This window comes from Sparus aurata, chromosome 19, assembly GCF_900880675.1.
Source record: "Sparus aurata chromosome 19, fSpaAur1.1, whole genome shotgun sequence".
NCBI lineage: Eukaryota > Metazoa > Chordata > Actinopteri > Spariformes > Sparidae > Sparus > Sparus aurata.
Genome location: NC_044205.1, coordinates 28,005,953 through 28,131,098, shown reverse-complemented (window position 1 = coordinate 28,131,098; position 125,146 = coordinate 28,005,953). Strand labels below are relative to the sequence as shown.

The window sequence follows — 125,146 nt, the reverse complement described above, 5'->3', positions numbered from 1 at the left end:
CCATCATCTCAAACAGCTACCGACCCAACAGAACTCCGAGAGCATTAGTCTGCACCATCATGTCAGCCTCCCCACAAGTAGCAAACAGACCAGCCCCACTGTTTCTACTAGTCAAACTTCACTTCCACAACCAACAATCAGCCATTGTCTCATATGAGAAGAAACAGAAGCGATACAAAGACAGAACCAGTGCAATTACTCACTATTAGGGCTGGGCGATATATCGATATAAAACTTATATCGATATATTTCTTAAATGTGATATGGAATTAGACCATATCGCATACATCGATATAGTTCAAATTTGTGCTGTGGTCCTTGCTCCGGGCAAGCCGCTGACCCGGAGCTCTCTGCACTGCTCCCCCCGCCCCTCCTCCTTCATGTACAGAGAGGGGAGGGGCTGGAACAGACACTCCGACAATCTTCAACAAACACTTCGGTGGCCGCCGTTGCCCCGCACTTTTGCCTTGATACCCCGTGAAAAAAAATCCTCGCACGGCCACCGGTCAGCGTAGTGAGCTTGCCTTTAATTACAGCCACCTGAGTGCACAGTAGTCACTCACAGTAAGATCACGATGATCTCACGTGAAAGCCTCTCAAACAGCAGCAGCGTCTCAAAACAGAAGAACGAAACTTACAGCACAGCGAGCGAGCGCAGCCGGTTTGACATGATACGTAACTGACGTATGTGGTAGGATTTAGTCCGGTAAAGTTATATTCATAAATATATTCACAGATTCGAACTTCCAAGATCAATAACTCATAAGTTAAACCTTGTTAAAACACAACTGACGGCTCTTTCCTACTGTAGTAAGGAAGACAACGAGCTACAACTGTATTTTCATCAAAACGAGCGTCTGGACATTAACTCTGGTCAGTATGATCAGCCGTCTGTGAGACGAGGGCGCAGGGACCGTCTACAAATTGCAACACTGAAAAGAGAAACTATAAAAAAAATATTCAATAACTTCACTATTATTCAGAGTGTAGTGTCACCAAAATCGTTCCACACATCAATGGTCTCCTGCTGGTTATTCTACAATTTTTTTGTTTGGAAAAAATATGCTTTGCCATAATTTTGAGGAATTTCTATTTGGGAGAAATATTCAGTAACACTAATATTCAGTGTAGTGTCACAACACTTACCTCACTCTAACCCTACTTAAAAAAAAAAACACTTTTGTAATGTAACATTAACTTGATATTGGTATTTAAAAAAATGTTTAAATACATAATCCATGTCTTATTATAAATTAGGATGTTATGGTATCAGTCTGAAAGGTAAATCAACACATTTTACTCAGTGGCCTTGGTGCCCTGACAAAAAACAAAGTGAAGGCCAAATGGACTTGCCCCTAAAATGATGAAATTCCCACCCACATGTCATATTTGGCTTTGATTTTGACTGAACATTTGCTCTCATTTTTCATAAAAATATCGGCATATATATCGTATATCGATATTCAGCCTAAATATATCGGGATATGACTATTAGTCCATATCGCCCAGCCCTACTCACTATACCGCTAAAGATATGATGCCCATAAGTACAGTTTAAAAACAGGGCTTCAAGAAGCTAATGATGGTCATGCATGCTAAGTACACTCTGCCAAACATCAGTCCCTCAGATGTACGCAGAGTGGAGGTCAAAGGTGGAGCAGCAGCTCAGAGATGATATGTGGTCTGGTCACACGTTCAAAACCACATCAGGTCTTACAGAACAGGAGGCTGATGAATCTGAACTGAACAGAACCCGCAAGCTCAAGAATGTGCAATATTCACAGAATACAGAAGCATAATCATCCTCAACATTTAACTTTTTATTATTTTCTTTAATCAATGTTCAGTTCAGTGTACTACCTCTAATATCTTTGAGACATGTTTGAAACAAGCAATCTGTTGTACATGTTTATAATTGTATCTATTCAGTGTTTAACATAAAGCCATTTGGTTGGTTGGTTCTGTTGAATGTTTGTCATCTAGTTTCTGACAATAAATAAATGTATCTTATAAACCATAATTAACCTTCTGGTTTGTTTCGGGTTCTGTCCTAAGGAGAATAATCTTAAAACTGTAAATTCAACATTATTATTATTGTTAATTATATATTGTGATAATTATCGACATCGATCAATATAAAAAAAACATATCGTGACAACAGTTTTGGCCGTTTCACCCAGACCTAATAAAATGTATCATCCTGATCAATAACGGTGGGATGAGGGTGAAATCCGTCCTTAATGAGGAAAATATTAGTGACATCACCTGCAGTGATCCTCCAGCAGCAGAAACTATGTGAATGTGTGTCTATGTGTATCTCAACATTAGCATGTGTACGAGGAATAGTTGATAAACTTTATTGATTATTTAAAACCCCTGACTCATTTCCTTTGGAGAGTTTATAACTACAGCTTTTAGTTTTGTTGATTAAATGTGTCCACCTGGTTTATTTGTTATAGAAACTTTTCAGATCTACCATAATAATAGAGTTACTGAACTGACCTCAGAGTCTTCAGTCTACAGTTTGGACTCTGTAGAAAATCACACAGCAGCTTCACTCCTGAATCCTGCAGCTTGTTGTGACTCAGGTCCAGCTGTCTCAGATGGGAGGGGTTGGACTTCAGAGCTGAGGCCAGAGAAGCACAGCTGATCTCTGACAAACTGCAGCTCCACAATCTGAATAAAGAATAAATGATGCAAGTTTAGAAGACAATGTTCCTGCTTGAAATCATTCAGTGATTAATCATCTGTTCAGAGCTGAAGAAGGTTTAGAATGTAGAAGCTTAGAAAATGGAAACTCCAAACACCTGAACCCAACAGGATGCAGGTTCAACACTGTAAAATACAAAAAGTAACAACACCCAGTATACGGCTACTCAATGTATAGAAAGTTATGAGCAGGGTTTCCCCTACATGTAATTGACTGTGGCGCAACGCCACAGCAAAATAAAAGCCGCCACACCTTAAAAATTCGGGCATAAATAAATCCAGTGTTAGAGAAAGGAAATATTTTACTGTCGTCTTCCACCGCAGTTTTTGACGTTAACTAGCATGTTGGATATTTAGCTTGATAATTAGCTAGAGGATTAAAATGGTCACGAAGAGTTCTGCACGGGTCACCGCATCCGACCCGTTTTCCGACAGTAGCACAAATTACATTCCGCACCCGAGCCGACCCGCTATAAACTGATACCGACGCCCGAAGGTACTGGACGGACGCAATTTTTAAAAGTGAAAGTAATACAGCATGGGGATTGGGAGTTCTGGGAGGGCGCAAGCACGCATGAATGAGCTCATATGAAATATAAATGTTTATTATTTGTGTCGCTAATAATGACTGATGATAAGTGACGCCTTGAAAATGGCAATCGTAACACCCGACCCGCCTCTCCAGGCGTCCGCATGTCCTGCATCTGTGTCCGACACAGTACATTATTTTTCACCCATGCAGGACTCTGACTTAGATAGCTCCTCTTCCCTCTAGCTAGCTAGCTGTACACGGCCCACCTCCCAAGGCAACGGACCGGACGCATCGGCACGTCCAAAACCGGATCTAGGGTAAATAATGTCCACCATGCTTTTTCGCGAACATTGCCGTCACGTTTGCTTTGTGTCTGGTGCAGGAAGAAACGGTAAAAACTGGCTTTTGTCACGAAAGTGTCCAAGCAGCAAGTTTGGTTGTTGAGGAACAGGAAGTTGTGGGAGGGATCTTGGCGCATGATTGACAGGCAACGACGGTCGGTGTGTAGACAGCGATATTGAGAGTTGAGAGATTTGTGACATTTAGCGTATTTGGAGTGTGTAGTTAGTGTGTTATGTAGTGTTTGGTGTAGTGTGTTTAGTGTGTAGTGGAGTCGGTTTTTTGTTTAATGAGTCAGAATGAGGAGAAGCTGAATGTGGAGCAGGAAGGAGCACATGCAGACCTGAGCATTGCCTGCATTTAAATGTAAATAGTTACTTATAACTTTGTACATTTTTTAAATGTATGCACAAATTTAGCAAACGACAATTCATATTTGCATCATAAGTAAGAAAAAAAATGGTTTGTTAAACATATTTGTGGTTTTCACAGTAAAAAAATCTAAATTTTTCTACTCGGATTTTATGTTTTTTTTGTGATTTTAGGTCCATTGTGTTAATACAGTATGTCAAAATGAAAAAAGAACTGTACAGTCACACATGTGAGGTTGTGCTGAAAATAATGACACCAATTAAATAGCTTTTAAGATGAAATATAATGGCAAAATCAAAAATAGTCAAAAACAGCCAATTATACCCTGGAATATCGGATTTCACAACAAACCTAAATATCCCTGACGTCCCACCTTCAAACACAGCCTCATTTGGCCATCCATGAAAAAGCTGCTTAACCTCCCACTTAAAGGAATACACTTTTCTTACGGGCACTGCACTAGTCTTTCAAATTCATACTCCTGACTTCTTTCCCCACAACAGATAAGACCTGTGATTTTCAGGTTCATATCATTCAGTTTGAGCATTTAAAACAGGGGGAACGCATCCTGACAGCTTGCTGTCAGATACTGTTCCCCCTCTGTTCAACATGAAAGGAGGCTCACACTTCTTTCAAATTCATACTCCTGACTTCTTTCCCCACAACAGATAAGTCCTGTGATTTTCAGGCTGATATCATTCAATTTGACCATTTAAAACAGGGGGAACGCATCCTGACAGCTTGGAATATTACTGTCAGATACTGTTCCCCCTCTGTTCAATATGAAAGGAGGCTCACACATCTTTCAAATTCATACTCCTGACTTCTTTCCCCACAACAGATAAATTCATAGTCCTGACTTCTTTCCCCACAACAGATAAGTCCTGTGATTTTCAGGCTGATATCATTCAATTTGACCATTTAAAACAGGGGGAACGCATCCTGACAGCTTTGAATATCACTGTCAGATACTGTTCCCCCTCTGTTCAACATGAAAGGAGGCTCACACATCTTTCAAATTCATACTCCTGACTTCTTTCCCCACAACAGATAAGTCCTGTGATTTTCAGGCTGATATCATTCAATTTGACCATTTAAAACAGGGGGAACGCATCCTGACAGCTTGGAATATTACTGTCAGATACTGTTCCCCCTCTGTTTAACATGAAAGGAGGCTCACACATCTTTCAAATTCATACTCCTGACTTCTTTCCCCACCACAGATAAGTCCTGTGATTTTCAGTCTGATATCAGTAAATTTGACCATTTAAAACTACTTACCTGTTTGTTGACATCCGTGTGTTCCGGTAGCTAGACCACTTAACAGGCTTAACAGGCTATTGTAAGGCTCATGGCTCATGACAGGCTGTAACATGGACATGTACATTATGAACAGAAACACGAAAATGCTGGATTACGTTTCCGTCTCCGCCAGTGAGGGAGTAAGTGCACGCTCGACGGATTGACTAGTTTGGTCTAGCTACCGGATCACACGGATGTCAACAAACAGGTAAGTAGCTGCTTGCACAAACACACTGTTTTAACTACTTTTTTATTCAGTTTGAGTCATACACGCTACAGTGCTGTGTGCTAAGGTGTCTGCTGATGTTGCATAACTTTTGGTGTGAGATGTGGAGCATGTTAAGACGCTTAAAACACAGTGTAAAGTTCTGACCCCATGCTGTTAGCGTTCAATGCTAAGTCTCCGTTCACGGAGCTCTGTAATGGTTGGACCAAATTTGTTCGCGTCTTGTGTACTGGCAAGTCAAGGGTAGCTTGAGCAATGAAGCTGCATGTTTAAATCGACCGAAGTTCTCCTTTAAGTCAGTCACTCAGAGTGTGCAGCACACTATGATTTTCTAAATGTCACTCAGTAACTTGATGGGGCGGAACTGCAGGAGAGGGACAGCAACACGGTTGTAGTTTATTTTAAGTTTTTATTTACATACATACATTTGCAAGACAAACATGATTTTATATCGAGAATAATTTCTCCGCCATCACTCAGAGACTTCCCGTGAATGGAGCGTAGCAGTACATTGCTCAAGTGAGGTAGCGGCTCTCTGAGAGCACGGGAGCAGGGAGGGAGGGAGGGAGAGCGAGTGAGCTGAGCTGCCTGTGAACGGCGAGTCTGAGGTGTTGAGTCCTGAAAGGCGCGGAGCAGCGAGTTGGCGAGTTTTTCAGGTAAGGGAGGGGCTTTGTGAGCTGGGAGGGAGAGCGAGTGAGCTGAGCTGCCTGTGAATGGCGAGTCTGAGGTGCTGAGTCCTGAAAGGCGCGGAGCAGCGAGTTTTCATGTAAGGGAGGGGCTCTGCGAGCTGGGAGGGAGAGCGAGTGAGCTGTGAGCTGGAGCTACTGGGTCACTCAATTGTTCTTTTTCTGTATCAGCCTGTGATACAGCTCAGCTGAGGGGAGTCTGTGGTAAACGATCGTAGAGTTCAGTTGTAGTAGTAACTAGCTAGCATGAAATTTGCGGGTTTGGTCAACATTTCCATGGTAACAGCGAGCTCCACCAATCAGAGACGTCGCTGTTACACTATAGGATTATGGGTAGTGTAGTACTTTTCCATGACATTGCGAATAAAACATGTTTTTCTCAAAACAAGATTGATATCATACGGACTTGTGACTTCTACAGGATCATATATCATCGTTTCACAATCTGATAGCTCATGGTAAGTCTACTTTGGATGGTTACGACATTATGGCCAATAATCAAAATCTCTATGCAGAATATGAATGGCATTTTCACTTCCGGAACCTCACTGTTGAGCTCTATAGCAGTTCTCTTGAGTGGCTGTGCGTGTGTGTCCAAGCGTGTGTGTGTGCGTGCGTGCGTGCAGTGCGCACGAGTGTGAACATAAACATTTCAGATCTACAACAGTAACAGAAGTAATGAACTGACCTCAGAGTCTCCAGTCTACAGTTTGGACTAAGTAGAAAATCACATAGTAGCTTCACTTCTGAATCCTGCAGCTTGTTGTTACTCAGCCACAGATCTCTCAGATGGGAGGGGTTGGACTTCAGAGCTGAGGCAAGAGAAGCACAGCTGATCTCTGACACACTGCAGCTCCTCAATCTGAATAAAGAATAAATGATGCAAGTTTAGAAGACAATGTTCCTGCTTAAAATCATTCAGTGTTTAATAATCTGTTCAGAGCTGAAGATGATTTAGAATGAAGAATAGGGATGCACATGGTTAACTGTTTAACCGTTAACCGATAACGGGAACTTTGACCGATTAATACTATCGGTAAAATTTTTTTTTAGCTACTTGTCAATCAACTCATGGGAGCGTGTTGACGTGTGCCACACGCGCAACACGTGCCTTTACGTGCTTTCCGCCACAGCCCACTTCACAGCAAAAATGAAGCGAGCAAAAAGGAGTTCTGTGTGGGACAATTTCGACCGAAAAGGAGATGAGGTTATTTGCAAACTATGCGGTACTCTGTGTGTGACATGATGGCATGACTCCTTGAACAACGGTGGGCAGTGACAGCTGTTCAGTCCGACCGGACAGTTACAAAATTACAAGAAGCAAGAACCCTGGAAATACGAGATGAACACTGGCAGATAATGGAAGAGATTTTGCCTGTGTGGGACAGGACGAACCGGAGTGGAGGGGTTAGATCCGTCCTGAGGGGACTTATTTTCCCGAAAATGACCGCCGTTCTATACATTATCCCGCTTATTACACGGCTACTTGCCAACATGAAAACGTCACACAGTATGTCTTTTTACAATTTATTTGTTACCGTTCAGGCGTTCACAGTGGGAAATAGTTTGCCAAAGCGACGCCGTTTCTCTTCTCCCTCTTTGCTGCTTTCCTCTTCTTCTTTTCTTGACCTTTGACGACAACTCAGCCTTTTGCCAAGACTCGAAATCACCGTATTTACCAAAAATATTAAAGTTAATGTGAAACTCATCCATACTAGTGGCATTGGAGTAGTTTTTTCCTATATGAAGTTGTTACGGCCCTGAATTAAACAAAACAAAGACTCGAACAAAAAAAGGCCAGTAACATATAAAGGACGCCGACTCAGCACAGTCAATATAAATGTGTTTAATTAAAGAAAGGAAAAAGGCAGGAGTTCCTGGTCAAACAAAAAAAAAGAGACCCCAGACCAGCCTTGGCCGTCGCATCCGAGGAATCCTCCCGACTAAGGCTGCCTAACAAAAGAAACAACTAACCTATTAAGAGAAAAAAACAAATAGATTACGAAAACAGGACAACCAGGAACTCAAACCCAAATTGAAACAACAAAGGAGAAAACAGCAACAAGACTGTGAGGCCAGCACAGCCTCCCTCCTCCTGCAACACACCTGTAATGAGAGAGAGAGAGAGAGAGAGAGAGCCGCCCTGATACCGCCTCCCTTTAACTGCTCAGGTGATTACCCACACCTGAGCTCAAGAAAGCAGAACAGGGTGGAGTCAGGACACACACACATACACACCTGGCCACACGTAACACCCCCACCCTAAACTTGTGAATACCGGGGAGGCAAACTTGAGGAAACCAAAGAGAAAAAAAACAAATTTCACAAGCCTAACAGCGTGACAACGTGTTGGCCAGGACATTGTCCCGCCCCTTAACATGTTTGATCTCTATGTTGAACGACTGCAGAAAAAAGCGCCCAGCGCATCAACCTCTGGTTTGAGTTTCGCATCTGATTCACAAAAATCAAAGGATTGTGATCAGTGTACACAACAGTTGGAAAACTCGCAGAACCGACGTAAACTTCAAAATGCTTCAGAGCCAGAACTAAAGCCAACGCCTCCTTCTCAATAGTAGAATACGCCCATTGGTGCCTATTAAACTTTTTAGAGAAGTACGAGACGGGATGTTCAGCCCCATCCAAACCTTCTTGGAGCAAAACTGCCCCAACACCAGCATCACTTGCATCAACAGAAAGTTTGAATGGACGATCGAACATAGGGGCAGACAGGACTGGAGCATTTGTCATCAAGGCCTTAATGCACTCGAAAGCACGCTGACAACCCTCAGACCAACGGAAACACCCCTTTGGGCTCAACAGATCAGTAAGGGGAGCCGCAACTGCAGAAAAATTTCTGCAGAAACTGCGGTAGTAACCCGCCATTCCTAGAAAACGGCGCAATTCCCGTCGCGAGCTAGGAATAGGAAAGGAGAGAATGCCCTCTACCTTCGAGTGCACGGGCCTGACCTGGCCCCGACCAACCACTTTGCCCAAATAAGTGATCGTAGCCTGGCCAAACTCGCACTTAGCAAGGTTCAAAGTCAAATTAGCATCACGCAAACGCCCAAACACAGAAAAGAGCTGCTGAATGTGCTCAACCCAGGACCCCGAGTATACAACAATGTCGTCTAAATACGCTTCACAACCAGAAATACCTGACAGCACAATGTTCACCAGCCGCTGGAAAGTTGCTGGTGCGTTACGCATGCCGAATGGCATCACTGTATACTGGAGAAAGGCGTCCGGAGTCACAAAAGCAGAAATTTCCTTCGCCCGAGGAGTCAGCGGCACCTGCCAATATCCCTTTAAAAGGTCCAGCTTCGTCACATACTTAGCACCGCCAACATGATCTACACAATCCTCAACTCGAGGAAGAGGAAAACAATCTGGCTTAGTGACTCCGTTCACTTTTCTGAAATCGGTACAGAACCTGTCAGAGCTGTCAGATTTTATAGCCAACAGGCAGGGAGAACTCCACGGACTACAACTAGGCTCTGCAATGCCATGCCCCAACATGTAGTCCACTTGTTCCTGCAAGCGTACTCATCTAGCTGGATTAACCCTGTAAGCGTGTTGTTTTATTGGAGCGGTATCTCCTACATCGACATCATGCTGCAACACATGGGTCTGGGAAGGCACATCCGAAAACAATGACATATGCAAATTAATCAAACGGACTACATCCTCACGCTGAGATGGGGACAGATGCGAAACGCAACCATTAAGGTTAGCTAACATTTCAGAGTTTTTTAAACGGCCATGAACAACAGCGTTGGACAAGGCAACATCACAATCCAAATCTGCAGACTCCAGCAGATCAGCACTGGACAGTGCCGCAGCGGCCTCAGCCTGATCAATAACTTCAGCACCGGACAGCGCTACCACAGATTTCAGCACAACAGGGGATGGTGAAACAGACTCCCTTTCCATATAAGGCTTCAGCATGTTAATATGACAAAGCCTATTCCGCCGTCTGCGGTCCGGGGTCGCCACCACATAGTCACGTTCACTGACCTTCTCCTGGACAACATACGGCCCACTGTAACGTGCCTGCAACGAGGAGCCAGGAATGGGCAGCAACACCAACACCTTATCACCGGGGCTGAACTTATGGCTCTGTGCATCTTTGTCAAACCAGCGTTTCATTTTTCCCTGCGCAACAGCCATGCTCTCTTTAGCCAGCTCACAGGCACGGTGAAGTTTTTCACGAAAATTGCACACATAGTCAAGCAGATTCTGAGGCTCCGAGTGACCAACCCACTTTTCCTGAAGCAGTTTCAGTGGGCCACGCACAGTATGGGCAAACACAAGCTCTGCCGGGCTAAAACCCAGTGATTCCTGTACCACTTCGCGCACTGCAAAAAGAAGCAGATGGACCCCTTCATCCCAATCGTTACTATACTCAAGGCAGTAAGTGCGGAGCATAGACTTTAACGTTTGATGAAAACGCTCAAGTGCACCCTGGCTTTCTGGATGGTATGCACTAGAGTAACTATGGGAAATATCAAGTTGTTTCATGACCTGTGCAAAAACCTTGGACATAAAGTTTGTCCCCTGATCTGTCTGTACCACCCGAGGCAGCCCAAACAAAGAAAATAACTTCGTCAGTGCTTTAATGACTACAGGAGCGGTGATCTTACGCAGGGGAATGACCTGGGGGAAACGAGTGGTGGAGCACATGATAGTTAGGAGAAACTGGTTACCAGCCTTTGTGCGGGGAAGAGGGCCTACACAGTCCACAATGACATGTTCAAAGGGTTCTCCCACAATAGGAATCGGATAAAGCGGAAACGGGGGAATCGTCTGATCGGGCTTACCGGACAGCTGACACACATGACAGGTCTGACAGTGGTGACGCACATCCGCTTTAAGGCCCGGCCAACAAAAACAACGCAACACTCTGTCATATGTTTTATTGACTCCAAGGTGACCAGCTAGAGGATTATCATGGGCCAGCTTCAAAACCTCCTGGCGGAACCGCTGTGGGACTACAACTTGCTTCACAACCCCCCAATCATCTTGTGGCTCAATATTAGGCGGCACCCATTTACGCATTAATACACCCTCCTTAAAAAAGTAACTGGGAGACCCACCCCCACCATCATCACCAGAACCCACACCCCTAAAAAGAGAAATAAGTGTGGGATCACGCTGCTGCTCAACAATAAGCTGTTCACGTGACATAGAAAGTTTCCTGTCTGACTCCTCCACTGGAAAAGGGGGAAATAGTGGTGGGGGAGAAACCGGGCCTAGGGAAGAAGCAGGCTGTACAGATAAGTCGCCGTCAGCCATGAAACTATCACCCAACTCCACCTCCCCATCACCAGACCCATACAGCGACTGACATTGCTTCTCTGCCATAGCGCGGGTAATAGCGCAGACGGAGAACACCCCTGGAAACTTTTCCACCAAGTCATCCGGGCACTCAGACTGGGGCACAGCTGTCACTTCAGGATTAAGCAGGACCTTCCCACCCGCCAAGTCGTTCCCCAGGATGAAAGACACCCCCCCCCCACAGGAAACTCATCACTGACCCCGACAACAACCAGCCCGGTAACTAACTCTGAGTCCAGATAAATGGTGTGCAGCGGAACCCCCACAAATTGCATGTCAAACCCACGGACTAGCACAGTTGACTCAGTTGAAGATGTTTCAGACAGGGGCAACACTCCTTTCAAAATAATAGACTGAGAAGCTGCACTGTCCCTCAAAATAACAACAGGAACTTTCGGTCCACCAGCAGTCAGCGAGACTGAACCCTTCATAATGAAAGGCAAAAACACCTCATCAGGTTTCTCTAGAAGAGATGATTCAGGAGGGGAGAGAGTTGAACTGGACCTGCTGTGAAACTGACCCAGTGAGTGTTCGGTTTTTAACAGATTGACAGCTTTAGGAGACGAGTTTTTTTTTGTTTAAAGCGAAACAGTAATCAACAGTATGACCACGCTTTTTACAAAAAAAACAAACCCTGTCACTCTCCTTAACTCCTGACGTCACACCCCCATCCCCACTCCACTTCTGTAACGCAGAAGGCCTGGGTGCAGAAAAACTGCGCTCAAGGGGGGGCTGCAGCCTATCATAAGTGTCCCTATGCGTCAAAACGTACTCATCTGCAAGCACAGCAGCTTCAGACACATTCAGTGCTTTACGGTCATTGATGTGTGTCACAATCCTTTCAGGCAGGCAATTTTTAAAGTCTTCCACAAGCACCAAATCACGCAATTTATCAAAATCAGAAACCTGCAGAGAACTACACCAGCGATCAAACAAAATTTCTTTCTCGTGGCCAAATTCCACATATGTCTGGTCATCCGACTTTTTAAAACGTCGGAACTTCTGACGATATGCCTCGGGCACCAACTCATACGCCCTCAGCACCGCCTTTTTAACTTCCTCATAATCCAGGCTCAGCTCCGATGACAAAGATACATAGGCATCCTGAGCTTTACCTGTGAACACGCACTGTAAAAGTAAGGTCCACACCTGTTTGGGCCACTTCAAGGTTTTGGCGACACGTTCAAACAAGGTAAAATATTTATCAACATCTTTATCATTAAAAGACGGAACAAAACGGATGCATTTACCGACGTCAAAACCACTGGAGGAGGAGTGAAATGGGGATGCGGTGGACTGCTGCAGCTCCAGCTCTTTCAGTCGAACCTGCCTTTTTGTTTCTTCCTCTATCTTCCTCACCTCCATCTCATTACTCAACTCCTTCTCTTTTAAATCTAAACGGCGCATCTCAATCTCCAACTCCTTGAGCGAACTGCTTGACCCACATCAGAATCTGTACCCTTCACAGTCTCTTCACTCCGCAGAAGACCCTTTTTAGACAATACAGACGAGATTTCAGCTTTAAGAGATTGTTTCTTCATTTGCTTTGTCACTGGAATTTCAAGGAAACTAGCCAGAGATATTAAATGCTCTTTGGTACATAAGTGAAACTCCTCTAATGTCGGATGAGCAACAAATTTCTCGGCATTGAACTCCATAATGGCGCAAAGAAGAAAAAACACCCCAAAAAAAACACGGTGCACGAGTGCGCAGCTTGACAAACACACCAAAACACAGGTTGTAAACACACTGGAAACCAAACAGTACTATGAATGATAGTGCCCACACACACGTTATGACATGGCTTGAACAAAACCAAACCAAGAACAAGCCAAAAAAACATGTGTCAGTAACAACAAAGGCACACCACAAAGTCACCCAGGTACGGCTTATACAACCTATACAAAAAAAAACACCGGCACTCGGTTGGACCCCACAAAAGAAGACCCAACATGGAACGGACGAGCCCCCAAATATGTTACGGCCCTGAATTAAACAAAACAAAGACTCGAACAAAAAAAGGCCAGTAACATATAAAGGACGCCGACTCAGCACAGTCAATATAAATGTGTTTAATTAAAGAAAGGAAAAAGGCAGGAGTTCCTGGTCAAACAAAAAAAAAAGAGAGAAGAGACCCCAGACCAGCCTTGGCCGTCGCATCCGAGGAATCCTCCCGACTAAGGCTGCCTAACAAAAGAAACAACTAACCTATTAAGAGAAAAAAACAAATAGATTACGAAAACAGGACAACCAGGAACTCAAACCCAAATTGAAACAACAAAGGAGAAAACAGCAACAAGACTGTGAGGCCAGCACAGCCTCCCTCCTCCTGCAACACACCTGTAATGAGAGAGAGAGAGAGAGAGAGAGCCGCCCTGATACCGCCTCCCTTTAACTGCTCAGGTGATTACCCACACCTGAGCTCAAGAAAGCAGAACAGGGTGGAGTCAGGACACACACACATACACACCTGGCCACACGTAACAGAAGTAAACTACAGATCAGCTGACGTTGCTTAGCAACCGAAGACGCTGCGGTGATAAGTGACCGGGACTACTTGCGGAGCAAAGATTTTAGAGCGCGGAGTGCTACGAAATATGCGAATCAGAGGCAAAAAGGCCACTTTCAAGTGAATGGAGCTTTCTGAAGCATTAAGGAGAGCCGTGTAATAACAGTTATTAATCGGTTAATGAGCGTCAGTTATCGGTCATAAAAAAGATTAAAAATGTGCATCCCTAATGAAGAAGTTTAGAAAATGGAAACTCCAAACACCTGAACCCAACAGGATGCAGGTTCAACACTGTAAAATACAAAAAGTGACAAAACCCAGTATACTCATTGTGCCTTAACGTGGCCAGTTCATTACTGAGGAAGTCAGTAGTGATATGTGGTGGTTTCTCTCTTTTGACAAATGTACTTACTGTAAGTCGTGTCTGCTAATTGCCGGAAATGTAAATGCAAATATAAAAAAGGTGTGGAAATTTTTAGCGTGGTCCCAGCAGTACTTGTTGTTAGTGTGCACTGAAGTAGCAGATCACATGATATTTTAATGCTGTTTTAATCTAAAGGGTTTTATCTTGACATGTCAGACTGAGTAACAAGACTTCATGTAAGTTTTCAAGTTAAAAAAGTAAAACTAAGTACATAAAATTGATCAAAAGACAACATTTCAAGCACATGAAATGCCTTTCACTTAAATTCTGCTCCTCGGCTCTTTTCTAATTAGATGTACACGTAGAGCATCTTTATAATAAAGACCATGAATTGATTATAAAGCCTTTTATGTGATAAGAAGGACGCTGCTTCTTCTGTAACAATGAAGTTGAAAGGACCACAGACTTGTGTGATTATATGTGGGGAGGGTTTTCTTAAGCCTGTGGTCTGTGTGTGTTTGCTGCACATCTCTGAGGAACAAATACAGAAAAACACAATCATAAAAAGCAGTGACACTATATATACTATATATATGGAGACAGAACAAGGCCACATATAATTTGAAACTGACAGTTCAAGTTTTGAAATAAAAATAAGTGTCAAAATTTTATTTAAATATAATTTTGATATTCTTCTCAAATAATTATTATTTTTTAGGCCTTTATTTACAGGACAGACTGAGATATGACAGGAAACAGGATGAGAGAGTGACACGCATCAAAGGAACTCAGGCCGGGACTCAAACCTGCTGCAGCGAGGACAGAGTCTCCATACAAGGAACGCTCGACTAACTGAGCTAAACGCACCCCTAAATTATTTATTTTTAATTTTCACTCACATACTCCCCTTTTGTAATCTGTCATACTGCGTTGTGTTCACAGTCTTATGTGCAAATGGGAAACTTCATTTTTAAAGCATGGCTGTTAAACTTCACAGTCTGGCTTATTTTACTGCTCTCATATATTGATAATTTACAAGAGTGGTTTTAAAACAGCTCATTAAATGTAACTCTGTCCTGAGCATCACTTAATTTACTGCTATCAGGTGATTACAGTGTATAGACAGTGTGGAGTCATATTTCTCAAAGTACCGACATTCCCTGAAGGCAACATAATTGAGGAAGGACCTGAGCCTTCTTTATTATTTTCATTTTGGCATCTGCTTCACCCATTTCAGGGGCAAAGTGAGTGAAGCAGAGCATTAGTGACAAAGGGACAAGTGGCAAACACAAATTAAAACTCACAGAAACTTACTCAAGATCATAGATCAGTGAGGTCAAGATCATTCCAGACATAATAAAATTTCAGAATTTAGCATGAAGATACTGAGGATCACTATAATATCAGCCTTATGTCTTCAGTTTAGTGTCCCCACAACTTTCACATCATATCAATCTGAGCACAGAAGTAAAATCTGGTTGTTGAAATGTAACACTTAATGGACGTATTAACATTAATTAAGTTCAATTGTTAAATGAACATTTCAGATCTAAAACAGTAACAGCAGGAATGAACTGACCCCAGAGTCTCCAGTCTACATTTTGGACTTTGCAGAAAATCACACAGCAGCTTCACTCCTGACTCCTGCAGCTTGTTGGAACTCAGGTCCAGCTCTCTCAAATGGGAGGGGTTGGACTTTAGAGCTGAGGTCAAAGAAGCACAGCTGACCTCTGACAAACTGCAGGACATCAATCTGAATAAAGAATAAATGATGTAAGTTTAGAAGACAATGTTCCTGCTTAAAATCTTTAAATGTTTAATAGACTGAATTATTGTGACGAGGTAACAACAGTCACTTCCTGTTAGACAGGACGTAGACACCTGAACCCAACAAGATGGAAGTTAAAACACAACTATTAGTTATGTAAAGATATAGTGGAGTCCTGGTGTCCTGAACACAGAATGACGTCACACTCTCAGTGTGTGTATCGTGATTTGAGCTGTGTGCATTTTAGTTCATGTTAGTGCATGTGAGTGCCTCCCCGTCAACTCATTTTGGATCCAACTGCTTATCTTGCTAAGATTCACCCTAGTCTGACACTGATTATTCTACCCTAACCCAAACAGATCTCACTTCTCATGGCTAAACCAACAAAGGCAACAGCAGTAGGATCCATAATGATGCCTCTCTGTCATCCCTGGTACATTCTTAACATGGTGGCAGGGACACAAACTTTATCATATTAAGTCTCAGTTAAGGGCTTGAATTGAATATATGCAAAAACAAGACAATGGGCAGACCTTAGACTTTCTAGAGCACAGTTTTGACTCTCCAGTCCAACAGACAGTAGCTTCACTCCTGAATCCTTAAGGCTGTTGTAACTCAGGTCCAGCTCTCTCAAATTGGAGGGGTTGGACTTCAGAGCTGAGGCCACAACTTCACAGTGAGTATCTGAGAGTCCACAGTGAGTCTCTGAGAGTCCATAGCGAGAAAGTCTGTCATGACACAGGTATTACAAAAATGTATTTATGAAAGAGGACACATTATACCTACTTCATGCATTTGATGTCAATATGTCAGTTTAAAACATTCTGTTCTCATTAACATTTGCTATTTAAATCAGTGGTTGAGCAAACCTTCATCTTATCTGTGTGAAATATGAAACAGTGATTCTCATCACTCTCTAAAACCTGCAGACTTCACATCTGTTTTATTTTAATCTTGCAGATGAAGGAAGAGAAAATGTAGTTACATTTAGGTTTCCATGATGTCTATAGTCTGTCAGTCTAATCTGACAGAATAACTGAGTTCAACAACCTGATAGCTATAAAACACATCCAATACATCCATCAACATTGTTGCACTCATGGTAAGTGAAACATAAAAAATAATCACAATTGTATTTAAAAATGTAAGCGTTTTTTTCAAAATTATATTATTTTATAGTTTGTATATCTGAAGAATTAAAACGTCTAATCTACACTGATTAATAATGTTGATAATCACATCTGGACTCACAGGGCCTTCCTGCAGTTCCTCACAGCTGGAATCAGTCTCAGTCGACCCTCCTTTGATGTGTTGTACTTCTCCAGGTTCAACTCATCCAGAACCTCCTCTGACATCTGCAGCATGTAGGCCAGAGCTGAGCATTGGAACACAGAGAGTTTCTTCTCTGATCTGTTCTCTGACTTCAGAAACTCTTGGATCTCCTGATGAACTGAATTGTCGTTCATCTCGATCAGACAGTGGAAGATGTTGATGCTTCTGTCAGGAGAGACATCATCTCTATGCATCTTCTTCAAGTTGTTGATGGCTCTCTGGACGATTTTTGGACTCATGTGTGTCCGACCCAGCAGACCTACTAAAAGTCTCTGGTTTGACTTCAGAGAGAGGCCATGAAGGAAGCGAACCAACAGGTCCAGGTGGCCATTTTTACTTTCAAGGGACTTCTCCATGGCGCTCATCAGGAAGTCATCCAGGGATGGATAATGGGTCTCACTGCCAGAAAAAAACTCAGAAATCTTCTCAAAAACAGACTTTGGTTCTAAGTCATTGAGTGTGAAGTCTTTTAGAAAAGCCTCCAGGACCTTTGTGTTTCTGTTGGTGTAACAGTGGAACATGTATACTGCAGCCAGAAACTCCTGAACGCTCAGATGAACAAAGCAGTAGACTGTTTTCTGGAAGATCACACTCTCTCTTCTGAAGATCTCTGTACAAACTCCTGAGTACATCGAGGCCTCTGTGACATCAAGACCACAGCGCTCCAGGTCTTCTTGGTAGAACATGATGTTTCCTGTCTCCAGATGTTCAAATGCCAGCCTCCCCAGCTTCAGAAGAACTTCCCTGTCAGCCTCCGTCAGCTCCTGTGGACTCGTCTCACGTCCCTCATGGTACTTCTGCTTCTTCCTCTTTGTCTGAACCAGCAGGAAGTGTGAGTACATGTCAGTCAGGGTCTTGGGCGGCTCTCCTCTCTGGTCTGTAGTCAACATGTGGTCCAGAACTGTAGCAGTGATCCAGCAGAAGACTGGGATCAGACACATGATGTGGAGGCTCCTGGAGGTCTTGATGTGTAAGATGATTCTGCTGGACAGATCTTCATCACTGAACCTCCTCCTGAAGTACTCCTCCTTCTGGACGTCAGTGAAGCCTCGTACTTCTGTTATCCTGTCGACACATGAAGGAGGGATCCGATTGGCTGCTGCAGGTCGGGAAGTTATCCAGACGAGAGCCGAGGGAAGCAGCTTCCCCTGGATGAGGTTTGTCAGCAGCACGCTGACTGATGACTTCTGTGTGACATCAGACACGACCTCGTGGTTCTTGAAATCCAGTGAAAGTCTGCTTTCATCCAGGCCGTCAAAGATGAAGAGAAGTTTACAGACAGCGAGCTTCTCTGCTGTCACCTTCTGTAATGTTGGATGGAAAACATGGAGCAGCCTGAGAAGACTGTACTGCTCATCTCTGATCAGGTTCAGCTCCCTGAACGACAGCAGAACCAGCAGACTGACATCTTGGTTTTCGGAGCCCTCTGCCCAGTCCAGACTGAACTTCTGCACCGAGAAGGTTTTTCCAACTCCAGCGACGCCGTTGGTCAGAACCACTCTGATGCGTCTCTGTTGGTCAGGTGAGGCTTTAAAGATGTCGCAGCACCTGATTGGAGTGTCATGGAGGCTCTCCATCTTGGAAGCTGTCTCTAGCTGTCTCACCTCATGTTGGGTATTAACCTCTTCACTCTGTCCCTCTGTGATGTAGAGCTCAGTGTAGATCCTGTGGAGGAGGGTTCCACTTCCTGTTTCATCACTTCCTGTTTCATCACTTCCTTCAGTCACATGTTCACATCTCCTCCTCAGACTGATCTTATGTTCATCTAAAGCCTCCTGCAGAACACTATCAGCTGAAAGAGAAGAAAATATTTTGGGATTAAATTGAGAGCAAGAATCTTGATTAAATACAAATGTTTTTGAATGAATGATAATCATGATAATATTAAATGCTCTAAAGAACACAACAGTTGTTCCTTTAAAGGAGTCATCACCAGTTTTTTTTTACATATCCAGTCCCCCTTGGATTGCTTTGGATCAATTCTTAAAACTTATTAGAATTTTTTTTTTTTTTTTTTTTTTAAATCAAACATAGAGCTTGTTCTGACAGTTTTTCATACCGCGACTTTCTCATCCGAGATTATGCGTGAGGTTTTGACTGGTCCGGATGTACGTTGATTGGCCGCAGGAAGGACAGAGCCGGAATGGGGGGCGAGCCTGCATGCACACAGCGTCCAAAACATAAACAGCCCCCTGTCATGGCACACACATTAAATGACGAACCTTACGGAATTCAGGCATTTATGTACGAGCCGAGAGTGAAAAGGCATAGACGGTGGAAGAGACACGTTTACAGCAGGATGTCTCTGAATGGTAAATTCTTTTTTTTTTCCTCCTTACTTTTCACACCCGTGTTTAACATATAAGACCTGAGTTTTAATGCTGGTGGTCACGATGTATGGCGTGAAAATGACAGAGAAATAGGCAGATTCAGCGTGCTCACTCAGAAAGTCTGGCTGAGGACGGCTGTGAGCCGATGCTTATGCAAGTAGCCTCCTGTGGTAACGTGACCACAGGAGCAGAGTCAAAATCTCATGCTTCAGGAATGCGCACCCTTGTGCGCTATTCCTGTTCGGAATAAAAAATTAGCCACTTTCAAACTCCAGCTTTTCAGGCAAGTTTCAACTGAGGTCCAACACCAATATGCATGTTTTAACAAGAGAAATTGCGATTTCCAGGTTATGACTCCTTTAATAAATGAATAGTTCCTGTTTTCAGACATGATGACATCAGCAGACAGATGTTCAGTCTTACTTTGTACAGTGTTAGTCTGACTGACTGTCTGCAGTCCAGCTCTTGTTCTGGATCTTTTTCCACACTGGGGACAGGAGGAGTGTTCTGATGAAGCAGACTGGTCCCAGTATGAGGTGATGCACTGTCTGCAGAACCAGTGTCCACAGCTGTTAGAAAGTGGATCCTTCAGGACGTCCTGACACAAAGAACAGCAGGACGGCTGCTCCTCCACAGAAACACTTCCCTCTGTCTTTCTGAAGAGATAAAGGAAAATCACTCAGATTAGAAATCATAGATCAGTCTGACAAAAGAGAAGACAGACTGTAAACATAAGTATGTCTTCTCCAAGGTCTGAATCTGGACTGAACTCCCAATCACTAACACTTTGTCAGAGTGGAGCAGTTTGCATCATTTGATTTGAGTAATTAAATACATTTTAAAGGAAAATGTTATTACACAAACAAAAAGGACCATAAACATGACCTCATTAGCAGCTATTAACAACTTCAACCATACTGGACAAAGTACATGGTCACGCTTAGTACAATATACCCTCCTCTTTCTTCAACAATTGTGTTTGATAAAGAAGGTTTGATGAAGATAAAAACAGTCTCAGAGTGAAGATTCTGGGACAGTTTCCATGAGATACTTCCAGCCCTCATCAATGGAGCCTTTTACTTTGCAAAGATAAAGAAGAAATCCTCACTTGTCATTAAAGCAGAACATAAATCCCTCATTTGTGTCATTTATCTATCTGTAAAATACTTTGTGCTCCTCATCCTGACATTCAGTGAAAGTTGTAATTCTTGTGTTTTGAACAGATCATTTGATCCATCTGCAGTAAAAACACTGAGATGACTTTTGTTGGTTTTCATTCATCAGTAATTCTTCCATCGCAGCAAAACACGTTGAATAAGCCATCAAACTCCTGAAGGTTTAACTGAGCAAACTAAACACTTTGAAGACTAAATTTCTCTAACAGACAAACAATGAATGAACTTGAAGTATCTCACTAGTCAACAATATTTAGGCTATATCCCATGATGCAACACTGCAGTGTGTTCAAAAAGAATATCTGATGTTGACACATAATTGTCTCGTCACTACGTATAATACAAATCACAAAGCTTTAAAATGTAATTCCCAGAAAATATTTGTGTTCTGTGTTTGTGCATATAATGGTAGATTAAGTTGCATAAACTTAAGTTAGTATCAGTTCTCTTACTGTGTGTCTGAGGGTCCAGATTCTTTACTGAAGATCAGAGGTGGTTCTTTGGACCGGTCACTCTTCATAGACAGACAGCTGGAGACTGAAGACTCTTCTCTCCGTCTGTGGTGCTGACTTCTGGAAACACCAACATGTTTGTATTTATTTCATGTCAATACACACTTTTATATACACACATTTCTGATACTGACAGTCCAGTGATTAAAAACACGGCAGTCCTCTTACTGTGTGTCTGAGGGTCCAGGTTCTTTGGACCGGTCACTCTTCATAGACAGACAGCTGGAGACTGCAGACTCTGCTCCGTCCTCCTCTTCCTCCACACAATCACTCATCTTCTGCACTTCAGAAAGCACTGAGGTAAATATGTAGCACATGGAAGGAGAACAACATGAAGACGAGGAAGACAAACAGGTGAAACAAGATGAAGAGGAGGAGGAAGGTGTAAAATGGAGCTGGTGAAGCTGCAGACTCATCACCCAATGTGATGCTCAACAAAAGTGACATTTACAAAGATGGGCCATGTTTATGTGTAATTAAAAGGGACGTCCCTCAGTATGATGTCCTGCTCTGTCCACTCAAAGTCTCCACTTCCTGCCTGCACATGTTATTTCTTTATTGTTGTACCTGGATCACTGGTCAGGTTTTCAGTGAGGTCACTTTGTGATGATAATAGTTTTTTTTTCTACTTTTAATTTGTTGAATAGTCCAACAATAAATAACAGCTGTTAATACGTTTTTAAATACAAACAAGTTTTATAAGAACTCATGTTAAATAGGAAATAATTTTTCAAAAGTCAAAAATCACTTTGTTGCTTTGCAACTGGGTTCAAACTGTTACATGTCAGAGGTTAAATGTCTAAAAGAATCTAGTTCTTAGTATTTAGTTACAACAAAAAATGTTGATATGTTTAGTCTGTCAGTTTTTATCTCCAGTGTTTCCTCATGGGGGCCTGCCGGACTGGGAGTGGTCTGGCCGCTGGGGGTGCTGTCCCATGGACAGTTTCGGCCCGGGGACTCCTATCTGCCCGGGTTGGGGTGGTCTCTGTGGCGGCACTCCCTGCAGCCTTGGACCGTAGCTTCCTCTGAGCCTCAGGTCTCGCTGCCCAGCCGTGACAGCTAGTGTATGTGTGAGTGTTTGGGTCTGTGTGTCTGCGTGCGTATGTGTGAGTGGGTATATGAGTGTGTATGTATCTGTGCATATCTGTGGGGGTGGGAGGGTTCTTTTGATCTTCTTCCCTTCATTTTATTTGCTGTGTCTTTTTTTCTGTTGTTGTCTTTAATCTCTGTAAGGCACTTTGTGCTACTTTTTTGTATGAAAAGCGTCTGTCTGAGAAATAAGCATTATAATACTGACTGTGAGCTCGGGACACATGAGTCAGAAGGAAAGTTTGTTGAAGAAAAAGAGGAAGCAACACACACATGTCAGTTTTCTTTAAATATGAGCTTGTTGTCTCTTGTTCCGTTGGAATTTTTCAGCATATCATGCTGCACTCACAGAAGAATCAGAGACTTTGACTGTAAAACTATAATGTAGAAATAAAACTCACCCTGCCTCAGACGTCTTCTCCTCCTCCTGCTGCTCTGTTCACTCAAAATCAAGTCTGAACTCTGACTGACTGAACACTTTCACTTCCTTGTCTCCCCTCTGGTCAGTGTTGCTCCTCCTCCTGTCATTTACTGTAAATCACATGTTTACTTTTTTCTGTTCAGTGTCTCCATGATGACCTCCCTCTGCTTGAACAGCTCAAACTAACACAGATAAACCAAACACAGCAAACTAAGTTCAGATTGCTGTCAGACAATCTTCCCCTGGTCAGCTGAGTTTACCTCCCTTGAACAATATTTCTGGTTGTAGATCAGCTGAACAAGTATTTGGTAACGTTCAGCTCTTCAACGTGAGCTTTGTCCTGGAACAGCTTCTTCACAGACATGTTGCTGCTGCAGTCGTCTTTGTAACACCACAACAACTTTGTCACTTTCCTCATCAACTCTTTTCATAAAAACACACATCATCACAAACTCATCTGGAAGATGGAAGCTACGTTTCAGGACATCACTTAATATTTTCACTCAAATTACTGAACTAAATAAACTAAAAAATATGTAAAGAGGGAATAATTCATACACCTATTTTTCTTATTACTTTATTTTGTATGTATTTATTTTGACTAAAGATAAAAATCCAACCGTCACCTTCTGAGTTCCAGTTTCTCTCTGATACAGAACTGAGACCGCCGGTGGCAACAGAGCCTGACGCAGTCTACAGCTAGCTAGCTAGCTAGCAGCAGCGCAGCCGTTGACGTCTTTTTCTACATGTTGAATTAAAAACAGACGTTTTGTGTGTAAACGTTCATCACCTGGTGAGCACTGCATTACTTCACATTACCTTGTTTTTGTTTTTCTGCATCCTCAACCTTCTTCCTTTTCCTTTTCTCGACGCCTGACGGTTTAATTCTTTCAGACATCTTCGCGGTCCAACTCGTACCAACGGTCACTCTCTGGCCCCGCCCACCGGCCACGCCAGGTTTGGATGAGACAGACACGATGAGCCTGTCAACAACAAGTAGCTCCGGTGATGAGGTGAAGATAATACGGAGGAGAGACATTTCAGCCCCTCTCCCTCCTCAGCTGAAAGAGCTGAACTTCAACATCTTCACTGAGATTCATCAAACAAACCAGTTGTTGAGACTGAGGTTTAACTTTGATGTGAATAATGTGGTTTGAAAGTTTGGATCACATGTTGTTTCACTGTGAATCAGTCCAACTGTTCTGGAAGGACCTGCAGGGCCGGCTACAGTCCAACAGAACCGAACTATCACCACTGACACAGAAAACTGGCAAGGCTGGAAGTTCTGATAGAAATCTGGATTTGGATTTTGTCTTCAATATTTTACTGTTGTTAAGTAAATTCTTGATACATAAATGCAGAAACTTCCAAACTAAACCGAGTCTGATAAACATGAAGAATGAGTTAAAAGTGCAAAATAAATCTGTCGATTATGAAGATAAAGAAGCTGTCAAAGTATTTCTCTTTATTCACTCTGTACAAATTAATGTGAGACGAGCCTGCTTCCTTTATTCTTTATTTTATTTATTCATTATGATTATATATTTTACTTTTTACTTTTCTCTGAACGAGTTGTATTTCATTTCATACACTCTGAACCTTTTCTCTGTCTCTCTCTCTCGCTCAAACAGAAACTGAGTTTGTGATATGATGGTTGAAAGAGTCTTTTTATGTCCACATTTGTTTTGTTGAATAAATGAATATAACAAATCATTTTCATCTGTGTGCTGTTTTAATTCACGTGCAGTTCCATCATTTAAAATCAAGTTCAATAAAATTATGATCAAAATTGAGATGTTTGTAAAATGACGTCAGTCAGAAAGAAAGTACTGACGTCACCAGTTCAGTTCTCACTGCACACACAAACTGGATCCATTCACACAAACCAGTCTGGGTCCAAACAGTGAAATGGTGACATCTGCTGGCAGAAAGCAGCTCCAGCAGGAGCACCAGGACATGAACGGTGCTGATGACGTCAGCTTCAACAAGGACTTCTGGGAGAAGAAGCTCCACAGGATGACGTCATGTGTCTGCGTTGATGACGTGATGTGAAAACCAGCAGGGTCACACATAAAACTCTGATAAACTTCACAGACTTTAAAGTCAAAAACAGGATTTGTTGGTTTTCTGTAAAAATCAAGAGTTTTATATTTCTGTGCACTTGTGATTGTTTCACAGACATGATTAATGAATATAAAGTGTAGAATCAGCATGTTAAACTCATCTTTTTAATATCAAACATTATATAAAGAGGAAATATGAAGCTGCTGACTTTGCACCAAAATCCAGACACAAGTCAGTCCAGAAGATTCAGTAAAGCCTCGATTGAATCCAGACTGTGTTCAGATTTGATCCACTTCATTTATTCTAACATGACAAACAGCTGATATTAGTGGTAATAAGCAGAACTTCACTCTGCAACATCAACTTGTACTGTTGATCAGAAACATGTGGAAATTAACTGCACTACTCCATCGTTCCACAGGGTGGAGCTGCAACAGAGAGCACAACACACATATCACATTAAATGTGTTCATCTACAGTTCTGTTGTCATAAAGAGAGCTAATGTGGAGACAGGGAGGGATGTAACTAAGTACATTTACTCAACAACTTTAGTTACTTTGCAGATTACATGCTGCATCAGAGCCAAATCAACAAAAACACTCATTTAATAACATTTACAGAAACATGAGCTTTAATTTCATGAGCCCTCTGTTTATTAGAGAGTCAGTTTGAGGCTGAACTGGAAATATCAACTTCACTTTCACTTTTTGAAGAGCTCACATATCTCAGTAAAGATCAATCATCCCTGCATCAGCTTCTCCTCGCTCACCAAGAGGGTGGAGCACATTCCACCATCCTTAAATCACCGCAGAGGTTTCCTGTGTCAAAGGACGGATTTAAATATCACACATAACTTTATTTAAATGTGTAACTCTGTATGTGCTTCTTGTTTTTATGCTCTTTTAAACACATTCTCAGTGTTATTCTGCTGTATTTCTCTGCTCCTGTGAAGCCTTCGTATGTCCTCGTGTGTGAATGCTGCTGTAGAAATAAAGCTGCTTGTCTTCTGCAGGTGAGGCATCAGGTGAAAGCTGATCTGCATCCTGTCAAAACATGTCAAGCAGCAAAGAAACCAGTTGTTTCCAGTGGAGCTGAAAGGAACAACAAGCAGTGAGGACTTGACTCTCTGATTTCACTCTGCCATGACGGAGGAGAAGCTGAAGTCCAGACTACAGCAGACGGTGGTGCTGATCAAAGTTCTGTGGTTCTGAGGGGTTTGAATGTGCTGTGTGCTTCATGTGATCCACTTCACTGGACTAAATGCTTGTTGTCAGGACGGCACCGAGACCGGATCACAGAGCAGGCGCAGGCCAAAGGGCCCAGAGGAACCCAGATTCACTGCACGTCTGCTGGTTGTTGAGAACAAATGAAATGAAGCTCACATTGGTTCATTAATCTGAATCAATAAAGAACAAGAACAACTTCTTCCACTCATCAGCAGCAGGACTTCATTTCATGGCCCAGTCTTGTAGCAGCCCGTCTCCAAGACATGACATTTATAACCTCCTGATGTGTTTCAGCAGTTCTGTGTTGAGAGACATATTCACTGGATGGATCACATTAAAGGAGCAGTTCACTCAAAGCTGACCCACTTCAGACGGGGTGCATGCTAACGCTTTTAGCTCAGCAGCTACAGGGAAGATTTCAGTTTAAATCAAGTGTGTCAATCAAATCTTCTCAGATCAGTTTGTGATCTCGAGGCTTCTGCAGACTTGGATCACAGCAGACGAGCTGTTTGGAGACATCTGATGTTTCCTGGTTTTAAAACAAGTCATGGAGGAGGAGATGATGACTGAAGGGACATTTTTGGGTGAACTGTTCCTTAAAGCGGAGGTTTGTACCTACGAGGGAAGATGGAGTCAAACAAACAGTTATCTGACCAGAGGAAACTTACAGCAGAGTTTCATTTTATTGAAGTGACGCTGGTTAACAGAAGTCAGACAGGAAGTGTTTGATTTACATCTTGTGAGGCGTCACGACCCTTTAACAAAGATTTACTACATGTTTCACTGATTTTACTGTAAAACCAAATTATTCATGTCACACATGGAGACTTTATTTTCTTCATTCAGTTAAACTGCAGCGTTACAGTTAAACTGCAGCGTTACAGTTAAACTGCAGCATCACAGTTAAACTGCAGCGTTACAGTTAAACTGCAGCATCACAGTTAAACTGCAGCATCACAGTTAAACTGCAGCTTTACAGTTAAACTGCAGCATTACAGTTAAACTGCAGCATCACAGTTAAACAGCTTCAGTTGTGTTGGACTCGAGTCATCGACACAAAGCTTCAGTATTTGACGACCTGAGGATGAGACTCAACAATCAACCGTCTGTCCCTAAAGAAACTGACTATTGTTGGTTTAAATAAAGTTTTTTGCACGCTGGAATTCATCTTGTGTGTGGAGGAAAGAATCTGGAGGGCACAAGATGTTTTGCAGTGGAAACTATGTGTGCAGACGCAAACTGGAACTGTTGGATGGAAATCTTGAGCCGGACAAACAGGAAGCTTCTCTCTTATCAGATGGAAATATGGATGATTGACAGCAGAGGAAAGATCATTCAGCAAAAAGGTCATTGGAGTGTTTCACATGAGACACAGAAAGGCATCAAGACAAGATCCATAAAACACAAGACAGGCTCTGTACAATAATACATCATTAATAAATAGGACACATATTAATTACATGAAGCTAAACTTCATTAAAAAAGAAGAAAATAACTTGTAGTTAATGTCAGATTTGTTCAAGTTAACAGTTAAAAAGAGAAACAGTTACAGTGCAGCACTGCAGAATATGAATAATTATAAATAAAGTGAAATAAAGTGAGACTCAGATCACCCAGATCACAAATAAAAGACAAACATTGTCCCTGAAAGATGAAAATCCTTCCACAGTGTGACAGTGAAGCTGGGACAGGTGTGACTCTGATGAAGCTCTCACATTATTTCACCTGTTGTTAAAATGTTCTCAGTAAAAAACAAACCGCTTCTTCCAGTTTGACCCGAGTGAATCATTAAAAGGAACAACGTGATGAAACGTCTGCGTGTCATTTAAACCTGCTGGAATCCTTCATGCTTTAATGTGACTGCAGCTGGTTAATGTGCTGCAGCGGGGAGTGTTTACCTGACGTCATCCTGCCACAAGGAAATAAATGTCCTCTGACTTTATCTTTAGATACCAGAGGCCAAAGTTGAGCAGAGAACAGGAGGGAAGACAAACGTATCTGAAGCTCCGGAGACGTTTTAACCTGCAGAGAGTGTTGGATCAACTCTTTAAAGAAGGAGCGTCTACATGCAGCTGCTGTCTGAATCCTCCACTACAAGAAAAGGCTTCTACAGTCTGCAGTGATCAATGATCCGTATCTGCAGGCAGAGGGAAACAGGTACTGTGTTTTATAAAAGCATCACATGAAGTCAGCTCAGAGTGTTTCATGTGCAGTTTTAGTGGCTGTTTTATTTCAGATCTCAGCCCAGAGCTTCATTTGGCTGCAGCAGCAGCAGAAGCGTGTTCAGGTTCCTGCTGTTATTCTGCTCACACTCAGAGTCAAGAGTCACAATAAGTTCACCGAGCTGCCAACTGACAGAAGATACGAGCTGTTACTACGAGCTGCAGATGGCACAGGAACAGCTGCTTCAACAAACTGTTCAACTCACTCAAAGTGCTCAGAAAGGAATGTGTCGGCAGTTTTTGTCCCTCCAGAATAAATGTTGAAACTTAACATATCTGTAGGTTCAGCTTTCAGTTTGATCTTGTGACAGTTCATGACTCGTGTTGTGGTGAGGTTACGCCCGGCACCCCGTAAAATATATTCTGTTTCCGCTGCAACAAACACGGAGCGACACTTACAAATGTTGGAACGCTCGTTGCCGCAGCGACTTCAGCAGGTGTTTATATATCAGCCGGTCTGAGGAGAGATTTGGTCGGTATGATGGCATCACAATCTGCCAACATACAGTTACAAACCTCCACAGGTGTGTTGTTGAGATCAGGATGAAGACCAGGTGCAAAGATGTATGACTGAGTCCTCATGTAATAATGTAGTAATGACTACTGCGCGCTCTGCTGGTCAGATCCCGTCACTACACGTCTCCAGTTGGATTTGAATTTGCTTGTAAAATGCACAAATGAAGTGTTGAGACAAACTGCAGCAGATGACTAAAGATCAGGCAGTGCAGCTGTTTGACTGTGTTGAACTGGTTCAGTCACCAGCAGGCTGATGGACCGACTGGAGCAGGAACAGATTATATGCGGGTCATTCCAGGACAACTCACCCAAAACCCAGAACTTTCCCACCTTCATGTCATGGATTCATGTTGAAACTTCTGCAGCTCTGAATACTTTTTACTTCATCAAGTTCCTCTGAGCTAAATTTCAGCATCGTAGTGATTCTTTGTTTGTGTGTTCTGAACCTCACCGATCAATTATTCTTCACTGGATCGGGTTGAAGTTTGTCCTGAACATCCTGATGTTAGTTATTTAGTCCTGCATTGAAATTGAGTGTCACAGATCTTAATAAATGAACTGAAGCTTCAGAAATAAAAAACACTTGTTAATTTTGACTGCAGATTTTCCAGGAAGGATTATTTTAATCTCCTTGAAATCGTATTAATCTTGGTTCCTTTGCTCCTTTGTTTGAAGCATTTTCACTCTGTCAGCCACTTTAACTTGATTAAAGGATGTGAATCCTCCACCACTGGACCACAGTCCTGCTTGTGTTACTGACTCACGGTTCTTGTTGTTGTTGTTCATCAGGTGGTTAGTCGGCGTCAGAATGAGGCTCTGTGATGAATGTGAGGATTTAAACCCTGCAGACGAGCAGGCGGCAGAGTCTGCAGCCTCCAGCTGCTGCAGAAACAGCCAGCGGCTCAACCTGTCGCCTCTCACCCGTCAGCTCCTGCCTGCACAGTGAGATTCATCATTTACATTTTACATCAACACCAGAGGCTCGTTTCTAAAAGTCCAGTCGGGTTCAGAGACTGTACAGCTAAACATTTACTCCTGACCGATCCGTCCAAACATTCACCAGTCATCACTTGATTAACAGCCTGTGTGAGGCCTGATTAAAGCCCAGTCATTGATGATTATTGGTTGTTCTTTACATTTTAAATCAAGTCTCCAGCTGCTTCAGTTGTTTAGCAGAATGCTGCCACGCTGTTTCCTGGGAAGCTCCAGAACTGTTTTGAAAACTATGAAACTTCTCCTGACTTTACGTAAATAATGACTGAATGTTCATCTTTGGGTGAACTGCTCCTTTAAACTCCTCAACAATCGAAAGGGAGCCTGGCTCAGCTCAGTACACTCAGGTTCTGCTGCTGCAGCTGGACCTGGTCTGATGTGACCAGTAGTTAACGGTTTATAACTGATGAGACGAGTCACTTCCTGACTTTCTGTGGCTGTTTCTCTCCATCTCACTGTTTCAGAAGAAGTAACGGTCACTTTAAATTGTCTTTCAGTGGCGACAAACACATCAGCAGAGTGGAGTTTACAACCGTCATTTATCTGCTGATGACACACAATCAATCTGCAGAGCTCATCCATTTCAACTTCAACTTGGAGCCTTCAGTCTCAAAGTAAGATCTCGTCTACATACAGGAAGTGTTAAAGGGTCACTCCACCATTTTTACACATCACAGTGTGTTTACAGGACGACTGCATGGGAGAATAAAGTGGTATAAAGCCTTCAGAGGAAGCTGCATGTCATCTGATAAACTGCCTCCAGTGATGTCACTCAGAGGCTAAGTTGCATTGTGGGTAATGTAGGCACCAGGTTTTGAAAAGGAAGAAGAATGTGTTGAATAAAAAAGGTGATATCTGGTTCTGCTGCATCGAATTGGATCATTTGTTGTTTAAACTGTCCATAATGAGTCCAGCAGTGTCATTACCCACAATGCCACTTTCCACTCTTTACACTCAGATGACCAACTGCTGGTGAGAAAGCACATTTCCCAAAATGTTGAACCATTTTTATCAGTCTTTTTATATTTCCCAATTCAGGAGTTCCTCAAATTTACAAATTACATCTAACAAATTTAAATACAATTTGTAAATTTCCTTTTCAAGGTTATTTTTTCTCTTCAACATGTTATGAGCAGCTTATACAATTAATGCAATAAAACAACTGTTTATTTGCCACTTTGTGTTTGATTGTGATTGTTGGTGAAATCTTCCTCTGTAGAAGAAGCTTCAGCTCTCAGTGACACAACAGATCTGAAGATGAGTCTGATGAACTGCTAGATTTGTCTGTTTTTTGGCCTCATGCAGAACTTAATATCACATGTGCTGATCTTCACATTAATTTCAGACTTGTGTGCGTGAGGACGAGCAGTAAAGGATATCCTCCACATTTCTAGATTCAGTCCTTAACTGTGAGTTCACTTCTCATTGTTCATTTTACACCAGGTTGTGCTGTCCCTCAATCTGTCAGCATTCATGTGGATATATTTTACAGGTTACAATGCCATTAAACGGAACAAATCCTGGAAGAGTGACCACTGGAGGGGAAGCGTCAGATTAGAAGTGAGCTTCATTAGTCTCGTCTACAAGTTGGACATCAGCTCGTCTGTCAGGAGCTCTACCTGTGAATAATCTGCCTTCCTGTGACAAAAGGTCCAATTCAGCAGCACAACTCTGGTCATTAAATCATGTCGAGGAGCGAGAACAGTCACATGTGACATCAACTTTGTTTGTGCAGCTCACAGCCTGTAAAATCCAAACTGAGCTTTAATCACGTCTGAATGTTTTTAAGATCGATTACTTCCTCTGCCAAGGACGACATTTCCACCAGACTGGGATGGAGGATGAGTCTCGGCCCAGAATAGACCCGTTAACTTTTAGTGAGGATCCAGATAAAGAGACGGATTCAGGAACATGTTCTCACTGAGAAGCTCATCTGTCTTGATCCAAGTCTCCAGATTCCTGGAAGTCTTTCCTGCTAATTTCTTGTTTTGGAAAATGACAATATTTAGCTAAATATTCCTGAAAACAAAAACCTTCCCTTAAAAACTTCATAATGTACAATAAATATAATCAGGTTTCTATGGTCACACACTATTTTCAGGATTCTGTTTTCTTGTTGATGGTCCCAGTGGGACTGAAACTGTAACTGTGCATCACAACCTTGTTCTGTGTTGTTGGACACATCTGAAGTGTTTCTGCTGTAGGGAAATCAACTTCTTTAAATGGTCACATTGTCTACATGGAAACAATGTTCTTCAATTCAATTCAAAGAGCTGAGACAGAATTTAAACATTAATAAAAGACATGACGACCAAAATATGTGACTCTGGTGTTTAATATTTGTGTATTGTTTGTTTGTTTTACAACATTTCTATTATATGAGAAGTTACAAAACTATCAAATACTAAATAACATCAGTTAAATCAACATGTTCTTCCTTTCATGGTCTTCAGTTACAGCAACAAAACAGTGTCATCATATATTACATCATAGGTGCTTTGTGTATAAAAGAATAAAGGTCCAGGTCCAGATCCAGGAGCAGGAGGTGTCTGAGTCTACCTCCCAGTAACACGGCCCAGTCAGAGCCTCTCCACCCACCAGCTGATGGTGCTGCTTCAACCTCTCTGGATCATCAGGACACAGCTGATCCTCTCAACACCTGCACCTTTCTCATCACTCTGACAGAGATCAGTTCCTCCAGCTGATGAGAGAAGCAGAGAGACAGCAGAAGTGATAAATGAGTGTTTACAGAGACTCCCTCCATCAGCTGTCAGTCAGTGATATAAAGACCAGCAGGACTTCAGTCCTGTTCAGACCACAAGTGGAGCGGCTGTGTAGCGTAGCCAGCTTCCTTTCAGCTTCATGTTAACGTGTTGGAGTGAAGCTCACAGACCTGCAGACACTTTGGACATCAAGTCTGTTTACTCTGCAGGTTTCACTGAAGGACACAGCGGAAATAAACTGCTGACAGTCCCTGAACGCATCATTACTGCAGGAACACAGATACTCACAGCTCACTTTAATGATGATTTACTGCTGTTAAAAACCAGAGTCTCACTCACATTTAAAGATTGCATCTACTTTGGAAACATTACATGACAAATATGTAAATATGGAGTCTGTCATAAAATATTTGGACAAATCAAATGACACATGGGCAGATATAAATATAAAGTTATGGGTTCTACATTGAACAGTAAAGCATCAGCTGTGGTTTCTGGACTTCAGCTGAGGTTCTGGTCTGTATACAGACCACATGGTTACTAAGTGTAATGATGGTTCTCTGAAATAAGAGCCTTTAGTCAGACTGATCTGAGAGCTGTGACAAAGATGAAGTGATCAGTTGATGCTCCGACAGTTGGATGAATGAGGACACGGTCTCTATACATCCTGTGATGCTGTCATCTGTGATCAGCTTTATTTCCTGTAGACATGAACACAACAACAACAGTCGTCTTCACATCAACCCCAACACACAAGCACAACAAGCTTCTGGCTCGTCTGATTGGCTGACTCTGCTCCTCTCATAGCTTCACTGAGGAAAGCAGAAAATACTGCATCTTTACTTTGATATTGTGTTTAGTACAATGCTTCTAAAACCAGCATGAACTGACTCCAACCCTCTACTGACCTCAGATACTCCAGTCTACAGTCTGGACTCTTCTTCAGATTACACAGCAGCTTCATGTCTGAATCCTTCAGGTTGTTTTCATTCAGCCACAGATGCGTCAGATGGAAGGGGTTGGACTTCAGAGCTGAGGCCAGTGAAGCACAGCTGATCTCTGACAAACTGCAGTTCATCAATCTGAATAAAGAATAAATGATGGGGATAAAAATCCATTCATAATCCAATGTGTATAAAACAAGTGTTAGTTTAGAGGATCTTCTCCTACAGATAAAGTCAAACCTTAATTTACTTTAACAACTAACTGAACATTTTCTCCAGTTATTTTAAGAAACAGAAAGCTAAATCTGGATTAAAAAACATGAAAATAGAGACCAAAGGAGATTTACAACTTTATGTTATAAGTAATGTATGAATGTATACTCAAATTTTAATTCAATAAATCAAATCTACAACAAAACAGAGACACTGAACTGACCCCAGAGTCTCCAATCTACAGTTTGGATTCTGCAGAAAATCACACAGCAGCTTCACTCCTAAATCCTGCAGCTTGTTGTCACTCAGCCACAGCCCTCTTAGATGGGAGGGGTCGGACTTCAGAGCTGATGCCAGAGAAGCACAGCTGATCTCTGACAAACTGCAGCCACTCAATCTGAAAAAAGAATAAATAATGTAACTTTAGAAGACAACGTTCCTGCTTGGAATCATTCAGGGCCTAATTTAGATGGCCTCAAGCACATGGTTTAAAGTGCATTGGGCCCTAGTGAATTTTGGGCATGAGCAATACATTTTTGCTGGTTAAATGGTGGATAATCCTGGCACAAAATGAGGTGCACGACGCAAAGGTCATATTCAGACTCATGGGTTTGTTTTGGGTGGAACATAAATCAAAACAATCCGAGTGCCATCTCTGATTCCCTTTGAGAGCCAGGTGCACCAGGGCCTGGTAAATATTAACCAGTGGGACTCGTCTTCAGTGAGGGTCAGGGATGTGGTCCTCAGCTGCTGGACCCTCTGCCCCCCTCTGTTAGACTGCATATGCAAAAATAAACTGGAGGAGGAGGAGGAGGAGGAGCTCTGCAGCATCCCTCTGTGTGCGTGTGTGTGGATCTCAGTGCCTGTATCAGGTGTGACAGATCAGAAAAGGTAGGGCTGGGTACCGCTTTCTGCTGATTCGATGGTCCACACAGATGAGAACAGGTTTGCGTCAATAACACAGTAATATTTTGTTGATAAAATGATGATGATGTAGGGCTGGGCAATAAAATTATCTTGATCATTTTCACGATAACAATAAATTCATGAAATTTATTTTTGATGACATTTAATTTAAAAAATGTTTTAGTCCGTTGTTGTTTACCTAGAAAACACTACACCAACTGCCAATCATACAGCAGACACAAATAGACATGGTGGATGCATGTTTCTGGCCCCTCCCACTGACAACAACTCAGAATGACGGTGTCGAGCCAACACACACAAAAAAGAGTGGTCTGACTAGCAAAATTAAGCACAAGGAAAGGATTTGAACCGAAGAACGGTCACACCACTTTGCTTCTTTGGAAATAGTTCTCCTACTTGAAGTCTGACAAATGACAGACCAGCATTAGGTGTGTGTCGGCGACCACTTACCTCTTCCATCATTTCAACAGGTACCAACTCAAACAGAACTAAGAAAAGGTATCATCCTGTTCAATATATGTCTTTAATGAGGAAAATATTAGTGACATCACCTGCAGTGATCCACCAGCAGCAGAAACAATGTGAATGTGTCTCTATGTGTATCTCTACATTAGCATGCTTACAAAGAACAGATGCGCTGCATTTTCAGAATCCCTGTGGACAGTCGGCCAAAACGATGCAATACATGTGCATTTTCGCAAAAAGAGCGTTTTTGTGTGGACAGCCTCTAAGACTAATACGCCCAGGAGAACACAGGCGGTGTAAGTACATTAGCTATTTACACAATTTGGGCGCTGGGTGTGAAAATGTTCAACAAGTTCAACACTGGATAATACAAAAAGGGAAAAGAGCTCTCATTAATATTAATGCAACAAAATGCTACTTCAATAAAGATGTAGTGACTCCACCTCCACCTGAATTAGGTTAATTTGTTATATATAAACTTTTCAGATCTACAATGATAACAGAGTTACTGAACTGACGTCAGAGTCTCCAGTCTACAGTTTGGATTCTGTAGAAAATCACACAGCAGCTTCACTCCTGAATCCTGCAGGTTGTTGTTGTCGTTCAGCTCCAGCTGTCTCAGATGGGAGGGGTTGGACTTCAGAGCTGAGGCCAGAGAAGCACAGCTGACCTTTGACAAACTGCAGCTCCCCAATCTGAATAAAGAATAAATGATGTTAGTTTAGAAGACAATGTCCCTTTCTTGAAATCATTCAGTGCCTAATAATCTGATCAGATAAAGAAGGATTAGAATGAAGAAGTTTAGAAAAAGGAAACTCCAAAAACCTGAAACCCAAAAGGATCCAGGCTCAACTCTGTAAATTCCAAAAAGTAACAAACCCAGTATGTGGATACTCAACATACCTAAATGTGGCCAGTTCATCACTGAGGAAGTCAGTGGCTGGGTCCATGATCTAAATTCCTGGATATAACTCTATATATTACTCTATTGATGGTGATATGTGGGGGTTTCCCTCTTTTGACTAATGAACTTATTGAAAGTGGCTTTAGACAAACACATCTGTTAAATGTCCTAAATTCAAATGTAAATGTAAAGCTGGTGTGCACATTTTTATCATGATCCCAGTAATATTTGTTGTTATCGTGAACTGAAGTAGCAGATCAAATTATATTCTAATTTAGTCTTGATCAATAAGGTTATATCCTGACATGTCAGAGTGAGGGAAAAAACTTCATGTAAGTCTTCAAGTGAAAAAAAAGTCAACAAAAATTAATCAACATGTAACATCTCAAGCACATAAAATGTCTTTCACTTAAATTCTGCTCGGCTGCTCTTTTCTAATTAGACGTACATGTAGAGCATCTTTATAATAAAGACCTTGAATTGACAGCATGAAGCCTTTTATGTGATAAGCAGAATGCTGCCTCTTCTGTAACAATGAAGTTAAAAAGACCACAGACTTGTGTGATCATATGTGGGGAGGGCTTTTCTTAAGCCTGTGGTCTGTGACTGTGTGTATTCTGCTTTTTAGCACCTGTTTCCCCCATTTTCAGGGCAGAGAGCGGAGCAGAGCATTAGTGACACGGGACAAGTGGCAAACGTCAGGCAGGGCTGTTTGCACATGCTCAACTCTCCCTATGAGTTGGGTAACCTGGTACCAAGACACATCCCCCCACACAGAACCTGAGAAAACCTTTTTGATGTATCACTACAAAAATGGGAGATTAATAGGGGTGTGACGATACACTCGGCTCGAGATGAGACGATGCACGATATTTGGTTAATTAGAAAGAGATTTTAACACCATATTCAAAAAAACGTATTAAAATATTATAAGAAATATAATTATGTGCAAGGGTCTGCTTTCGCAGCGCTACATCACAGACTCACTAGCTAACACAAGGAAGGTGGTAGGTCAATGTTGTAGTAGCATGTAGAGCCATATGAAAGTACATACTTTGTTTTACCAAAATTAAAAAATATTAATATAGTAATATAATAATATTATTACAGTGGTCCAGCTAATCTACAGTAGATGGATAAATACCATCACAGGTAAGAGGAAGAAATGTATTTTATACCATGGTCTGAGTGAAAACTGGATTCTGATTGGCTGCGAACTGTCCATAAACTGTTGATAAATCAACATCTCTGGAAGTACTCAAGTAGTTCCAGTGACACTGACCGTTCTATATTAATAATACTGTTTCTAAAATGAGTGGGACTGGCATCAGCTGGATGATTACACTTAAAAGATAGAAATAATCATTATTCAGTGCAGCCTCCTCTGAACACCACCGGATGGAGCCTTTTCGATACACAGATAATCTCTGAAAAGAGTTGACTCTGCTCAGATTTGTGTTGCTGCAAATCTTCAGCGTTAATTAACTAAACTGTTTCATTCTCAGTGAAGGGTTTGAATTGAATATATGGGAAAAACAAGACAATGAACCGACCTCAGACTCTCTAACGCACAGTTTTGACTCTCCAGTCCAATAGACAGTAGCTTCACTCCTGAATCCTTCAGGCTGCTGTCACTCAGGTCCAGCTCTCTCAGATGGGAGGGGTTGGACTTCAGAGCTGAGGCCACAACTTTACAGTGAGTCTCTGAGAGTCCACAGCCAGAAAGTCTGTCATGACACAGATATTATAAAAATGTTATTACAAAAGAGGAAACTTTGTATTTGCTTCATGCATTTGATGTCAAAACATTCTGTGTTTGACATGAAACAATGATCCTCATCACTCTCTAAAACCTGCAGACTTTAAATCTGTGCTTTATTTTAATCTTGCAGATGAAGGAAGAGAAAATGTAGTAACATTTGGGTTTCCAGAATGTCCACAGTGTCAGTGTGATCTGATCCTATCTGGACTAGTTAGAATAGTGTATGTCCCACACAGTGTTAGCATTAGGGTGAGAGTGCTAAAATTAACATTATTGGACATCTAGCGTTGAGCATGTGGGCTCCACAAATCATGGCACTGAATGATCGTGCACCTCCTGAATTCGAGATGGATGAGTTTGAAGTTAGAAAAACCATCATAGAAATCTACATTCAAATTATTAATATTTAGACAGCTAATACAGATGTGATTCAGAACAGCTGACTTCTATAAAGACTTATATGATGAACGCTTTTATAGTGATTTTAATTTTTACACTTTCTTTTCAAATGCTGTTGTACAGTTGTAGTCCAGACCATTCACAATTCTTTATTCTTTACATTTCATTTAGATTTTTGTTCAATTTTGGCGAATTCCTTTATGTATGTCTCTAATGTGCAACTGCAATGACAGCAATGATAATCTACAGTCAACTTTCTTGTATGTCAACACAAATTTGGCCAAATAAAGCCAATTCTGATTGTACCGAATAAGAACACATAAAGATTAAAACTAAATTAGAGTCAAATCAGAGAAAAAAATCTCATGTCATGTATAATAGCTCAAGTAGAACCTTGTATTTGAGCTGGAACTTTTTGGTCCATTTTCTCTACATAATCATGATCAAATATAATGACAACATAAACTATTGTACGTGAAAAAAAATTCTCAAAGACTTCAGAAACATCACATGGAAAACTGTGCAGATCTTATTTTCATTCTCTGTCATTAGTTTAGGTTTTTTCTATCACCCAAAGGAAGATTAAAAAGTGAAACACTGAAAAAAAATAATCACAATTGTTCAAACCCCAATTCCAATGAAGTTGGGAAGTTGTGTAAAATGTAAATAAAAACAGAATACAATGATTTGCAAATCCTTTTCAACTTAAATTCAGTTGAATACACTACAAAGACACAATATTTAATGTTTAACCTGAAAATGTTTTTTTGCAAATATTCACTCATTTTTAATTTGATGCCTGCAACACATTCCAAAAGAGCTGGGACAGGGGCATGTTTACCAATGAGTTACATCACCTTTCCTTTTAACAACACTCAATAAGTGTTGGGAACTGAGGACACTAATTGTTGAAGTGTTGTAGGTGGAATTTTTCCCATTCTTGCTCGATATACGACTTCAGTTGCTCAACAGTCCGGGGCGTCCACTGTCGTATTTTGCACTTCATAATGTGCCACACATTTTCAATGGGAGACAGGTCTGGACGGCAGGCAGGCAGTTCTAGTACCTGCACTTTTTTACTATGAAGCCACGCTGTTGTAACACGTGCAGAATGTGGCTTGGCATTTTCTTGTATAAATAAGCAGGGATGTCTCTGAAAAACACGTTGCTTGGATGGCAGCATATGTTGCTCCAAAACCTGTATGTACCTTTCAGCATTTATGGTTACTTCACACATTTGCAAGTAACCAATGCCATGGGCACTAACACCCCCATACCATCACAGATGCTGGCTTTTGAACTTTGCACTGATAACAATCAGAATGGTCCTTTTCTTCTTTGGCCCGGAGGACATGACATCCATCCACACTTTTCCACTTTGCTTCTGTTGATCTCAGATGAGCTTGAGCCCAGAGAGGCTGGTGCCATTTCTGGATGTTGTTGATAAAGGGCTTTCGCTTTGCATGGTAGAGTTTTAACTTGCACTTGTAGATGTAGGGACAAACTGTGTTAACTGACAGTGGTTTTTTGATGTGTTCCTGAGCCCATGTGGTAATATCCTTGACAGAATGATGTCGGTTTTTAATGAAGTGCCGCCTGAGGGATCAAAGGTCACAGGCATTCAATGTTGGTTTTTGGCCTTGCCGCTTACATCCAGAGATTTCTCCAGATCCTCTGAATCTTTTTGGTGATATTATGGACTGTAGATGAAGAAATCCCTCAATTTCTTGCAATTGTACATTTAGAAACGTTGTTCTTAAACTGTAAGACTATTTGCTCATACAGTTGTTCACAACCTCGCCCCATTCTTGCTTGTGAACGATTGAGCCTTTCAGGGATGCTCCCAATTTTATACCCAATGATGGCACTCACCTGTTTTCAGCTAACCGGTTCACCTGTAGAATGTTCCAAACAAGTGTCTTTTAAGCATTGCTCAACTTTCCCAATCTTATGTTGCCCCTGTCCCAGCTATTTTGGAACGTGTTGCAGACATCCAATTCAAAATGTAAGTATATTTGCAAAAAACAATAAAGTTTATAAGTTTGAACGTCAAATATCTTGTCTTTGTATTGTATTCAAGTGACTTTAAATAGGTAAGGATTTGCAAATCATTGTATTCTGTTTTTATTTGCGTTTTACAAAACGTCCTAACTTCATTGGAATTGGGGTTTGTATTTAAAAAGTTCGATTTTTTTTTCAAAATGAATTATTTTAGTGTGTATATCTGAATAATTAAACTTCTAATTTACACTAATTTATAATGTTGATAATCACATCTGGACTCACAGAGCCTTCCTGCAGTTCCTCACAGCTGGAATCAGTCTCAGTCGTCCCTCCTTTGATGTTTTGTACTTCTGCAGGTCCAACTCATCCAGAACCTCCTCTGACATCTGCAGCATGTAGGCCAGAGCTGAGCAGTGGATCACAGAGAGTTCCTTCTCTGATCCGTTCTCTGACTTCAGGAACTCTTGGATCTCCTGATGGACTGAGTGGTCGTTCATCTCCATCAGACAGTGGAAGATGTTGATGCTTCTGTCAGGAGAGACATCATCTCTGTTCATCTCTTTCAGGTTGCAGATGGCTCTCTGGATGATTTCTGGACTGTTGTCTGTCCGACTCAGCAGACCTCCTAAGAGACTCTGGTTGGACTTCAGAGAGAGGCCATGAAGGAAGCGAATAAACAGGTCCAGGCGGCCATTTTTACTTTCAAGGGATTTCTCCATTGCTCTCCTCAGGAAGTCACCCAGGGCTGGGTAACTGGTCTCCTGGCCATGAATGCATCCAACTAACAACTTAGAAAAAACAGACTTTGGTTTTGAATCCCTGAGTGTGAAGTCTTTTAGGAAAGCCTTCAGGACCTTTGTGTTCCTGTTGGTGTAACAGTGGAACATGTAGACTGCAGCCAGAAACTCCTGAACGCTCAGGTGAACAAAGCAGTAGACTGTTTTCTGGAAGATCACACTCTCTCCTCTGAAGATCTCTGTACAAACTCCTGAGTACACCGAGGCCTCTGTGACATTAAGACCACACCGCTCCAGGTCTTCTTGGTAGAACATGATGTTTCCTGTCTCCAGATGTTCAAATGCCAGCCTCCCCAGCTTCAGAAGAACTTCTCTGTCAGCCTCCGTCAGCTCCTGTGGAATCGTCTCACGTCCCTCATTGTACTTCTGCTTCTTCCTCTTTGTCTGAACCAGCAGGAAGTGTGAGTACATGTCAGTCAGGGTCTTGGGCAGCTCTCCTCTCTGGTCTGTAGTCAACATGTGGTCCAAAACTGTAGCAGTGATCCAGCAGAAGACTGGGATCAGACACATGATGTGGAGGCTCCTGGAGGTCTTGATGTGTGAGATGATTCTGCTGGACAGATCTTCATCACTGAACCTCCTCCTGAAGTACTCCTCCTTCTGGACGTCAGTGAAGCCTCTTACTTCTGTTACCCTGTCCACACATGAAGGAGGGATCTGATTGGCTGCTGCAGGTCTGGAGGTGATCCAGACGAGAGCTGAGGGAAGCAGCTTCCCCTGGATAAGGTTTGTCAGCAGCACGCTGACTGATGACTTCTGTGTGACATCAGACACGATCTCATGGTTCTTGAAATCCAGTGAAAGTCTGCTTTCATCCAGGCCATCAAAGATGAAGAGAAGTTTACAGACAGCCAGCTTCTCTGCCGTCACCTTCTGTAATGTTGGATGGAAAACATGGAGCAGCCTGAGAAGACTGTACTGCTCATCTCTGATCAGGTTCAGCTCCCTGAACGAAAGCAGAACCAGCAGACTGACATCTTGGTTTTCGGAGCCCTCTGCCCAGTCCAGAGTGAACTTCTGCACAGAGAAGGTTTTTCCAACTCCAGCGACGCCGTTGGTCAGAACGACTCTGATGCGTCTCTGTTGGTCACGTGAGGCTTTAAAGATGTCGCAGCACCTGATTGGAGTGTCATGGAGGGTCTCCATCTTGGAAGCTGTCTCGAGCTGTCTCACCTCATGTTGGGTATTAACCTCTTCACTCTGTCCCTCTGTGATGTAGAGCTCAGTGTAGATCCTGTTGAGGAGGGTTCCACTTCCTGTTTCATCACTTCCTGTTCCATCACTTCCTTCAGTCACATGTTCACATCTCCTCCTCAGACTGATCTTATGTTCATCTAAAGCCTCCTGCAGAACACTATCAGCTGACAGAGAAGAAAATATTCTGGGATTTAATTGAGAGCAAGAATCTTGATTAAATAAAAATGCTTTTGAATGAATGATAATCATGATAATATTAAATGCTCTACAGAACACAACAGTTGTTCCTTTAATAAATGAACAGTTCCTGTTTTCAGACATGATGACATCAGCAGACAGATGTTCAGTCTTACTTTGTACAGTGTTAGTCTGACTGACTGTCTGCAGTCCAGCTCTTGTTCTGGATCTTTCTCCACACTGGGGACAGGAGGAGTGTTCTGATGAAGCAGACTGGTCCCAGTATGAGGTGATGCACTGTCTGCAGAACCAGTGTCCACAGCTGGTAGAGACTGGATCCTTCAGGACATCCTGACACAAAGAACAGCAGGACGGCTGCTCCTCCACAGAAACATGCCTCCTCTTCCTCTCTCTGTGAAGACACGTCTGTATAACTATGTAACGCCCCTTGTGGGCTGTGGCACAAGGACTTGTGGGTATTCTGTTGTTGTCATTGTTTATGGTTAATTATGGTTCATGAATGTGTTTTGGAATCAGATGATGTTTAAGACTCTTGCAGGTAAATGCACACCGGTTGTTCTGTGGGTAAATTGTGATGGGTGACAGAGATGATAAAATGTTGGCACCGTGAGTGAGGGGATGTTTGCCAGGAGAGACTTTCCGTCTGTTAAGCTGTTGAAGTGTGTGTTCAATAAATGGCTGAACTCTAATGACAGCGTGCCAAACCAAACACGGCTGACTCCTTATTGCTGGTACATTAAAACTGTAATTATTTGTTCACTGTTGTTGAAAGATATCCAGACATAGCTGACACTGTGTGGAAGCTCAGATGGTCACAAGGATCCATAAGAGGTCATTTTTTTCTGTTTATTCAGCATTCAGTCTGAAATTAATAGTAATTAATTTTATAATTTAACATGCAAACACACAATCAACCAGTGGAATCAGAAAAGACTGAAAATGAGTCATTACAATAAGTTAGTATCAGTCTTCTTACTGTGTGTCTGAGGGTTCTGGTTCTTTACTGAACTCTGGTGGTAAACCTTTGGACCGGTCACTCTTCATAGACAGACAGCTGGAGACTGCAGACTCTGCTCCGTCCTCCTCTTCCTCCACACAATCACTCATCTTCTGCACTTCAGAAAGCACTGAGGTAAATATGTAGCACATGGAAGGAGAACAACATGAAGACGAGGAAGACAAACAGGTGAAACAAGATGAAGAGGAGGAGGAAGGTGTAAAATGGAGCTGGTGAAGCTGCAGACTCATCACCCAATGTGATGCTCAACAAAAGTGACATTTACAAAGATGGGCCATGTTTATGTGTAATTAAAGGGACGTCCCTCATTATGATGTCCTGCTCTGTCCACTCAACACAGAGACTCAACTAACTGCCTGCACACTTTCTCTGTAACTTGTTGGTTGCTTCCTCCATTTTTCATGTACCTGGATCACCTGCTCAGGTTTGTGGTGTGATCACTTTATGAGCTTCTCTCTGTTATTCTTTGCTAAATAGAATGTAACCTCACTGAATAGTCCCGCAATAAATCACATGTTTTCATAAGCTTCTAAAATACATCCATGTTGTGATATCTCATTTAAATTGATGTTTATCAAATACACTGATTGAATAATTGGGAATTTTTATTTAAGTTCCGTAGTTATAATATTAACACTTATGTTAATATTAAAGAGCAATCCTGATACTTTTGATGAACGTTTAGTTTAATTGAGGCTGAATGTGTTGATGACGATTTACTGTGTAAATACAGAATCATTTTGAGAGATAAGTTGAGACCAGACACTGACATGAGAATGAAGACAAACCAGTCTGTTGAGGATGAGCACACACTCACACACACACACACACACACACACACACACACACACACACACACACACACACACACACACACACACACACACACACACCTCAGGCATCTTCTCCTCCTCCTGCTGCTCTGTTCACTCAATATGGAGTCTGAACACTGACTGACTGACTGAACACTTTTACTTTAACTGTCTCCTCCCTGTTCTCACCTGCTGTACCTGAACCACCTGGTTGCTCCTCCTCCTTGTTCTACGACATAGTAGAAATGTACTGTCAGAACTGGGCCCTGGCAGTAAATATGAAGAAAGTCATGATCTTTCAAAAATGCCCCAGATGTCAGGAGAACAAACATCAATTTACCATAAATAATCATAACTGAACATAGCATGAGTTATACCTGCCTTGGTAGATATAACCAAAGTAGGTATAACTCAAGTATAAGTGAAGTCTGGGGTCCACTCAGTCATCATAACTATACTTGCTGGGACAAACATCCAACAGAATCTTTACATGCAGAATTCTGCAGATACATCTTAAACGTACACAGAAACACACCAACAAATGCATGTAGAGCAGAATTAGACAGATAGCCATCAATAATTAACATTCACAAGAGAGCGCTCAACTACGTAATCTAACCACCTGAAAACCAGTCCCTAAAACACCCTTCACTCCAAAGCCCTCCAAACTCAAGAGCTAAGGCTAACTGCCCCCTCTCAGACAGTCTGACCAGCCTTACAACAACACTGCTCTATAAACACAAATCAGAGTCAAGCAAATTATAACACAATGTAAAGAAACCTATGTAGAACATGGAAAGAAGAAACTAAAAGCCAAAGTAGATTAGAATGTAATCTGGCCCTAAACAGAGATTATGAACTAGCATAATATCTCTCTACTGTCAAAGATAGAAAGCAGAGACAGATCCTGACCTGGTTCAGGCTCAGTGACCACAAACTGACAATCCAAACAGGAAGACACAAAAAAACATGGCAACCAAAAGAAACCAGACCAGTTTTAATAGGGGGTCCAGGTTGGGGCCGGCTTTTTTGTTAGGGGGCACACACAACCCGGAAAAAAGGATAAATCCCTCATTCAGACAAAGCAGGGTTTACAATTTCAGCAATTGTGATTGGGTAGCTAACTGCTGAGACACTTTATTTCCACCTTTCCCTTCAGAACAAAATTATTGCAAGAAATCTGTCATTGTATTATTAATGCAGACTCCCTGTCAGGGGGGCCACAGGGGGGTCCAGACTCAGAGGTACGGGGGCACTGGCCCCTGTTGGCCCCCCCCTAGAACCGCCCCTGATCTGGAGGGCACAAGTGGAAACTATGTGTGCAGACGCAAACTGGAAATGTTGGATGGAAATCTTGAGCTGGACAAACAGGAAGCTTCTCTCTTATCAGATGGAAATATGGATGATTGACAGCAGAGGAAAGATCATTCAGCAACAAGGTCATTGGAGTGTTTCACATGAGACACAGAAAGGCATCAAGACAAGATCCATAAAACACAAGACAGGCTCTGTACAATAATACATCATTAATAAATAGGACACATATTAATTACATGAAGCTAAACTTCATTAAAAAAGGAGAACGAAGAAAATAACTTGTAGTTAATGTCAGATTTGTTCAAGTTAACAGTTAAAAAGAGAAACAGTTACAGTGCAGCACTGCAGAATATGAATAATTATAAATAAAGTGAAATAAAGTGTGACTCACATCATCCAGATCACAAATAAAAGACAAACATTGTCCCTGAAAGATGAAAATCCTTCCACAGTGTGACAGTGAAGCTGGGACAGGTGTGACTCTGATGAAGCTCTCACATTATTTCACCTGTTGTTAAAATGTTCTCAGTAAAAAACAAACCGCTTCTTCCAGTTTGACCCGAGTGAATCATTAAAAGGAACAACGTGATGAAACGTCTGCGTGTCATTTAAACCTGCTGGAATCCTTCATGCTTTAATGTGACTGCAGCTGGTTAATGTGCTGCAGCGGGGCGTGTTTACCTGACGTCATCCTGCCACAAGGAAATAAATGTCCTTTGACTTTATCTTTAGATACCAGAGGCCAAAGTTGAGCAGAGAACAGGAGGGAAGACAAACGTATCTGAAGCTCCGGAGACGTTTGAACCTGCAGAGAGTGTTGGATCAACTCTTTAAAGAAGGAGCGTCTACATGCAGCTGCTGTCTGAATCCTCCACTACAAGAAAAGGCTTTTACAGTCTGCAGTGATCAATGATCCGTATCTGCAGGCAGAGGGAAACAGGTACTGTGTTTTATAAAAGCATCACATGAAGTCAGCTCAGAGTGTTTCATGTGGAGTTTTAGTGGCTGTTTGATTTCAGATCTCAGCTCAGAGCTTCATTTGGCTGCAGCAGCAGCAGAAGCGTGTTCAGGTTCCTGCTGTTATTCTGCTCACACTCAGAGTCAAGAGTCACAATAAGTTCACCGAGCTGCCAATTGACAGAAGATACGAGCTGTTACTACGAGCTGCAGATGGCACAGGAACAGCTGCTTCAACAAACTGTTCAACTCACTCAAAGAGCTCAGAAAGGAACATGTCGTCAGTTTTTGTCGCTCCAGAATAAATGTTGAAACTTAACATATCTGTAGGTTCAGCTTTCAGTTTGATCTTGTGACAGTTCATGACTCGTGTTGTGGTGAGGTTACGCCCGGCACCCCGTAAAATATATTCTGTTTCTGCTGCAACAAACACGGAGCGACACTTACAAATGTTGGAACGCTCGTTGCCGGCAGCGACTTCAGCAGGTGTTTATATATCAGCCGGTCTGTGGAGAGATTTGGTCGGTATGATGGCATCACAATCTGCCAACATACAGTTACAAACCTCCACAGGTGTGTTGTTGAGATCAGAATGAAGACCAGGTGCAAAGATGTATGACTGAGTCCTCATGTAATAATGTAGTAATGACTACTGCGCACTCTGCTGGTCAGATCCCGTCACTACACGTCTCCAGTTGGATTTGAATTTGCTTGTAAAATGCACAAATGAAGTGTTGAGACAAACAAATGACTAAAAATCAGGCAGTGCAGCTGTTTGACTGTGTTGAACTGGTTCAGTCACCAGCAGGCTGATGGACCGACTGGAGCAGGAACAGATTATATGCGGGTCATTCCAGGACAACTCACCCAAAACCCAAAACTTTCCCACCTTCATGTCATGGATTCATGTTGAAACTTCTGCAGCTCTGAATACTTTTTACTTCATCAAGTTCCTCTGAGCTAAATTTCAGCATCGTAGTGATTCTTTGTTTGTGTGTTCTGAACCTCACCGATCAATTATTCTTCACTGGATCGGGTTGAAGTTTGTCCTGAACATCCTGATGAGCGTTTACAACATGTATTCATTTAAACCAGAATGAAGAATCTGTTGTTGATTCTGTGTAGCGTTAATAAAGTTCTGTCACATCTACAAGTTATTTAGTCCTGTAGTTAAAATTCAGTGTCACAGAACTTAATAAATATATTTGTAAATAAACTTCAGAGATAAAAAAAAACAAACACTTGTTGGTTAATTTTGACTGCAGATTTTCCAGGAAGGATTATTTGAATCTCCTTGAAATCGTATTAATCTTGGTTCCTTTGCTCCTTTGTTTGAAGCATTTTCACTCTGTCAGCCACTTTAACTTGATTAAAGGATGTGAATCCTCCTCCACCACTGGACCACAGTCCTGTTTGTTTTACTGACTCACGGTTCTTGTTGTTGTTGTTCATCAGGTGGTTAGTCGGCGTCAGAATGAGGCTCTGTGATGAATGTGAGGATTTAAACCCTGCAGACGAGCAGGCAGCAGAGTCTGCAGCCTCCAGCTGCTGCAGAAACAGCCAGCGGCTCAACCTGTCGCCTCTCACCCGTCAGCTCCTGCCTGCACAGTGAGATTCATCATTTACATTTTACATCAACACCAGAGGCTCGTTTCTAAAAGTCCAGTCGGGTTCAGAGACTGTACAGCTAAACATTTACTCCTGACCGACCCGTCCAACATTCACCAGTCATCACTTGATTAACAGCCTGTGTGAGGCCTGATTAAAGCCCAGTCATTGATGATTATTGGTTGTTCTTTACATTTTAAATCAAGTCTCCAGCTGCTTCAGTTGTTTAGCAGAATGCTGCCACGCTGTTTCCTGTGAAGCTCCAGAACTGTTTTGAAAACTATGAAACTTCTCCTGACTTTATGTAGATAATGACTGAATGTTCATCTTTGGGTGAACTGCTCCTTTAAACTCCTCAACAATCAAACCGAGCCTGGCTCAGCTCAGTACACTCAGGTTCTGCTGCTGCAGCTGGACCTGGTCTGATGTGACCAGTAGTTAACGGTTTATAACTGATGAGACGAGTCACTTCCTGACTTTCTGTGGCTGTTTCACTCCATCTCACTGTTTCAGAAGAAGTAACGGTCACTTTAAATTGTCTTTCAGTGGCGACAAACACATCAGCAGAGTGGAGTTTACAACCGTCATTTATCTGCTGATGACACACAATCAATCTGCAGAGCTCGTCCATTTCAACTTCAACTTGGAGCCTTCAGTCTCAAAGTAAGATCTCGTCTACATACAGGAAGTGTTAAAGGGTCACTCCACCATTTTTACACATTACAGTGTGTTTACAGGACGACTGCATGGGAGAATAAAGTGGTATAAAGCCTTCAGAGGAAGCTGCATGTCACCTGATAAACTGCCTCCAGTGATGTCACTCAGTGGCTACCTTGCATTGTGGGTAATGTAGGCACCAGGTTTTGAAAAGGAAGAAGAATGTGTGGAATAAAAAAGGTGATATCTGGTTCTGCTGCATCAATTTGGATCATTTGTTTTTTAAACTGTCCATAATGAGTCCAGCAGCGTCATTACCCACAATGCCACTTTCCACTCTTTACACTAAGATGACCAACTGCTGGTGAGAAAGCACATTTCCCAAAATGTTGAACTATTTCTATCAGCCTTTTTTTATTTTCCATTTCAGGAGTTCCTCAAATTTACAAACTACATCCAACAAATTTAAATACAATTTGTAAATTTCATTTTTAAGGTTATTTTTTCTCTTCAACGTGTATTTATGAGCCAAATATCCGACTAATGCAATAAAACAATTGTTTATTTGCCACTTTCTGTTTGATTGTGATTGTTGGTGAAATCTTCCTCTGTAGAAGAAGCTTCAGCTCTCAGTGACACAACAGATCTGAAGATGAGTCTGATGAACTGCTAGATTTGTCTGTTTTATGGCCTCATGCAGAACTTAATATCACATGTGCTGATCTTTACATTCATTTCAGACTTGTGTGCGTGAGGACGAGCAGTAAAGGATATCCTCCACATTTCTAGATTCAGTCCTGAACTGTGAGTTCACTTCTCATTGTTCATATTACACCAGGTTGTGCTGTCCCTCAATCTGTCAGCATTCATGTGGATATATTTTACAGGTTACGATGCTGTTAAAAGGAACGAATCTTGGAAGAGTGGCCACTGGAGGGGAAGCGTCAGATTAAAAGTGAGCTTCATTAGTCTCGTCTACAAGTTGGACATCAGCTCGTCTGTCAGGAGCAGTGATGTGCACAAGGTGGCCCAATTGTTGAAAAACGCGCGCTAAAGTGCCTTCCTGGGAGCCAAAACACGCGCTAAAGTGCCCTCCTGGGAGCCAAAACGTGTGCTAAAGTGCCCTCCTGGGAGCCAAAACATGTGCCAAAGTGCCCTCCTGGTTGGCAAAACACACTAAACTGCCCCCTTGGCTGGTTGAAACATGATAAACTGCCCTCTTGGGAGCCAAAACACGTGCTAAAGCGCCCTCTTGGGAGCCAAAGCACGTGCTAAAGTGCCCTCTTTGGGAGCCAAAACGCGTGCTAAAGTGCCCTTCTTTTCACCCCTGCCCTTCAAAAAGTCTGCGCACGTCACACGTCACAGCCTGTAAAATCCAAACTGAGCTTTAATCACGTCTGAATGTTTTTAAGATTAATTACTTCCTCTGCCAAGGACAGCATTTCCACCAGACTGGGATGGAGGATGAGTCTCGGCCCAGAATAGACCCGTTAACTTTTAGTGAGGATCCAGATAAAGAGACGGATTCAGGAACATGTTCTCACTGAGAAGCTCGTCTGTCGTGATCCAAGTCTCCAGATTCCTGGAGGTCTTTCCTGCTGATTTCTTGTTTTGGAAAATGACAATATTTTGCAAAATATTCCTGAAAACAAAAACCTTCCCTTAGAACTTTATAATGTACAATAATTGTAAAAAGGTTTCTACGTTCACACACTTTTTTCCTGATTCTATGTGTTCTTGTTGATGGTCCCAGTGGGACTGAAACTGTAACTGTGCATCACAACCTTGTTCTGTGTTGTTGGAAACATCTGAAGTGTTTCTGCTGGGAGGAAATCAACTTCTTTCAATGGTCACTTTTGAAATGTTCTTCAATTCAATTCAAAGAGCTGAGACAGAATTTAAACATTAATAAAACACATTACCACCAAAATATGAAACTCTGGTGTTTAATATTTGTGCACTGTTTGATCATATGAGAAGTTACAAAACTATAAAATACTAAATAACATCAGTGAAATCAACATGTTCTTCTGTTCATGGTCTTCAGTTACAGCAACAAAACAAAGTCATCATTTATTACATCATATATTACATCATAGGCGCTTTGTGTTGAGAATATGTGAATGAATGAAAGAATAAAGGTCCAGGTCCAGGTGTCTGAGTGTGGAGCAGAAGGAGTGGAGGAGTGTCAGTGTGTCTGCAGAGACTGTGTAGAAGGACAGAGCAGCAGCAGAGCAGTCCGGATACACTGATGTCACATCCAGAGGAACACAGGGATGATGCTGGACTGGACATTGTGTGTGACAGTGGAGCTGATGTCAGAGCAGTTCACACTGCAGCACTGACAGTCATCTCCACTTGTTGTGATTGGTCCGTCAGTCACTGCTGGATGAAGCTCTCCTCTCCACTCCACCTCCCAGTAACACGGCCCAGTCAGAGCCTCTCCACCCACCAGCTGATGGTGCTGCTTCAACCTCTGGATCATCAGGACACAGCTGATCCTCTCAACACCTCCACCTTTCTCATCACTCTCACAGAGCTCACCACAACCTCCATCTGATGAGAGAAGCAGAGAGACAGCAGAAGTGATAAATGAGTGTTTACAGAGACTCCCTCCATCAGCTGTCAGTCAGTGATATAAAGACCAGCAGGACTTCAGTCCTGTTCAGACCACAAGTGGAGCGGCTGTGTAGCGTAGCCAGCTTCCTTTCAGCTTCATGTTAACGTGTTGGAGTGAAGCTCACAGACCTGCAGACACTTTGGACATCAAGTCTGTTTACTCTGTAGGTTTCACTGAAGGACACAGTGGAAATAAACTGCTGACAGTCCCTGAATGCATCATTACTGCAGGAACACAGATACTCACAGCTCACTTTAATGATGATTTACTGCTGTTAAAAACCAGAGTCTCACTCACATTTAAAGATTTCATCTACTTTGGAAACATTACATGACAAATGTGTAAATATGGAGTCTGTTATAGAATATTTGGACAAATCAAATGACACATGGGCAGATATAAATATAACGTTAAAGGTCCTACATTGAACAGTAAAACATCAGCTGTGGTTTCTGGACTTCAGCAGAGGTTCTGGTCTGTATACAGACCACATGGTTACTAAATGTAATGATTAGGGCTGTAACGATACACCAAACTCACGATTCGGTTTCTATCACGATTTTTGACCCACGGTTCGATACAAACCTTGATTTTTTAGAATAAAATTAAACATTTTATTTATGTAACATTTCAATAACTTCTGTATATGAAACTCGACTGATAGTATCAGAGGCGCAGTACTGGGAAACTGAACCAGTGTGAATGGATGCGTCTTCTCCTGGTCATTCTTCACTCTGGCGGTGCTTCGCTCTGAGTGAACGACCATCGGCGGAGAATTGGTGAACCACCTGTGGTGCTAATGCGGCGTCTCTGTGTGAAAGGGGCTACTTATTGTTACTCATAGGGCTGGATCTGGACAGGAACTTGTGTCACGATTTTGCCTTCTCACACCAGGAGACAGGTTCATGCATCTGAGTGTCGCGATTTCGATTTTGATATGTGTGTCATTACAGCCCTAGTAATGATGGTTCTCTGAAATAAGAGCCTTCAGTCAGACTGATCTGAGAGCTGTGACAAAGATGAACTGATGAGTTCTTCAGTGTTGAAATGAAAGAACAAGAAACCAGCATGAACTGACTCCAACCCTCTACTGACCTCAGAGTCTTCAGTCTACAGTCTGGATTCTCCTTCAGATCACACAGCAGCTTCACGTCTGAATCCTTCAGGTTGTTGTCATTCAGGTCCAGCTCTCTCAGATGGGAGGGGTTGGACGTCAGAGCTGAGGCCAGAGAAGCACAGCTGATCTCTGACAAACTGCAGCTCTCCAATCTGAATAAAAAAGACAATAAATAAATCTATAATCCAGTCAGTCTGTAGGATCAATATCAATGATCAGACATTATTTGTGAAAACACATCAACAGAAATCAGAATATTTGAAATTCAGCTTTTCAACTGTTAGTTCAGAGGATCTTCTGTTAACAGATGAAAGTATAAACATCAAATTACTTTAACAACTAACTGAACATTTTCTACAGTTATTTTAAAGTAACAGAAGGCTGAAGACTGAATTTAGATTTAAAAAAAACATGAAAATATGAATCAAAAGAGATTTAGAACTTTATGGATGTAAGTAATATATGAATGTAACCTCAAATAATTCAACAATACAACAGTAACAGAGTCAGTGAACTGACCTCAGAGTCTCCAGTCTACAGTTTGGACTCTGTAGAAAATCACACAGCAGCTTCACTCCTGAATCCTGCAGCTTGTTGTGACTCAGGTCCAGCTGTGTCAGATGGGAGGGGTTGGACTTCAGAGCTGAGGCCAAAGAAGCACATCTGATCTCTGACAAACAGCAGCTCCTCAATCTGAATAAAGAATAAATGATGGAGATAAAAATCAATTTATAATCCAGTCAGATGTGTTCAGGTCTTAAACCTGTAGCTCAAAATTACTGTGTCCTCATCAATGAGCTTTTCACTAAAATGAGTAGAGAGACTTTGTCATTGTGTTATTGTGGATCATCATCAGCCTTCTACAGACATCATCCACATGTCAGCACAACATTCATACAGCTGTTCATGTCAACACAGATTCATAACAAGTTGCTGATCTCAGTCAGGGGTCTTATTAGAGGAGAAAACACAACATTTTCTCCTCAACATATTATGAATATATGCTTTGATTTGTGTATCATTAGGATCAATATTGATGATCAGATATTATTTGTGAAAAGACATTGACATCAACAGAAATCTAAATATTTTCACTTTAGCTTCTCAACTTTATCAATTTAAATCAAATGTTGGTTTAGAGGATCTTCTGTTAACAGATTAAATCAAACATGAATTCACTTTAAAAACTAATTGAACATTTTCTACAGTTTCTTGAAGAAACAGAAGTCTGAAGACTAAATTTAGTTTAAGAAAATTGAAAATAAGAACAAAAGGAAATCTATAACTTTTCCAATTCATTTTATACATGAACTCTAATGTTAATTCAACCATAAAACAGTAACAGAGTCAGTGAACTGACGTCAAAGTCACCAATCTACAGTTTGGACTCTGTAGAAAATCACAAAGCAGCTTCACTCCTGAATCCTGCAGCTTGTTGAAACTCAGGTCCAGCTCTCTCAGATTGGAGGGGTTGGACGTCAGAGCTGAGGCCAGAGAAGCACAGCTGATCTCTGACAAACTGCAGCTCCACAATCTGAATAAAAAAATAAATGATGGAGTTTAAAATCAATTTATAATCCAATGTGTGTAAATCAATTGTTAGTTCAGAGCCTCTTCTGTTAACAGATTAAATCAAACATTAATTCACTTTAACAACGAACTGAACATTTTATACAGTTCAAGAAACAGAAGTCTGACGACTGAATTTCGATTTTTTTTAAAAACATGAAAATATGAACCAAAGGAGATTCATAACTTGATGGATGTAAGTAATGTATGAATGTAGACTCAAATATTAATTCAACAATACAACAGTAACAGAGTCAGGGAACTGACGTCAGAGTTTTCAGTCTACAGTTTGGACTCTGTAGAAAATCACACAGCAGCTTCACTCCTGAATCCTGCAGGTTGTTGTCGTCCAGGTACAGATGTTTCAGATGGGAGGGGTTGGACTTCAGAGCTGAGGCCAGAGAAGCACAGCTGATCTCTGACAAACTGCAGCTCTTCAATCTGAATAAAGAATAAATGATGGCGTTAAAAATCAATTTATAATCCAATGTGTGTAAATCAATTGTCAGTAAAGATGATCTTCTGTTAACAGATTAAATCATAAACATTAATTTACTTAAACAACTGAACTGAACATTTTCTACAATTATTTTAAAGAAACAGAAGTCTGAAGACTGAATTTAGATTTTAAAAAAAACATGAAAATATGAACCAAAGGAGATTTATAAATTGATGGATGTAAGTAATGTATCAATGTAACCTCATATAATTCAACAATACAACAGTAACAGAGTCAGTGAACTGACCTCAGAGTCTCCAGTCTATAGTTTGGACTCTGTAGAAAATCACAAAGCAGCTTCACTCCTGAATCCTGCAGCTTGTTGTTGCCCAGCTCCAGCTCTCTCAGATGGGAGGGGTTGGACTTCAGAGCTGAGGCCAGAGAAGCACAGGTGATCTCTGACAAACTGCAGCCACCCAATCTGAATAGAGAATAAATGATGTAAGTTTAGAAGACAATGTTCCTCCTTGAAAACATTCAGGGCCCTATTTAGACAGTCTAAAGCACATGGTTTAAAGCAGGGGAGATTGCCCATCCAGTGCGATTCATGAAAAAAAAAGAAAATAAATACATTTTTTGTAATATAATTTGCTTTAAAAGTTTCATTGTGGCTTTTATTTAGTTTAACATTTAAAATGTAATATACACAAAATATAAAAAATAAACTTAATCTTTAAAGTGATTGACCGATGTCAATCAATCACAGTTCGTATTATGATGACATAATCAATGCATTTAACTCAAAGCCCAGAAGACTCCGCCTCATGTAAAAATTGCTGGTAAGACAGTGTTGTTTTTTTAAATCTTTTTTTTATAAATGTATTCTGGCCCGCCGGGGCATGTTGTGATTGTGGTTGTGTACATCCCGTAAAGTATCAAATAATAGCCGGGGAGTTTGTTTCAATCACTTGACTGACCAGGCGGCAATTTGGGACAGCCGTTTATTTTCCTCCTCACAAAAATCCGGGAAGAAAATGTCACATTTTCGGAGGAAACGATTCAGCCAACCAGCACTCGCGGCAAACTCCTCATCTCTGCTGTCACTCACGGTGGCGTCGTTTGTTTCACCATCGCCCTGATCGTTCTGCGGGACACTCTCTCGTGGCGTGCCTGTTTGCTGATAACTCATCCCTGCATGTTTATCTCAGGCTCCTCGCTAGCCTTCTTCCTCCCTCCAGCAGGCAGCCTGGCCCTGTTGCTGTCCTCCTCGGACAGACGCTGAATCTCTCACTATCTTCTGGTGGACAGAGAAACATCTAGCGGCTGCGTCTCCCGAGTTTTCCTCTGCATATTTACGACAGAAAGTTTGAATTTCAAGTCGTACTTTTTGTTCTTTTTGCTGCACTGGAGCCATGGCAATCATCAATGTGATACTGACTGACACAAAGCAAGCAAAATTCGTGAAAAAGGCGAAGAAGATAAACGTGCAGTGTCAGTGGTCAAGTCTACTTCCTTGATTTAAAAAAATTAATAAAATGCTGGACATTTATTTGGAACCAGTGGTTATTTACCAAAATATACACCTGCACCCGGCGTTTAAAGGGGACCCTGTGGTTAATTGAAACCCGACTATAATTTGGTCATTTACGGTATTCAATTTGTCAGACATTTAAATACCTGTGCACTGATTGTGCGCACTGAACTGTCCAAGGTGCTTAACCTGGAGCAGCGCATGCTCTCTGTCTCCCATGTACAGTAGTGTGAAGTTTTGTGCTATTAACAGAGTAAACAGAGAAAATCATGTCTTTCGTCTCGTTGAATAGCAGCAAAACAATAAAGCTTCATCAAATAGCCTACATAAACTCGATCTCTCTCGTTCTCTCCCTCTTTTTCCCCTTTGGATCTTAACAGTGAAATTTAACAGAACAGACGTCCAGTTGTGGAGTAGCGGTCTCTACTGTATATCCACTCATAGGTATATTATTCGCACCATAGGCTAATTTACAGCCCGTCAGATTTTACTATAGCCTATCATAAATCGTTTACATACTTCTCACATTAGCTTTAAAAATAATGAGGCCCATCCTGATTATTCCAGGCCCACCCATTAGCTACATCCTGGCTCCGCCACTGGTTTAAAGTGCATTGCCCTAGTGAATTTAGGGTCCATTTTGCTGGTTAAACAGGATAATCTGGGCACAAAATGAGATGCACGGCACAAAGGTTTCATTTAGACTCATGGGTTTGTTTTGGGTGGAACATAAATCAAACCAATCCGAGATTCCCTTTAAGAGCCAGGTGCATCAGGACCTGGCACATATTAACCAGTGGGACTCGTCTTCAGTGAGGGTCAGGGATGTGATCCTCGGCTGCTAGACCCTCTGTCCCCCCTCTGTTAGACTGCATATGAACATATAAACTGAGGAGGAGGAGGAGGAGGAGGAGGAGCACTGCTGTGTCCCTCTGTGTGTGCAGGTCTCAGTGTGTGGATCAGGTGTGACGGGACATAAAGGGTATTGTAAGTGGCCACCAGGTGTCTTTGTCTGCATTATTTCTATGCATCTTTCGGGGTCTCTTCATGTGCCCTGGAAACAGTTTAAGGGTCATTGGTGTCGTCACATGCTACTTTTGTCACACAAAACACGCCAAGCTTTGCCATGGGTAGCCACCAGGTTTTGGAGTAATCGAAAGGAATGAAGGAATATGGTATGTTATGGAATATAAGTATGTTCAGTCATGACGCTATTGTATGTAAGCATGACTTGAACTGCAGCGTTTGTTTACTGCCAGAAGAGATATGAGTTGGAGCTGGTACGATTTTGAGTGCTACAATTACGCCCTTGGTAGGTGAACTGAGGTAAATGCTTTGTGTGTTTTATATGTGTATGTGAATGAATGAACATGAATTGCTGTGTTAAATTGTATGAATGTGGAAGAGGAGCAGGAGTGTAACTTGAACTTGTTGCACAGTATATTTCTGTATGAGCAATTTTTTGTTTTTAATGAAACCACTCGTGTGTGTTTTTAGTTTCGCGGTGCCAGAAGATAAACAAAAAGATTGCACCAGCCGAGCTCCAGCCTATTCTTTACTAAATGCCAAGGGACTGTAACAGGTATCATCCTGATCAATAACGGTGGGATGAGAGGGTGAAATAAGTCCTTAATGAGGAAAATATTTGTGACATCACCTGAAGTGATCCTCCAGCAGCAGAAACTGAATGTGTGTCTATGTGTATCTCAACATTAGCATGTGTACGAGGAATAACTTTATTGATTATTTAAAACTCCTGACTCGTTTCCTTTGGAGAGTTTATAACTACAGCTTTTAGTTTTGTTGATTAAATGTGTCATGATATTTGTTACGACTTTAGACCAGCTTTCAGTTGGTTTATGTCGCTGCCGCTTTCTGCTGTCTCATGTAATCAATCCACCATCAGTGCGACTGACCACACCTCACTTTAAGACCAACATGCCCAGGAGCACACAGGTGGGTGTAAGTAAATCACACAACTTGGGCGTTGGGCATGAAAATAACAACTGCGTCAGTCTGAAACTAGCGATGACAATTCGCACAGAGCATAAGATAGAGCCCTCAGTGATTAATAATCTGTTCAGAGCTGAAGAAGGTTAAGAATTTAGAAGTTTAGAAAATGGAAACCTCTGCAGCTCCACTAGTGGCTCCATCTGTACAAACTTATGTTGTGCAGCCAAACACAAATAAAACTCCACAGAAACTGATTTAAGATTCAACTCAAGATCACAAAGTTTATAAAGATGCAAATATGTCATGATGAATTTGGGGACATGTGAACAAAAGACATCTACAATATTAATTTTAGGAATAGTTGAGTCATAAAATAAAACCATCGTCAGTTTAAACTATTCAGTCAGTTTAAACTATTCAGTCAGTTTAAGATTCATAAAAAATGTTTAGAAAATTTGATTATTTATGTGTTTTTTATTGTTCAATAGATGAATAGAAATTAAGTTGTTTTAGGAAACAAATTTAAATTTGAGATTAAAATCAGGAGTTAAAAATGTTCAGGATGAATTGTCCGGTAAATGTCTAAATGTGCAGCTCAACATTAAAACAACCATAGTTGAACCACAGAAGAAAATAGACTTTCGTATTAAAATACTCAGTGAGGATCAGTATAATATCAGCCTTATGTTTGCAGTTTAGTGTCAAAACAACTTTCATATCACATCATATTAATCTTAGCAAAAAGTAAGAAATTGAGGATACGTAACAATTGTTGGATGTATGAATATGAATTAGGTTCATTTGTTATATGATATATGATATATGATCTTTTCAGATCCACAATAATAACAGAGACAGTGAACTGACCCCAGAGTCTCCAGTCTACATTTTGGACTCTGCAGAAAATCACAAAGCAGCTTCACTCCTGAATCCTTCAGGTTGTTCCAGCCCAGCTCCAGCCCTCTCAGATGGGAGGGGTTGGACTTAAGAGCTGAGGCCAGAGAAGCACAGCTGATCTCTGACAAACTGCAGCTGATCAATCTGAAAAAAGAATAAATGGTGTAAGTTTAGAAGACAATGTTCCTACTTGAAATCATTACATTTTAATAGACTGAATTATTGTGACATGCTAACAACAACAGTCACTTCCTGGTAGACAGGACATAAACACAACAAGATGGAAGTTAAAATGCAACTATTAATTATGTAAAGATATAGTGGAGTCATGGTGTCCTGAACCCAGAATGACGTCACACTCTCAGTGTGTGTGTTAGTGCATGTATGTGAGTGCATGTGAGTGACTCCTTGTCGCCTCATTTTGGATCTCACTGCTTATCTTGCTAAGATTCAACCTTCTCTGCCTCTGATTATCTTACCCCGATATTCTTACCCTAACCCGAACCAATCTCACTCCTCATGCCTAAACCAACAAAGGCAACAGCAGTAGGATCCATAATGATGCCTCACTGTCATCCCTGGTACATTCTTAACATGGTGGCAGGGATACAAACTTTATCATTTTACAGCTAAACAGTGAAAATTTATTTCTGAGGGAACTAGTAACATGATTCATATTTGGTCAACACTGACAAACTGCAGTCCCTCAATCTGTATAAAGAATAAAAGATGGAGATGAAAATTAATTTATAATCCAATCAGATGTGTTCAGGTTTTAAATGTGTAGCTCAACATTACTGTGTCCTCATCAATGAGCATCTTTCTAAAATGAGTACAGATAAGATGAACCTTTCTTGATCCCCTGTAGGAGAAATTCAATTTGACACTGCAGCACAAAGGAACAGTGTGTAAAAAAATAACAGATAATAAGAGCTCGAGGTAGGAAGTGACTGAGAGAAATACAATAGAATCAAATAAAAACGCACTCGAAATCTCTCTCTCTCTCTCTCTCTCGCACACACACAGTAACTTTTTCATTGTGTTATTGTGGATCATCATCAGCCTTTGACAGACATCATCCACATGTCAGCACAACATTCATACAGCTGTTCATGTCAACACAGATTAATAACATGCTGTAATTAAAGGAGAGGTCCACATTCACCCGAAAAGTGAAGTTGGTGATTTAGGTCATTTGTTAAAAGTTCAAAAGTGAGTTCCTTCAGTTAAAATATATCTTAAAACATTTACAGACATTTATTTGCAATGATTCATATTTTGTGTTGCAATCTTCTGGTCAGCAGTAATTCACAGTCAACAAAATGCTTCAGCCCTCTGCACTATCAGAACTCCTATCAGCCTTCGTTCTTAGGATATCTACTAAGTGCCACACTCTCTTCTGTTCCTATGCGAGGGTTTTTAGGGTCCCTTTTCCAGTACACACACATCTCCTAATTGGTCACTTTGGTAAATTATCCAATAGACTAAAAGAGGAGTTAACCTGTCTCCCTGCTCATCTCCCACAACTCATCTAACTGGGCTGTGGTCAACCTAAGGTCCCCATTTTGACCCCTCTATCCCTCTACAGGAAAATAAACGTTTAGGCATCTCCCACCATTTGGCTTGGAGGTCAAACTCAGGTTTAGTGTTTTATGATGGCTTAGGTGTCTGCTAACTTTTGACACCCTCACAGTTGGAAATCAACTCCTGGACCTTCACTCACACATGGAAAACCAATTAGTCATTGCTGAATCTAAACTGTGTAAACTCAAAGATCAGAATGTGTTGCCATTAAGATACCTCATTATCAAACACATTTTTAAAGGAATGTAAGGTAACACTTTACAGTACAGTACACAAAAATGTGAGATGTTACTAAGAAACAAGTGAGGAATTAATCAAATGACCTGGTAATCAATGAACTGGTAATGAGAATACATTTCTTTTACATTTTTTAGGATAGTCGTTTTGTTTCAGAACAAACTGAACTGTCTACTGTAGCACTTGATCATTGACTATGTCTTTGACTAAACATGAAAAAGAAAAATGGAAGAAATGTCCTTTGTTTTGTGGATTTTGTGTGTTTTTATGAGTATTTAAATATTTACATGAGAATGAGCTCCCGACACACTCAAAACTCCTGAACAGACAGTGACTGATGTCAGTCTGATGTTTCACTTCACTTGCTGAGGAACTCAAAAAGTAACTTAGCATAAAGTAATTAGTACAAATGAATCATCACAAGTCCTTTTGGTCAAACTATAATATTGATAATGTTTGTCAAATGATGAAGTCAAAACAATTTGAAACATTCTGTTCTCATTTGCTGTTAACGTCAGTGGTCCAGATAATCTACAGTAGATGGATAAATACCACCACTGGTAAGAGGAAAATATATTTTTATACCATGTTCTGAGTGACGACTGGATTCTGATTGGCTGCAGGCTGTCCATAAACTTTTGGTATACCAACAACCAGCGCAAGAATTTCATGAGGGCCACAAGGGCCATGGCCCTCGTGCCCTCGCAATTTGGTCTCGTGCCCCTGAAAAAAATATCTGCCCTAAGGCCACAGTGGCCTTGATGCCCCGCCTGCACTGCCCTAGTGGATTTTGCAGTTTTCTCCTCTGCCTCTTCCCTGTCAACACGGCTTTGAACACCGGCATCTTTTGCGGAAAAGAAACGCGTCTTTTTATGACATATTGGCAACGTCAAATGAGACACTGGTACATCACCAGTGGTAGGCTCGATTCGAGCCTGGCATGAACCGCTCAGGTGAAATTGGGGCTACAACGACAGTTTGACAGCCATCTATCACTGGCTAACCAGGAGACTTCATCAAACGCACCCCCGACGTCCGCGTGACCGAGACGTTGGGTCCAGTCGCCGGGTCTGAGTTAAGACAGTAGCCCTTTTTACACAGCGTCTCTGCATTAACTCCGGAGCAGTGGTTCGCTAATTCTCTGCCGATGGTGATTCACACAGAGTGAAGCATCTCCGCTGTACTGCTGTGTAATTCACACAGAAAGCTGGCGCTGCGGCTCCTAAAGAGGCGTGATGGTACACGTCATGATGACGATGTCAGTGTTCCCCAGGTGTTCCCTGAAGTCTCGGTCGGGAGGACTGGCGGTCGCGGTGATTTATTTTCACCACAAACATAGGTGAGTTAAAGTTTTTTTTGCCGGTGACAGACACTGTTTTTCAGGCAGAAATGTGACGAAGAGTTCTTCAGATTTATGCTGCTGCAAATCCTGAAAGTTGATTAACTAAACTGTTTAAGTCTCAGTGAAGGGTTTGAATTGAATATATGGAAAAACAAGACGATGAACTGACCTCAGACTCTCTAGAACACAGTTTTGACTGTCCAGTCCAACAGACAGTAGCTTCACTCCTGAATCCTTTAGGCTATTGAAACTCAGGTCCAGCTGTCTCAGATGGGAGGGGTTAGACTTCAGAGCTGAGGCCACAACTTCATAGTGAGTCTCTGAGAGTCCACAGCCAGAAAGTCTGTCATGACACAGATATTACACAAATGTTCTTATGAAAGAGGAAACTTTATATTTACTTCATGCATTTGATGTCAAAACATTATGTTCTGATTAATATTTTTTATTTACATCAGTGTTTCAGCAAACCTTCATCTTATCTGTGTTTGACATGAAACAGTGATTATCATCACTCTCTAAAACCTGCAGACATTAAATTGGTGTTTTATTTTAATCTTGCAGATGAAGGAAGAGAAAATGTAGTTACATGTGGGTTTCCATAATGTCCACAGTCTGTCAGTGTGACCTGTTTCTATGTTTTGTGCCAGAAAGTAAGGTTATTTTATGCCCGGCAGTGTTAGCATGAGGGTGTGAGTGCAAAAATTTACATCATCGCACATCTTGTGTGGAGGATGTGGGCTCCACAAATCATGGTGCTGAATGATCGTGCACCTCCTGAATTCAAGATGGATGAGTTTGAAGATTTGACTTTTGTTTTTTTTTTCACTTTGTCTTTTTTTATGTATATTTTACCCATCAAAAAGAGAAGAGAAACCATCTTAAAAATCAACATTTAAATGATTAATATTTTGCCCGATAATACAAATGTGACTTCTATAAAGACTTATATGATGAACACTTTTATGGTGATTTTGAATTATACATCCACTGTCTTTTCAAATGCTGTTGTATATTGCAGTAGTTACCATTTACAAGAATACATAAAGATTAATACCAAATAAGAGTCAATTCAAAAAACAATCTCATGTTATGTATAAAAGGTAAAGTAGAACCTTTAATTTGAGCTGGAACTTTTTGGTCCATTTGCTCACTGTGAAATGTCTCTAAACCGACATAATGATAACAATAACCGCATGAAAGAAATTCTCAAGAACTTTAGAAACATCACATGAAAAATTATACAGATCTTATTTTAAACTCTTCAGTATAGTGGTTAAAAACCTCTTTCATTAATTTCACCAGGGTTTCTGCTATCAGCCAAAGAAAGGTCAATCGAAGAAAAAATTTAAAATGTAATGATCATCAGAAATAAATAGAATAACTGTGTTCAACAACCTGACAGCTATAAACACATCCAACTGAAGAATCAACAATGTTGCACTCATGGTAAGTGAAACATTTATTATAAATAATCACAATTGTGTTTAAACATGTAAGCGCTGTTTCAATATAAATTACTGTATAGTTGGTATACTTAAGAATTAAACTTCTAATCTACTGTCAGGATTTATACATTTTCATTATGCCCCTTTATGCCCCACGACCACTTAGTATGTCCCCCTATGACCCCGGCCTACTAAATAGGCTACTGCCCATGACTGCCCGTGACGCCCCTTAACAAACACACTGCTCATGAACCTACACGCACATCGTTAATTGCTCATTACATTATGATGTCTGCCACACTTAGATGCTATAATATCGCACAACACGTATAGATTGTCTTTTTCCATCTTTTCCTATTATCTCACATTATTAAAAGAGTTGCACAAATCCTGTTGACAAATGAGATGGTCAGAAGCATTAGTCTCTTTAAGAGGGGCTAATACATGGAGAGCAAAGCCAGGGTATGAGAGAGAACACATTCACCTCTCACTCATCCCTTTCACACATGAAGAGGCCTTGAAGGCCAGCGATATCACCTCCCAAATCCCTTGTGCCTGTGCGACAGTGAAGGCGCAATAAACAAAGGCAGATATCAGGGACAGGCAGATGAGGCCAGGAATATTTTGTTTTCTTCAACAGGGTGACGTCTCTAGGAATCATGGTTCGTGTGCCAAGAAACTGGGACCAGTTTGTGCACCACTGATGGGAGGGCTAAAGTCTAAACCACGGATTCTCCCCACCTTATTTACTTGATTGTCCAATAATAGTATTCATCCTATCTATATGATTGACCAATGACAATTCAACACATACATTGTAACAGCAATATACAATGTATTACATGCTGAAATTCTGCATCTTTTTCTGGGCGATTGGTTGCAGTCCTTGATCTTTTTTTTTGAGCTTTTTACTTTTGCTTAATTATACAATTCAAATAGTTAACGGTACATCATAGTCTGTCTTCTCTATTAGTCTGTCTACTTTCACCTCTCAAACGAACACGCCTGACACTACACTGATTTATAATGTTGATAATCACATCTGGACTCACACAGCCTTCGTGCAGTTCCTCACAGCTGGAATCAGTCTCCGTCGTCCCTCCTCTGATGTTTTGTACTTCTTCAGGTTCAACTGATCCAGAACCTTCTCTGACATCTGCAGCATGTAGGCCAGAGCTGAGCAGTGGATCACAGAGAGTTCCTTCTTTGATTTCAGGAACTCTCGGATCTCCTGATGAACTGAGTGGTCATTCATCTCCATCAGACAGTGGAAGATGTTGATGATTCTGTCAGGAGAGACATCATCTCTGTTCATCTCCTTCAGGTTGTTGGTGGCTCTCTGGATGAGTTCTGGCCTGTTGTCTATCTGACCCAGCAGACCTCCTAAGAGTCTCTGGTTGGACTCCAGAGAGAGGCCATGAAGGAAGCGAACAAACAGGTCCAGGAGGCCATTTTTAATTTCAAGGGATTTCTTCATGGCGCTACTCAGAAAGTCAGCCAGGGATGGGTAATGGGTCACATGGCCAGAAAAAAACTCAAAAATCTTCTCAAAAACAGACTTTGGTTCTAAGTCATTGGATTTGAAGTCTTTTAGAAAAGCCTCCAGAACCTTTGTGTTCCTGTTGGTGTAACAGTGGAAGATGTAGACTGCAGCCAGAAACTCCTGAATGCTCAGATGAACAAAGCAGTAGACTGTTTTCTGGAAGATCACACTCTCTCTTCTGAAGATCTCTGTACAAACTCCTGAGTACACCGAGGCCTCTGTGACATTAAGACCACACTGCTCCAGGTCTTCTTGGTAGAACATGATGTCTCCTGTCTCCAGATGTTCAAACGCCAGCCTCCCCAGCTTCAGAAGAACTTCCCTGTCAGCCTCCGTCAGCTCCTGTGGACTCGTCTCACGTCCCTCATCGTACTTCTGCTTCTTCCTCTTTGTCTGAACCAGCAGGAAGTGTGAGTACATGTCAGTCAGGGTCTTGGGCAGCTCTCCTCTCTGGTCTGTAGTCAACATGTGGTCCAGAACTGTAGCAGTGATCCAGCAGAAGACTGGGATCAGACACATGATGTGGAGGCTCCTGGAGGTCTTGATGTGTGAGATGATTCTGCTGGACAGATCTTCATCACTGAACCTCCTCCTGAAGTACTCCTCCTTCTGGACGTCAGTGAAGCCTCGTACTTCTGTTACCCTGTCCACACATGAAGGAGGGATCTGATTGGCCGCTGCAGGTCGGGAAGTGATCCAGACGAGAGCCGAGGGAAGCAGCTTCCCCTGGATGAGGTTTGTCAGCAGCACGCTGACTGATGACTTCTGTGTGACATCAGACACGACCTCATGGTTCTTGAAATCCAGTGAAAGTCTGCTTTCATCCAGGCCGTCAAAGATGAAGAGAAGTTTACAGACAGCGAGCTTCTCTGCTGTCACCTTCTGTAATGTTGGATGGAAAACATGGAGCAGCCTGAGAAGACTGTACTGCTCATCTCTGATCAGGTTCAGCTCCCTGAACGACAGCAGAACCAGCAGACTGACATCTTGGTTCTCGGAGCCCTCTGCCCAGTCCAGAGTGAACTTCTGCACCGAGAAGGTTTTTCCAACTCCAGCGACGCCGTTGGTCAGAACCACTCTGATGCGTCTCTGTTGGTCAGGTGAGGCTTTAAAGATGTCGCAGCACTTGATTGGAGTGTCATGGAGGGTCTCCATCTTGGAGGCTGTCTCTAGCTGTCTCACCTCATGTTGGGTATTAACCTCTTCACTCTGTCCCTCTGTGATGTAGAGCTCAGTGTAGATCCTGTTGAGGAGGGTTCCACTTCCTGTTTCATCACTTCCTGTTCCATCACTTCCTTCAGTCACATGTTCACATCTCCTCCTCAGACTGATCTTATATTCATCTAAAACCTCCTGCAGAACACTATCAGCTGAAAGAGAAGAAAATATTCTGGGATTAAATTGAGAGCAAGAATCTTGATTAAATAAAAATGTTTTTGAATGAATGATATTCATGATAATATTAAATGTTCTACAGAACACAACAGTTGTTCCTTTAATAAATGAACAGTTCCTGTTTTCAGACATGATGACATCAGCAGACAGATGTTCAGTCTTACTTGGTGCAGTGTTAGTCTGACTGACTGTCTGCAGTCCAGCTCTTGTTCTGGATGTTTCTCCACACTGGGGACAGGAGGAGTGTTCTGATGAAGCAGACTGGTCCCAGTATGAGGTGATGCACTGTCTGCAGAACCAGTGTCCACAGCTGGTAGAGACTGGATCCTTCAGGACGTCCTGACACAAAGAACAGCAGGACGGCTGCTCCTCCACAGAAACACTTCCCTCTGTCTTTCTGAAGAGATAAAGGAAAATCACTCAGATTAGAAATCATAGTTCTAATACATCTTGATAAGACAACAATCTCAGTCACAGCAGGTCGAGTCTCACAACACAGTGACTGATGTGTTCAAACTGTAAATGCTTTTATTGATAGAGATGTTTAACCTCATTAGTGCTGTTAAGAGGATGTTGCGTTATTAACACGTTATTAAGTTAACTTTGACAGCCCTAATGTGTGTATAAATTTATATATATATATATATATATATATATATATATATATATATATATATACATATACTGTATATATATACATATATATGTATATATATGTATATATATATATATATATGTATATATATGTATATATATATATGTATATATGTATATATTAGTGCTGTCAAAGTTAACGCGTTAATCGAGCGTTAACGCAACATCCTTTTAACGCTGTTAATTTTTTTAATGCGCGATTAATGCTCTGTATTTTAAAAAAAGAAATGTGCATTGTTTGATTTACGGCCATCAGTGGCACCTGTAGTCTTGATCCAGAGGGTGGCAGAAGAATAAGAAAGGGAATCAGAAGAAGAAGAAGCAGGGTTGGCGTTCGGGAAAAACACGGTGGACTGAAAAGCGAAAGTGAAAGTAAATGGAGAAAGGACTTATGAACGGCAAATTCACTTTCAAAACACTGTCAGATGGTTCTGTTGATAGGACAAAAGTTATCTGCATGTACTGTCGACATGAAATGAGTTACCATTGAAGTATGTCGAGTCTGAAATATAATTTGAAAGCCAAACACACGGCAGATGCAGAGAGCCCACCGTCGCCAAAAGCAGACATCACCATGTTTTGATCCCATTTAGGGTGAGGGGATATTTGAGCCTTTTATTTTCCTGCATGATTTGAAGTGTTGAATAAACATTTTCATAAAGCAAGCATATTTGCCCTTTCTTATGTTGTTAAAAGTATTAAGAACATGAACAAAATACATTAAGCTAAATTTAGAACAGAAAGAAATGTGCCAAAAAAAAATCTATTAATCGCGAGTTAACTATGGACAAAATGCGATTAATCGCGATTTAAATTTATTTAAATTAATCGTTTGCAGCTATCGATTCTTTTTGTAATCGATTAATCTAGCACTTTATCGATCGATTATTCAGATAATTTGTTGTTTTTGCGTTTTTAAACAACCAAAAAATAATGCATAACAAAAATGATGTGGCTGTATATACATTTTGCCATTCAAAGAAACCAGACAAAGGAACTGGTTTGACTTCAACTGGAGCAGATTTAATAAAACAATACATAATATGTTAAAAAAAACATGTAGAAAGTGTTCTCTGCTGTGCCCTCTGTGTTTTGGTGCTTAATGGGGGCGAAGCTGTCAATCCCCCACAACAGTTTTGACTTAGCGACATTTTGGGAATTCATTGGTCAATTTGGATGATTAACACCTCTATCAAACTGTCAGAGCCAATAGAATCGAGGTGCAGTCCCCAAATCCATGATAACCACACTAATCCGCCAATCACAAGGAGGCAAATACACTGTGAGGGAAGACTAGAGTCCTCCTGGAACTGAAACTTATCCTGAACTGTCAGGAATCATTTCAAAGTGACACAGACACATTGGATTGGCCGGTGGAGGCGGTGTAATGCACTCAAACAGAGTTTATAATCACAAAACAGCCAATGTAGCACGTAATTCATGATCATGTCTGTATAAAGTGATGTTTATTTTTGCTCTTCTTCGGCGGCTGTTTCAGTGAGTTCAGGCGCAGAGTGATGAGACGTATACCGTCCCAGCTTTCATATGACATGCTGTATGTAGCGTTAGCATGAAGTAGCGTAATCGCTAACGCCGATTTTTCGGACATGCGCCATTAGCATGTTTTTTTCTACGTGCTCCTTTAGTTGCTTGGTGTTGGAATTGAGTTTCGATTAGGTGAAACGATTATCATGAGCGTTAAGCCGAGCTTCTTCCCGTTAAGTTGGTGTGCTGCATTAATATGTTGCTACACGGTTAGCATGCTTTTATAGGGTGTATAATGCAACATGCGCAGCTCGGGTTGAAGAGGTTAAAAACATCAAAGCTAAACATCATATCTAGTCAAACCGCATCACGACATCGCTACAAATACAGTATGCTATCAGATCCCTGCGCGTATAGTGCGCGTCATAGGAATTTAACGAGGCTTCCAGGCAGAGTTTTTGCCTCGAGGAATTTTTATGATCGAGTTAATCGAGTAACTCAATGAATCGTTTCAGCCCTAATATATATGTACGGAAATTACATACACACACACACACACACATATACATACATATATATATATATATATATATATATATATATATATATATATATACATTTACATACACAACAATATAACGGTAATGATGTAATTATATAAACTGATACTGACAGTTCTGTGATAAAAACATGGCAGTCTTCTTACTGTGTGTCTGAGGGTCCAGGTTCTTTACTGAAGTCTGGAGGATATTCTTTCGACCAGTCACTCTTCATAGACGGACAGCTGGAGACTGCAGACTCTGCTCCGTCCTCCTCTTCCTCCACACAATCACTCATCTTCTGCACTTCAGAAAGCACTGAGGTAAATATGTAGCACATGGAAGGAGAACAACATGAAGACGAGGAAGACAAACAGGTGAAACAAGATGAAGAGGAGGAGGAAGGTGTAAAATGGAGCTGGTGAAGCTGCAGACTCATCACCCAATGTGATGCTCAACAAAAGTGACATTTACAAAGATGGGCCATGTTTATGTGTAATTAAAGGGACGTCCCTCAGTATGATGTCCTGCTCTGTCCACTCAAAACAGAGACTCAACTAACTGCCTGCACACTTTCTCTCTAACTTGTTGGTTGCTTCCTCCATGTTTCATGTACCTGGATCACCTGCTCAGGTTTGTGGTGTGATCACTTTATGAGCTTCTCTCTGTTATTCTTTGCTCAATAGAATGTAACCTCACTGAATAGTCCCGCAATGAATCACATGTTTTCATAAGCTTCTAAAATACAAACATGTTGTGATATCTCATTTAAATTGGTGTTCATCAAATACAAAAATTGATTATTTTGTAATCTTTTACTTGAAATCAGCAAAAAAACAAAACAAACAAAGTTGAATATGATTCAACCTCAGATGTTAGAGGCTCACAGTCCTTAGTGTGAAATATTAACACATTCTGTTAATATTTAACAGCAACATGATACTTCTGATCAACATTTATTGTATCTACACTGGAACAACACAATATCTTGACTGTCTGTGCAGTTTGATCCAAGTCTATAAAACAGAAATTTGTGAGGTTCATGTTTAATTAAGCCTGAACCTGCTGATAACGATTTACTGATTAACTATTAAATCATTTTGTCAGCTGAACCTGAAGTGGTGGACAAAATATTGAATATAAATTTAAATCCAGTAAAACAAAACCACTGTGGTCTTCTGGACTTCAGTCAGTCTGAGAGGTAACCAGTAACACTGACAGTGAACTCAGAACATGAGAATCAAACAAGTCTGTTCAAGAGTCTCAACCCAGACTGAGAAGAGAGGATCACATATACACCATATACAGTCAGAAGTTCTGATCCAGATCAGAGACTCTGACCACAGAACAATATTTATGTAGAAATAAAACTCACCCTGTCTCTGACTTCTTTTCCTCGTCCTGCTGCCGTCGACTCAAAATGAACTCTGACTGAACACATTCAGTTTTATAGTTTTATTGTCCCTGTCCTGTTCTCACCTGCTGTACCTGAACCACCTGGTCAGTGTTGCTCCTCCTCTTGTCATTTCCTGTAAATCACATGTTTACTTTTTTCTGTTCAGGTGTCTCCATGATGACCTCCCTCTGCTTGAACAGCTCAAACTAACACAGATAAACCAAACACAGCAAACTAAGTTCAGATTGCTGTCAGACAATCTTCCCCTGGTCAGCTGAGTTTACCTCCCTTGAACAATGTTTCTGGTTGTAGATCAGCTGAACAAGTATTTGGTAACGTTCAGCTCTTCAATGTGAGCTTTGTCCTGGAACAGCTTCTTCACAGACATGTTGCTGCTGCAGTCGTCTTTGTAACACCACAACAACTTTGTCACTTTCCTCATCAACTCTTTTCATGAAAACACACATCATCACAAACTCATCTGGAAGATGGAAGCTACGTTTCAGGACATCTCTGAGTATTTTCACTCAGATAACTAAACTGAATAAACTCAGGTATAATATGTGAAGAAAGGAAAAATTCATACAAATAATGGTATTCATATTCATTTTTTAATAAAGAGAAACATAAACTCAAACTAAAAAGACTTAAATAATAAAAAACACTTCTGGGACAAGAAGCTCCGCAGGATGATGTCATGTGTCTGGGTTGATGATGTGTAAGTTTACTGTCCCCTCAAAATAACTCAACACACAACCATTAATGTCTAAACCGCAGGCAACAAAAGTGAGTTCACCCTTAAAGTCCGTGTAAAGTAAATTCAGCTAGTTTCTGCTAAACACATTATATAGATGCATTTCCTTTAAACATGTAAAAGCCATTCAACCATTTAGAATTTAATTTTGGAGCTAGGCTCACAAACTGTGTTTCAACATTTCTGTGTTCAGGATTTAATGGGCGGGTCAGAAATCATGGCCACGTTGCATGAACCCGGCCCTGCTGCGGAAGCGGTATTTCCATTGAGCGCATTAGCTTCGGTGATTTTTCCGCCCACTCTCGAGTCTTGGATAGTATTGCTTAGAATAGTTTGCAGCTAGCTAACCAGTCAACCAGTCAGCTAACCAGTCATGTCTCCTCCACATCGCTCGTGCATCTTTCCTGGATGCCACAGTGTGCAGGGTGACGGCGCTGTTAGCTTATTTAGATTTTTTTTGGGCCAGATCTAAGCGTAATCTAAGTGTAAGTGTGTGCTTATGTATGTTATAAATATTGTACATTTGGGCAATTAAATGCATTTTGCTGAAGGTGCAAATCCTGAAAGTGATTTTACATCGTGCATCCTGTCATGCCCATGTAATGTTAGCCAATGTTATTGCATTTAATCATGACATCATTTGGCCTCATTCCCTGAGCGGAGTCTATCTGACAGCATGATGATAATCTCCAGGTAATATTTTATGTGCACCAATATAGCTATGACAAGGAATTATATGTAGACTGGAGTTTTATGTTTGTGATGTAAAACATGGACTATGAGGAACGAGGCTGAGCACTATCAGTGTCTGACTCAGAGTCAGTTTCTGGCTCTGATGGCTCAAACAGGTTCGGCTGGGTCCTCTGATGATGCTGCTAGCTTCCATTGTTACTGTAGGTTACTGTCCTTGTACAGCACACGGAGGAGGCTCCTCCCTGCGTGGGCGTGGCTCCAGCGCCTCAAACTGACACGCCCCCAGCGTTTCACAGCACAAATTTGGCTCAGTGGTCAATGACACATGTTTCTGTGGTGTGACAAACTCATAACACACATTTATTTCTGCTTTACACGGACTTTAATGTCAAAAACAGGATTTGTTGGTTTTCTATAAAAATGAAGAGAGTTTTATATTTCTGTGCACTTGTGATTGTTTCACAGACATGATTAATGAATATAAAGTGTAGAATCAGCATGTTAAACACATCTTTTTAATATCAAACATTATATAAAGATGAAATATGAAGCTGCTGACTTTGCACCAAAATCCAGACACAAGTCAGTCCAGAAGATTCAGTAAAGCCTCGATTGAATCCAGACTGTGTTCAGATTTGATCCACTTCATTTATTCTAACATGACAAACAGCTGATATTAGTGGTAATAAGCAGAACTTCACTCTGCAACATCAACTTGTACTGTTGATCAGAAACATGTGGAAATTAACTGCACTACTCCATCGTTCCACAGGGTGGAGCTGCAACAGAGAGCACAACACAAATATCACATTAAATGTGTTCATCTACAGTTCTGTTGTCATAAAGAGAGCCAATGTGGAGACAGTGAGGGATGTAACTAAGTACATTTACTCAACAACTTTAGTTACTTTGCAGATTACATGCTGCATCAGAGCCACATCAACAAAAACACTCATTTAATAACATTTACAGAAACATGAGCTTTAATTTCATGAGCCCTCTGTTTATTAGAGCGTCAGTTTGAGGCTGAACTGGAAATATCAACTTCACTTTCACTTTTTGAAGAGCTCACATATCTCAGTAAGATCAATCATCCCTGCATCAGCTTCTCCTCGCTCACCAAGAGGGTGGAGCACATTCCACCATCCTTAAATCACCGCAGAGGTTTCCTGTGTCAAAGGACGGATTTAAATATCACACATAACTTTATTTAAATGTGTAACTCTGTATGTGCTTCTTGTTTTTATGCTCTTTTAAACACATTCTCAGTGTTATTCTGCTGTATTTCTCTGCTCCTGTGAAGCCTTCGTATGTCCTCGTGTGTGAAGCTGCTGTAGAAATAAAGCTGCTTGTCTTCTGCAGGTGAGGCATCAGGTGAAAGCTGATCTGCATCCTGTCAAAACATGTCAAGCAGCAAAGAAACCAGTTGTTTCCAGTGGAGCTGAAAGGAACAACAAGCAGTGAGGACTGGACTCTCTGATTTCACTCTGCCATGACGGAGGAGAAGCTGAAGTCCAGACTACAGCAGACGGTGGTGCTGATCAAAGTTCTGTGGTTCTGAGGGGTTTGAATGTGCTGTGTGCTTCATGTGATCCACTTCACTGGACTAAATGCTTGTTGTCAGGACGGCACCGAGACCGGATCACAAAGCAGGCGCAGGCCAAAGGGCCCAGAGGAACCCAGATTCACTGCACGTCTGCTGGTTGTTGAGAACAAATGAAATGAAGCTCACATTGGTTCATTAATCTGAATCAATAAAGAACAACAACAACTTCTTCCACTCATCAGCAGCAGGACTTCATTTCATGGCCCAGTCTTGTAGCAGCCCGTCTCCAAGACATGACATTTATAACCTCCTGATGTGTTTCAGCAGTTCTGTGTTGAGAGACATATTCACTGGATGGATCACATTAAAGGAGCAGTTCACTCAAAGCTGACCCACTTCAGACGGGGTGCATGCTAACGCTTTTAGCTCAGCAGCTACAGGGAAGATTTCAGTTTAAATCAAGTGTGTAAATCAAATCTTCTCAGATCAGTTTGTGATCTCGGGACTTCTGCAGACTTGGATCACAGCAGACGAGCTGTTTGGAGACATCTGATGTTTCCTGGTTTTAAAACAAGTCATGGGGGAGGAGATGATGACTGAAGGGACATTTTTGGGTGAACTGTTCCTCAAAGCGGAGGTTTGTACCTACGAGGGAAGATGGAGTCAAACAAACAGTTATCTGACCAGAGGAAACTTACAGCAGTGTTTCATTTTATTGAAGTGACGCTGGTTAACAGAAGTCAGACAGGAAGTGTTTGATTTACATCTTGTGAGGCGTCACGACCCTTTAACAAAGATTTACTACATGTTTCACTGATTTTACTGTAAAACCAAATGATTCATTTCACACATGGGCACTTTATTTTATTCATTCAGTTAAACTGCAGCATTACACTTAAACTGCAGCATCACAGTTAAACTGCAGCATCACAGTTAAACTGCAGCGTTACAGTTAAACTGCAGCATCACAGTTAAACTGCAGCGTTACAGTTAAACTGCAGCATCACAGTTAAACTGCAGCATCACAGTTAAACTGCAGCATCACAGTTAAACTGCAGCATCACAGTTAAACTGCAGCATCACAGTTAAACTGCAGCGTTACAGTTAAACTGCAGCATTACAGTTAAACTGCAGCATTACAGTTAAACTGCAGCATCACAGTTAAACTGCAGCATTACAGTTAAACTGCAGCATCACAGTTAAACTGCAGCATTACAGTTAAACAGCTTCAGTTGTGTTGGACTCGAGTCATCGACACAAAGCTTCAGTATTTGACGACCTGAGGATGAGACTCAACAATCAACCGTCTGGCTCCAATAAAACTGAATATTGTTGGTTTAAATAAAGTTTTCTACATGCTGGAATTCATCTTGTGTGTGGAGGAAAGAATCTGGAGGGCACAAGATGTTTTGCAGTGGAAACTATGTGTGCAGACGCAAACTGGAAATGTTGGATTGAAATCTTGAGCCGGACAAACAGGAAGCTTCTCTCTTATCAGATGGAAATATGGATGATTGACAGCAGAGGAAAGATCATTCAGCAACAAGGTCATTGGAGTGTTTCACATGAGACACAGAAAGGCATCAAGACAAGATCCATAAAACACAAGACAGGCTCTGTACAATAATACATCATTAATAAATAGGACACATATTAATTACATGATGATAAACTTCATTAAAAAAGAAGAATGAAGAAAATAACTTGTAGTTAATATCAGATTTGTTCAAGTTAACAGTTAAAAAGAGAAACAGTTACAGTGCAGCACTGCAGAATATGAATAATTATAAATAAAGTGAAATAAAGTGAGACTCAGATCATCCAGATCACAAATAAAAGACAAACATTGTCCCTGAAAGATGAAAATCCTTCCACAGTGTGACAGTGAAGCTGGGACAGGTGTGACTCTGATGAAGCTCTCACATTATTTCACCTGTTGTTAAAATGTTCTCAGTAAAAAACAAACCGCTTCTTCCAGTTTGACCCGAGTGAATCATTAAAAGGAACAACGTGATGAAACGTCTGCGTGTCATTTAAACCTGCTGGAATCCTTCATGCTTTAATGTGACTGCAGCTGGTTAATGTGCTGCAGCGGGGCGTGTTTACCTGACGTCATCCTGCCACAAGGAAATAAATGTCCTCTGACTTTATCTTTAGATACCAGAGGCCAAAGTTGAGCAGAGAACAGGAGGGAAGACAAACGTATCTGAAGCTCCGGAGACGTTTTGTAGTGGGAGACTACCATCCTTATCCGTCAAATTATTCCACAATCAGGCCCAGTAAATCCACTTGAAGGTTAAAATCCAAAATAAAGGAAAAACAGCCCAGATTTTAGATCCAACTCAGAGGAGAAATCCACTCAGAACCTAAGTTCAGAGCAGAGGTGAAATTGCTCAGAACCTAAGTCCAAAAATCACTCCAGAGACTAAGTCCAAAAATTCACTCCAGAGACTAAGTCCAAAAATTCACTCCAGAGACTAAGTCCAAATCAGAGGCGAGGCAGCAGGTCTTCAGTCAAAAAGGTGTTTATTCCAAGAGAAGTTATAAATCCATTAGGTATCCCCGAACAACTGAGAAATCTCCCCGGATCACCCCCTTTTATACCTGGGGTCAGTGTCACCAACGCCCCTTCTTGGACCACCCCCCTCGTCATGATCACGCGAGACTATCATCTTAATATTATTTAATATCTTCCCTAATGGCTGCAAAGTGTCTCACCCAGGCCTCTATCTTGGCCTTGGGTGGGCTGCGGCGTCACCTGTTGCTAACTCACTCCAGCTCTGTTATTATAAAGGGAGTATCTGACCTTGGTCTTACATCAGGCTCATATTCACTGTTAGAAGGTGTATTTCTCAAATAAAATGTATATGCATGATCATGACCCAGTATATATTTGCCACTACAGTTTTAACCTGCAGAGAGTGTTGGATCAACTCTTTAAAGAAGGAGCGTCTACATGCAGCTGCTGTCTGAATCCTCCACTACAAGAAAAGGCTTTTACAGTCTGCAGTGATCAATGATCCCTATCTGCAGGCAGAGGGAAACAGGTACTGTGTTTTATAAAAGCATCACATGAAGTCAGCTCAGAGTGTTTCATGTGGAGTTTTAGTGGCTGTTTTATTTCAGATCTCAGCTCAGAGCTTCATTTGGCTGCAGCAGCAGCAGAAGCGTGTTCAGGTTCCTGCTGTTATTCTGCTCACACTCAGAGTCAAGAGTCACAATAAGTTCACCGAGCTGCCAACTGACAGAAGATACGAGCTGTTACTACGAGCTGCAGATGGCACAGGAACAGCTGCTTCAACAAACTGTTCAACTCACTCAAAGTGCTCAGAAAGGAATGTGTCGGCAGTTTTTGTCCCTCCAGAATAAATGTTGAAACTTAACATATCTGTAGGTTCAGCTTTCAGTTTGATCTTGTGACAGTTCATGACTCATGTTGTGGTGAGGTTACGCCCGGCACCCCGTAAAATATATTCTGTTTCTGCTGCAACAAACACGGAGCGACACTTACAAATGTTGGAACGCTCGTTGCCGCAGCGACTTCAGCAGCTGTTTATATATCAGCCGGTCTGTGGAGAGATTTGGTCGGTATGATGGCATCACAATCTGCCAACATACAGTTACAAACCTCCACAGGTGTGTTGTTGAGATCAGAATGAAGACCAGGTGCAAAGATGTATGACTGAGTCCTCATGTAATAATGTAGTAATGACTACTGCGCACTCTGCTGGTCAGATCCCGTCACTACACGTCTCCAGTTGGATTTGAATTTGCTTGTAAAATGCAAAAATGAAGTGTTGAGACAAGCAGATGACTAAAAATCAGGCAGTGCAGCTGTTTGACGGTGTTGAACTGGTTCAGTCACCAGCAGGCTGATGGACCGACTGGAGCAGGAACAGATTATATGCGGGTCATTCCAGGACAACTCACCCAAAACCCAGAACTTTCCCACCTTCATGTCATGGATTCATGTTGAAACTTCTGCAGCTCTGAATACTTTTTACTTCATCAAGTTCCTCTGAGCTAAATTTCAGCATCGTAGTGATTCTTTGTTTGTGTGTTCTGAACCTCACCGATCAATTATTCTTCACTGGATCGGGTTGAAGTTTGTCCTGAACATCCTGATGAGCGTTTACAACATGTGTTCATTTAAACCAGAATGAAGAATCTGTCGTTTTCACTTTCTTGCAACCAAATGTTGATTCTGTGTAGCATTAATAAAGTTCTGTCACATCTACAAGTTATTTAGTCCTGCATTTAAATTGAGTGTTACAGATCTCAATAAATAAACTGAAGCTTCAGAGATAAAAAACACTTGTTGGGTAATTTTGACTGCAGATTTTCCAGGAAGGATTATTTGAATCTCCTTGAAATCGTATTAATCTTGGTTCCTATGCTCCTTTGTTTGAAGCATTTTCACTCTGTCAGCCACTTTAACTTGATTAAAGGATGTGAATCCTCCTCCACCACTGGACCACAGTCCTGTTTGTGTTACTGACTCACGGTTCTTGTTGTTGTTGTTCATCAGGTGGTTAGTCGGCGTCAGAATGAGGCTCTGTGATGAATGTGAGGATTTAAACCCTGCAGACGAGCAGGCAGCAGAGTCTGCAGCCTCCAGCTGCTGCAGAAACAGCCAGCGGCTCAACCTGTCGCCTCTCACCCGTCAGCTCCTGCCTGCACAGTGAGATTCATCATTTACATTTTACATCAACACCAGAGGCTCGTTTCTAAAAGTCCAGTCGGGTTCAGAGACTGTACAGCTAAACATTTACTCCTGAGCGACCCGTCCAACATTCACCAGTCATCACTTGATTAACAGCCTGTGTGAGGCCTGATTAAAGCCCAGTCATTGATGATTATTGGTTGTTCTTTACATTTTAAATCAAGTCTCCAGCTGCTTCAGTTGTTTAGCAGAATGCTGCCACGCTGTTTCCTGTGAAGCTCCACAACTGTTTTGAAAACTATGAAACTTCTCCTGACTTTATGTAGATAATGACTGAATGTTCATCTTTGGGTGAACTGCTTCTTTAAACTCCTCAACAATCAAACCGAGCCTGGCTCAGCTCAGTACACTCAGGTTCTGCTGCTGCAGCTTGACCTGGTCTGATGTGACCAGTAGTTAACGGTTTATAACTGATGAGATGAGTCACTTCCTGACTTTCTGTGGCTGTTTCACTCCATCTCACTGTTTCAGAAGAAGTAACGGTCACTTTAAATTGTCTTTCAGTGGCGACAAACACATCAGCAGAGTGGAGTTTACAACCGTCATTTATCTGCTGATGACACACAATCAATCTGCAGAGCTCATCCATTTCAACTTCAACTTGGAGCCTTCAGTCTCAAAGTAAGATCTCGTCTACAGACAGGAAGTGTTAAAGGGTCACTCCACCATTTTTACACATTACAGTGTGTTTACAGGATGACTGCATGGGAGAATAAAGTGGTATAAAGCCTTCAGAGGAAGCTGCATGTCATCTGATAAACTGCCTCCAGTGATGTCATTCAGTGGCTACGTTGCATTGTGGGTAATGTAGTCACCAGGTTTTGAAAAGGAAGAAGAATGTGTGGAATAAAACAGGTGATATCTGGTTCTGCTGCATCGATTTGGATCATTTGTTTTTTAAACTGTCCATAATGAGTCCAGCAGTGTCATTACCCACAATGCCACTTTCCACTCTTTACACTAAGATGACCATCTGCTGATGAGAAAGCACATTTCTCAAATTGTTGAACCATTTCTATGAGTTTTGTTTTCCATTTACAAATTACATCTAACACATTTAAATACAATCTGTCAATTTCCTTTTTAAGGTTATTTTTTCTCTCCAACATGTAATTATGAGCCAAATATTTGACTAATGTAATAAAACAATTGTTTATTTGCCACTTTGTTTGATTGTAATTGTTGGTGAAATCTTCCTCTGTAGAAGAAGCTTCAGCTCTCAGTGACACAACAGATCTGAAGATGAGTCTGATGAACTGCTAGATTTGTCTGTTTTATGGCCTCATGCAGAACTTAATATCACATGTGCTGATCTTTACATTAATTTCAGACTTGTGTGCGTGAGGACGAGCAGTAAAGGATATCCTCCACATTTCTAGATTGTCCTGAACTGTGAGTTCATTTCTCATTGTTCATATTACACCAGGTTGTGCTGTCCCTCAATCTGTCAGCATTCATGTGGATATATTTTACAGGTTACGACGCCATTAAAAGGAACGAATCCTGGAAGAGTGGCCACTGGAGGGGAAGCGTCAGATCAGAAGTGAGCTTTGTTTGTGCAGTTCACAGCCTGTAAAATCCAAACTGAGCTTTAATCATGTCTGAATGTTTTTAAGATTGATTACTTCCTCTGCCAAGGATATTTCGACTGGGATGGAGGATGAGTCTCGGCCCAGAATAGACCCGTTAACTTTTAGTGATGATCCAGATAAAGAGACGGATTCAGGAACATGTTCTCACTGAGAAGCTCGTCTGTCGTGATCCAAGTCTCCAGATTCCTGGAGGTCTTTCCTGCTGATTTCTTGTTTTGGAAAATGACAACATTTAGCAAAATATTCCTGAAAACTTCCCTTAAAAACTTCATAATGTACAATGAATATAATCCGGTTTCTACGTTCACACACTTTTTTCCTGATTCTATGTTTTCTTGTTGATGGTCCCAGTGGGACTGAAACTGTAACTGTGCATCACAACCTTGTTCTGTGTTGTTGGACACATCTGAAGTTTTTCTGCTGTGAGGAAATCAACTTCTTTAAATGGTCACTTTGTCTACATGGAAACAATGTTCTTCAATTCAATTCAAAAAGCTGAAACAGAATTTAAACAATAAAAGACATTACCACCAAAATATGCGACTTTGGTGTTTAATAATTGCATTGTGTGTTTGTTTTATAACATTTCCATCATATGAGAAGTTACAAAACTATAAAATACTAAATAACATCAGTGAAATCAACATGTTCTTCCTTTCATGGTCTTCAGTTACAGAAACAAAACAAAGCTATCATATATTACATCATAGGCGCTTTGTGTATGAAAGAATAAAGGTCCAGGTCCAGATCCAGGAGCAGGAGGTGTCTGTCTGTCAGCTGATGGTGCTGCTTCAACCTCTCTGGATCATCAGGACACAGCTGATCCTCTCAGCACCTCCACCTTTCTCATCTCTCTGAACGAGACCACCAGCTGATGATAGAAGCAGAGAGACAGCAGAAGTGATAAATGAGTGTTTCCAGAGACTCCCTCCATCAGCTGTCAGTCAGTGATATAAACACCAGCAGGACTTCAGTCCTGTTCAGACCACAAGTGGAGCGGCTGTGTAGCGTAGCCAGCTTCCTTTCAGCTTCATGTTAACATGTTGGAGTGAAGCTCACAGACCTGCAGACACTTTGGACATCAAGTCTGTTTACTCTGCAGGTTTCACTGAACGACACAGTGGAAATAAACTGCTGACAGTCCCTGAACGCATCATTACTGCAGGAACACAGATACTCACAGCTCACTTTAATGATGATTTACTGCTGTTAAAACACAGTCTCACTCACATTTAAAGATTTCATCGACTTTGGAAACATTACATGACAAATATGTAAATATGGAGTCTGTTATAAAATATTTGGACAAATCAAATGACACATGGCCAGATATAAATATAACGTTAAAGGTCCTACATTGAACAGTAAAACATCAGCTGTGGTTTCTGGACTTCAGCAGAGGTTCTGGTCTGTATACAGACCACATGGTTACTAAATGTAATGATGGTTCTCTGAAATAAGAGCCTTCAGTCAGACTGATCTGAGAGCTGTGACAAAGATGAACTGATGAGTTCTTCAGTGTTGAAATGAGAGAACAAACACTTTGAGATAGATTTGATGCTCCGACAGTTTGATGAATGAGGACACTGTCTCTATACATCCTGTGATGCTGTCAGCTGTGATCAGCTTTATTTCCTGTAGACATGAACACAACAACAACAGTCGTCTTCACATCAACTCAAACACACGATCACAACAAGCTTCTGGCTCGTCTGATTGGCTGACTGTTCACCTCTCACAGCTTCACTGAGGAAAGCAGGAAATGTACTTTGATACTGTGTTTAGTACACTACTGCTGAAACCAGCATGATCTGACTCCAACCCTCTACTGACCTCAGAGTCTCCAGTCTGGACTCTTCTTCAGATTACACAGCAGCTTCACTCCTGAATCCTGCAGCTTGTTGTTGTCCAGGTCCAGCTCTCTCAGATGAGAGGGGTTGGACTTCAAGGCTGAGGCTAGAGAAGCACATTATAAATCAATTTATAATCCAATGTGTGTAAATCAAGTGCTAGTTCAGAGGATCTTCTCTTAACAGATTAAATCAAACATTTATTTACTGTAACAACTAACTGAAGATTTTCTTCAGTTATTTTAGTGGTCTGAAGACTGACATTTGGATAAAAAAAACATGAAAATATGAACCAAAGGATATTTATAACTTTATGGATGAAAGTAATGTATGAATGTAAACTCAAATGCTAATTCAACAATACAACAGTAACAGAGTAAGTGAACTGACCCCCGAGTGTCCAGTCTGCATCCCGAAGCCTTGAATGACAGGCAGGGTTGCCAAATCTCCCAACTCCTGATTTTTAACCCCATCTTCCTTGATGCTCCCGGTCAGTAATTTCTCCCGTTAATCTCCCGAGTTTACAGTGAAGGAAAGAAGCAAGACTGTGGGGGATGTGTTGCAGTATCTGGCACCACTGGCCTTCCTGCGCCTATGAGGCAAGCCGGTGACTGAGTCAGTCACTCGCTGGAGGCAGTGATACACCAAGTAGCGTTGGTACTGCCGGAAAATACTAAGAGGAAGTCACTCGCTGGTGGTTTCTGTTTAAGATGGGATTTATGGCTCTTGGTGAGCTGTTCAAAAAACTGGCTCATTTGACTGACTTTTATATTTATTAAGTTTTAAGAAGCCAGCCTGGTGGCAACTCATTTTATCTTGGAAATAATCACAGGGAGGTATGATGGGATGAGATTTGGAACTTAATAACACAAAATTAGATATCCCACCAATATCTGAGTTTGAATTATTCTGAAATATTGATTATAACCTCATTTGACATGTGTGGACTAGATTTTAAAGTCTGATCTGGATTCATTGTAAATATTCCACAAGGTTGCGCCACATCACTCTGCTTTGACAGTGACATCACTATTTTGGATTTACCCTTTGTACAAATTGTATGTGTGTAAAGCTACCATGACTTGTTATTCATGCAACAGTCAGTGCGTTTACATGCACAGCTTAGCCAGATTACAGCCATAGTTCACTACTCAATCGGACAACTCCAATTATCTGAGTATACATGCCGGTGAGAAAATCAAATTACTGGCCGAAAGCATGTTGTACCCCGGTACGCTAGGTGGCGCTGTACCCATTTCAACTAGTGTTAACGGGGCCACCTCCGGCTGACCTCTTTACGTCACCAGCTGCCTCGGCATTCAAGAAAGATGGCGTACGAAGAGCGAGACGAAGCTACATCTTTGTACACTTCGTATATGGTGTACATGATAATTACACAAACTAGGTGCACAATAGCGCTCTTTCTTGCTGTGATTTCGGAGGAAAGACGCCGCCGCCGTCCGTCTACTTCTGGCTCACGGCCCCGGGGAAAAATCTCACACCTGCGCAGAACGCAAAATCCGATCCGATCCGCTGGAAACGTATACATGCAGGAGTAATGCGACTTTCAATCTACGTGGTGTAATTCGACTATGAGAAATCCGATCCGGTCCTATTTTAGTCAGACAAAGGTGTATACATGCATCTTAAAAATCCGATCATTGTCAGACTAAAGCAGTAATTCGGTTTTCTTGAGTGTCATGTAAATGCACTGACTGTGACCCTAACACTTACAAATAAACATTAAAAAACAAAGCAGGCTACAATGAATTTCCGTGCAAAACAGCTTTTAGTGCCAACATTTCCACACAATTTTCCACTACTTTAACAAAGGCTTATTATAAGATTAAACATTTCACACAAGAATATTTTGATAGAAAAACAAAAACAACATTTTACAAAAAATACTTCAAGTAGGCCTATTAGAAAAATAGATAAAACTACAACAAATAAGAGGAAAATATTTACATACAGCCCACTATTACTATAAATATAAAATCTGCATATACTGGTGGACTGTCCTGGGGTGCATTTTGCTGCTTTGCAAAAAAAAAAAGTTAAACCCCGAGGAGGACTCCTGAACTGTCCTTGGGTGAGTAGCAGCCTATACCTGAGCATCAGTGCAAATTCTATACAGTTATTATTTGTGTTCAGAAAAGTTAGAAAAATACTTGCAACATGGTACTTCAATTACAAAAAATATTTCAATAATTAGAAAAGTAGATAAAACTAGAACAAATAAGCGGAAAATATTAACATAAAGCCCACTATTACTACTAATATAAACTCTGCAATGGATTCTCTTAGGCACGGCAGTCACGTGTCAAGGGGGTCACAGGGGGGTCCAGACTCAGAGTTACGGGGGCACTGGCCACTGTTGACCCCCCCCCCCCCAGAACCACCCCTGCAGCTGCGACTAGGTTCCCATCGTTCATGTTAAAGAGCCGTTCAATAGAATCGGTTCATTCGTGAACGTCACACTAGTTTCTGTCCGCTCAGTTCAGCGATCAGATCGTCAGAGAAAGAGTGTCACCTGACGCTAGAGGTGGTTAAAAATATCGACTCATCAATGCATTGCAATATATTTTTTCAGAAATTCTTATGAATTCCGGCAACCAGCAGCCCCTGACTCCCAGCCGGACCTTTCGGTCCCCGCCTCCAGCAGCTTGAAGAACCTCACCCGCCACCTCGCTCGAGGGTCGGAGGGTGATGCGCCACGGAAACACCGTCGGAGCTTCGGAGGCGGGTAGCCGATGTCTGACGCACCGCTCTTTCGGAGACTGTAAACTCCCAGCGTAGCTGGTCTCACACTGGCCGCTGCACCATGCGCTCGAGGGTAGCACTCGGGGAGAGAGGGGGGGTCAGTATCAACGTTTTACCCCCTTGCATCTAGCCGGAGGGACCGCGGTAAAAATGTACCATGCAGTCCCAGAAACAATGGCACTTTCTCAGCTCAACTATGGTTGCACTATTTTATACCTAAACACATCGTGTGTCTTTATTTACATTTCAATTCGAACTAGAACTTCCCAGAGGAAAGATTTATAATTTAAGATTACTTTTTTGAATTAAAAAATGTTCAACAGGTACTCTAATTGATCATTTGTTTATTACTACTTATTACTGAATCGATATCAAAGCATTTTAAATCAATATTGAATCGAATTAAGACCTAAAGAATCAAAATGGAATACAATTGTGAGGTTCTTAACAATACCCAGCCCTACCTGACACTTAAGACACAAAGAAAAGAAAAACTGAAAAATGCGTCCAGAGTTTAACACAGCGTGGACCTTCCCCCGGGTTAGAGCTCAGCTGGTGTGGTACCCACCATGCGTTTCGTAAGGCTTGCCATGTTGAATTTAAGTGTGATTTTGAAGAGGGAAGGAGGTATATATTTTTAATTTAATGTGCAATAAATACTGTCGACTAAATGCATTGCAGTGTAACCGCCTTATTATTTAGCCTTCTGGTACTCATTTCAACAATTAAAACTGCTCATTTCTTCATTGTGCTCAATGGTAAACAGAACCATTTATTGAATATCAAAGAAACAACATTTTCAGAACAAGGTTCCTTCAACAGGTTTAAATACAAGGCAAAAAATGGTGACAATTTATTCGCACACCTGAGGAAGGAAACTTGTTCCTTGGGCTGAGACACCGATGAAAAAAATTTGCCCATTTTTCACAACCCAGTGTTGGCAAGTATGATGACAGGCGGCGTCGCTGCCCAGTTGACTTTGCTGTTTTTCAGATTCAGCTGCGCAGCGCCTTGAGTGGAGTGCAGCGTCGCGGGCCAGTCGAGTGGTCCGTTGGTATTTGGTTTCAGCTACGCGGCGCCTTGACTGGCAAGCAGCATTGCTGGCCTGGCGGGCATCTTGTGCCTTAGCTGACTCAGCAGCACGTGCACGACGCCTTGACTGGAGTTCGGAGTTGTAGGCCAGTCGAGTGGTCCGTTGCTCTTTGGTTTCAGCTGCGCGGCACCTTGACTGTAGTTCGGAGTTGTAGGCCAGTCGAGTGGTCCGTTGCTCTTTGGTTTCAGCTGCGCGGCGCCTTGACTGGAGTTCGGAGTTGTAGGCCAGTCGAGCGGTCCGTTGCTCTTTGGTTTCAGCTGCGCGGCACCTTGACTGGCAAACAGCATTGCGGACCCGGCGGGCATCTCGGGCTTCAGCCGACTCAGCAGCACGTCTAAGGCGCATTTCCTGACGTTTTTTCTCTCTCTTGTAACGATTGGTTAATGGCATGTTATCCAATCCACAGGTAGGTGAATATCAATTGGACTGCAAAAGAAAAAAATACAGGACTCCATTTAATGTTGGCATGTCAAATGTAAAAAATATTTTGTTGATAGTTGATCAATGTGACTGCTGTCATTGATGTCTAACTTCACCACAGTTATCATCAGTAACTAATTTAAACTGGTAATTATAGAAGCTATCTGTAGACTGAGGCAACATTACTTAGAGGATTTTTTAAGATTGCCAAAAAACAAACTAATCCCTTGTTACGTCTAGGTAAAGTATCTTTTTTTTCCATGGCAAAATGTAAAGTGAGCACATTAAATAATGTAAACTGAACACAACCTGGTAACTGTTCAGTAGGTTATGAGCTACCCAGCAGTGAATGGAGGTGTACTTAATGTACTACTGATTGATTAATCAATGACACAATGTTGATGCTCTACTGAGTCCAGCAACTATGTTTGAGATAATGACACACTAAAATCCAGCAATAAAAAGGTATCAAATGTGTGAGAGAATAGTTAAATTCTGTAATCAACTGCAGCCACAAAAAGTCATAAAGTAGATAACATTAGCAGTGGCTTACACTTTCAGTTTGTGTGTGTGGGGGGGGGGGGGGGGGGTGGCGGGTAGCACGTAATGTGCCTGGGCAAGAGTCAGTGTGTTTACATGAACAACTTAGTCGGATTACAGCCATAGTTCAACTCTGCTACTCAGTCAGACAACTGCAATTGTCCGAGTATACATGCCGGTGAGAAAATCGAATTATTGGCCTAAGCATGTCATATCCCGGTACGATAGGTGGCGCTGTTCCCATTTCAACTAGTAACAGAGCCACCACCGCCTGACCTCTTTACATCACCAGCAACAACAAACTGCATCTGCATTCGAGAAAGATGGTGTACGAAGAGCGAGACGAAGCTACATCTTTGTACATTTTGTATATGGCGTACATGATGATTACACAAACTAGTTGCACAATGGCGCTCTTTGTTGCGGTGATTTCGGAGGAAAGACGCCGCTGTCCTTCTACTTGCGGCTCACGACCACGGGGAAAAAATCTGGAGCCTGCGCAGAACGCAAAATCTGGATCCTATCTGATGGAACGTATACGTGCAGGAGTAATGCCACTATCAATCGAATAATCTGGGTGTATTAATCTGACTATGAGAAATCCGATCCGGTCCGATTTTAGTCAGACTAAGGTGTATACATGCATCTTGAAAGTCCAATCTGTGTGAAGGACTCTGTGTGTGTGTGTGTGTGTGTGTGTGTGTGTGTGTGTGTGTGTGTGTGTGTGTGTGTGTGTGTGTGAGAGATGGAGAGGGCAAGGGCAGGGAAAAGCAGAGAAGGTTAGCCATGTAGGTGTCCAGGTGTTGTACCTGTGTGTGAGAGATGAAGACCGACTTTGTATGAGCTGACCATGAATGATAATGATGACATGATCAAAACTATTCAGGCCTTTTGTGCCTCTCTCATTTGAATTCACCAAACTTCACCAATCAGTTTTACACTGCCAAATGGTCTGCGAGTTTACAGTGGCCGAGGTAATATACAGTCTTGATTTAACACACCAATGTCACCTCTCCAACCCTACTCTCAGAGGCAGGTTGGGGTTCTATCTAAACACTTTTGTCTGCCATGTCGTCTTATTGGGAGGCAATGTGCACCCTCAGCTGACCTTAAAATCAAGACGCTGCTCATATTGGCATTCTTAATAATAACGTAAGGTTAATCTTTCCAACCTTAGGCTACTGCTGTGAAGCAGTTTAATGCGAGGTCGGGTGCTAGCAGTTAGCATGCTAACCGAACTTACTTCACTACAAGTTTGTGCTAACTTACAGACAACTGAAAAGAAGAGAACAATTGATGCCGAAGCTTTAGGTAATCTACCTGTTTATTAGAATTGCAGTGGCTAACATCCCAGTGCAGTTCAGCAACTGTAAGTAACTCCTTGCACCACATAGATACTGACTGCATGTGATAATAGCTGCTGGGCTCCAGAAAGCAGACAGACAATCTGATTGGCTATTCCTCTAGGCTTGATTGACATGTTCATGTCTACTCAGTTTGCCAATGAAATGGCTTATTTAGAACAGGGAATAAACCCCTTTGGTTTCACAAAGACAAGACGGAAAGTTGTAACATTTGCCAAGCAACGACCGTACCTGCTTTTCAGTGTAAAAATTACCACTGTCCGTCTTTCTCTACATCTACATCACCTGGACCCCTTCATGCCCCTCCCCCTCTCTCCATTTCCTTTCCCTTCTCTTTCACACACTCACACTAAGTGCAGCCAGTGAGGTTTGCCAGCCCAAAACATTACCCAAATCTGTCAGAATGCATAAAAAAGCCCTCTCAATAGTGGATATGGTTCAATATGTTAACATTTTATCCATATGAAACACACACCAACAATGAACCCAAACACCCATAAACACTCCTGCTGTCCACTATGTTGAGTAGGCTATTGTTGTATGGCCTAAAATGCTTTTACTTACAGAATGATCCAATGCAAAAACCATTGAGACTGAGTGGTGTGTGAGTGAGTGAGTGAGTGAGTGAGTGAGTGTGTGTGTGTGTGTGTGTGTGTGTGAGTGAGAGAATGTGAGAGGGGGAGGGGCGTGTAGGTGTCCAGGTGAGGCAGTGAGGTTTTCCAGGCCAAAGCTTTCCCCAAAACTAGCAGAATGAACAAAACCCCTCTCAGATTTCGACATGGTTCAATGTGTTAACATTTTATATCGTTATGAAACGCACACCAACATACTTAAACACTCCGGTTGTCAAGAACCAGTCAAAGTTAATGGGATGGTAACAGCCACAGGACCTAAGCAGGCTTTGGTGAACAAAGAAAGTAACAAAGGGCCATATTAGTTCTGAAAAACCGAACGGTAATTGTAAGCACCAGAATAAAACGGGCCTATAGAAGCCCAACATGACTGTAAGAAGTTAAAACTTGAGAAACAGAGCCATGATTCAGATTTAGTTGGCTGCTCGCAATGTTAGCCACGCACCAGGCATGCTAGCAAGAGGACAAACCAAGCAAAACAGAAGCCGAACATAGATCGACAAATATAAGTATATAACTTACAGATGAGTAAAGACAGTATCCAGACATCCAGAATGTGTGTAGGGCTAAGGGAGTGAAGGTAACAGTCCGTTTAGATCCACAGAACGGGACCGAACCGCCGGCAAAATCCCGGTCCAGCTCGCGTCGCTGCAGGTATAAATCCGCTTGTTTGTTGGTGTGTCGGCTCTGTTAAAGTCTGCTACTCCCTCACAAGAACTGTGCGCTGTTCTGCTTCACCCCACAGGGCTGCAAACTTTATTAAACTTGTAAGGTACATTCAGCTCGGTCTTTTTGCTCACATAGTGTCCCTTCACAAAACAGTCCGTGTGCCAACTGGAACTAAATAATGGTTCCGGCCAACACTCTCTGGCCCCGCCCACCGGCCACGTTACGTACGTACGGCACCGTCACGGTCGTTGTTGCCAGGTTTGGATGAGACAGACACGATGAGCCTGTCAACAACAAGTAGCTCCGGTGATGAGGTGAAGATAATACGGAGGAGAGACATTTCAGCCCCTCTCCCTCCTCAGCTGAAAGAGCTGAACTTCAACATCTTCACTGAGATTCATCAAACTAACCAGTTGTTGAGACTGAGGTTTAACTTTGATGTGAATAATGTGGTTTGAAAGTTTGGATCACATGTTGTTTCACTGTGGATCAGTCCAACTGTTCTGGAAGGACATGCAGACAGTGAAATGGTGATATCTGCTGGCAGAAAGCAGCTCCAGCAGGAGCACCGGGACATGAACGGTGCTGATGACGTCACCTTCAACAATAGGCGAGTTCAAGATCAAGCAACGCTGCGCAGCGCTGCATAAATCGTGATGCATGCTGGTTAAAATGTGTCCACGATGACCTGGATGGGAGTGGTTTCTGCTCCGCATCTGATGTCACATGACCTTAAGTTATCGCGGGAGCGAGGCTGCTGCAGAGCATTCGCGCAGTTGCTCTCCAGGTACTGCGCGATCCTAGACCCACCTTCATGACGTCAGGACTTTGCCCTAATTGGCTCTCATCTACGATTACGTATATGACGTGTGTTTCGATGAATTTCCATATCCATAAGGCCTCTGCCTCTTTTCTACTCAAACATCACATACTTTCAGATCAGTAGCAGCCGTGTGGCCGCACCTATGGCATAGTCAACATGAATAAACCTATAAAATCCTTCATCTAACGCAACAACCCTGAGTTGCTCAGTTCTGTCAGCTTAGGGTGATGATGGAGAAGTGGTTAGCTGCTGTGTCCAGTGTTATCTGTGCTATCCACTCTTATTAATTAACCCTTTCTGTTGCCGTCACATTAACAATACAAAGAATTATCCTGAGCTATTCTGTGTGTGTGATGAGATGGTGCAGCGGGACAAGGCATCTGATTCAGTCATTTGTTCTGATTATTGTATTTCATTCATTCAGTGAAATGTATTTCATTCATTGTGAAAAATGTTGCTATGAGAAAATGCTTCATCTTATGTGTCTATAGTTATGCTTATTTGTTAAATGTAGTCAGCAAATTCCCCTCAGCTGTGATAAAATCATGCATCTAAGCACAGTTGTCATCATAATAATGTTGTAACTGTAGTGTATTGTTATTAGGCAAGACTTACTATAATGTACCAGATAGACAAAGTTCAAATGTATTTAATGGTGACATTACAAGGAAAACAGAACATGATCATTTGACAACATTTAGGCTCTTCATCTACTCTTGATGAGCCACTGTGTGACTGTTTAGAAGTGAAGCAATTACAAAGTATCCAAATTTGAAGTTGTTATTGTGACAATGTAACATTCTGTTGTCTCTATATGAACTGTCTGTATATATATATATATATATATATATATATATATATATATATATATATATAAAATCAGTAATCAGATGAATACATCCTCTGCAAAAAGACAGGCTTGACACGGGTCTTGATCCCCATTCATCTGCATGCAACAAGGCACGGTTTTGGTTGAGTAATATTTTGAACATCTCAGATTAAATAATTTCTGAAGGAGATTGATATGAAAAAAAGGCCAGCAAACTTCCCATAACATCAGGTAAGAAAACTGATCGCAGTCGTTGCTGATTGTAATCAAACATTAATGGAATTTCAATTTCCTCCACTTCTTCGCCGACGAAGAAGGCAAACACCGCAACCTCAGCCAGGTCACGCCCCTGCTGTCCCCAGCAGATCTCGCTGATTCAGTCAGGCAGCAGGAGGTCAACTTGAATGCGCCTAATGACTTCTGGGAGAGGAAGCGCCACAGGATGGCGTCATGTGTCTGTGTTGATGACGTGATGTGAAAACCAGCAGGGTCACACATAAAACTCTGATAAACTTCACAGACTTTAAAGTCAAAAACAGGATTTGTTGGTTTTTTTGTAAAAATCAAGAGTCTTATATTTCTTTGCTCTTGTGATGGTTTCACAGACATGATTAATGAATATAAAGTGTAGAATCAGCATGTTAAACACATCTTTTTAATATCAAACATTATATAAAGATGAAATATGAAGCTGCTGACTTTGCACCAAAATCCAGACACAAGTCAGTCCAGAAGATTCAGTAAAGCCTCGATTCCCTCTTTCGTTATTCTAACATGACAAACAGCTGATATTAGTGGTAATAAGCAGAACTTCACTCTGCAACATCAACTTGTACTGTTGATCAGAAACATGTGGAAATTAACTGCACTACTCCATCGTTCCACAGGGTGGAGCTGCAACAGAGAGCACAACACAAATATCACATTAAATGTGTTCATCTACAGTTCTGTTGTCATAAAGAGAGCTAATGTGGAGACAGTGAGGGATGTAACTAAGTACATTTACTCAACAACTTTAGTTACTTTTCAGATTACATGTTGCATCAGAGCCAAAGAGCATTTTTATATTACTTTATCAGCAATAAAATGAAAAACAAGGAAAACAGGAAAGAAGAAACAAACAGAAAAATGCTGAATATTGCACCTATCAACCCGGCTGCTGATTGGTCAACTCAAAGTAAACAGAATAATTTGCATAGTCTACTTTTAATAGTACTTTTAATATCAGATGCTTTAGGACTTTTACTCAAGCCCAAGAACAAGAACAACTTCTTCCACTCATCAGCAGCAGGACTTCATTTCATGGCCTAGTCTTGTAGCAGCCCGTCTCCAAGACATGACATTTATAACCTCCTGATGTGTTTCAGCAGTTCTGTGTTGAGAGACATATTCACTGGATGGATCACATTAAAGGAGCAGTTCACTCAAAGCTGACCCACTTCAGACAGGGTGCATGCTAACGCTTTTAGCTCAGCAGCTACAGGGAAGATTTCAGTTGAAATCAAGTGTGTAAATCAAATCTTCTCAGATCAGTTTGTGATCTCGGGGCTTCTGCAGACTTGGATCACAGCAGACGAGCCGTTTGGAGACATCTGATGTTTCCTGGTTTTAAAACAAGTCATGGGGGAGGAGATGATGACTGAAGGGACATTTTTGGGTGAACTTGATGGTCCCAGTGGGACTGAAACTGTAACTGTGCATCACAACCTTGTTCTGTGTTGTTGGACACATCTGAAGTGTTTCTGCTGTGAGGAAATCAACTTCTTTAAATGGTCACTTTGTCTACATGGAAACAATGTTCTTCAATTCAATTCAATTCAATTCAAAGAGCTGACACAGAATTTAAACATAATAAAAGACATTACCACCAAAATATGTGACTCTGGTGTTTAATATTTGTGCATTGTTTGTTTGTTTTACAACATTTGCATCATATGAGAAGTTACAAAACTATAAAATACTAAATAATCAGTGAAATCAACATGTTCTTCCGTTCATGGTCTTCAATTACAGAGTGCTGCATTAATCGCCACTGTTATTCAGGAATATGTGGAGATTAACTGCACCGAGGAAATAATATACAATTAAAAGTGTTAATGTGCGATTATGTTGTGATGAACATGTCTCAATAGATTAATCTGTTGAGACGCTTAGTGTTATGAATATGCAAGTGAATAAAATAATTAATATCCAGGTCCAGGTCCAGGTGGAGGAGGTGTGTGAGTGTGGAGCAGAAGGAGTGGAGGAGTGTCAGTGTGTCTGCAGAGACTGTGTAGAAGGACAGAGCAGCAGCAGAGCAGTCCAGATACACTGATGATACTCTGTCACATCCAGAGGAACACAGGGATGATGCTGGACTGGACATTGTGTGTGACAGTGGAGCTGATCTCAGAGCAGTTGACACTGCAGCACTGACAGTCATCTCCACTTGTTGTGATTGGTCCGTCAGTCACTGCTGGATGAAGCTCTCCTCTCCACTCCACCTCCCAGTAACACGGCCCAGTCAGAGCCTCTCCACCCACCAGCTGATGGTGCTGCTTCAACCTCTCTGGATCATCAGGACACAGCTGATCCTCTCAACACCTCCATCTTTCTCATCTCTCTGAACGAGACCACCAGCTGATGAGAGAAGCAGAGAGACAGCAGAAGTGATAAATGAGTGTTTCCAGAGACTCCCTCCATCAGCTGTCAGTCAGTGATATAAAGACCAGCAGGACTTCAGTCCTGTTCAGACCACAAGTGGAGCGGCTGTGTAGCGTAGCCAGCTTCCTTTCAGCTTCATGTTAACGTGTTGGAGTGAAGCTCACAGACCTGCAGACACTTTGGACATCAAGTCCACCTCCGATCATCCGACGCTAACCTCCTCTCACACCCGCTCAGGACCAAGCACCGCACCTGGGGCGACAGAGCCTTTTCCATAGCCGCCCCCTCCCTCTGGAACGCCCTCCCCAAACACATCCGTGACTGTTCTAACCCATCCACCTTCAAATCATTACTCAAGACCCACCTTTTTAAATCTGCTTTTAACCTGCAATAATAGCTATCTTCTTGTGCCCCCCATCAATCATTTTTTTTGTAATCACAAACACACACAGTTACTTGCATATTGTTTGTTTGTCCTTACATGTACTTTTTATTTATTTCTCTATGTATTTTTCCTCTGTTTTTGGTTTTATGTAAAGCGTCTTTGAGAGCTGTAAAAGCGCTGTACAAATAAAATGTATTATTATTATTATTATTAAGTCTGTTTACTCTGCAGGTTTCACTGAAGGACACAGTGGAAATAAACTGCTGACAGTCCCTGAACGCATCATTACTGCAGGAACACAGATACTCACAGCTCACTTTAATGATGATTTACTGCTGTTAAAAACCAGAGTCTCTCTCACATTTAAAGATTTCAGCTACTTTGGAAACATTTCATGACAAATATGTAAATATGGAGTCCGTTCTAAAATATTTGGACAAATCAAATGACACATGGGCAGATATAAATATAACGTTAAAGGTCCTACATTGAACAGTAAAACATCAGCTGTGGTTTCTGGACTTCAGCAGAGGTTCTGGTCTGTATACAGACCACATGGTTACTAAATGTAATGATGGTTCTCTGAAATAAGAGCCTTCAGTCAGACTGATCTGAGAGCTGTGACAAAGATGAACTGATGAGTTCTTCAGTGTTGAAATGAGAGAACAAAGACTTTGAGATCAGATTTGATGCTCCGACAGTTTGATGAATGAGGACACTGTCTCTATACATCCTGTGATGCTGTCAGCTGTGATCAGCTTTATTTCCTGTAGACATGAACACAACAACAACAGTCGTCTCCACATCAACTCAAACACACGATCACAACAAGCTTCTGGCTCGTCTGATTGGCTGACTGTTCTTTCACAGCTTCACTGAGGAAAGCAGGATCTTTACTTTGATACTGTGTTTAGTACAATACTGCTGAAACCAGCATGAACTGACTCCAACCCTCTACTGACCTCAGAGTCTCCAGTCTACAGTCTGGACTCTTCTTCAGATCACACAGCAGCTTCACTCCTGAATCCTGCAGCTTGTTGTTGTCCAGCTCCAGCTCTCTCAGATGAGAGGGGTTGGACTTCAAAGCTGAGGCAAGAGAAGCACATCATAAATCAATTTATAATCCAATGTGTGTAAATCAAGTGCTAGTTCAGAGGATCTTCTGTTAACAGGTTAAATCAAACATTTATTTACTGTAACAACTAACTGTCACTCGCTGGTGGTTTCTATTAAGTTTTAAGAAGCCAGCCTGGTGGCAACTCATTTTATCTTGGAAATAATCACAGGGAGGTATGATGGGGTGAGATTTGTAACAAAATAATAGAAAATTAGATATCCCACCAATATCTAGGTTTGAAATATTCTGAAATATTGATTATAACCTCATTTGACATGGGTGGACTAGATTTTAAAGTCTGATCTGGATTCATTGTAAATATTCCACAAGGTTGCGCCATATCAATCTGCTTTGACAGTGACATCACTATTTTGGATTTAACCTTTGTACAAATTGTTTGTATGTGTGTAAAGCTACCATGACTTGTGATTCATGCAACACTGTGACCTTAACACTTACAAATAAACATTAAAAAACAAAGCAGGCTACAATGAATTTCCGTGCGAAACAGCTTTTAGTGCAAACATTTCCACACAATTTTACACTACTTTAACAAAGGCTTATTATAATTTAAACATTTCACACAAGAATATTTTGATAGAAAAACAAAAAAAAACCTTTTACAAAAAATACTTCAAGGAGGCCTATTAGAAAAATAGATAAAATACAACAAATAAGAGGAAAATATTTACATACAGCCCAATATTACTATAAATATAAAATCTGCATATACTGGTGGACTGTCCTGGGGTGCATTTTGCTACTTTGTAAAAAAAAAAGTTAAACCCTGAGGGGGACTCTTGAACTGTCCTTGGGTGAGTAGCAGCCTATACCGGAGCATCAGTGCAAATTCTATACAGTTATTATTTTTATTTGAAAAAGTTAGAAAACCATTTACAACATGGTACTTCAATTACAAAAAATATTTCAATAATTCGAAAAATAGATAAAACTAGAATAAATAAGAGGAAAATATGAACATAAAGCCCAGTATTACTACTCATATAAACTCTGCAATTGACTCTCTGAGGCAGGGCAGTCACGCGTTTCTGATATAAAAAAAAAAAAAGAAAAAAAAAAAGAACGTTTCCCAGCTGCGCAGTGGCGATTTTAGACCAGTTTTAATAGGGGGGCCAGGTTGGGGCCAGCTTTTTTGTAAGGGGGCACATACAACCTGGAAAAAAGGATAAATCCCTCATTCAGACAAAACAGTGTTTACAATTTCAGCAATTTTGATTGGGTAGTAAACTGCCAAGATTCCTGCCTTTCCCTTCAGTACAAAATCATTGCAAGAAATCTGTCATAGTATTAGTAATGCAGACTCCCTGTCAGGGGGGCCACAGGGGGGTCCAGACTCAGAGTATGCAGTACCATGCAGTCCCAGAAACAATGGCACTTTCTCAGCTCAACTATGGTTGCACTATTTTATATCTAAACACATTGTGTGTCTTTGTTTACATTTCAATTCGAACTAGAACTTCCCAGAGGAAAGATTTATAATTTAAGATTACTTTTTTGAATTCAAAAATGTTCAACAGGTACTCCAATTGATCATTTGTTTATTACTACTTATTACTGAATCGATATCCAAGCATTTAAATCAATATTGTATCGAATTAAGACCTAAAGAATCAAAATGGAATCGAATCGTGAGGTTCTTAACAATACCCAGCCCTACCTGACACTCCTCCAATGAAAAGAAAAACTTAAAAAGAAATATGCGTCCAGATTTTAACACAGCATGGACCTTCCCCTGGGTTAGAGCTCAGCTGGTGTGGTACCCACCATGCGTTTTGTAAGGCTTGATATGTTGAATTTCAGTGTGATTTTGAAGAGGGAAGGAGGTATCTATTTTTAATTTGATGTGCAATAAATACTGTCAGCTAAATGCATTGCAGTGTAACCGCCTTATTATTTAGCCTTCTGGTACTGCAAATTTTTTCATTGTGCTCAATGGTAAACAGAATCATTTATTGAATATCAAAGAAACAACATTTTCAGAACAAGGTTCCTTCAACAGGTTTAAATACAAGGCAAAAAATGGTGACAATTTATTCGCACACCTGAGGAAGGAAACTTGTTCCTTGGGCTGATACACCGATGAAGAAAATCTGCCCATTTTTCACAACCCAGTGTTGGCAAGTATGATGACAGGCGGCGTCGCTACCCAGTCGACTTTGCTGGTTTTCAGATTCAGCTGCGCGGCGCCTTGAGTGGAGTGCAGCGTCGCGGGCCAGTCGAGTGGTCCGTTGGTCTTTGGTTTCAGCTGCGCGGCGCCTGGCGTGGAGTGCAGCGTCGCGGGCCAGTCGAGTGGTCCGTTGGTCTTTGGTTTCAGCTGCGCGGCGCCTTGACTGGCAAGCAGCATTGCTGGCCCGGCGGGCATCTTGTGACCCAGCTGACTCACCAGCATGTGCACGGCGCCTTGACTGGAGTTCGGCGTTGTAGGCCAGTCGAGTGGTCCGCTGGTTTTCCGTTTCAGCTGCGCGGCACCTTGACTTGTAAGCACGATTTCTGGCCCGGCGGGCATCTCTGGCTTCAGCCGACTCAGCAGCACGTCTACGGCGCATTGCCTGACGTTGTTTCTCTCTCTTGGAACGATTGGTTAATGGCATGGTATCCAATCCACAGGTAGGTGAATATCAATTGGACTGCAAAAGAAAAAAATACAGGACTCCATTTAATGTTGGCATGTCAAATGTTTTGTTGATAGTTGATCAATGTGACTGCTGTCATTGATGTCTAACTTCACCACAGTTATCAGTAACTAAAACTAAAGCTATCTGTAGACTGAGGCAACATTCCTTAGAGGATTTTTTAAGATTGCCAAAAAACAAACTAATCCCTTGTCTTTACCCGGTTTTGAACATATTCAAGGGAAGCTACGTCTAGGTAAATTATAATTTTTTTTCCATGGCAAAATGTAAAGTGAGCACATTAAATAATGTAAACTGAACACAACCTGGTTACTGTTCAGTAGGTTATGAGCTACCCAGCAGTAAATGGAGGTGTACTAAATGTACTACTGATTGATTAATCAATGACACAATGTTGATGCTCTACTGAGTCCAGCAACTATGTTTGAGATAATGACACACTAAAATCCAGCATAGAAAGGTATCAAATGTGTGAGAGAATGGTTAAATTCTGTAATCAACTGCAGCCACAAAAAGTCATAAAGTAGATAACATTAGCAGTGGCTTACACTTTCAGTTTGTGTGTGTGGGGGGGGGGTGGCGTGTAGCACGTAATGTGCCTGGGCAAGAGTCAGTGTGTTTACATGAACAGCTTAGTCGGATAACAGCCATAGTTCAACTCTTGTTTGTATGTGTTGTTACGGTTACTGCCATGTAGCTAAAGCTAAAGCTAGCGAAAGCTGTGTTTGTCTCCAACACAGTCTCCAAACTCTTGAACACTGTTCACATCATCTCTGTCTCCAGTCTGCACATGTTTCCAGACTTTTTACTGTGACAACCAAGCTCCCTCGTTATATTATTAACATCAAACTTGCTTCAAACGTCATTGCATAGTGGACCGAAGTGGAGCTAACTAGTTAGCCAATTTCCAGATGACTTCACCATACGCGTCGGCAACTGTAGATACTGTCAAATTGCAACCACACTTATTGGTGGCTCGGGTGCAGTTGCTGGGTCCGGTATGGGTGGGACTGATCCTTGAACGAGGGTCAGTGTCGAGGCAAAGCCAGCTTTGTACTGACCCTCGTTACTGAAGCAGTCTGACGTGAATTGGTTAGCACACACATTCAAGCTAACACGAACCGCAGCTGGCACGTTGTCATTAAAAATGAAACACAACCACGGTCTCTTCTGTTGTTCTGTCACTGGGGCAGAATATAGGCACTGATGTTGATTTATACAACCAACAACAGAGCAATTGCGTGTCTAGCTCTGAGCGACAACATTGTGAAACACTGCTGTCTCTCCGCTGGACACATTGAACTTCCCCTCGAGGATGAACGTCACCCTCTTGGATATCTCCTATCACCGCGCAGTGGAGGTCGGCCTATGATAACGACTCCTTTGGTTACGCAACAACAGGAGCAGAATCTGAACAGCTTGTAGGAGCGCCGTGTTACCAGTAGGGTTAAAACTCAAAAAAGTATCGATACTAAAATGTTGTATCCGGATACGATACTCATTTTCATAAGTATTGATACACCCCCCCCCACCGATCCGCGTCCTTCTCTCTCTGTGCCTTCACACACATAGCAACGGGCACCCTCCCCCTCACCGTGACGTGCACAATAACAACAGAGCATGGCCAGTGCTGCTGCAGGAGGGCCAAATCAACCAGTTTTGGTTGAAAATGAAAGAGGAAAAAGTGTTGTTTGGAGGTATTTTGCCTTCGAGTCTAACGAGCACAGAAAGCCGAAGGACGTGGATAAGCCTGTGTGCAAACACTGCTATAAGGCGGTGGCGACCAAGTCAGGTAATACTTCCAACTTGGCGAAACATCTTAAGGACCGACACCCTGGCCTTTACAGTGAATTTCGACAGGTTAGTGTCTTTCGTTTCAAACTTATCTCTGATGTCATCGTGGCCGGTGGCCCGCATTAATGTTGGCCGTGTTATTATTAGCCATTAGCCGCAGCTAGCGATTAAAGGCCAACGTCACGTTAATGATTATAAACAATGTAAATAAATAAATAAATCAATAAATAGATCAGGCATGCCCATATTGCGTTAATAGACAGTGTCAGTATACTAAGTTTACATAAATGTTGGTGACTGAAAAGTGTTATTTTCTCAAAGTCCCAAAATGAAGCAGAGAAAAGTCGACCTGCAACCAAGCAGCAACACACACAGCCGACTCTACCATCTGTGTTTGACCAACAATGAAAATATGATGCCAAGTCCCCAGAAGCTGTGAAAATTAACAGAGCTGTGGCAGAGTATTTATGTATGGATCAGGTTCCTATTTACACCATGGAGAAACCTGGGTTCCAGCAACTTATTAAGCAGCTAAACCCAAGGTATGCTCTTCACTCTCGGAATCACTTTATGTACAGTGAAATCCCAGAGCTGTAGAACACAACAAAACAAACAGTCTTGCAGCAGCTTCAGGGAAATCCATACTTCTCCTGTACCACTGACCTTTGGACCAGCAGGGCTGCATCCTCTTTCATGGCTGTAACCCTGCAAATTATTACAGAGTCCTGGGACATGCAGAGCTGGTGTCTGGGCTGTGTTGGGCTACATTCAGAGCATACAGGAGACAGCTTAAGGGAGGCTTTGGAGGACATAGTACAGGAAACATGGAAGCTGGATATAACTAATATGGCAGGCATCACTACAGATAATGCTTCAAATAACAAGAAAGCATTTCAGCAGCATGGGTCCCATGCTTTGGTCACAACTTGCACTTAGCCATAAACAAGGGTCTGGATATTGATAGTGTATCAGGAGCATTATCCAGGTTGAGAAAAGCAGTGGCAGCTTTCACAAGGTCACCAAAGATGACCCGGCAGCCAAAAAAAAAAACAAAAAGACTTGAAGCTGCCAGAACACAGACTCATCCATGATGAGCCAACACGCTGGTAGAGGTCGACCGATTAATCGTCTTGGCCGGTTAATCCGCTCCGATACGACGTTTTACAAACTATCGGAATCGGTGGAACTTGGCTCCGATAGTGGCCGATGGCTGCAGTTTTTTTTCCACAGCGCCATAAAGTGCTTCTTCCTGCCCTGCTCTCTGTCTCTCTGATCACTGGGGGCGGTGCTGCTCCTCTCTCTGCTGCTGTGTGCAGCGGCAGCAGAGAGAGGAGAGAAGTGACCCAGGTGGAGACGGCGACACGCGTTATTGTAAGTGCAATAAAACCTTCACGAGTTGAAAGTCAACAAACATAATGTCCTTTGCGGAGGTAATAAGTACCAGTTGTTCAACAAGCATAAACGTGCATCATATTTCAGCATAAACAGCGACATTTCCACCGGCACGTTTTACACGACTACAGTGCTTGTTAAGCTAACAATTAACAGCTTGTTAAGAACACGCTGAAATGAAAGCTGTCTGTGTGTAGTCTGTTCATCTTAGTTTGCCATGAATCTTAAAATTTGGCAATTTCTTGTAACTTTAGCTGCTGGCTGAGACAAACCAGCCCCGCCCCCTCGATTTGTTTCCAGATATTATGGAGTTTATATAGTGACTTTGTTGTTGTAAACTTTACTGTTGCTGCATTGGATACATGTAGTTATATTTGAAATATCAATGAATTCCCGTTCTGAATTTATTCTTTAAAAAAAAAGATAATTAAAAAACAAACCATTCTTTAGTAGTGATAAAGAACAGGACTGTTAAGAGTATGGATAAGATAAAGATAAAATCCTAACATACCATCACTAGCTGGTTAGTGGTTACAGCCTGACTATGGGAGGATGAGAGAATCACAGTTCAAATCCCTTCAATATACGCCTTGTTTAACCAGTGTTATTTTGTGATTATTATTTTTTGTGGCACACAGTGCCATCACTCACAAAATGTGAAGGATCACTTAATTCCCCCCCCCATATTAAAGTGCAACTTAAATCATCCATGTAGATTTTAATAGATATTGAACTTACAAGTTTAAATTAAATATATTATTATATAATACTAATTATATGTTAATCACATTTAATTACATAAAGCTAATAGTGAGTGAGTGATATCGGCCGATTAATCGGCTATCAGCTTTTTCCTGCTCCAAACTATCGTTATTATATCGGCCTTTAAAAATCCACTATCAGTCGACCTCTACACGCTGGGACTCAACTTTTGAAATGGTGGATAGGTTTATTGAACAGCAGCAAGCAGTCAGTGCAGTTTTCGCAGAGGACAGAAAGAAGTGGTATCCTATGCCAAAAGATTCAGACATCACCATTCTTGAGACTGTCAAAGAGGTACTGAGCCCATTAAGCTCTTTTGCTGATGCTCGTAGTGGGGAAAAGCATACCACTCTGTCCTCTGTCCTACCCTTAACCTGGAAGATATATTCCACATTAACAATTGAGGACACAAGCAGCAACTTAGAATGTCAGCTGAAGCAAAAAATTGGAGATGATCTGAAACACAGATATGAGAACAGGAATCTACAGCTAGTATTGAACACAGCCACCCTTCTTACCTGCTTCAAGGACAGTTTTACTACATTAAAAGAAGAAGTAAAACTGCATCTTGTGGATAATATGCAAGGTCTGCAGCAGACTCAGAGAGTCCCAAGTTTGCAAACATCTCTTTCATCTGCAACCCAGCCTACAAAGAAATCCAGAACAGATCTGAAGGGACTTTTATCAAACATTCAGGGGGAGAGAAAGAACCAACATGGAGATGATACACCAACAGCATCCACAGATGAGGATCCAGAATGCAGGCTCAGGAATGAGTTGAGATTATGAAACCATGCCTGAGCAGAGTGCGGAGAAGGGCCCCCTAACATGGTGGAAAACACATGAGAGCACCTTACCTCATCTTGCCCACGCTGCCAAGAAATACCTGTGTATAGCTGCTTCAAGTTGTGCCTCAGAGTGTGTGTTTAGTACATCAGGGCTCATTTGCAGCCCAAGAAGGGCAAGACTTACAGAGGAACACATTGACATGCTTGTATTTGAAGCAAAAAATCTGCAAACAGCAAAGCAAATTCAGGCCGGTGTTACCACCAGTACCTAAACAGTCATTTATCTAGAGTGCAGAACAGAGGACAATGCACTTTCTGAACACTGTGATTGAATACTTATATGCACTTTTCAGTTTCAGACTTTTTTGGTAACAGGTGCAGCTGCTGAGAATACAGCATTTCAACAGTGTAATGTTCATGTTAACTGTTTTGGCTAGTGTCATTTAGTTTATTGTTATGTATGTAAAGCATAGCCAGGAAGGAACACTTTTTTGCACTACCTCAGACGTGTTATAGTTGCAGTTTCTTTTTTGCACAACTGTTTTTTATTATAAATATTTAATGTGTGGTTTTGTTAATTGTTACATGTTGTAACAGAGGTTATTTTTGCATTTCTTGTTAATAAAAATATTTCTTTTAAATTTTGGGGTCTTTTTTTAATCCTTGTGGTATCGAAAATGGTATCGAGTATCGAATATTTTCCTGAGTATCAGTATCGAGTTGAAAATTTTAGTATCGTGACAACCCTAGTTACCTGTGGGTGGGCTGCTGAGACCATGCGGGAATCACTTGTTTTCCTTATTCTGGGAGTTGGCAGGCTCAGGGAGGACCAGCTTACATATGTAGAGAGCAGAGAAAACGTTTTTTTTATGATATGGGACCTTTAAACTTTCAAACTTTAGGCGACTGCTGTGAAGCAGTTTAATGCTAGGTCGGATGCTAGCAGTTACCATGCTAACCGAACTTACTTCACTGCAAGTTTGTGCTAACTTACAGACAACTGAAAATAAGAGATGAATCGATGCCGAAGCTTTAGGTAATCTACCTGTTTATTAGAATTGCAGTGGCTAACATCCCAGTGCAGTTCAGCAACTGTAAGTCACTCCTTGCACCACATAGATACTGACTGCATGTGATAATAGCTGCTGGGCTCCAGAAAGCAGACAATCTCAAAAGTGGATATGGTTCAATATGTTAACATTTTATCCATATGAAACACACACCAACAATGAACCCATACTATAGTTAAACACTCCTGCTGTCCACTATGTTGAGTAGGCTATTGTTGTATGGCCTACAATGCTTTTACTTACAGAATGATCCAATGCAAAAACCATTGAGACTGAGTGGTGTGTGAGTGAGTGAGTGAGTGAGAGAGAGAGAGAGAGAGAGAATGTGAGAGGGGGAGGGGCGTGTAGGTGTCCAGGTGAGGCAGTGAGGTTTTCCAGGCCAAAGCTTTCCCCAAAACTAACAGAATGAACAAAACCCCTGTCAGATTTCGACATGGTTCAATGTGTTAACATTTTATATCGTTATGAAACGCACACCAACATACTTAAACACTCCGGTTGTCAAGAACCAGTCAAAGTTAATGGGATGGTAACAGCCACAGGACCTAAGCAGGCTTTGGTGAACAAAGAAAGTAACAAAGGGCCATATTAGTTCTAAAAAAATGAAAGGTAATTGTAAGCACCAAAATAAAACGGGCCTATAGAAGCCCAACATGACTGTAAGAAGTTAAAACTTGAGAAACAGGGCCATGATTCAGATTTAGTTGGCTGCTCGCAATGTTAGCCACGCACCAGGCATGCTAGCAAGAGGACAAACCAAGCAAAACAGAAGCCGAACATAGATCGACAAATATAAGTATATAACTTACAGATGAGTAAAGACTGTGAAGCAGTTTAATGCTAGGTCGGATGCTAGCAGTTACCATGCTAACCGAACTTACTTCACTGCAAGTTTGTGCTAACTTACAGACAACTGAAAATAAGAGATGAATCGATGCCGAAGCTTTAGGTAATCTACCTGTTTATTAGAATTGCAGTGGCTAACATCCCAGTGCAGTTCAGCAACTGTAAGTCACTCCTTGCACCACATAGATACTGACTGCATGTGATAATAGCTGCTGGGCTCCAGAAAGCAGACAATCTCAAAAGTGGATATGGTTCAATATGTTAACATTTTATCCATATGAAACACACACCAACAATGAACCCATACTATAGTTAAACACTCCTGCTGTCCACTATGTTGAGTAGGCTATTGTTGTATGGCCTACAATGCTTTTACTTACAGAATGATCCAATGCAAAAACCATTGAGACTGAGTGGTGTGTGAGTGAGTGAGTGAGTGAGAGAGAGAGAGAGAGAGAGAATGTGAGAGGGGGAGGGGCGTGTAGGTGTCCAGGTGAGGCAGTGAGGTTTTCCAGGCCAAAGCTTTCCCCAAAACTAACAGAATGAACAAAACCCCTGTCAGATTTCGACATGGTTCAATGTGTTAACATTTTATATCGTTATGAAACGCACACCAACATACTTAAACACTCCGGTTGTCAAGAACCAGTCAAAGTTAATGGGATGGTAACAGCCACAGGACCTAAGCAGGCTTTGGTGAACAAAGAAAGTAACAAAGGGCCATATTAGTTCTAAAAAAATGAAAGGTAATTGTAAGCACCAAAATAAAACGGGCCTATAGAAGCCCAACATGACTGTAAGAAGTTAAAACTTGAGAAACAGGGCCATGATTCAGATTTAGTTGGCTGCTCGCAATGTTAGCCACGCACCAGGCATGCTAGCAAGAGGACAAACCAAGCAAAACAGAAGCCGAACATAGATCGACAAATATAAGTATATAACTTACAGATGAGTAAAGACAGTATCCAGACATCCAGAATGTGTGCAGGGCTAAGGGAGTGAAGGTAACAGTCCGTTTAGATCCACAGAACGGGACCGAACCGCCGGCAAAATCCCGGTCCAGCTCGCGTCGCTGCAGGTATAAATCCGCTTGTTTGTTGGTGTGTCGGCTCTGTTAAAGTCTGCTACTCCCTCACAAGAACTGTGCGCTGTTCTGCTTCACCCCACAGGGCTGCAGACTTTATTAAACTTGTAAGGTACATTCAGCTCGGTCTTTTTGCTCACATAGTGTCCCTTCACAAAACAGTCCGTGTGTCAACTGGAACTAAACAATGGTTCCGGCCAACACTCTCTGGCCCCGCCCACCGGCCACGTTACGTACGTACGTCACCGTCACGGTCGTTGTTGCCAGGTTTGGATGAGACAGACGCGATGAGCCTGTCAACAACAAGTAGCTCCGGTGATGAGGTGAAGATAATACGGAGGAGAGACATTTCAGTCCCTCTCCCTCCTCAGCCGAAAGAGCTGAACTTCAACATCTTCACTGAGATTCATCAAACTAACCAGTTGTTGAGACTGAGGTTTAACTTTGATGTGAATAATGTGGTTTGAAAGTTTGGATCACATGTTGTTTCACTGTGAATCAGTCCAACTGTTCTGGAAGGACATGCAGGGCCGGCTACAGTCCAACAGAACCGAACTATCACCACTGACACAGAGAACTGGCAAGGCTGGAAGTTCTGACAGAAATCTGGATTTGGATTTTGTTGTCAATATTTTACTGTTATTAAGTAAATTGTTGATACATAAATGCAGATAGTTCCAAACTAAACTGAGTCTGATAAACATGAAGAATGAGTTAAAAGTACAAAGTGTTTGTTTGTGCAGCTCACAGCCTGTAAAATCCAAACTGAGCTATAATCACGTCTGAATGTTTTTAAGATTGATTACTTCCTCTGCCACAGACAACATTTTCACCAAACTTGGATGGAGGATGAGTCCCAGCCCAGAATAGACCCATTAATTTTTAGTGAGGATCCAGATGAAGAGACGGATTCAGGAACATGTTTTCACTTTCTGATGATGTTGTTTTATATAAACTGTTACAGACATTTTGTTCAATAAGTTCATCCCAAATTAAAGTTCAGTCTTTATCTGCTTACCCTCATGCTGATGAAGAGTTAGTGAAGTTTGGTTTTCCACCAAACATTTCTGATATAAAACGGCCCAATACAGCTCGTCTGTCGTGATCCAAGTCTCCACATTCCTGGAGGTCTTTCCTGCTGATTTGTTTTGGAAAATGACAATATTTAGCAAAATATCCCTAAAAACAAAAACCTTCCCTTAAGAACTTCATAATGTACAATAAATATAATCAGGTTTCTACGTTCACACACTTTGTACCTGATTCTATGTTTTCTTGTTGATGGTCCCAGTGGGACTGAAACTGTAACTGTGCATCACAACCTTGTTCTGTGTTGTTGGACACATCTGAAGTGTTTCTGCTGGGAGGAAATCAACTTCTTTAAATGGTCACTCAATTCAAAGAGCTGAGACAGAATTTTGTATTTTTTAAAAAAGATTTTTTAGGCATAGACACCTTTATTAAGCAGTAGACAGATGGGAAATGTGGGAGAGAGAGGCGGATGCGACATGCAGCAAAGGACCTCCAGCAGGAATTGAACCAGGGTCGTCTGTGTATATGGCGTGCACTCTAACCACTCGACCACCTGCACGCCCAGCTGAGACAGAATTTAAACATGATAAAAGACATCACCACCAAAATATGTGACTCTGGTGTTTAATATTTGTACATTGTTTGTTTGTTTAACAACATTTCCATCATATGAGAAGTTACAAAACTATAATACTTGATACGTGAAATCAACATGTTCTTTCTTTCATAGTCTTCAGTTACAGCAACAAAACAAAGTCATCATATATTACATCATATATTACACATCATAGGCGCTTTGTGTTGAGAATATGTGAGTGAATAAAAGAATTAAGATCCAGGTCCAGGTCCAGGTGGAGGAGGTGTCTGAGTGTGGAGCAGAAGGAGTGGAGGAGTGTCAGTGTGTCTGCAGAGACTGTGTAGAAGGACAGAGCAGCAGCAGAGCAGTCCAGATACACTGATGATACTCTGTCACATCCAGAGGAACACAGGGATGATGCTGGACTGGACATTGTGTGTGACAGTGGAGCTGATCTCAGAGCAGTTGACACTGCAGCACTGACAGTCATCTCCACTTGTTGTGATTGGTCCGTCAGTCACTGCTGGATGAAGCTCTCCTCTCCACTCCACCTCCCAGTAACACGGCCCAGTCAGAGCCTCTCCACCCACCAGCTGATGGTGCTGCTTCAACCTCTCTGGATCATCAGGACACAGCTGATCCTCTCAACACCTCCATCTTTCTCATCTCTCTGAACGAGACCACCAGCTGATGAGAGAAGCAGAGAGACAGCAGAAGTGATAAATGAGTGTTTCCAGAGACTCCCTCCATCAGCTGTCAGACAGTGATATAAAGACCAGCAGGACTTCAGTCCTGTTCAGACCACAAGTGGAGCGGCTGTGTAGCGTAGCCAGCTTCCTTTCAGCTTCATGTTAACGTGTTGGAGTGAAGCTCACAGACCTGCAGACACTTTGGACATCAAGTCTGTTTACTCTGCAGGTTTCACTGAAGGACACAGTGGAAATAAACTGCTGACAGTCCCTGAACGCATCATTACTGCAGGAACACAGATACTCACAGCTCACTTTAATGATGATTTACTGCTGTTAAAAACCAGAGTCTCACTCACATTTAAAGATTTCATCTACTTTGGAAACAATACATGACAAATATGTAAATATGGAGTCTGTTATAAATATTTGGACAAATCAAATGACACATGGGCAGATATAAATATAAGGTTAAAGGTCCTACATTGAACAGTAAAACATCAGCTGTGGTTTCTGGACTTCAGCAGAGGTTCTGGTCTGTATACAGACCACATGGTTACTAAATGTAATGATGGTTCTCTGAAATAAGAGCCTTCAGTCAGACTGATCTGAGAGCTGTGACAAAGATGAACTGATCAGTTCTTCAGTGTTGAAATGCTAGGTCCTCGATTTAGACAGAAGGTGGCCAATTTGACGCCTCGGAGGGTACGCTTGTTTCCACCTCCATTGCTCTGTAAATCTGGGCCGTTGATGTGCCTGCAATTGCGTGAGTGGTGTCGATGACCTGCACTGTTGTGCTACCCACAGTTAGGAGTTTTAAAACCAGGAAACAGCTGATCACAGCAGTCAGTCCATCGCTTCATATGCGGACATCAAGATGAGCAACTGGAAAGCCACTGGGATCCAGGAGATGCAAGCGTCTCCTCGGCCTCTGTAGCTATCTTCATTGTCCGCCTGTTGTTGTAGCGGCAAGGTACTAACGGTCGCTACTTTTAGATGAAAAGCCCCCCGCTAAGAACCCCGTTCTAAACTCCAATGGGGTGCAATGTAAAACTCTTATTTTGAAGACAAATTCGACCCAACTTTGTGCTTCACGTCATGTCACATGTTTACGCCTATGTCATGTTGGTGCATTTACTGCTGGTAATGTGCTTGTAAGAACACAGGCTGACAAACTGGGAAGCAATGTAGCGGCGGTGGAGGACTTCGAGGCCTGACCGGAGATACCAGCCACGGTGTCGGAGGCTTTTGGAGGATGTGAGTACCTAACCACAAGATACAAAGTGAGATGAACCCTGAAGAGAAAATGACTTCTGTTTCTGTAGAGCAGGCTACTGGCCATCCCATGAAGTCTAGGTCCAAGGGCGTCAAAGGAAGTGATGCAGCTGAGGTGGCGGTCAGAAGAGGGATGGGGGCAGCCCACGGCCGCAAGTGGACAGCGAGATTTTCGGTGGAGGACGGCTCGCGGTGGCTAGTAGCGGGGCGGGCCGCGGGAGAGACACCGACTAAAGTACAGGAGGACAAAGACTGCACATTGCTGCCTTTACCTTGCTGCAAATGTGCCACCTTTTCTATCTAAAAAGGGCTTGTCTTGAGTACAATACTGCTGAAACCAGCATGATCTGACTCCAACCTTGTACTTACCTCAGAGTCTCCAGTCTGCATTCTGAACTCTCCTTCAGGTCACACAGCAGCTTTATGTCTGAATCCTTCAGGTTGTTGTCTCTCAGCTGCAGCTCTGTTAGATGGGAGGGGTTGGACTTAAGAGCTGAGGCCAGAGAAGCACAGCTGATGTCTGACAAATTGCAGCCACTCAATCTGAATAAAGAATAAATGATGGAGTTAAAAATCAATTTAATTCAATCTGACGTGTTCAACAACAGAAAAAATATTATGAATTCAGCTTCTCAACTTCAACATTTTAAATCAAATGTTAGTTCAGAGGATATTCTGTTAACCGATTAAATCAAACACTAATTCACTTCAACAACTAACTTAACATTTCTACAGTTTCTTAAAGTATACAGAAGTCTGAAGACTGTTAAATTTCAAATTGTATTGAACTAAATTTAAAAGGAAATTCCTAACTTCATGGATGTAATGTATGAATGCAAACTTATGTTAATTTATCAATTAAACAGTAACAGAGAGTCAGTGAACTGACCCCAGAGTCTCCAGTCTACAGTTTGGACTCTGTAGAAAATCACAAAGCAGATTCACTCCTGAATCCTGCAGCTTGTTTTCATCCAGCCACATCACTCTCAGATGGGAGGGGTTGGACTTCAGAGCTGAGGCCAGAGAAGCACAGCTTATCTCTGACAAACTGCAGCTCCACAGTCTGAATAAAGAATAAATGGAGTTAAAAATCTATTTATAATTAAATATGTGTAAATAAAATGTTAGCACAGGGGATTTTCTGTTAACAGATTATATTTACTTTAACAACTAACTGAACATTTTCTACAGTTATTTTAGGAAACAGAAGTCTGAAGACTAAATCTAGATTAAAAAAAACATGAAAATATGAACCAAAGCAGATTTAAAAATGTATGTATAAGTAATGTATGAATGTAAACTCAAATGCTAATTTAACAAATCAGATCTACAACAGTAAAAGTGTCAGCGAACTGACCCCAGAGTCTCCAGTCTACAGTTTAGACACTGTAGAAAATCACACAGCAGCTTCACTCCTGAATCCTGCAGCTTGTTTTCATCCAGGTTCAGCTCTCTCAGATAGGAGGGGTTGGACTTTAGAGCTGAGGCCAAAGAAGCACAGCTGATCTCTGACAAACTGCAGCCACTCAATCTGGATAAAGGATAAATGATGTAAGTTTAGAAGACAGCGTTGCTGTTTGGAAACATTCAGGGCCCTATTTAGATGGCCTAAAGCACATGGTGTAAAGCACAATGCCCTCAAGAATTTAGGGTGTGTCCAATTCATTTTTGATGGTTAAACGGCGGAAAATCTGGGCGCAAAGTGAGGCGCACGGCACAAAGGTTATATTTAGAGTCATGGGTTTGTTTTGGGCGGAACATAAATCAAACAATCTGACTGTCGTTTCGCCTGCAGTGATCCTCCAGCAGCAGAAACCATGTGAATGTTTGTCTACGTGCATCTGTCCATTAGCATGCGTAAGAAGAACAGATGATAAACTTCATTGATTATTTAAAACTCTTGACTCATTTCCTTTGGAGAGTTTAGAACAACAGCTTTTAGTTTTGTTGATTAAATGCGTCATGATATTTGTTGCAGCGACTTGACTGTGTTCATGGAAATGTTTAAAATAACTGAAAGCAGCCTCTCAAATCCCAACATCAGAGTGTATGAACGGTGTGAAGCCGCCTGTGTAGGTTCATCTAATGTTCCTTTAAAACAGCAGGAAACAGATTCGGCTTCTGACTTCAGACCAGCTTCTTGTTGGTTTATGTTGCTGTCGCTTTCTGCTGTCTCAAGATATCAATCCACTATCAGCGCGCCTGACCACGCCTCACTTTAAGACCAACACGCCCAGGAGCACAGGTGAGTGTAAGTAAATTAGCTATTCACACAATGTGGGTGCTGGGCTTGAAAATGACGATTGCATCGGTCTGAAACTAGCAATGACACTTGCACTGAGTGTTGCTTAGCACCAAGCGTAAGATAGAGTCCTCAGTGATTAATAATCTGTTCAGAATAGAAGAATGTTTAGAATTTAGAAATTTAGAAAATGGAAACCCCAAAACACCTGAACCCAACAGGATGCAGGTTCAACATTGGAAAATACAAAAAGAGCTCTCATTAATATTAATGCAATGAGCTGCTAGTTCAATAAAGACGTAGTGACTCCACCTTCACCTGAAATAGGTTCATTTGTTATATAAACTTTTAAGATCTACAATAATAACAGAGTTAGTAAACTGACCCCAGAATCTCCAGTCTACAGTTTGGACTCTGTAGAAAATCACACAGAAACTTCACTCCAGAATCCTGCAGCTTGTTGTAGCTCAGCCATAGCTGTCTCAGATGGGAGGGGTTGGACTTCAGAGCTGAGGCCAGAGAAGCACAGCTGATCTCTGACAAACTGCAGGTGCACAATCTTAATAAAGAATAAAGGATGTTTAGAAGTTTAGAAGACAAAGTTCCATCTTAAAATCATTCAGTGTTTAATAATCTGTTCAGAGCTGGAGAAGGTTTAGAATGTAGACATTTAGAATATGAAACAAACTCCATACACCAAAACCCAACAGGATGCAGGTTCAACACTGTCAAATACAAAAAGCGACAAAACGGAGTATACGGCTACTCAACGTGTCTATATGTGTCCAGTTTATTATTGATGAAGTCAGTGGTAGAGTTTATGACATGAATTGTTGGATATCAAAAAAAGCTAGTGTGCAAATCTTTATTGTGGTCCAAGTAATATCTGCTGTTACTGTGCACTGAAGTAGCAGATCACATGATATCGAAAATATTGATTGATTCAAATGAGCCTATTGTAATCTGTCACACTGCGATGCGTTCACAATCTCATGTGAAAATGGGAAACATAATTTTTTAAAGCATGGCTGTTAAACTTAGCAAATTTGGCATATTTTACTGCTCTTATATATTGATAATTGACTAAATAGCTTGTTAAATGTAACTTTGTCCTGAGCAACACTTAATTCACTGCCATCAGGTGAATACAGTTTATAGAAACTGTTGAGTCATATTTCTCAAAGTAACCACATTTCCTGAAGGCAACATAATTGGGGAAGGCCCTGAGCTCCTTATTGCTTTCTCTTTGGCACCTGTTTCATCCATTTTCAGGAGCAAAGAAAGTGGAGCAGAGCATTAGCGAGACAGGGACGAGTGGCAAACGTCAGGCAGGGTTGTTTGCACATGCTCAACTCTCCCTCTGAGTTGTGTTGCCAGGTACTACATACCCCCACACAGAACCTGAGAAGATCTTTTTGTATCACTACGACAATGGGAGATTTATAGGGCTGTGACGATATACTCAGCTCACGATTCACAGTTCACAAGAACGAGATTTTAACACCATTTTCAAGAAAACTTCTTAAAAATGTTATTTGATCAAAAATACAAAAAAATGCAGGTCCATTCTGAAATGTTTTAATTAGTAATCTTGTAATGAATGTCACTTCAGCTCTACTTTGTGACTAATGATGAATTATCATATGCAGTAAAAGACATTAACAATATGTAGAACTGTAAAGGTTTCACCACAAACTCAACTGTCTGGCTTCTCTCCTGTATTATTTTTCATGAGTCTCTTCAGACCTTATAACTGTGCATGAACTATGTGTGAGCTTCTAACTTCTAACTGAATCTGTGTGATCCTTCTAACTGAAGTCCTCTCCACTAACTGAAAGTGAAAAATAAAAATAGCATAAATAAGAAAAAATGAATAACACTAAGTTTTTCTCAATCTTCTTGTTCAGAATGCAAACAATAATCAAAGTAGTTCTCTATCAATACTTAAATTGCAAACAGAGAGTGACAAGATTTCCCTCCAAGCCTGATACAGAGCTGAGAGCTGGCTACAACTACATTTCCCAGTCTAAGATATGCTCACGTTCTTTTTTCAGAATAGAAGCATGTCTGTGTTTTCTGACAGACCTTTGGACACTAACTATGTCTCCGGCAGTTGATGAGACATGCTCACTTGAAACTGAGGTAGCAGTAATTTTGAGTTCTACGTCAGACTCCGTCATGATGGTGCCTGCCGTTTGTTATATACTGTCATCGCGAGACAGCTTTCCACCTTGACTTGAAATATCGTCACGTTTTAATATCTCGTGCCACAAGATCTCATCACACCCCTAAATATTAACAGGAAAGGGGAGCACTGACTTCACCTCTTAAGCTCTACCAGTGGCTACACAACCTCATGTTGTGCAGCCAAACACAAATAAAAACTCACAGAAACTGACTCAAGATCACAAAGTTTCCAGACATAAAAATATTCAGGATTCAGCATTAAGATACTCTGTGAGGATCAGTATAGTATCATCCTTATGTCTGCAGTTTAGTGTCCCTGCAACGTTCACATCATATCAATCTGAGCACAGAAGAAAAATATAGAGGTGGAAATTCAACACTTCATGAACGTAAGTTCAATGTTAAACTAGAAACATTTGCATTTCCTACGAAATACAGTGTGAATGCTGAAGACTGAAGCGAAATCTGCTGAACGTACTGCCTGAAATGCATAAAACTATAGGCTGAATGGTTGGGATTTTGTAGAAAAAGCAGAATTTTCCAATAGCTGGTAAGGCAGAAAGGCTTAAAAGCAATAGGTTTAATGGGCTAACAAAGTTGAACATTTTGGATAGCTGAACATTTACTCTAATGAACATGAGTTGTATGTTTGAAGGAGTTGAAAAGGCAGAAACATAAATATCTAAAAAGGTTTAAAAAGCTATAGAAGTAACAGGCTGAAGAGCTTAAAAGGTGAAAGAAGGCAAAAAAGGTGAAAAGTTAAAGGCTGACGAGGACCAAAAAAGTTTAAAAGGTGAAAAGGATGAAAAGTTGTAGAGTAAGAGGGCTGGAAGAGGTTAAAAGGCGAATAAAAGGATGAAAAGCTGTAGAGTAAGAGGGCTGGAAGACGTTAAAAAGGTTGAAAAAAATATGAATAGTTGTAGAGGAGAGGGCTGGAAGAGGTTAAAGTGGTGATAACATATGAAAAGCTGTAGAGTAAGAGGGCTGGCAGAGGTTAAAAAGGTGAAAAAAGGATGAAAAGGTAAAAAAGTTTAAGGGTGAAAGAGCTCAAATACTTGAGAAAAGGATGAAAAGGTAAAAAGATGTAGAGTAAGAGGGTTGGAAGAGGTTAAAAAGGTGAAAAAAGGATGAAAAGGTAAAAAAGTTTAAGGGTGAAAGAGCTCAAATAGGTGAGAAAAGGATGAAAAGGTGAAAATGTAGAGTAAGAGGGTTGGAAGAGGTTAAAAAGGTGAAAAGAATATGAAAATCTGTAGATTAAGAGGGCTGGGAGAGGTTAAAAAGGTGAATAAAGGATGACAAGCAGTAGATTAAGAGGCCTGGAAGAGGTTAAAAGGTGAAAACATATGAACAGCTGTAGAGTCAGAGGGCTGGAAGAGGTTAAAAAGGTGAACAAAGGATGAAAAGCTGCTGAGTAAGAGGGTTGGAAGAGGTTAAAAAGGTGAAAAGAATATGAAAATCTGTAGAGTAAGAGGGCTGGAAGAAGTTAAAATGGTGAAAAAAGGTGAAAAGGTTTAAGGGTGTAAGAGCTCAAATAGGCAAGAAAAGGATGAAAAGGTAAAAAGATGTAGAGTAAGAGGGTTGAAAGAGGTTAAAAAGGTGAAAAGAATATGAAAATATAGATTAAGAGGGCTGGAAGAGGTTAAAAAGGTGAAAAAAGGATGAAAAGGTAAAAAAGTTTAAGGGTAAAAGAGCTCAAATAGGTGAGAAAGGTAAAAAGATGTAGATTAAGATGGTTGAAAGAGGTTAGAAAGGTGAAAACATGAAAAGCTGTATAGTCAGAGGGCTGGAAGAGGTTAAAAAGGTGAAAACATATGAAAAGCTGTAGAGTAAGAGGGCTGGAAGAGGTTAAAAGGGTGAAAAGAATATGAAAATCTGTAGAGTAAGAGGGCTGGAAGAGGTTAAAAAGGTGAAAAAAGGACGAAAAGGTAAAAAAGTTAAAGGGTGAAAGAGCTCAAACAGGTGAGAAAAGGATGAAAAGGTAAAAAGACGTAGAGTAAGAGGGTTGGAAGAGGGTAAAAAGGTGGAAACATATGAAAAGCTGTAGATTAAGAGGGCTGGAAGAGGTTAAAAAGGTGAATAAAGGATGATAAGCAGTAGAGTAAGAGGCATGGAAGAGGTTAAAAGGTGAAAACATATGAACAGCTGTAGAGTAAGAGGGCGGAATGAGCTTAAAAAGGTGAAAAAAAGACAGAAAAGGCCAAAAAGTTGTAGAGTAAGAGGGCAGAAAGAGGTTAAAAAGGTGAAAAAAGGCTGACAGGTGAGAAGTTAAAGGCAGAAAGAGGTTAAAATGGCTGCAGACATGCTGCAGCAGGAGCAGAAACACAGACGAAAATGTCCCCATAAGGAATGAATGGGAGAATGCCTCCCAAACTCCTGCGATTTTTGGGAAACTGTTACAGTTATCGCCAAAACATGCTATATGTTGAGTAACAGGAGACATTGCTGAACGCACCCATGTTATTTTTATTTCTGTAGAGTGCATAATGAGGGCACAGGAGCGAGAGACAAAACATGTACCATCTGCGATCCTCCAGAAATTTGGGCTCAAAATTAACATTGCCGCTTATGGGGAACATTCAGGTGTGCTTGTCGCTCTCGGGCTTCTAAATCCAGAACCGTAAGTCCTACAGCTGAAATGAGAACATCAGCTGAAACCCAACAAAATTTCCTACATTTATATGCCTATATTGTCTATGTCAAGTACAAGATGTGGGATCCAAATCAAGCTGAAGCAAAAAAAAATCCCGTTTTCGGAGCTGCTCCTCACTCTGGGGTGCGGCAGTTGATGATGTCATGCACTCTAGCTCACGCAATACACACCCATTATAAACTCAGAAGACGGGCTTAAAATCCTTAAAACTAAAACTGCGACCATTTCAAAACCGTACAAGATTTTTAAAAACTGAATACAAGGTCAATAGTTCAAGGCTTTGTGATTCATTTAAAGTTCGAATGGTGTCTCTCGCTCAACGTATGAGGAACAAGAAGAGGCTGAAAGTCGATGAGTTTTGAAGAGGATTTGAAGCTTTTCCCATCTGCTGCAATGTTAAATTTTTTTGGGAAAAAGCTGAATAGCTGAAAAGTTGAAAAGTTGAAAAGTTGAAAAGAAGAAGGTTGAAAGAGCTGAAAAAGGTGAACATTTGAATATTTGAATGGTTTGAATAGCTGAACGTATGCTGAAATTATAGCAGAATGAAATTTGAAAAAATCCCCATAAGAATGAATGGGCAAAATTTTGCAGAAAAAGCTTAATATTTCCAAAAGTATAAAAGGTAGAAACAAGGAAAATAGACCCCGTAATGTCCTAAAAAGGCTGAACATTTTGATATTTGAATGGTTGAATGGTTTGAAGATTTGAAGGAGGAGTAGCGTGCCAAAAAACGTACGGAAGAAGAATAATAATAAACTTCGGAAGAACAATAGTGTGAATGCTTGCAGCATTCACACTAATAAACATTTCAGATCTACAACATTAACAGAGAAAGAATGAACTGACCCCAGATCATCCAGTCTACAGTTTGGACTCTGCAGAAAATCAGACAGCAGCTTCACTCCTGAATCCTGCAGATTGTTGAAGCCCAGGTCCAGCTCTCTCAGATGGGAGGGGTTGGACTTCAGAGCTGAGGCCAGAGAAGCACAGCTGATCTCTGGCATACTGCAGTTCCACAATCTGAATAAAGAATAAATGATGTACGTTTAGACAACAATTATTGTGATGTGCTAACAACAGGCACTTCCTGGTATACAGGACAAAGACACCTGAACACAACAAGATGGAAGTTAAAACACAACTATTAGTTATGTTAAGATATGGTGGATATAGTGATATTGTGGCGTCCTGAACACAGCATGATGTCACACTCTCAGTGTGAGCTGTGTGAATCTCAGTGCATGTGAGTGCCTTCATGCAATTTTGGATCCTGCTGCTTATCTTGCCACGATTCGACCTAGTCTGCCACTGATTATCTTACCCTGATATTCTTACCCTAACCCAAACCAATCTCACTCCTCATTGCTAAACCAACAAAGGCAACAGCAGTAGGATCCATAATAATGCCTCTCTGTCATCCCTGGTATATTCTTAACATGGTGGCAGGGACAGAAAACTTTATCATATTACAGCTAAACAGTGAAAATATTTCTGAGAGAACTAGGAACTTGATTCATATTTGGTCAACACTGACAAACTGCAGTCCCTCAATAAGTAAAAAGAATAAATGATGGAGATGAAAATTAATTTATAATCCAATCAGATGTGTTCAGGTTTTGAATGTGTAGCTCAACATTACTGTGTCCTCATCAATGAGCTTCTCTCTAAAATTAGCACAAATAAGATGAACCTTTCTTGATCTGCTGTGGGAGAAATAAAATTTGACACTGCAGCACAAAGGAACTGTGTGCAAACAATAGCAGATAATAACAGCTCGAGGTAGGAAGTGACTGAGAAAAATAAAACACACACACACACACAAAATAACTTTGTCATTGTGTTATTCTGGATCATCATCAGCCTTCTAGAGACATCATCACATGTCAGCACAACATTCATACACCTGTTCACGTCAACACAGATTAATAACATGCTGCTGATATCAGTCAGGTCTGGAACTAGAGGATCATCTTTCAATAAGACATGTAGGGCTACAGAGCCTGTGTATTTAGAGGAGAGGTCCACATTCACTCAAGTCTGGGTAAAAAGAACAACCCTTAAAAGTGAAGTTGGTGATTTAGGTAATTGTTAAAGTTCAGAACTTCAAATTTATTTTGAAACATTTGATTTGAATTCATCATATTTTGTGTTGCCATCTTCTGATCAGCAGTAATTCAAAGTCAACTAAAATTCTTCAGCCTTGGAGATCATTAGTCTGTCAGTAATGTGTAGAAATAGTTATCAAACCCATTTTAAAGGAATGTCAGGGAACACTTTACAGTAAAGTACACAAAAATGTGAGAAATTACTAAGAAACGAGTGAAGACTGAATCAACCGACCTGATAATCAATTAACTGGTAATGAGAATTTTTTTTTTTTGAGGATCTTTTTGGTTTCAGAGCAAACTCAACTGAACTGTCTACTGTAGCACTTGAGCAATGACAATTACTTAGACTAAACATAAAAAAAGAAACATAAAATAAATGTCCTTTATTTTGTTGATTTTGTGTGTTTGAGTATTTAAATATTTGCATGAGAATGAACTTGACCCTCCCGAAACACTCAAAATTCCTCAACACTGAGCAGACAGTGACTGATGTCAGTTTGATGTTTCACTTCACTTGTTGGGAAACTTAAAAAGTAACTTTACATGAAGTAATTAGTATGAATGTTTGTCAAAATGATGAAGTCAAAACAGTTTGAAACATTCTGTTCTGATTAACATTTGCTATTTACATCAGTGGTCCAGCTAATCTTCAGTAGATGGATAAATACCACCTCAGGTAAGAGGAAGAAATATATTTTATAGGATGTTCTCTGTTATAACTGGATTCTGATTGGCTGCAGTCTGTCCACACACTTTTGATATACCAACAACGCTGGTACTCGAGTAGTTCCAGTGAAACTGTCTGTTCTAAATTAATGATCCTGTTTCTAAAATGAGTGGGACTGGCATCAGCTGGATGCTAACAGTTAAAAGATAGAAATATACTGAATGAAAAAAACAAATAAACAAAACACCGAATAGAGTCCTTCAGTGCAGCCTCCTCTGAACACCACAAAATGAAGTCATTTGGATAAACAGATAATGTAACAAAGAATTGATATTTCTTTAGATGTATGCTGCTGCAATTCCAGGAAGTTAATTAACTAAACTGTTTTAAGTCTTAATGAAGGGTTTGAATTGATAAGGATTTGAAAAAACCGACAATGAACTGACCTAAGAATCTCTAGCGCACAGTTTTGACTCCCAAGTCCAACAGACAGTAGCTTCACTCCTGAATCCTTCAGCTTGTTGTAACTCAGGTCCAGCTCTCTCAGATGGGAGGGGTTGGACTTCAGAGCTGAGGCCACAACTTCACAGTGAGTCTCTGAGAGTCCACAGTCAGAAAGTCTGTCATGAAACAAATATTACAAAAATGTTCTTATGAAAGATGAAACTTTATATTTACTTCATGCATTTGATGTCAAAACAGTTTGAAACATTCTGTTCTAATTATTCTTAATAGTTTTATTTTAATCTTGCAGATGAAGGAAGAGAAAATGTAGTTACATTTGGGTGTACATGATGTCCACAGTGTGAGTGTGATCTGATTCTATGTTTTTGGCCAAAAAGTTAGATTAATTTATGACCAACAGTGTTAGCATGAGGGTGAGAGTTCCAAAATTAAAATTGCTGCACGTCTTGTGTCGAGCATGTGGGCTCCACAAATCATGGCGCTGAATGATTGTGCACCTCCCAAATTCAAGATTTATGAGATTGAAGTTTGAAAACCATCTTCCAAATCTACATTTAAATTATTATATTTCGCCAGCTACAGATGTGATTCAGAACAGCTGACTTCCATAAAGACTTATTTGAAACTTTTCTGGTGTTGTCATCTGTGATTTTGATCACCCACTGTCTTTTCAAATGCTGTTGTACATTGTAGTCCTGGCCATTCACAATTCTTTATACTTTACATTTCTTCCAATTGTCTGTTCATTTTTAGTGAATTCCTTTCCAGCTGTATGTCTCCTCTGTATAACTACACTGAGAGCAATGATAAACTGGAGTCAAATTCTTTGTATGTCAAGACATATTTGGCCAAATTAAGCTGATTCTGTTTCTACAGAAAAAACCCCATAAAGATTAAAACTAAATAAGAGTCCATTCAGAAAAAGATCTCATGTCATGTATAAAAGGTAAAATAGAACCTTTAATTTGAGCTGGAACTTTTTGGTCTATTTGCTCACTGTGAAATGTCTCTAAACCGACATAATGGTAACAATAACTGCATGAAAGAAAATCTCAAGGACTTCACGAAAATGATACAAATCTTATTTTTAACTCTTCAGTTTAGTGGTTAAAAAACGTCTTTCATTAGTTTCACCAGGATTTCTTCTATCAGTCAAAGAAATACTGATCAAAGAAAAACTGTAAAATGTAATGATCATTAGAAATAAATATAATAACTAGCCTAAATGAATAACTGTGTTCAACAACCTGACAGCAATGAACACATCCCATTGACAAATCTACATTGTCGCACTCATGTTAAGGAATGAAACATTAAAAAAAATTAAAATAAATGATGATAACGATTGTATTTCAAAATAAATCATTTTATCGTTTACATATTTACACTGATTTATAATGTTGATAGTCACATCTGGACTCACTCAGCCTTCCTGCAGTTCCTCACAGCTGGAATCAGTCTCAGTCGTCCCTCCTCTGATGTTTTGTACTTCTCCAGGTCCAACTCATCCAGAATCTCCTCTGACATCTGCAGCATGTAGGCCAGAGCTGAGCAGTGGATCACAGAGAGTTCCTTCTCTGATCTGTTTTCTGACTTAAGGAACTCTAGGATCTCAAGATGAACTGAGTGGTCGTTCATCTCCATCAGACAGTGGAAGATGTTGATGCTTCCATCAGGAGAGACATCATCTCTGTTCATCTTCTTCAAGTTCTGGATGGCTCTCTGGATGAGTTCTGGACTGTTGTCTGTCTGACCCAGCAGACCTCCTAAGAGTCTCTGGTTGGACTTCAGAGAGAGGCCATGAAGGAAGCGAACAAACAGGTCCAGGTGGCCATTTTTACTTTCAAGGGATTTCTCCATGGTGCTCCTCAGGAAGTAATCCAGGGATGGAAAATGGGTCTCATGACCATCAACACCTCCACCAAAAAACATAGAAATCTTCTCAAATACAGACTTTGGTTTTGATTCCCTGAGTGTGGAGTCTTTTAGAAAAGCCTCCAGCACCTCTGTGTTCCTGTTGGTGTAACAGTGGAACATGTAGACTGCAGCCAGAAACTCCTGAACGCTCAGATGAACAAAGCAGTAGACTGTTTTCTGGAAGATCACACTCTCTCTTCTGAAGATCTCTGTACAAACTCCTGAGTACACCGAGGCGTCTGTGACATTAAGACCACAGCGCTCCAGGTCTTCTTGGTAGAACATGATGTTTCCTGTCTCCAGATGTTCAAACGCCAGCCTCCCCAGCTTCAGAAGAACTTCCCTGTCAGCCTCCGTCAGCTCCTGTGGACTCGGCTCACGTCCCTCATCGTACTTCTGCTTCTTCTTCTTTGTTTGAACCAGCAGGAAGTGTGAGTACATGTCAGTCAGGGTCTTGGGCAGCTCTCGTCTCTGGTCTGTAGTCAACATGTGGTCCAGAACTGTAGCAGTGATCCAGCAGAAGACTGGGATCAGACACATGATGTGGAGGCTCCTGGAGGTCTTGATGTGTGAGATGATTCTGCTGGACAGATCTTCATCACTGAACCTCCTCCTGAAGTACTCCTCCTTCTGGACGTCAGTGAAGCCTCGTACTTCTGTTACCCTGTCCACACATGAAGGAGGGATCTGATTGGCTGCTGCAGGTCGGGAAGTTATCCAGACGAGAGCCGAGGGAAGCAGCTTCCCCTGGATGAGGTTTGTCAGCAGCACGCTGACTGATGACTTTTGTGTGACATCAGACACGACCTCGTGGTTCTTGAAATCCAGTGAAAGTCTGCTTTCATCCAGGCCGTCAAAGATGAAGAGAAGTTTACAGACAGCGAGCTTCTCTGCTGTCACCTTCTGTAATGTTGGATGGAAAACATGGAGCAGCCTGAGAAGACTGTACTGCTCATCTCTGATCAGGTTAAGCTCCCTGAACGACAGCAGAACCAGCAGACTGACATCTTGGTTTTCGGAGCCCTCTGCCCAGTCCAGAGTGAACTTCTGGACCGAGAAGGTTTTTCCAACTCCAGCGACGCCGTTGGTCAGAACCACTCTGATGTGTCTCTGTTGGTCAGGTGAGGCTTTAACGATGTCGCAGCACCTGATTGGAGTGTCATGGAGGGTCTCCATCTTGGAAGCTGTCTCTAGCTGTCTCACCTCATGTTGGGTATTAACCTCTTCACTCTGTCCCTCTGTGATGTAGAGCTCAGTGTAGATCCTGTTGAGGAGGGTTCCACTTCCTGTTCCATTACTTCCTGTTTCATCACTTCCTTCAGTCACATGTTCACATCTCCTCCTCAGACTGATCTTATGTTCATCTAAAGCCTCCTGCAGAACACTATCAGCTGAAAGAGAAGAAAATATTCTGGGATTAAATTGAGAGCAAGAATCTTGATTAAATAAAAATGTTTTTGAATGAATGATATTCATGATAATATTAAATGATCTACAGAACACAACGGTTGTTCCTTTAATAAATGAACAGTTCCTGTTATCAGACATGATGACATCAGCAGACAGATGTTCAGTCTTACTTTGTACAGTGTTAGTCTGACTGACTGTCTGCAGTCCAGCTCTTGTTCTGGATCTTTCTCCACACTGGGGACAGGAGGAGTGTTTTGATGAAGCAGACTGGTCCCAGTATGAGGTGATGCACTGTCTGCAGAACCAGTGTCCACAGCTGGTAGACACTGGATCCTTCAGGACGTCCTGACACAAAGAACAGCAGGACGGCTGCTCTCTCCACAGAAACACTTCCTCTGATTTTCTGAAGAGAGAAAAAAAATCAACCCGATTAGAAACCACATTTTTTTAGTACAAAAATGAGCTATGTTTAGCTTTTACTAATAGGAGATTATCTCCTCTTAATAAGACAACAATCGCAGTCACTGCCGATCGAGCCTTACGATGCAGTGACAGATGTGTTCAAACATCAGTCAAACAGAAGTTCATTCAGCAATGATCTCACCAAGATGCACCACAGGAAATCATTCCTGTGGCCATCAAACTGTTCAACTCCTCGCTGTGAGTGTTGTAAACTCTGACTTAATAGGAGGACTTTCTCAATCTGCACTGAACTGCTACAGCAAGGTAGAAGGGTCAAAATGACTTGAATAATTATTTTCGATTCATTCTAGTAGCACCAGATTAATGAGAAGCAGCTAAATGTTCCACCAATTCCCAATTGGTTTATGTTGATTCTTCCTATTTTATTTATGCTCATAGTACTTCATAAAGTATATCTTATTTATTCTATCGTATGCTACATTTTATTCTCCACTTTAAAGAGGTCAGATCAATGGGTTTAAAAATGTTATATGTGAAGGATATGAATTTAAAAGGCTCACTTTTGTGTTGTGTGCAGTTTTTAGGGGCTTAATTTCTTTAGGTCCAACATCTTATTTTATTCAAGAATTACTTAATGCAGCAGAAAAACCTGATTGTTGCTATTTATTTGAAAAATATTCCATTTGCCAGACTTATATGCAGTACAGCAAGACGCTGCTGAAACAAAGACTCACACGTGACCTGCATTGCTATTGGAAATATGACTCACGTTATATCGTCTCTAGAAGTGACTCGATTTAACAGGTTAGATCTTTTGTTATTACAGAGAGTACAGCATTAAAAAAGGTATAGTTTGGTACTGTATCGGTTCAAATGTGAGCGGCATCCTACTCAAACTTGCAGAGCCAAGCAAATGACTTCTCTCTGGCTGCTTGACGTAATTTTTCAGATTTTATCTTTGTGCTCACCCTCATCCGGACACTAATAGATTGCTACGTGCTGGCCTGTAGGAATACTTGTTGTGCCCGACTCGTTGTGTTTCTTGCTCTCTGGCGTCCCCTTTCTCTTCATTCAACTAGGGCTGGGCGATATAGACCAATAGTCATATCCCAATATATTTAGGCTGAATATCGATATACGATATATATCCCAATATTTTTATCGCAGTGAGAGCAAATGTTCAGTCAAAGTCAAAGCCAAATATGACATGTCACAATTAGTTTTACTGAAACCGTTTATTCAAGTCAAATACTGTATAACAACAGGAGTACCTTTTTTTTTAAATCAAAGCTCCATAAAGTGCACATTTAAATATAATAAAATTTGAACTACACGATATATGCAATATGGTCTAATTCCATATCACATTTAAAAATATCGATATATTTTTTATATCGATATATCGCCCAGCCCTATGTCCAACAACAATCAGGTTTTTGGTTTTATTCAGTTAATCTAGGATTAGGTTAATTTTCTTCTTTTGATTAGATTAAAGGGGAAGAGCTGGGTGTGACGGCCCACTGCGGGCTGGCCCAGAATTTTCCCCTTTTGTTGTTTTCTGCTGGGTTCTCCAACCTTTTCTTTTGATATGTAACTTTTACTCTTTTTGGTTGCTCCAAATAAAACTTAGTTTAACAACCTGATTGTCTGAGCATCCTCTTTAATGTGTTGCAACCTCTTTACAAGCATTTTGTCAGAGGGTCCATTGAATAACTCAGGAATTGATTTCTTCCATCGCAACAAAACACACTGTATGAGTCGTCATTCACATTTAGCGTATTTATCAGATGCTTATGTCCAAAGTGACTTACAGTAATTCATACATACATTCATACACTGATGGTAGTGGCAGTTTTTTGGGGTTCAGTATTTTGACCAAGGACACTTCAACATGCAGACCCGGGGAATCGAACCAGCGACCTTCTGATAATGAGAGGCTGGGTCTACCACTGAGCCACAGCCGTCCCTCATCACCAACTTTTAGGACTGACTGATGGACTTGAGT

General features: G+C 41.3%; 3 protein-coding genes and 7 long non-coding RNA genes across 11 annotated transcripts; 3 read left to right on the top strand and 7 right to left on the bottom strand.

The window, feature by feature from the left end:
- Positions 1 to 20,418: 20,418 nt before the first annotated feature.
- LOC115569995 (uncharacterized) lies at positions 20,419 to 23,916 on the bottom strand. The gene is made up of 5 exons (XR_003981655.1): positions 23,820 to 23,916; positions 22,981 to 23,110; positions 21,659 to 21,785; positions 21,431 to 21,550; positions 20,419 to 20,459 (listed from the first exon to the last, which is right to left on the bottom strand). It is a non-coding gene; the product is annotated as an uncharacterized LOC115569995 (long non-coding RNA).
- A 4,329-nt stretch (positions 23,917 to 28,245) lies between these two features.
- On the top strand, positions 28,246 to 32,296 carry LOC115569986 (uncharacterized). Its single transcript, XR_003981644.1, has 5 exons — positions 28,246 to 28,448; positions 29,819 to 29,971; positions 30,520 to 30,636; positions 31,368 to 31,431; positions 31,515 to 32,296. It is a non-coding gene; the product is annotated as an uncharacterized LOC115569986 (long non-coding RNA).
- A 43-nt stretch (positions 32,297 to 32,339) lies between these two features.
- LOC115570007 (uncharacterized) lies at positions 32,340 to 34,293 on the bottom strand. The gene is made up of 3 exons (XR_003981667.1): positions 34,126 to 34,293; positions 33,654 to 33,827; positions 32,340 to 32,723 (listed from the first exon to the last, which is right to left on the bottom strand). It is a non-coding gene; the product is annotated as an uncharacterized LOC115570007 (long non-coding RNA).
- Positions 34,294 to 35,648: 1,355 nt separating this feature from the next.
- On the bottom strand, positions 35,649 to 41,322 carry LOC115569833 (ribonuclease inhibitor-like). The gene is made up of 4 exons (XM_030397997.1): positions 40,646 to 41,322; positions 37,752 to 37,925; positions 35,947 to 35,989; positions 35,649 to 35,654 (listed from the first exon to the last, which is right to left on the bottom strand). Exons 1-4 carry the CDS (start codon positions 41,248 to 41,250, stop codon positions 35,649 to 35,651), a joined length of 828 nt encoding a protein of 275 aa, XP_030253857.1. The 5' UTR covers positions 41,251 to 41,322.
- A 5,114-nt stretch (positions 41,323 to 46,436) lies between these two features.
- LOC115569991 (uncharacterized) lies at positions 46,437 to 49,994 on the top strand. The gene is made up of 5 exons (XR_003981651.1): positions 46,437 to 46,642; positions 48,115 to 48,267; positions 48,814 to 48,930; positions 49,665 to 49,728; positions 49,812 to 49,994. It is a non-coding gene; the product is annotated as an uncharacterized LOC115569991 (long non-coding RNA).
- Positions 49,995 to 51,322: 1,328 nt separating this feature from the next.
- On the bottom strand, positions 51,323 to 69,970 carry LOC115569832 (NLR family CARD domain-containing protein 3-like). Its single transcript, XM_030397996.1, has 7 exons — positions 69,445 to 69,970; positions 66,951 to 66,996; positions 64,714 to 66,557; positions 62,383 to 62,556; positions 59,021 to 59,194; positions 52,640 to 52,813; positions 51,323 to 51,480 (listed from the first exon to the last, which is right to left on the bottom strand). The coding sequence occupies exons 1-7, from the start codon at positions 69,714 to 69,716 to the stop codon at positions 51,465 to 51,467; spliced, it is 2,700 nt and encodes an 899-aa protein (XP_030253856.1). The 5' UTR covers positions 69,717 to 69,970; the 3' UTR covers positions 51,323 to 51,464.
- Positions 69,971 to 76,576: 6,606 nt separating this feature from the next.
- LOC115569993 (uncharacterized) lies at positions 76,577 to 79,932 on the top strand. Its single transcript, XR_003981653.1, has 5 exons — positions 76,577 to 76,713; positions 78,195 to 78,347; positions 78,894 to 79,010; positions 79,720 to 79,781; positions 79,865 to 79,932. It is a non-coding gene; the product is annotated as an uncharacterized LOC115569993 (long non-coding RNA).
- A 1,968-nt stretch (positions 79,933 to 81,900) lies between these two features.
- Positions 81,901 to 89,538, bottom strand: LOC115569989 (uncharacterized). 2 transcript variants are annotated; one of them, XR_003981649.1, is made up of 3 exons: positions 89,166 to 89,538; positions 85,460 to 86,113; positions 81,901 to 81,937 (listed from the first exon to the last, which is right to left on the bottom strand). It is a non-coding gene; the product is annotated as an uncharacterized LOC115569989 (long non-coding RNA). The 2 variants fall into 2 exon arrangements; XR_003981648.1 differs by lacking the exon at positions 81,901 to 81,937 and having other exon boundaries at positions 85,341 to 86,113; positions 89,166 to 89,533.
- Positions 89,539 to 95,028: 5,490 nt separating this feature from the next.
- On the bottom strand, positions 95,029 to 105,662 carry LOC115569990 (uncharacterized). The gene is made up of 3 exons (XR_003981650.1): positions 105,362 to 105,662; positions 97,173 to 97,757; positions 95,029 to 95,078 (listed from the first exon to the last, which is right to left on the bottom strand). It is a non-coding gene; the product is annotated as an uncharacterized LOC115569990 (long non-coding RNA).
- Positions 105,663 to 107,654: 1,992 nt separating this feature from the next.
- On the bottom strand, positions 107,655 to 122,580 carry LOC115569908 (NACHT, LRR and PYD domains-containing protein 14-like; the record flags this gene model as incomplete). The annotated part of the gene is made up of 9 exons (XM_030398130.1): positions 107,655 to 107,795; positions 109,442 to 109,615; positions 109,962 to 110,135; positions 110,430 to 110,603; positions 111,700 to 111,873; positions 116,998 to 117,171; positions 119,373 to 119,546; positions 120,815 to 121,300; positions 121,379 to 122,580. Coding segments are annotated over 9 exons (2,757 nt in total), but the record flags the coding sequence as incomplete, so codon positions are not given.
- Between the last annotated feature and the right edge of the window lie 2,566 nt (positions 122,581 to 125,146).

Bases quoted from the DNA above. Each gene is read 5' to 3' on its own strand.
- LOC115569833 (XM_030397997.1), bottom strand. From the start codon at position 41,250: ATGTTCCACTGTTACACCAACAGGAACACAAAGGTCCTGAAGGCTTTC. The intron at 37,926-40,645 runs GTGAGTCCAGAT...GTGTCATGACAG, and splicing joins AGGAACTGCAGGAAGGCTCT to ACTTTCTGGCTGTGGACTCT. The intron at 35,990-37,751 runs GTCGGTTCATTG...TTCTTTATTCAG, and splicing joins TGTGCGTTAGAGAGTCTGAG to ATTGGGGAGCTGCAGTTTGT.
- LOC115569832 (XM_030397996.1), bottom strand. From the start codon at position 69,716: ATGAGTCTGCAGCTTCACCAGCTCCATTTTACACCTTCCTCCTCCTCT. The intron at 66,997-69,444 runs GTAAGAAGACTG...TTATCTCTTCAG, and splicing joins CCTGGACCCTCAGACACACA to AAAGACAGAGGGAAGTGTTT. The intron at 59,195-62,382 runs GTCAGTTCATCG...TTCTTTTTTCAG, and splicing joins TGTGTTCTAGAGAGTCTGAG to ATTGATCAGCTGCAGTTTGT.